The 121,440-nt window shown below is 38.0% G+C and overlaps 10 protein-coding genes across 15 annotated transcripts; 7 read left to right on the forward strand and 3 right to left on the reverse strand.

The window, feature by feature from the left end:
- The first annotated feature begins 9,131 nt into the window (after nt 1-9,131).
- Nucleotides 9,132-13,962, forward strand: lum (lumican). 2 transcript variants are annotated; one of them, XM_028044036.1, is made up of 3 exons: nt 9,132-9,269; nt 11,049-11,955; nt 13,093-13,962. In XM_028044036.1, the coding sequence occupies exons 2-3, from the start codon at nt 11,082-11,084 to the stop codon at nt 13,245-13,247; spliced, it is 1,029 nt and encodes a 342-aa protein (XP_027899837.1). In that variant the 5' UTR covers nt 9,132-9,269; nt 11,049-11,081; the 3' UTR covers nt 13,248-13,962. The 2 variants fall into 2 exon arrangements, with proteins under 2 accessions (XP_027899837.1, XP_027899838.1); XM_028044037.1 differs by having other exon boundaries at nt 11,077-11,955.
- A 5,293-nt stretch (nt 13,963-19,255) lies between these two features.
- kera (keratocan) lies at nt 19,256-22,248 on the forward strand. Its single transcript, XM_028043312.1, has 3 exons — nt 19,256-19,740; nt 20,651-21,518; nt 21,633-22,248. The coding sequence occupies exons 2-3, from the start codon at nt 20,657-20,659 to the stop codon at nt 21,800-21,802; spliced, it is 1,032 nt and encodes a 343-aa protein (XP_027899113.1). The 5' UTR covers nt 19,256-19,740; nt 20,651-20,656; the 3' UTR covers nt 21,803-22,248.
- Nucleotides 22,249-25,560: 3,312 nt separating this feature from the next.
- epyc (epiphycan) lies at nt 25,561-40,626 on the forward strand. The gene is made up of 10 exons (XM_028044382.1): nt 25,561-25,830; nt 29,754-29,937; nt 36,110-36,275; nt 36,602-37,087; nt 37,325-37,528; nt 37,819-37,944; nt 38,302-38,460; nt 38,617-38,819; nt 39,545-39,640; nt 39,888-40,626. Exons 2-10 carry the CDS (start codon nt 29,761-29,763, stop codon nt 40,056-40,058), a joined length of 1,788 nt encoding a protein of 595 aa, XP_027900183.1. The 5' UTR covers nt 25,561-25,830; nt 29,754-29,760; the 3' UTR covers nt 40,059-40,626.
- Nucleotides 40,627-40,917: 291 nt separating this feature from the next.
- On the reverse strand, nt 40,918-46,178 carry LOC114161214 (caldesmon). 2 transcript variants are annotated; one of them, XM_028044385.1, is made up of 6 exons: nt 45,585-46,178; nt 44,049-44,259; nt 43,622-43,654; nt 43,378-43,471; nt 42,868-42,955; nt 40,918-42,794 (listed from the first exon to the last, which is right to left on the reverse strand). In XM_028044385.1, coding segments are annotated over exons 3-6 (915 nt in total). In that variant the 5' UTR covers nt 43,623-43,654; nt 44,049-44,259; nt 45,585-46,178; the 3' UTR covers nt 40,918-42,062. The 2 variants fall into 2 exon arrangements, with proteins under 2 accessions (XP_027900186.1, XP_027900185.1); XM_028044384.1 differs by lacking the exon at nt 43,622-43,654.
- LOC114161213 (zinc finger CCCH-type antiviral protein 1) lies at nt 45,064-49,313 on the forward strand. Its single transcript, XM_028044383.1, has 10 exons — nt 45,064-45,216; nt 46,185-46,288; nt 46,386-46,584; nt 46,748-46,892; nt 47,001-47,136; nt 47,229-47,349; nt 47,468-47,546; nt 48,175-48,280; nt 48,362-48,482; nt 48,601-49,313. The coding sequence occupies exons 1-10, from the start codon at nt 45,165-45,167 to the stop codon at nt 48,660-48,662; spliced, it is 1,125 nt and encodes a 374-aa protein (XP_027900184.1). The 5' UTR covers nt 45,064-45,164; the 3' UTR covers nt 48,663-49,313.
- An 807-nt stretch (nt 49,314-50,120) lies between these two features.
- On the forward strand, nt 50,121-53,917 carry LOC114160953 (uncharacterized). The gene is made up of 11 exons (XM_028043909.1): nt 50,121-50,218; nt 50,532-50,661; nt 50,757-50,901; nt 51,174-51,294; nt 51,392-51,470; nt 51,580-51,691; nt 51,997-52,102; nt 52,177-52,258; nt 52,426-52,489; nt 52,591-52,705; nt 52,830-53,917. Coding segments are annotated over exons 1-11 (1,017 nt in total). The 5' UTR covers nt 50,121-50,217; the 3' UTR covers nt 52,892-53,917.
- On the reverse strand, nt 53,665-64,038 carry scyl2 (SCY1 like pseudokinase 2). Of its 2 annotated transcripts, XM_028043907.1 has the most exons (19): nt 63,889-64,038; nt 62,706-62,902; nt 62,355-62,512; nt 62,024-62,168; nt 61,205-61,354; nt 60,893-61,114; nt 60,678-60,794; nt 60,451-60,576; nt 60,134-60,310; nt 59,671-59,682; nt 59,348-59,470; nt 58,441-58,554; nt 58,216-58,348; nt 58,005-58,123; nt 57,831-57,931; nt 57,664-57,733; nt 57,495-57,572; nt 56,732-56,854; nt 53,665-56,648 (listed from the first exon to the last, which is right to left on the reverse strand). In XM_028043907.1, the coding sequence occupies exons 2-19, from the start codon at nt 62,880-62,882 to the stop codon at nt 56,037-56,039; spliced, it is 2,757 nt and encodes a 918-aa protein (XP_027899708.1). In that variant the 5' UTR covers nt 62,883-62,902; nt 63,889-64,038; the 3' UTR covers nt 53,665-56,036. The 2 variants fall into 2 exon arrangements, with proteins under 2 accessions (XP_027899708.1, XP_027899709.1); XM_028043908.1 differs by lacking the exon at nt 59,671-59,682.
- A 562-nt stretch (nt 64,039-64,600) lies between these two features.
- depdc4 (DEP domain containing 4) lies at nt 64,601-70,033 on the reverse strand. 2 transcript variants are annotated; one of them, XM_028044208.1, is made up of 9 exons: nt 69,660-70,033; nt 68,353-68,776; nt 67,743-67,894; nt 67,438-67,633; nt 67,118-67,350; nt 66,905-67,047; nt 66,657-66,782; nt 65,910-65,988; nt 64,601-65,679 (listed from the first exon to the last, which is right to left on the reverse strand). In XM_028044208.1, exons 1-9 carry the CDS (start codon nt 69,736-69,738, stop codon nt 65,480-65,482), a joined length of 1,632 nt encoding a protein of 543 aa, XP_027900009.1. In that variant the 5' UTR covers nt 69,739-70,033; the 3' UTR covers nt 64,601-65,479. The 2 variants fall into 2 exon arrangements, with proteins under 2 accessions (XP_027900009.1, XP_027900007.1); XM_028044206.1 differs by having other exon boundaries at nt 64,601-65,682; nt 69,660-70,027.
- Nucleotides 70,034-71,461: 1,428 nt separating this feature from the next.
- Nucleotides 71,462-77,838, forward strand: tcp11l2 (t-complex 11, testis-specific-like 2). Its single transcript, XM_028044209.1, has 10 exons — nt 71,462-71,618; nt 73,691-73,847; nt 74,099-74,228; nt 74,455-74,575; nt 74,682-74,905; nt 74,992-75,128; nt 75,228-75,415; nt 75,552-75,733; nt 75,843-76,015; nt 76,644-77,838. The coding sequence occupies exons 2-10, from the start codon at nt 73,703-73,705 to the stop codon at nt 76,907-76,909; spliced, it is 1,566 nt and encodes a 521-aa protein (XP_027900010.1). The 5' UTR covers nt 71,462-71,618; nt 73,691-73,702; the 3' UTR covers nt 76,910-77,838.
- A 1,358-nt stretch (nt 77,839-79,196) lies between these two features.
- apaf1 (apoptotic peptidase activating factor 1) lies at nt 79,197-114,967 on the forward strand. Of its 2 annotated transcripts, XM_028043848.1 has the most exons (28): nt 79,197-79,357; nt 81,266-81,438; nt 81,529-81,718; nt 81,821-82,021; nt 82,121-82,310; nt 82,961-83,073; nt 83,185-83,316; nt 83,416-83,654; nt 83,933-84,100; nt 84,269-84,400; nt 84,491-84,604; nt 84,687-84,871; nt 85,062-85,188; nt 85,851-85,976; nt 86,089-86,229; nt 86,313-86,438; nt 86,716-86,865; nt 87,121-87,249; nt 87,584-87,709; nt 88,914-89,033; nt 89,129-89,254; nt 91,446-91,562; nt 93,091-93,216; nt 95,117-95,248; nt 95,337-95,462; nt 97,618-97,743; nt 99,861-100,007; nt 113,015-114,967. In XM_028043848.1, the coding sequence occupies exons 2-28, from the start codon at nt 81,295-81,297 to the stop codon at nt 113,159-113,161; spliced, it is 3,900 nt and encodes a 1,299-aa protein (XP_027899649.1). In that variant the 5' UTR covers nt 79,197-79,357; nt 81,266-81,294; the 3' UTR covers nt 113,162-114,967. The 2 variants fall into 2 exon arrangements, with proteins under 2 accessions (XP_027899649.1, XP_027899650.1); XM_028043849.1 differs by lacking the exon at nt 91,446-91,562.
- Nucleotides 114,968-121,440: the final 6,473 nt, after the last annotated feature.

The following is a 121,440-nucleotide window of genomic DNA, read 5'->3' on the forward strand; positions in this document are numbered from 1 at the left end:
ATGGTAATAAAATGTATTTCCATCCATGTTTTAAAAGTTCCCAACACTCTGGGAACTCTCTGGATATTATATGCATCTAAATATAAATATATACATACAGACAGCAAACACTTTCAGCATAGAGTGTTCAGCTCGCCGTGCCTTTGGTTTGCGGGAGGAAGCCAGCTTTCCCAGGGGAGATCACCCAGACTGAGAGAACACATTTGATTTAACACTTCAACGCTTTAAGCCTTAACTTTTCACCAAATAAACAAATTTACCTCGACATTATGGCACAAAATGAGTATAATCGGAAAAGTGGCAGATGTAAAGTTAAAGTTACGCTTTAAGTTAAAGTTAAAGTTATCATAGATTAGCTCTCTGAAAATTTAAAATATATATGTTTGCACAAGAACCATTTCATGCTCCACTGCAGATTTATTATCCTCCAGCCATTTAAGATACTTTAGTATGACTATTTACACTAAGCAAAAATAAATTTGGTCCATATGACATTTACTAGTTGTGTTTTGAGTTAAAAAAGCACATTTTGAAGACTAATGTGTCGTATAGATGATTTAGTGCCTCGTAGTGCCATTTTTCTTATCCAGCATCATAATGTGGTCCGCAGTGCAGCAGTAGCACAAAACCACAATTTTTATTTTTCATTCAATTACTTGTCTTTTTTGGCTTACCACACAAGTACGAATATAGGATATGTTTTCATGTAGTAAATTGTTATATCCTGTAATCATGAGTTTGTTTTTTTTATGTTCTCAAATTGATTTATTTTTATATTCAAGTTTTTTTTATGTTAAAATCATTTTTGTATAGAGTCATTTCTGGTAAATATAGAATCAATATATATATATATATATAAAAGAATTATTCCTGCAATATCTTCTTCCTGCAGCTAACAATCTGGGACCTAAACCTTCTTGAATCAGTCCCCACAATGATTATTAAGAGCACAGCTGTTTGTAGCATTTGTGACTCAAGTCAAGTCATTGTACAAAGGCTCTATTTCAAATTGATGACTCCTGCCTTCTGTGTGAATGACTTTAGCAGCTTTGAATTAGTTTCTCAAAAGATGGGCGCGCGTCTTCAAAACCCTTGATTTGTTGGCTTGGTGCTTTGTGGCTAATGAGGCAGACAGATACTACACAGGTTCTAGTTTGTCGAAGGAAACTAGAATCTACAAGCTAGTGGCTTTGAAATGGTGTCATGATGAAGTTATTACCCTACCAAAGTCATTTTTCTTGTCCTGCGAGTACAGTGTAATAAATCTTTGATAGTATTTGCCAAAGTGGTGACTTTAGAAAGGTTAAGAGTATTATTTGACTGAAAATAGAGCAAAGACAACCCTACGCTGCAGCTACTCCAAGAGATTACCAACAATAATTCAGGGTCTATTTCAAAATGACAATTCTGGCCTTCGAAGTTACAGACTAAAGCAAAAGGGTCTCAAACCTCAGCCCAAGAGTTAATGTCCTGCAACTTTTACATGCACACCTGAATCAAATAGCTGGATTACTACAAAGGTTGATGATCAGGTTCTGGAGAGGCTGGTAATAAGCCATTCGTTTGATATTGACATGTTTTAGAGATCTAAAAGAAAAATAAATGGTGCAAACGTCAGCCAATAGCGTCTCACGTAGCATTGCTCCTATAGATATTACAGCTTCTCAAGCTACATTTTCCTTTGAATACTTCAAATACGCTCTATGAAAATAGGTAGAGTTTTGGTTAATAATTTAGAGTCACGTTCCACAGAAAAGCGCCAGAATTCAAGCTGTTTTTTAAACCTTGGGATAACTAAATCTGTTATCCCAGGTCTGTTGTCTATCAAAACCATATGAATATGGAGGAGGACAATATAACTACAATAGAGTAAATATGCAAACAATTGTAAAACAACCTTTCAGAGGGTATCAATCCTACTTCTATTAAGTCCATTTTTCTGTTGTTCTTATATTAAAGGTCATTTTTTTCATTAGAAGCAAGCAAAAAATCAACATAATTGTCAGAAATGATGGCTTAAACATGTCTGTTTGTAAATACAATGTGTTTCACGTTATGAATTGAGTTACAGAAATCTTTTCAATAATATTCTAATTTACTGAGGTGCACCTGCATAAATTAAGACCAGATGTCAAGACAAAAGTGAGTGAGTAGTCATTTTCTGAATCATATTTCATTGCATTCCACACAGTTTATGACTTAACAAAGTAAAAGGTGTTGGACTCCGTTGTTAACAGATACGTTAACAACAAATATGCAGATGAAAATGCAACCTTACGGCTCCCTCCACGTGATGCGATTTTGAACTTCTGCATCACGCTTTGTCCTGACGCTTTGCAACAGGACAAAGCGTCAGTGTTTGAGTTCTGGAGTTCATCCTAAAACTTTCAGAGTGAGTTCAGCTCTGCACTTCAATCTGTTGCCACCAAGTGGTGATTTCCAGACCAGCACCCTGTCCGCCTCTTTCCATGAATTGCTCCCCTGAGCATGGTTCAACTAAAGGATCTGAAGAGACATTTATCTCCTGGACCCTATAGGCACCTATAGCTTCTAGCTTGAGGCTTACGGCAAATATTCCTGTGTGTTTAGACATGCGTGTCGGACAGCTTTAGCTCATATGCAGCCACTGGCAGGCGGAATAGCCAAGGTTGTGTTTGACTGTTCACTAAAATCACATTTGCGCACACTTGTTTAAGTGTGTGTTTTCACATGTGTTTGTAGGGGTGTGTGTGTGTTTGTTTGTTTTTTTTACTGTGGCGCTTATGCAGCCAAAGTAGCCTGAGCTCTTTAACCTTGTCAAAACAGATAAGAGACAAGATCCTGAAAGAAAAAAAACAGGTGTTTATTTTCAATCTGTCCAACTCCAAAACATCACGACTAATTTTAGTGTGCTTTTTAACATATGCCGACACTGATTCTGAAACCCTAGCAATGTGTGTTAAACTTAACTGCAAGCATGATGTTTTATATATCAAAAACAATAACGACCTTTTAGGTGGTTCAAGATACATTGCATTTTATGATTTGGGGATTCTTTTTTAAAAATCATGTCGGTTCTGTGATGCAAGATGACTCAGACAAAGAGAAGTAGACGTCATGTGCTTTAAGAAGATCTCCGCCTTGGATTTTGTCGCCTCTGGGCACATGTGAGCCCATGAGACTCAGGGTGAGGGAACGGCCGGGCCTGCCCAGGGCATGAGTCTCGGTTTAAGGCGCGGGCAGGAACATAAGGTGGTGTCTGGGGGCCGTCTGAGGTTTTATTAGAAGCTCCTGTGTGTCTGCGCCAAGAAGCCTGAGAATATCCTGTTTGCTAATGTGCTTGGTTGGATCTCCATATGTGTGCCCTTTGACAAAGCATGGCCATGTGGGCTCCAGCTGTACTTTTTTTGTTTTTTTCCTGTTTCAACATGTGCTGGAAATATGTATTAGCGTTGCATTCACAGCCAACGCATACAGTTTGTATTCTAATTTCTTATGGATCATTTTTTTACTTAATAAATATTTTTGATTAGCTAATTAGGCTCAAGTTGGAGAGAGATGCTTTTAAAGAGGAAACCAAATCTCTAGATGCCCTTTAAAGAATCTGCATGCTAAGTTTTGTCTATTTTTATTTAAAATAGAGAAACAATAATTCCCTCTGCTACATGTACATTATAGTTCTAGTAATTTTATATATGCTTTTTCTAGGTTCACATGGATTGTAATATATAAAGCTAAGCAAAAATATTTAATGTGTGGTTAATTAATAATAGTACCCATTAAAGAATTATTAGCAACATTTTATACATTTTTTATTGTTATTATTTGGCTTCGCTCGTTGGGGTTGACAGCATAGTTTGACCAGCGAAAGACAAATATTTATCACAGTAATTAGCTGGTACATTGTCGGCCCTATCAACCTCTTAAAGGTGCTCATTTCATCTTTCCCTTTAACTCACATTCTGTACAGTCCTAGCTTCATGAGGGCTACGTCGCCCTTGGTTCTTGCCTTATGAACTGCTTTATTTCTCTGTGATGTAGATTCAATAAGGCGTCATTTTTAAAAACTCAGATTTTGGTTGCAGTTGGTGCAGATTCGCCAGTTTCACATCATGATGAGATTTTTTTGTTCCTTCACAACCCAAAGATGCTCTTGATGTCAGATGTGCACTGAGCTGCTGCCATGACACTGGCATGTGTCAACAAGCTACTGGACAGGTGTACCTAACGAAGTTTACCTTCTTTACCTTGAAAGAATGTTTCTAAAAAATGAGATTGAACATGATTTAGAGACACGTCTTGCAAAAAAGTTAGTTGTATTTTGGTAAAGCCTGATAATAACTTTATTGGTATCCACAGGTTCATGACATTGTGGAAGATCTGCAGCAAAACCTGTCAGATTACTTTAAAATTACCTACCAATGGAACATTTTAATAAATAAAGGAGTCTATGCATTCTGAAGAGATGAAATCTTTTCTATAACATGTGTGTTAACTGAGCTTACTGTACTGTTTGATATCTGGGATCAGTTGAAATGTGTATGACTGCATTGAAATGGTTTTTATAAAGTGCCTTGCGGTGACATTTGTTGTGAATTGGCACTATATAAATAAACTGAATTGAATTTGAATCTTTCAAAGGATAAAAGATATTTATCATTTGCACAAAACTCCATTGGATTTTTTTCCCCCGCTTCCTATCATTTTCTATTTTATGGTATCTAAGACTGCCATTAAAAGCCTAACAAAGGCCTGTTGTTAGGCAACAGAAACACTTTTTTGGCAGCTTCATTTTATAGGTTAATTTGAGGCTTATTACTTCTGCTGCTTTAAGAAAAAAAGTTTTTCCTTTATGTCTTCCCTTTCTCAGATCTAATCTGATTGGTGAACTGATTAGTCAAAAATACAGAAAGCAAGAGAACAATATTTATTTGGCAGCAAACCTGACTGGTCTTTTCTTTTCCCTTTTCTTTTTTTACACATGCAACTTTTTCCACAGAGTGGTCTCTGGTTTAAATCCCTACTAGATATTCTTTGATCGTCTGCATGGCTGCTATCTGCAATCAAAGAACACAAACACATATGTGATAAGGGAAAGAAATGTGTCTTTGGCCAATTATTCTTTGTTATAACAATGTTTTTTTGATGCATTTGTAGATTAAAAAAAATGTTGCAGTAATTGGTTTCTCTAAATTGCCATTAGCAACGAGCTTTGCAATTATGTTTTTTGTGCTGTGAGTCTTTAAGTTGCTCCATGACAGACAGGCAATCTGACCGAGGGTGATAAATTGTCGTAGGTGATGGATTGATGTTGTTTTTTATTCAAACTGCGTTAAAATTGTGACATGAATGCTTTTGCGTACCAAATCCTTGCAATTAATAAAAAGTTAGTTCTGCATGTGACTCTTACTTTGAATTGTCTGAAGAAACAAAGTATACAGACAATTTAATTCATTATTCATTTAAGAAATAGGGTCCTCATAAGTGCATGAAAGAATCATCTACAGCAGGTCAATGCCTCAGTTACACACTTCTGTGGCGTCCCACTCTTCAACCAGCCTGAACAAAACACCCAAAACGTCTCTACAAATGTTCAGTGGGGTTAGTAATCAAGTAGGAACCTGAGTAGTAAGAAAACACTCCTGAAAGCAAATGTCTGCAATCTGCTCCAACGGAGAATTAGAGAGCAAGAGTCAAACATCTAGACACTCAAACAGAAACAGTGTGACATTGAAATGACAGTGTTGTGCCCGAGAAAAACAACCACAAAAAATCTGGAATGACTTATGAGTGTGTTCACACTAAACGCTACCAGCAACAGAGGTAGAAACACAGCAACCTCAAGGCAATAAATATTTGTGGCTGCGCTGAGATGAAGTGACAGAAGCATAAACTGTATCCTGACCGAGAAACAAACAGTTCCCTTCCAAAGCAAACTGGAAGGAGTAGTTATTTGTCATATTTGCAGCCATACCTTACATCTAATCAGAAGTTTGATACCGACTGATTAAATGTGAGATGTAAAAAGAATCGCCGTACATTGAATGCATGATTTATCTGAAGTTCATGGTATAATTCAGTTTTGTATAAATCTGAACCAGATTACCAGCAACTTTGAAATTAGATTTTCATGTAAGAGAAACTCATCTGTTCTCTAGTTGGGCATTTATCTAACTGAAAAACTTAAGTATAAATCAATTTTTTTTGCCCGTGTCAAACAATATATTCATAACAGAGCTTAATATCATTATCCCAGCAACTGATTTAAGCAAATATATATATATACCGTATATATATCAAGGGATCACATCAGAAACACAGCTTTGTTAGGGAAGCAGCATCAGAAGCAGCATCAGAGCCAGCGACTCTAATAGACTGGACAAAATCATCAGGAAAGCTGGCTCTGTACTGGGACTAAGGCTGGAGTCCCTGGAAACTGTGGTGGAGAGGAGGACACTGAAGAAGGTTCTGTCTATTATGGACAATAAACAGCACCCTCTCCACCACATAGTGGACAGACAGCGGAGCACCTTCTCACATAGGCTGCTCCAGCTCCGCTGTCGTAGGGACAGATACAGGAAATCCTTCCTGCCACATGCCATCTCACTGTACAATAAAAGCTAAATCATTGTTCTGCACTAATCAGTCCGATTTTGCACAACTGCACTGTGGCACACTTGCTGTACATATATTTACATATACATATCTGCATTTTTTGAATCCTTGCAAGGACTCCTCTTAAGTTGTTTCTTATATTAACAGCATTTTATATTTTATATTGTTTTTTTATATTTTATTTTATCTACAACTACCACTCAGTGGTAGTTGTTATTGTGTCTTGTCTCTATGCTGCTGTAACTGCAAAGTAATTTCCCCGCTGGGATGAATAAAGTACTTCTATTCTATTCTATTCTATTCTATTCTATTCTAAACATTGTTGGCACAATTTACTGTTTTAAATCGTCCTGAATTTTAAGATATGACAAGACAAATTAAAATGTTTATATTAAAACCACTCATAGGTGGAGTTGAGCAATTAGTGTAGAAATATGTTATGATTTGTGGGAAAGGTCTTCAAGGTGTTACAATAGTTTTGAGACTGAAATAGGAAATTTTACATTTCACCGTCAGCTGCTGGAAACATTTTCCTGTAATGAAAACATTTCATTACAAGGTTTTCCACTTGAGGAAAAAGACCTTCCTTCTGTCCAGTTTGACAGAATATTTTATTAATTCAGCACCAAAAATGCTGAGCTGATTGTTGTTTTAAAATGTAACGTTTTTTTCTACAGCTCTCGTGAAACAGAGAAGCTTTTCAGTTTCAGATTCACTTCTCAGATGAGACGTGCAAGAAGTAGACCATAATGAGTCGACGTAAGTAAAGCAAGTAACATTCAAAAAAACAATTTCGAACCCAGAGAAAGCAGGAAAACTTTCTGCTTTCTCTGAGTATATAACATTAATATATAATGTTATATATTAACATTATACAATAATGTTAATATAACTAACATTATATTAATCTTATTTGCAGAAATGATTGAAAAACCATATTGTGGTTTGCCAAAGGAACACCATGTGGAGATTTGGCACTGCCAGGTTCAGCTCCTGCTCCTGGTCTATTTACAGCATGTCTTCCCTTCTCTCACGTCTAAATATCAATCAATAAGCACAATGGCTGCCACAAAAAAAAGTGTACTGCTTTACTTTCCTAGTTGTTTTTTTTATTCTCTGGTTTGTTTCAAAGCCTAATGAGGGTTCTGTCAATTCACAACTGTTGCAAATGCAACTGGCTGAGTTTCTCATGAATGTGTCTTAGATGTTCGGTTGAAGAGAACTCTGTGTAAAGTTCAGAACTTGAGATCTTGCTTTGTGGCCTGGCCTTTAATCAAAGTTCTTCACAACTTCCACTCTGAAATCCCTCACTTTTCTGATCCTGTTTCTTCGCTACATTCTATATTAAACTTTTGTGGCCTTCACAGAACGTAGATTATTTTATATACCAAGATTTTATATATATATATATATATATATATATATATATATATATATATATATGTAGTGGCATTATTTACTAATTAGATAACTTTTGGAGGCACTTGGTGGCGCCAGATTTTTATTTATGGGTATCAGAGTCAAGGCAATGGAATGCAATCCAAACCCTGCTTCTCATATTCTTGTTTGTAAAAAACATCCCTATCTCATTTGACTTCCACTGTTGGTCTTTCTCGTAAAATCCTCAAATAAATGTGCCGAAGTTTGTGGTTTTAATGTGGATTTAATGGGGAAAAGTTCAAATAGTTCAAATGACTAGTTTTTGCAAAGTGATGGTTTGCCAAGCAAGAATCGGAGGAATGAAAGTTTTCCACAGAAAAGGAGAATGTTATGCAAGTAGAGTACCAGAGAACTGAGACCAATTAGATCCAGGTGTCGGATCTCAGCGTAATGATGTGCTGAAAATCCACCCACGAAAACAGACAAAGGTTTTATTCCACCGTACTTTCATTACTTATTGTTTTTTAAAGTAATTCTCCCTCTTTTTCAAAAACTCTTCCAGAGACTTAGCAAGTTAGAACAGAAATAAAGGGTCAATGGTCAGAATCATGATTTAGAAGACTCACACATATGGGATCAATTGGACTTGCTTAAAAACCCGATAGTGAATATTTTTACTTGTCAAAAACAAAAGAGACGGGAAGCAGAAATGTTTGCCTCCAGTTTTCTGCAAGTCTGCTTTTGCCGTTTTTATGTCCTTTCTTCGTCAGAATTTCCGAAGCCTGACTCGCAGGCTGCGGATTAATTTATTCATGTTGAGGAGCAGCGTCTGGGCTGCCAAAGATGATTTTCACATTTTTCCATAAAGCTTCGTCTCCATGTCGAAACGTTTCCCATAAACAGCCCCACAAACTTGGTTTTTGCTTCCAAACAGAACTAATGGCAGTTTGTGAAGGGGCGAACTCGCAGGTAGACAGAAACTGTTTTCGAAAACTTCTAGGCGAAAGTTTCTTTTAAACTATTCAATATCTATTGCAACACCTAAGCTCAATTGTTTGAGCGAAGTGTTTTTTGATGATGGTTCCCCCTTACATTCCCACTGATCACGCCCTGACTCCCGTTCGTTGAGCCTCCCATCTTCCCCTCCTCTTTCTCCTTCTGTCTCTCCATCAATACCCGTCACTCCTCCCCCTCTCCTTCTTTCTCTCTGATTTTCTCCAGAGACTTTCAATTTTTGAACACCACATTGTTCTTTCCTCCCGGCCCTCTGCTCAAAAAAAAAAAGAGAAGCACAGGTAAGCTTGCATGGATTTGAGATTTCCTCTTTGAATATTCCATTTTATTCCTGTTTTCCGGATGGGAGTGCTGGGGCTGCAGGGCACAGGCTGCAACAGAGTAGGCAGAAAACATTTCTGCATGCCTGGAAGATGACTCCTAAAAGTTTAGTGATTTTGCATTTTGACAGCTCAGTGTGAAATTAACATGTTTTTATGTTTGCACAATGCCTTTGTTTGACTTTGAAGAGTAATTCCTCATTCTTGGATCCAAAATCTTTCTGCATTTCCACTGGGTCTGGAAATAATCAGTCTAGAAATACCTTATCCGCAAACCTGATTTTGTACATCTGTCATGTAATCAAACACTATTTTTGTTGTTGACTGCCTTTAACGTTGAGCTCCAGTAAAGTTTTCAGAGCAGTAAAGAAAAGTTACTGATTTGCAGTTTGTTAATTTCTGGAACATTCTGGATTTGTTTGGTTTTATTTAGGCTTTAGATGCAATTACTTTATTTTAAATAGTGTTAAATAGGACTAAGACTCCCTCATCTGCTTTATACGGAGTCATATGTCAAAATACATTGAAGTGGGTGTGGCCACTGTGTATGTTGTGCAGGCTTCACAACTTTTTTCATCAGCTACAAAGTGTTTACGTCTTTATTTTCCCACTGTTTTTAACTTTCATTATGAATACATGAGTTCTAAAAAACAAATTCACTTTTTTTATTTTAAAAGAAAGCATATTTTGCTTGCTTACCTTCCTTCTGCAGATGTTTCTCAAATTAGAACATGGAAAAAGTGTCTCAAAAATTGAATTATGGTGAAATATGGATGAAATATGTTACTTTGTTAGTTTTAATTAGCTAAAAGCTCATGAAAACCCAAAATAAAGTTTTGTTTTTACATTAGAATATCACATAATGCTAATAAGATTGTAAAACCTTCCTAAAATGATGGTCTATGATTTTTTGTTTTGTTTTGTTTTGTTTGCCAAAAGGTGATTTAGACAAAGAAAAAAAAATGTAAAAAATAAATTAAATTAAAAAAATCACTTTTGAAATAAATGACCGAGATCATTACTTTAGGAAGGCGATCATGTAAAAAAAAAACAGGTTTTTTTTTACCAAAAAATTATCCTGGAAACTAATACTATATAATGTACAGCATATGCATCAATCCTTGGCCAGTGCTCTTTTTGCATGAATTAGTGCACCAGCAATTACTGCAGTATGGCATGGAGGCGATCAGCCTGTGACTCTGCTGAAGTTTTAATAGCTGCTTTCATCTCATCTCCATTGTTGGGTCTGGTGTGTCTCTTCTTCCTCTTGACAGTTGCAACAGTTCCTCATCTTAAACCAGTCTGTGTGTAGTGGCTCTTGAAACACAGACTCTGTCTGCAGGCTTGCATAATCTCTTGAGCAATCCTTCCAATCTTTTATTCTGCTGCACTCAACTTTCTACTAAAACCCTTCTTCTTCATCTTTAACAATAATCTTCTGCGACTTAACCTCCCTGTGGAGGGTGTAAGTGACTGTCTGTTGAGCAACTACTTTGAGTAGGCCACTGCCCATGTCATAAAACCGTTTCAACTTTATTTTTAATTAATTGACAAATGCTTGGAATATGTAACTGGGTAATGATTATTAGTATCATACACCAAACTGAATGCCGATTTTTCCTGAAAATATTTGTTAATTCATATTCATCTGTAGAAGAGAGGTTTCAGTGAATGTTATTTATCTTTCACCTTTCTTGTTTTTAACTAATGTAACCTTATTGTGTTTTTTATTTTTGCCAGCTTCTCTTTTTTCTTTTCCTGTCCACAGAAGCCATGTTTCCTCTCCATGTCACCCTCTTGGTATTACTGGCCAACATCGCCCGGTGCCAGTATTACGACTACGACTACCAGCCTTTTTCGATGCTTGGGCCGTCAGGGCCAAACTGCAACAAAGAATGTGATTGCCCAATCAATTTCCCAAGTGCAATGTATTGCGATAGCCGCAAGCTAAAGTTTGTCCCTGTGGTTCCCACTGGGATCAAGTACCTGTACCTCCAGAACAACTTGATTGAAGAGATCAAGGCAGGAGTTTTTGATAATGTCACTGACACCCTGCGCTGGCTGGTGCTCGACAACAATCAGATCACCAACGCCAAGATAGAGAAAGGCACAATTGACAAACTGACGGCCCTGGAGAAGCTATTCTTCAGCTTCAACGAGATCACAGAGGCAGTCATTCCTCCCTCAAAGTCCCTCGAAGAGCTGAAGATGACGAACAACAAGTTGTCCAAGTTTCCGTCTGGACTCTTGAATGACAAGGAGAATTTGACCTCCGTCAGCCTTCAGCACAATGAGCTAACCTCTGAAGGCATCGCAGACGCATTCAAAGGCCCGAAGAAGCTGCTGTCGTTAGACTTGAGCCACAACAAGTTGAAGAAGCTGCCAGCCGGAGTCCCGAGTTCGATGGAAATTCTCTATGCTGATTATAATGAGATTGATAAAATCGGAGCAGGGTATCTGAAGAAGCTGCCCACCCTGCGGTACCTGAGGGTCTCCCACAATAAGCTGCAGGACGCTGGGATTCCTGCTGGGGTGTTCAATGTGACTTCGCTGTTGGAGCTGGATCTGTCGTTCAACAAACTTCAGTCGATCCCTGAGATCAACGAGCAGCTGGAGCAGCTCTACCTTCAGGCCAATGAGATTAGCAGTAAGTTTATGCTCTGCATATGAAGCCATTTTGGCGCAGAATGATGAAACATCTTCATGAACTTCATTTTAGATGTTAGTCGATTAGTCTAATCTCTAGCAGAGCCTGTCTGAATGTGAGCTGCCATCTTACAATGGATTATTTAGTCATTTGGACATAGGAATATTATTTTCCTGCAAAGAGTAAAATAAAAACACCTTTTGAGGTCTCCCCACAAGATAAAAGGGTTTTGTGTCTGTTGGTTATTAGGATAGTCATGTTAGCATTTGAGTAAAGTGGATATGTTGGATCAGGAAACAGACAGGAAACAAAGTTACACTTACTTGACTTGACAGAACGGATCGGTGTTGGTCATTTTGATCTTTTGCCATATCATACTTCTGCAATATCAGTTGTTTCATAACCAACTTTTTCACATATGAAAACAATATTTTGTTCCAACTATCCATCAATCAGAACACATCATTGCAATTACCTGCAAGAAAATGGAAATGTGGGATCAGCATGACGTCACTCAGAGTTATTTTGGTTTGATCATGAGTCATAATCTTTCATATTTCCAGGAGTAAACTGTCCCGAGTAATGATCAAAATCATAATCGACAGAAATAGGAAGCAATATAAAACATTCATAAAGTGGTTATTCTGTATGGGAGACAAGAATTCATCAAAATATTTACCTCCCAAGAGAAATAAACACATATATTGTGATTAAGATCATGGATACAAATATGTTGATTACAGGTAAGAAATGTAGGTATGTTGGAACAAAATTTATCTACTTATGTACCAAATAGTAGTCCAAATCGACAAAGGGGTGAATTAACCCAAAGTCAAAAAGGAAATCTCAACAAAACAAGAACGTGTAGGGGTTTCTTTTACATGGGGAATTATAATTTATCTGATAATCTTAAGATGGTTGAATATTTAAAGGAAATATTCAAATATACAGATACAGTCAGTCTATCTTTCATACCTAATATTTCAATAAAATCATTCAAATCACATCACAGAGCTTACAGTAGGTTGACAATGATAAGAATCATAACATTATTTAAAGGACTTAGTGGAAGGCAAGATTCAAATGTAATATTTGGGAGGATTCCAACGTTCATCACCTGTTTTCGGTTACCCACAGAGTTCGATCTGGCGAGTTTCTGCAAGTTCACAGGACCGCTGAACTATTCACGTCTCAAACATCTGCGTCTGGACGCCAACAACGTCACGCACACCGACATGCCCCCCGAGTCCGCAAACTGCCTGCGTCAAGCTTCGGACATCATGTTTGAATGAGGACCCCCGACCGGTCCAAGAGTCCACCATCTGCTGCCATGACGTCAACCCAAAGCCTTCATGGATCAAGATCCCTCATACGTCTGTGCACTTATTGCAAGCATTTAGCAAATATGAAATATTGCTCTCATCTCCATTGGTCTGCTGTCACACTTTTACTTTTCTTTCAAAATATACATTCGAAGCAAAAAATGTGTGATTTCATTGGAAACACAGTAAAGCAGGAGACAAATTAAACATTCCAGCTTTGTATATAAATATGCCAAATATAAAACACATTGGAATGTCTTACTTTCTTGAATATCATAATTTAGTTATAAAGTAATTTTGTAATCTGTCTTGTATGTTCCATGTTTGTATGTTAATGATATGTAGCACAATCCAGATAGACATCCTCATTTTTCAGAGTGTAATGTAAGCAAATGTGAAATAGTTGAGCTGATTCATAGCAGCCATATTTTAGCATCTTGAATGTATCAAAGTGGACAAAAAGGAAAATACCAGAGTTGTGAACTCACAACTGCCTGCTTTAAATTTGACTTTTTTTTCTTATTAACAGCTTAAAGACCCACAATAGTTTTGTTTTGATCAACAAAATGCCTTCTGTACAAGAAGATAACTTTTTGAAGCAAGCAATAAGTAATATGCATTGTTATTGTGCTTAAAGTTTCAGCCTTTATATTCTTGTAATAGGAAATAAATGTTCAATAACTCATATCTGGAGTCCTTTTTTGCATTCAAAGCAAGTTATTATGCACCACACTGATTAGTGTACTTTTACAGCTTTTGCAGTTTTTAACCACAATAAATGTAGTTATGTTAGTATTATATTTACGTGGTAAAATTAGGAAATTTTCAGGGGGCTTTTGTATTGTGCCTGATCCTAACTCCCAAAGTTATGGAGCCTGTCTTGAACCAAAAAAATCAAATCCTATCTTTGAAATAATTCTAAGGGTGCAAAATTATCTTCTTGATATCCATGAAGTCACAAAAGAAGACAGTACGTTTGAGGTGTTGACTTAATTCACCCACAAACGTAAATTAGCCATTCAGAGGCTTACAGCAAAGGCATCATGGCTTCACCAAACTGTTCAAACAGATCGCAATATCAGTGTAAATAGACTTCAGACTTTAAAGAAAGTGAGAAGAAATCTTTAAAAATAAATGTCTCTCATTATAATGACATTTAGTAAATACAAATAATTTTGTAGATTCTGACATAAAACAGATAAATTTTAGTCAGATCTAACGTCAAACTAGGAAAAGTCTGATTTGAATCTCTTCATATAGAGTGAAATTTGATTTCATCGTTATTTTTTACTTAGGATATGGTCCCTAATTGGTTGGTTTGAGGTAAAGGCTCCCCTTTATATTAAATACATTTTAACAACACTAACCCCAACACTGTAAATGGTTGAACAACAAAAAACTATCCTTAGGCGCAGCATAGGTAGATCTTATCCCAACTCAGTTAAAATGAAACTGAAGCACTTCACCACTTTCTCCTGAAATGAATCTGTATTAACTATTTCTGTTGTAACCCTAACACCACTCAGAAGAGTAAAAAAAAATAAAAAAATCTGCTTTCTCCACACTCCCATAACCATCTTACATCATGTTACATGTTTGCTTTAACAACTGCTTCTATATTTCACATGTTTTCATACAGTCATTTGCACCGATTCTAAATCTAGGGCAATTTCCTCCTTCTCCCTCTGCTGTTGCCCTCATTTAAAATCCAGGCGCAAAGCTCCTGCTGTCTGTGTCTAGACAATAAAGTCCTTCATGAAGCGGTAAGCCTCAAATCTTCTCACTTCAGACAGCGAGCGAACGTACAATCAGCTTTTGCCGTTCGGCAGCCCCCAAAGTTTATCCTCCAGTCCAGACCATCTCCAGCTGTTCTCCCCGTTTGCACTCATTTTCTGCATCCATCCATCATCCTCCTCATCTGTTCTCCATCTCCCTTTTCAGATTTCCTTTCACTTTTTTCTTCTGTCATCATGTAATGTTTTCTTAGACATTTACTTCTTTTGTTTTTTACGTGAATATGTTTTTTTACATTTTAAATATTCACATTTGCTTAGTTTCTCATTAAAAAAGTAAAAGATTTTCACTTTAAAAGAAGAAAGGTAACTAAGTCTAGGGAATGTAAACAGGCTGTTTTACAACACGTCCCTTTAAGATGTGTAAAAGTCTTAAAATAAACGACGGTTATGGAGAATTTCTCTGCTACAGATGAGCTCTGGAGATTTTATTTACCTTCCTTACAGTCCTATTTCTAGGTAAATACTAGCAAATTTGGTTCTTCTATCATCATCTTTTATCCAAGTTTCAGTAATTTAATCTTTTTGATTATTGTCAAAAAGGTAAAATTACTAGATCATTGCATTCTTTTAGATTATTCACTCAAATCTATTGTTTTCATTTGAATTTTACTGGGTATACTTGAATGTGGAAAACAGTTGAAATGGTTTGTCTATGTTTTGCACACTGTCTTCATGCTTTCGAAAGAAAAAAAAAGCATTCATCAAACTAACAAAAATCTCTTTTAACAAGACATTTTGTTCTAAGCTGATGCAAAATTTACCAAAACCTCAAAGTTTTAGCTTCCATTAAGAACAATTAAACAGTCATTTAAAGTTTCTGCAAGGGAAGAATCCTGTCTGAACATTGTATTTGACAAAAATCCTTTCTACTTGAGGATTTGGTGGTAGTGGGACAACAATTAGCCTTGGGTTGTAGCAAAAGAGGGGCGGGTAACTCCTCTACAACCTCACCTGTCAGCTTAATATTACACCCCAAGGCCTGTTCGCTAAAACTGAGCCAAAAACTGGTCTTTTACCCATTCCCCAGTTATGAGTCAAAAGCAAATCCTCCTTTAAAAAAAAAATGGTTTAGTTGGGAGGGGTTCCAGCACTTTATGGCTCTGAAGCTAACTGACTGCTGAAGATTTTAGAATAAAAAGTTGAAAGAGGTGGGAAAAAAACTGCTGGGCTGGCAGAAAATGTTAAGTGACAATTTCTGAAGGGACATCCCAGCTCGCAGTCGTCCTCCCACCGACAAGACTTGCTCTAGCCACTCGGTTCAACCGGTGTGCAATGTGTTGCATGAAGATCTAACAGCAACTGAGGTCCAATCACTATCTGCTGTGAGAGAGGACAATCATCATCGAGTCTCTGGAGAGGCGCGTTAGCCAAACCTCACCTGTCTGCAAACAGATCCCTCATTTCACCTGGAAAGGAGGTAATAATGTTAGTTTTCTTATTTTGTGGTAAATTTTGTTAATTGTTGTTGTTAAATTTGTATAATGGTGGGACTAATGTGAATTTTTGTTTTAGCTTTCGTCGTCTGACCTTCATGCCAAAACTGAAAGGCAAGATATAAAATCTCTTGACTAGTTTAGAAATCTAAATCTTAGGTGTTTGTTTTTTTTTACATATTGGAAAAACAGTAAGATTCAACTTTGCTCCACTTTTCAAACCTATTATTGTGAATTTTTCTAAACAATATGGGCCAATGAAATCCACCCCTATACAATAATTACCCATAAACTGGGTTAACTTCTCTCAACTCTAGATATAACGATCTCTGCTAACAAACTCCTACAGTTTTAAAACACAGAAAAACTGGATGCAGTTCTGCAAACTCATAATGTGCACATGAAGGCTGTTGTGTAATTATAATAACTGAAAAAGATCCTGGCAGGAAATTAGTACTATGAGAATCCTCAGCATGTGTTTCTCTTTAGTTTTCCCAGGCACAATGTTGCAAGTATTTGTTTTCAGTAAATATGCGTTTCATTTTACAGACACAGTAAAGCTGTGACTCACTGTTCAGCAGCAAATCTTGCACACAAGGTTATTTTTAAAAATGTGTTTTACTTTTTTCTCAGACATGGTCTCGGTGGCATCAGTTCTTGGTGGTTTTTGCACATTCCTCACATCCTGCTGAGCTTAAACCCTGCAGAACTTAATTTGATGAGAAATCTGATTTACCCTCAATGCATCTCTGCGAACGTGAAAACACGTTATCAGCATTCAAGGCACACATGGACCATGTGCTGCCGCTCAACTGCCTGCAAAGCAGGTCTGATGTCTCTGTAGCTAGTAAAGTTAAAAATGTCATGATAAAAGTAAACATGGTTAAGTCTGGAGTGCAAAATCCATTAACATGGCAACTTTAAGTGTGAAATTTACCAGCAGCAAACTCTAAATGTCATCACACAGCCAGCAGGACGGAGGAGTTGCATCAAGCTAACCTTAGCGGTGAGGCTTTATGAAGTAGATAGATTAATTAGAAGAGCTGTTGTTAATATATCAAAAATCTTCTTAGTAAGATTCTTCTCATATTCCTCCTAATTTGCTAACAATTGTGACAAAAAAAACTCTTTACTTTAATTCATGTGTGAATTGATGAAGCCGCTCTACTGAAACCCTGTAGAGTTGTTTAAAGTATAACATTTTTGTTTTTTTTCCAGAAAATCCAGTTTTAGATTATTAACCCATTATGCAATCTTCCAAATTTGCATAGATCAATTACCAATGCACACAAATACACCACAGGGCGAACTGGAGGAACTCTAATGGGCTTGCACTGCTGATCAAGGATAAGTGTTGCTCCTATCCTCACAGGTTGGCAGGGATTATCTCCTATTTGATCCTTTGCCGTCATCATCAGAAATTAGCACAGTTTCACACCTGAATGTTAAAAGGCCATTAAGCCTGATGTTAACTCAGCTCTGAAAAAGAATTTGCATCTTATGCCTGAAGCAAAATCTCGTAAACTTACGTATGACGTCAGTCCCGTAAAATCATTACCTCTTGCGCCAGCAGCTAATTCGTTAAACTTAAACTTTTTTCATTTCCATGCTTAATGTTATATTAGCTCGTCTGGTCAAGATAACACATCCCAACCCTAAAAAACCTGAAATCCTCATAAAATTAATATCAAATATCAAATTGAATTCACTTCACAAGATAAACTGTTCAAAATTATATCAATTATGTAGAATTTAGTCAAATCAATCCGACACATTTTAACAAATTTGGTTCTTTTCAGGTCAATTTAGATCCAGTTACATGTGCATTCCAGTTCAATTTAAATCATGTATGCCAACTGGTAAATGTTACGCAACATAGGCATCCCAACTGGCTAACTTTGCAGCAGACAGGAGCCAGTTCATTTTAACAGGAAGAAACCTCCAGCAGAACCAGGCTCAGTATGAGAAGCTGTTTGCTGAAACCAATCGAGAGTCAAAAGGATAGGAAACATTTTCAAGTATTGAACCGTGACTACTCCAGGAGTTAGGTGCAGTAATAGTTCAGCCTATTGCTTAATTCGTGAAAGAAACACTGGATCAGGAACACTTCATTGGAGAAGGAAAAATAAAGAATATGCAGTTTTTGGCAACAACTCTGTCTTCAATTACTCCATTCAGGAAAAGGGACAGAGGTAAACACAGCATCAATGAGCCAGTTGTACTTTATTTGGGATGAAAACCAAATTACAGATTGGTGATTTCAGCAGTAGCTTCAACATTAACTCAGGTTACAGTATCACTAGACCAGGAGTACTTTCTATAGAAAAGTATAACGGTTAATGGAAACAACAGCTCCAGCCAGTGACTCCACTGAGGAAAAAGACATAGCTAAACACAAAATCATTGGTTTAAGGAGTACTTACACCAACAAAAAAAATTGAATAAAAGCGAGATATTCATTAATGACTGACTAGGAAAGACAGTCACTAGATCATGTTTATCTGGGAAAAAAATTGTTATAGGCAGCCATTGCAACAAGAAATGGAGAGAAGCAGGTGAAATCAGCAGTGTGGAAAATTACCACACAGGAATTCATGACAAATTAAATAGGGTTTCATTTGTCATGAAATTTATTTATAGCTGTTGTAATAATATCAGTTACATGTACTTTATTTACATGTACAGACAGGCTGTCTTGTAGGATAACTTTTAAACTCTGTTTAGACAATTTCCATGTTGGGATACAGATGTCTCTACCCTTTATACTGACTTTGTGTTTACACACTACGTTCGCTGTTGTCTGTAAGCAGATAAACTTTGTAACTTGCAGAGTAATTGACCCTGATTGCCCTCTCAATAAATTACACACAAATGTAGCTTGAGAGTTGATAAGGGGCACTGGATTTATTTACCATCGGTCATTCCTGCAGGAGGATGAAGGGCTGTCCATGTGGACATTAACAAGTACGTCTAAGCAAAGTGGGCCATGTCACTGAGCACTAAAAATACTTAACAACCCGTACAACTCTAGGAGATTATGGCCCCCTTTGTTTGGGTCATCTGATTGGCTAAGAAGGGCTTTAAGGTCATTCTGAGTGACAGGTTGGCACATGTTGAATGAAACAGGCTCTGGTACAAATACGGGGAACTAAGACGAGCATCCCTGTCATTTCGGACCACGCTTGATCACTTACTGAGGAAGGAGATTGCAAAGGAAACTTTAGAGAACTAAAGGTAAGATGAGCTTCTGAAAAGAAGAGAGATTAGTCATGCTTCCCTGTGATTATAGGTGGAGATGTTTATTAGAATGAAACTCACGATTCTGTGATAGAAACAGATTTGTATTCCATTTGTCGTTGATGTTTTGTCTGCCAGGCCCATTGATGCTCGGTGGAATGACATTTCCACCATACTGCCACACCTTGTGTACAAACTAAAGTCAAAAGCTTTGGTCTTTCTGACCACAGGCACAATTCTGAAAAAGGGGTGATTCAGCTTTGTCTTTGAAGTGAGCTCATCCAGGGAAAAGTATGCCCTATGCAAAATGAGTTCCAGACAAACATGGAGCGCATCAAGAATTTAAACAAGCAACAGATGGCAGCTGAGACAAATCAAGCGAAAGTTTAAAGGGGAGGACTGACATAAGCCAACAAGACCTCCACTAGACCTTGTTGACCAAAATGTTTGCTTTTAATGCTTCTTTATTAGCATGTTTACAGTCAGTCACTGAACTCTAATTACTACAAATTGCACATTTCTTTTGTTGTATGTCTCAATACATCAGCTAAAAAATTTGTTCAGTGAGCTTTGTAGTAAGGTTTTTTCCAGTTACAGCTGAACAAGCAGCATCTCTCTACTGAGAGGACAAATATTTGACTCGTCTAAAGCAATTAATGTTGATCCAGTCTTTTAACCTCTGCTTTTAAAAGATAAATTAATAACAGAATGATGACACTTTAAGAAACAGATCGCTGTCTTTAACATTTAGCTGTTGCTGCATCTGATGCTGGTAAATTCCTCTCATCAGCAAAGTCCCTACAGATGATTTGATTACTCAAAAGCAACTAAACTGATGAAATTTTGGTTTCCTATTTGACTTTAATTGACTACAGTAAATGTGTTATATTTTCTCTTTCAAACATAGGTCGACATGGCTGGTCTCCAGAAGATTTTGGTTGTTTTGTGCCTGGTAACACAAGCCATCAGCCAGGACATGCCTTACGAGGAACTCCTTGCCCAATTACAAGCCTGCCCTAAGGAGTGCAACTGCCCCCAAAACTTCCCTCGAGCGGTCTACTGTGACAACAAAGGGCTGAAGAGCATCCCTACGATCCCCCTTTACACGTGGTATCTCTATCTGCAGAACAATCTGATTGAAACGATGCCATTAGATGCACTGCAGAATGCAACACAGCTGCGCTGGATAAACCTAAACCGCAACAAAATCACAAGTGACAAAGTAGGCGAAGGTGTCCTAGGTGGGATGAAACATCTGGCCCACTTGTACATGGATGATAACCTCCTGTCTACTGTTCCTTCACCACTGCCAGTCAGCCTGGAGCATCTACGCCTCTCTCGCAATCGCATCTCCAAGATTCCCGCCGGTGTGTTTGTTGGCCTGGACAAGTTACACTTGCTGGATCTCCAGGGGAACAAGCTGATGGACGATGCTGTCACTGAAGTGAGCCTAAAGGGCCTCACCAGCCTGGTCCAGATCAATTTAGCCAAGAACCAGCTGAGTAGCATGCCCCTTGGACTGCCGCCTACCACCATCCAGCTTTTCCTCGATGGTAACAACATTGAAAAGATTCCTGCTGACTACTTCAAAAGTTTGCCCAAAATTACATTTCTGAGGCTCAACCACAACAAGCTCGGCAGTGCTGGTGTTCCAAAAGATATTTTTAATATCTCCAGCATGCTGGACTTGCAGTTGTCTCACAATCAGCTGACAGAGGTTCCAGTAATTCCCTCAGGCCTTGAACACCTCTACCTTGACCACAACAAGATTGCAAGTAAGTGTTAGCTGGGGGAAAAAAAGTGTTTTGGGGAGTCTTGTAACCCTAACCCTAACCCTTGTAGAACATGAATCTAAATGTCTTGTTGCACTTCTACTTGCTCTTTTCCAGGTGTGAATGGCTCTAGTGTGTGTCCCGTTTCTGTTGATTCTCTGGATGACTCGACGAACGACAGCGTGCCAAGACTTCGCTACCTCCGACTGGATGGCAATGAGATCAGTCCACCGATTCCCAGGGATGTTGTCATGTGTTTTCGTCTCCTTAGGTCTATTGTTATCTAAACAGAAAACCAATAATGTGCTGTAAACTAAATGACATTCTGCACAACTGTTGAAATGACGTGGATGTTGTTCCAGTCAATGAAACTTGAGAAGTCATCCACTGACATTAAGCTTTCCATTGTTTCATCTTGGAAAGTCTTTCAAGTGAAAAAAGGAATAGAATCTGAAAAAAGCATACTGATCAATAGATGTTTTTGATATAATATTTGCTGACCACTAGCTGTGCCTTATGTCAGTGAAGATACCCGTCTGTAGACCCCTGAACTTGTGTGTAAATAAATACAGAATGGGATATGGTGAGATTTGGGACTGAATTTCAAAAAGTTGCAAAATATCCATATTCTCTGTTTTTATTTTTATTTTGGGGGTTTTTTTTGACACTTTATATTTGTAGATTTTGTGTTTTTATTTGTTTTTAAAAGACAATCTGTCAAGTATGCAGAAATATATGTCCATCCATCCATCCATCCATTTTCTGTTCACCCATGTCCCTAATGGGGTCAGGAGGGTTGCTGGTGCCCATCTCCAGCTACGTTCCAGGCGGGAGGCGGGGTACACCCTGGACAGGTCGCCAGTCTGTCGCAGGGCAACACAGAGACATACAGGACAAACAACCATTCACACACAACACACACCCCTAGGGAGAATTTAGATAGACCAATTAACCTAACAGTCATGTTTTTGGACTGTGGGAGGAAGCCGGAGTACCCGGAGAGAACCCACGCATGCACAGGGAGAACATGCAAACTCCATGCAGAAAGACCCCGGCCGGGAATCGAACCCAGGACCTTCTTGCTGCAAGGCAACAGTGCTACCAACTGCGCCACTGTGCAGCCCCAGAAATATATGTACTGTTGGTAATTTATTTTTATTTAATACTGGGAAAGAATTTGAATCCTGTGACTACTCATGGCCAACACTACTTCTTGTTTTGTACACGAAAATGTGAATATTTGCCAACTTATTTTTAACATTCTGGTCATTTTTTCTGAATACATTGTGTGAGGGATTTCATCTTAAATTATCTTCAATAAAACTTAGAATGAACATGTGATCATGTAATTGTGTAATTTTTTCATTTTTTATTTTTTATTTTTTACTGTAGCATGAAGTAAAAATCTTCCATGAAGATCAAATGTCTACCATAATTTGCCATTTGTGGTGTGTCATAGGTTTCATTGCAGTATATCACATAATATGACTAGCGTACCTTTATATACTTATCTATGTTATTGTTCTGTCCAATTGTCTGTCAGTTTCACCAGTACTACAAAAAAATCATTGCATAATTTTGTATACAAAGTCCATACACAATAATGAAATAGATTTTGAGCAATAGCAGTAGCATGCCAGTGTTAGCATAACACTTGAAGCACTGACAGCAGCAGCAGCAGGGGAATTCATTAAAGGCTGTCACTGATTGTGTCACATCAGGACTATGGGTGTTTTAGGTGAAGTAAATATATATAAATGTAGAATGAACACCAAATAAAGTCAGTAGTAGCTTTTAAGAGTTTACTACCCAATACAACCACACTAGCTGGCTAACTAGTCAGGCTATCTGCAAATATAAACTGCTTGTGGTCAGCAGCTTAACACAGATACAGCTAGAGTTTTTCTAGCCAGAAATATTACTAAACTGAATGTTTTACTGTGGCAACCAAAGACAAGTTGTTTTACACACCATAATAATTTAGTTCTTCCACTGCTTGAACCTCAAACTGTACAATAACTGTTTGCAGTGGAAAACTTCAAAAACCCTTAGCTGTTTTGCTTTTAACCTGAAAATCTCAAGAGATTTTGCCAGGATTAGGCATCATAAGCCATTTGAGTCAGGCTAGCAGTATACTTTTACTGCTGGGCAACTAAAATTAAACAGAGCCATCATGAACACTTTAACAAAGGAGATCAACTTAGAGCATTTTATGTGGCATACAAGTTACTCTGTCATGCAATTTAACCATCGCCCTCTCAAGAGATGGTACTTTGAAGATTTAATTTGATCCTCTTCCTCATTTAGAAACGTCAAATGGGGGGGGAAAGCTTCTGGATAGAAATCTTAGCTCATATAGCAGGTGCAGACAGACTTCAGCTTTCCCCCTCTGTCCTTTTGTCTCTCACTCATCAGAAGGTCTAGAGTTACTGTGAGATGAGTGGAACAGGTAGCATGTTGAGACAAAACTCTGGGGAAATATGTGTGTGTGTTCTCTTTATACTTTAAAAAAACGACTAAAGAAAATCGTGACAGCATTAAAAAAAAACCTACTTCACTTACATCAATGTGAGTAATGCAAACCAATCTTGTAATCTTTGAAAACTATCAAAAATTGAAATTATTTTTACTTCACCACTGAATTATCATTTAATAGAAGAAGGGCTTATTTCTCCTTTTTTCCCCCAACTGGAGAAAAATGGAGTATTACGTTGAGGAATGAGGACTGAAACAAGAGAGGGCCAAATTTTGGAGGCTTCAGGGCATTTCATATCAAAAAACACCACATATGATACAAGGTGTCAGTCTTTTGTCCAACTAGATCTGTTGTTCACTTCTCTTATTGGGAGTGGATTGGTTTTTCGTTGCATACTGTTACATGTGATGGCGTCTGACTCCATCAGTCAATGATCCAGAGGCAATAGATCCTGGGAAATCTCCAGTCCATCACGGTGGAACACAGATACCCAGAAAAAAATGAGGCACAACAGTTTAACATGGATGTTTGGTCAGGATGAACATTGAAAATTCATGCAGAAAGGCCCAAGCTGGGATTTAAACAGAGAATCTTCTTGATGAAAGGCAACTGGGCCCCACCTTGCGACCTTAAACACACATGTGAGAACTGTTTGCAGATCAATTTACCATTGAGTATTATGCGGACAAAAACAATTACTTCCACTGAATCACTACAGAGTGATCAGTCCTGGCTTTGAGCTGTGCATGGTTTCTCACTGGGTTCTCTTGTTGTGTCTGTTTCAGTGCAGCACAGCTTTGAGTAAAGTGTCGCCACAAGGTACCAAGAAGCCAACCAGAAATGGATTTTGGTGCAACTATAGAAAGAAGTTAATAATGAAAAATTTATTATATTTTCAAATATGAGCTTAAAGAAATTTTGTGCAGAAGCAGATTATTAACAGTGACCTAAGTAACAACATAAATAACATAGTACAACAAACATATCATAGAACAATTACTATGTTGAAAGAGTTAAATTAATGGTTTATTATGACTGAATTAAAGAGTCCGGCTCTAGGTCTGCTGAAGTGAACAGGTGGACAAAGTGTCTGATAACCATTTGAAGCTAAGAGGCGATTGCTGCTACACCTTCTTGCTGGAAAAGGAAAATAAAAAGAATTTATCTTGGGTTTCCGTTGATCTGAGCAAGAGACGACGCAAAGAGAAATCTGCTTCACCTATAAACGAGGGAGGGCAAAGACCGTCCTCTGAGCTGGGACTTCCTCTCAGCACCATGCTAACAGGAGCTCCTCACAGAGGTCCCATTGTGCAGAAGGGCCTCATGGATCCCTCGCACATGAAAGCAACACATGCCAGAGTTTCACCTCAGGAAAAGAAGGACAAATATTTCAGTTTGATTCAACAAAAAAAAATAGAAGGTACGCTTGTAAGGGATAAGCCACCACTTCCTGGTTGCTCTCCATTTCCCTTTGTGTCTGAAGTGTGTGTGTCCTGTTTGAGGCGATTGTGCGGCATGAGGGGGGTGACGGGGGTGAAGGGGGTGGCTGCACTCAGAGTGACCAAAAGCAATCGCTCCTGTCCAATCAGTCTCAGTGCCTACCTTCACACATAAGCGGCAGGGCACTCGGGTCCACACAGACCTACACATACACACACACACACACTTACACTTAGACACTTGTCACATCTGCACCCATCTTTCCCCACACCCCCACCATCACCTACGCTCCCTCTTCTTCAAGGCTACCTGTGTGACCTCTCACCATTGGCCAAATTTCGGAGCCCTCAGCATCTCCATCACGGCTGAAGGGACCATTCGGGAAAGCAGGAGACAGAGGTAAGCATTCTTAGTGCTGTGTTCATGCTGGTAGCGGGGATTAGGCAGGCTGAAGTGCATGGTTAACCCTTTTAAAAACAGTGGCATTCAGATTTTAAACAGGTGTTCAAGACAGTTACTGCTGTGTCTTGAGTGCAGTAACACCAACCGGTTTGGGTTAGATGTCTCGCTTTTACGTCACCCCAGTAGTTTTCTTTCATTATCTTTTTACTACTGGTAATTTCATTCACTTACGTAAACTTCAAGAATGGGTTGTAGAGAGATTGGGGCTCATAATGTTTAAAATTGCATGTTTAAGGACTTGTCTTGCTCAAACGTGAAGCTGCTAAATTGCACTTCTTCAATGCAGAAGTCCTCCCAGGCACAGGTGCTTCTGCAGCAAAGATCTTTGGAATGTTGCAAATTATTTGCACAAATGATTTTTCGTGCTTTTAACTAAAAATCTTTACGCTCACAAAAATATGATGTTAGTGTGAATGTGGCAGTTTATGCTATAGCCTCCAGCAGAAGGAATATCATTGGGTCTGCTTGAGGCTTCTGAGGGAGAAAAGGTAGAATCGCTGGATATCAGGCATGCTCAACATGTAGCCAAACATAACAAGGAGGCAGTCTAGAGGAAAGACACAAACACAGCTTCCACACACTGTACGCTGTGATGGCCTGTATAATAGCAAAGCTCTGTGCTGTCTTTAGAAAAGTCCTTCTTTCAGGCTAGCTGTGCCTGGATTTCTCCTGATCGGTCTATTTCTGTAGCAATGCCAACCAGTCAACTCCCTCAGCAAAGTGCATCAAGTTCATGCTGAAGTCAGAGAAGGGACTGATATTATAATCCGTATTTTGTGGTCACGTGCAAAAAATAAATTGGATGAGCATTTCATGATTGGTTTTATTTGTGCCCTCGTTCCAAAATAGCAGCTGATGTTTCTTGGTTTTCTGCCAGTGAAAGATAGATGTGTGAGGGTTACATCTTGTAACTGCAGGGGTGAATAAGTGTGTGTGCATCTGTGTGGGTGTGTGTGCCTAAGCCCCATGTCTGCTGAATGAAGCTATTCCTCATGAGCTGCAGCAGGTTGCTGCCATCCTGTCCACAAACCTCGGTGGAATTTGGAGTTTGAGTGCTGAGACGAGCTGCGAGCGGGCCTCATAAAGGCTCTCTGTGAAGGCCGAGGGGTCGGGTTAGCGCAGAAACCTCTCTCACCTCTCCTTTTTCTCAATTACTCGCCCGAACTCAACTTTTTTTTTTCCTGCACTTTCTCCATCTAACCCTGAGGGCCAACATCTTGTCTGTGTCTCCCTCTCCATGACGCTCCTCTTTTCTTCTTCTCTCTCTCCTTGCTCACCGTTTCTCTGCCCTGGCCTGGAGGACTCTCTCTCTGCTCCCATAGTGCCATCACTGGGTCTTGAGTGCCGACACATTGAAATGTTTTCAGTTATTTAATCCTAAATCCCAGGTCTGTAAGGAGTTAACCAGGGGTGGGCAATCCTGGTCCTCGAGGGCCGGTGTCCTGCAACTCTTGCAAGTCTCCCTGGTCCAACACACTTGAATCCAGCAGCTGAATCACCTCCCAAGTGCAGTCAGGTTCTCCAGAGTCCTGCTAATGACCTCATTATTTGACTCAGGTGTGTTGAAGTAGAGATGCATCTAAAAGTTGCAGGAGTCCGGCCCTCGAGGCCTGGAGTTGCCCACCCCTGAGTTAACCTCATTAAGCAGTAATTAACATATGCTAATCTTATTAGTGCTTTCCGCTTTGGAGTAATTCATGAACTTAACGGCCTGTACTCCAGAGGAGATAACAGGATCATGAGCAGTTGCTCTCTAGGTCAGGACAGTGCAAAGGGGACAGTCATGTTGAAAATGATTCATGTTTATTTTAAAGTTTTAAAGATGTCTCTGTTGAGATTTTTGTAGCTTTAGGCAAAATATTTTTGTCTGATTGGGAAAAATCCTTAAAACCTTTATGGCAAAATTCCCAGACGTTACAAAACTGCATGCTTATTTTATTCTGCCATTACAACTGAATGTCCTCTATGTGGGACAACAAAGGCCATTTCTATTCTACTGCACAAATGCTTAAATAATTTAGGACAGTCCAAATATTTTTAATGCCAGTGTTATGAAAGCCATTTTCTAGGTTGCCTTTGTTTTCACCATTGTTTATGCAGAGTGGAAATACATTTCCACTCTAAAACCTTTTTCTTGAAACTTTATTCACATAACTGCACAGAATCCGTTTACCATTCCCTCACCAAATTTGGAATAAACATTTTACAGAGCCTTCCAAACACTTTACACCACAAACTCCAATATTTTTATTAGGATTTCATGCAAGACCAATCACAAAGTGTGGCATGCATTGGTATTCAACCCACTTTCCTCTGGTAAACATAAACTGCAATTTTTAGAAATCCCTCATATAGTAATATAAAGCCATCCAAGTAAGACGATGAGCATGTCAATCAGAGAAGCAGTTAGAAGCAGAAGACTCTGACATTTTGGAGAATATGAAGTGATGCTTGGGGGACTGTGCCGACGAGACTGAAATAAATGCTGCACTTTGTAAATCTGAAATTTTGTCAGCCATCTTTGTAACTACCAGCCATGTATGGAATACAGCAACCATTAGGAAGAAGGTCTGATGGTAAGAAGAAGCAAAAACGGAAACTTTTGACCTTTGTGTAAAAATGTTAAACCACTCATCACTCTTAAACTATCACACTATGACACATAGTAGTGGCGGTATCAGGCTGTGGGATGTTTTTCTTCAAGAAATTGAGAATAAATAGGACTGTATAAAAGGTAACAGTGAAGAAGAGGCTGCAAAAGACTCTTCACACCTGAGGGAAACCTTTAAATGAGTTCAAATGTCCACATGTAGCTACGCACAAGGCAAAGACAAGCAGCATAAAAGATACTTTACAAAGTATCGGGCTGAACACAAATGTCCGCCCTACTTTACAGGTTTTTATTTGTAAGAATTAAAAAAAAAAACATGTGAATCACTTCCTTCTACTTTACAATTATGTAGTACTTTCTTTGCTTAAAAGTTGTAGTTATTAGACGTTTGTTGTTAAAATATAAAAACATTTATAGTGCCAAAGACATAATGCTAGAAGTATAAAATTCAAGATTTACATTGATGAGAAATAAATACACTGATTGTTTCAACCCATACTAAAGCAGTGTTGGCATAAATATTTACTGTGTCTGAGTCTAACCAGAAAATTGTGCAAAACAATTACAACAACTTAATCTGTCACATATTAAATGGTCTGCCTTTTGAGTACAGACAACTATCATCTCCTCTGATCACAAATGGATCATTATATGTGCTATCATAAAAACAATTCCTTACGTTTCTGTTGCCATGGTTTCAGCTATGGTCAAGTAATTACCATTTAGTAAAACATGAAACCATCAGGGTTGCTTCATTTAAGAACAACAGGTACATTTCCAGAAAATAGTGGATATAGGTTGCTTTTTTATTTTATTTTATTTTATTTTTTTTGTGAAATATATCATAAATGTCCTAGTTGTCAATGATACGACAAAAATGTGCTTTGGTTTAGGAGAAAGAACCTGGTTAGTCAAACAGTGACCCATAAAAAGGAGAGGTGAACTGAGGCGTATGAGCTCCTCAATGAAATTATAAAACTGGTTTAACCAGAAATAGAATCTCTTGCGCTTCGATCCTGTACCTGTCTGCACCTCCATAATAAGATCAGCGACCTTAGTGGTCAGGGAACGAGGTCAGACCTCAGTCTTTGGCACCATTACTGGCTTCCAATTCCAGTTTTATTCACTTTATATTCACATAAAAATTTACACCACAAAACACTCACATACAACATAAAAACTGTACTTGTTAAGCAACATATAAACTAAAGAAACCTCAGTTTAATTCTGCTGCTCTGTTATTTTTCAGGTAGACCATGAGGATCTTTTTGTGGCTCTTGTTCGGACTCTTCGTCCTCAAAGTGGTGGCGGCCAGTCCCAGATTTTCCCGGCAGGTGGACTTTGACTCATACAATACTGTTGACTATGATGAAAGAGAAGACAATTTTGAAGATAACTATGACTATGGGGAAATGACAGTTGAAGATCCTGAGGTAAGAGGTTTTAACTGTGCTCAAGCTTTCACAATCTGCATAAACACCTTAGCTTTTATTTAATGTTTGAAAATTAAAGTATTTTATTCCTTTACCATCAGTATACATTTGATGAATTGGGGCATGATATGCTTCATTTTTGGACATTTCATTTGTTACAACAAAGATTGTAACAAAACCAACAAATGATGGTAATTTTTTAATTAAAGCAGTGTTTTTGTTGAACGCGTGGTTTTGGGCTGAGGTCACGGGGTTCTTTGAGCAGACTGGAATGTTGGGGATGGCAACTGGAGTGATTTGGAACATTGACAGATTTATTTCTTAGTGTTCAGTACAATTGAGCCAAACATTCCTCAGTTTATACTTTGGCCAGCCACTGTTATAGGGTCAATGCCCCAGAATCCTGCATGCACCTGGAGCCGTTTCAGCTGGAAAATAAATGAGTTGGCCCCGATAAGAGCCTCATTCTTCTTTGCCCTAGACTTGAGTTTTTGTTGAAGGCTGGGATTTTAGATACTCTTGTAAGTAAGCACACTTCTAATTTAAAATACATGAGAGTAAACGTAAAGTAGAAAGGTACAACTAAGATAAAAGAAGCATCCCTTGCATCCAATGGTTATAATATAAGCTTACTTAAATCGCTTATGAACACAAATATCAAATCAGATATTCACAATGCATCTTGGCATGTAGACATGGGGACTAGCTAAAGTTCATAATGAGCATCGGAATCGGAAAGAGAGTGAATATAAGTGACTTTGAAGGTGACATGGTTGTTGTTGCCAGACAGGCTCTTCTGAGTATTTCAGAAAATACCCATTTTTAAGAAAAAACATTGAGTTTGCCGAGAATGACCCAAAAAAGAGAGAGAAAGCACCCAGTGAGTAGCCATTTGGTGTAAATGACTTATTAGAATGGTAAATCCAATTATTGAATATTGTTTAAATACCACGAACTAACTCTAACTATTGTTCCTGACCATGTCTATCCTGTTATGATCATAGTTCATCCATTTTGTAACAGAGAAGTGCACCAAATGGCAAAGCTCAATTAATCCCAAATTACTTTCTTGAACATTTCAGTGAGTTCATTATTCCACAATGGAATACAAAGGTGATGGATTACATTTCACTATGATAGATCACCTGTAGTGATCTATCATAGTGAAACATCATGGATGTACACCTGACAAATGTTCTCACTGTGGAATAAAACCTGAGGAATCATTCAAACAACTTGTTAGAACTGTACTGATAAGAATGAGGGCCATCCTGAAGGGAAAAGGAAGTCCTACTTGGCACTAGTGCTCGACAAAAGTAGTCAGAGAGTGAATACTCTCTTCAAAAGGCTTTAACAGAGCCACGTCGTTGATATAAAATACAAGGAGTGGTCAGAAAACAACAATCAGGTAAAATAAACCAATCTCGAGGCAATTATAATTGTGAGGCACTACAATGGCTTGTACTTTTCCATTTCTAAATGGAAAAGTAAAAAAAGCTATTTTAAGCTGTGACCATTCTAATATTGCTACAGCAACATGTTAGTACAGTATATTGACCTTAAAAAATACAACGTGCTTTAGTGCTGCTTTTGTAGATTCACTGTTAAGTTGCTATAGGCCTATCATTACCACAAGAATGGGTTGCAGTTGAGGTGTGCTAATGACAAGAGCAAATTAAAAATGGCTCCCAGCAGCTTAAGCTAAATCATGTTTAAATTGATTTTGATGTGGCAACGCTGAGTTTAACCAGCATTACCAACCAAGGAAATTGGCCTGGCTTCCTCAATAAAACAAACCCTCTACATAAACTTTTCACGTGGCTCGCCATCCAACCAGCTTAAGCCAAGCATAATCTAAACCAATTTTAGTTGTTTTGTAAGGCATATTTACTGTGACTTTATGCCTTTTCAAGCCAAAACCACTGTATTTCTCCCCAAACAATGACTAAGAAATGTAATCACAGTCATTTTAAAGCTCTAATCAGCATGACTCAGTGGTGTAGTGTGAAATTGCACAGCTGAATTACTTCACAATTACTGAGCGTTGGGAAACTGCTGTTTTGCTTGGAAATCATTTGATAACAATTAGCAAAACAGAATAATGTAGGATGTTGCTTCAGGCTTTGTGGCGTTTATTGTTCTTTTACTTTTCCTGGCTTCCTACACAAAGGCTACATAAATTTTTATGCTTTCCACATACCATAAACTCAAAGGTTTGACACATAATTGTAGTGCGGGGAAATCACCAGGGATCTGGAAAGTTTAGCTTTCTTGATAACACAGAGAAATGTGAAGGGGAGACTTTCAGAGGGTTGAAAAACAAATGTTTTTCATATACAAACATAGAATCTCAGGGGAGAAATGAGGCGGTGATGAGCTCCATCCCTGGAATGCTGAGTCTTTGCTTTTCATGGCCAACTCTACTTTGGCATTAACCTTCTTTCCCTCTGGGTTTTGTCTCTCTCAGTTGAAAATAAGCCCCATCTACATTGTTATTCAAGCAAATCATCCTCAGTCTGCTGAATTCAAATGCTTTAATCACCATCTTTGGACTCATTCATGCATTTTTTGTTTGCCCATGTCCTTTACTTTCACAACTGAAGCAGCAAGTAACTTCAGATTTCTATATTTTTGCACTGTAGCAACATTTCTCTAACATGGGTGCATTTAGTCCTGATCTAAAACATTCAAGGAGTTTCCATGTGCATCTGTTTGGAAAGTTGCATAACAATTTACCCTAAGTTCTGTTTCCGCTGAGAACATTGAAGTCATTGATCAGGTTTTTTGTGTAACATGTCTAAGATCAATATTCAGATGTTAATATGATCACAAAATGGATGATTATATTGTGAAATGATTTGATCTGAAGAATGGACGGGTTTGATCTAGGAACAGTTGCATTAACTTATGGACAATCTAGAAACAGTACAATGGCATTTCAAAACAAATACATCAATTTTTGCTTTCTGAGAGAAGACTTGGCTGAATAAATTTAATAAAAGGAAGATAATTATCCCACAAATTAGGGACGTGTATCTAACAACTTTAAAAATCCTATGTTCATGACCTAAGATTTATGTTTATGGAGTGTGGGAGGAAGCTGAAGTACCTGGAGTTTGCATGTTCACAGGAAAAGACACAAAGCCAGGGTTCAAACCCAGGACATTTTTAAAACTCCACTACATTATTCTGTTTAGTTTATACAAAAAAATTAAAATCAAAACATTTTAAATATTATCCATTCCAGAAAACAAATGACAAAATAACCCAGTCATTAGCCAACAACTAATCCCAGTTCAACACCAGTTTAAAATCTTCTTTGGCTACGGGATTTGTAATAATCTCGTAATGTAACAATGTTTTCTAGCTGGCCAACATTAACAAAAAGGGATTGTAAAATCTTCTTGGGATGTGTGTATGATCCGTCTAACAAAGTCAAAACATATCAAGGTATACAGAAATTGCTAAATGCAGGTAAGGCTTTAAAACTGCAAACATTTGGTGTCGTACTCTTTCTGCAATACAAAGTGTTGGATGGACCAGTGTTTTTTTGTTGTTTGAAATGTAGAGTAAAAAGGATGATGCTCCATCCCCACCTGTTGCTGAATATTGCTAGTTAGCTGGGGCTGTAGCCAAGGGTTACGTTTCATGGCGGTTTTACATATTTTTGCGATTTTGGTTTTTAGATGATGCACACCTTTAAATTGCACTAAACTGTTTCATCTTGACAAGGAATTTCTCTTTACTACACGTTTTTAAATGATAGTCCTGAAATGTGGAAAGTTTCATTAAACTTTTTCAAAAGCGAGAGAAAGAATACCCCCCAAACATGGATTTTTAATTATTTTTCTTTTGTTAGTCAACACTCATGGATAGTGATGATTAATGGATTAAATTTTTTGGTTTTAACATTATGTATGGTGTGAATGATGATGCATGACAGGAAGAGTGAGGTTCTTGTTAGACACCTACAGTCTCATATCAGTTCCTCTGCAAGCTGAAATGTTTCAGAAAAGCTCTGCAGTCTTCTGGTTCCTGCTTTCACATTCTGAACACCTTAATGCAAGTTTATATTTTATTTTCCCATGCTGCTTTCAGAGCTCTTCTTTTATTTATCTGTTTATTTTTTGGTTGCTAGCCTTTAACCTCTTCTTTTCCCATAGGTATGTATGTTTGCTTTGGAGAAAGGGGAAATGAAGGGGAGTAGTGCAGTGAACCAACACTGTACATGACTTTTCAAAGACTTACCTTGTTGTATGCCAATCTGTGTGTACGCTAACTTTAGAACATGACATTCAGAGCTGAATATCGCTATTCTAGAATTTCTCCTGCTTGCTTTCTGGGTACTACATGTTCTACTAAGAATCTATTCCCTGGACTCGTTTCCAATGACAAATCTTGGCTCATTGATATCTAAAGACATTCGGGTTGACTCACTTCCACAGATTCAAATTTTTGCAGCTACCATGTGTGTCTTGGTTCCACAAGGACCATTAGGGATTTTAGTGGGTTGAGTCATCTGGAGCGTCAGGTACTACCTGTGTGTGGGAGTTCATTACCCTCATCTGGAAAAATGATAGAACTGCAGGTTCCATCAAACACTAGGACATCAGAGGGCAACTGCAAAGAAAAGAAATGCAGCTACAACACCACATGGATGTGCTCAAAGCTTTTAAAGTCTCAAAAACTGCAATTTATAAAGTTTTGCATGGTTTCCTATTTGTTTCCCAACATTAAACCTAATACTGGTTGGCTTTGTAAACATAAGTGCAGAGAATTTTACTTATGATGGGATTTGTAATGTTAAGAATAGGAGAGACATTTTGGTTATCATCTTAAATGTTTACTTTTTTGTCTCAAAAAATATCAATTTAATGGCTACTCACTTGCTGTTGGTTTGCATAAAGCAGGAAACATTTAAAATTTGGGTATTTAACCAGTAATGTAGTAAACAGCAAGGTATTTTGTTTTGGGGGAGGGGATGTCGTTTTTTTTTTGTTTGTTTTTTGTTTTGTACAATAAATTGCTTTGCTAGAGAACATCTTTGTACATTTATACAATCAGAATATATGCATTTTCAAGGGAAAGCATCAATTACTAACAGTGGAGGCCTTTTTTTTCTTCACATATAAATTCATCTGATCTGAGGCCATTTTTGACTGTTTGCTTCCATCTAGTGGTGAAAGATTTAAGACATTTATCTTGGATTCCTGACCTTTGTGCAGGTGATAAAAGTTCTGTATAATGGTTGTTAAAATTTGTAAAGGTCTGAGTAACCTGTGCTAAGATTTTTGTTTGTGCCCAGTTTTATTAGATTAAATGTTTAATGTGCAAACTGGTCAGGCTTCTATAATAAATTCTATAAAGTATTCAGTTCATTTTACACCACAATTACATCTAAAATTAGATGTAGCTGATTGAATGTCACCCAGAAAACAACCACAAATTAAGGAAACGGTACATGCTTTTGTTTTTAAGTGATTGAAAAAGCAGGTTTTCATATGCAATTCACAATCTGGGGCAGTTGGGGGAAGAAAATCGCTTTAAAGTTTCTAACTTTCTTAAAATATAAAGTAAAAAAAAATAAAAAATTGGGTTGGCAAGAAAACAGAACCCATCCATCAAGAGACTATATATACTCTGAGGGAGTAAACAACATGAAACAAGACAGGTGTGATGATTAACAAATAAGGAGCAGGTGTGAAGAAAGCAGCAGGAAGCACCTTAAAAGGGAACAAACATTAACCATAGAGACAAAACAGCTTTGAAGACCAAAAAGGAACCTAATAACGTTTATGTAAATTCATGACTTAAAATTATTCAATAACTGGATGGCAACAATGGTAATAGGCGTTTGTCCTGTTCAGTATAATAGTTTACCAGCACCAGCGTATGAATGGCGCTCAAACATAAGTAACAATTTTCCCCACAATGACTCTTTCTCAAAAATATATTTGGGCTCTCAGAATGTATTCTTCTTATGCAAATATTGTTTATTAGAATATTCCCTGTTAGAAGAACATTTTAAAATGCCCTTTTATGAGCGAACAAAGATAATCCATGAGCACAAACCAGAATATGTTGGTAAAATGTAAGAGATGTTGAGTGCTAGGGATAGGATTGAAACAGGGATGCTTTATGTCTTGCCTCACTGCTAGTGTTTTTCTTTCAGCCAGTGATTGAGGAGCCGGATCGATCTGATTATAACTTTCCTGAACCAGAAGTAGAAGCAGAAGAAAAGGAGGAGGAAGAGGAAGAAGAATTGCCTCTAAAACCTCAAGCTGTCCTTCAGGGTTCTGGTGGATCTGGTGTCCTCATGGGTCCAGACACAGAGAAAGGTCTGAAGAATATATAACTACTTGACGTATGAGTGCACGCAATTCAATAGAGGGCTCTAGAATTTCCCTTTCTTATTATGTAGTGAAAGTAGCTTTATTGGAATAACTGGGTATCCCACTCATCCTTCATCTCAACCCATCCTGGAAATTCTGTTTTCCATTTGCATGTTATCCATTTAACTGACAGTCAGTGGTTAAATGTGTTGTGTTGACTGTGTCTGTTTCTCATGTTCTTAACCCAATCATCATTGTTCTCCAAATCTGATCAATGATCTGTTTCAGTCCTGTCTGTCTGTTTATCAGTACCTCGTTTTGTCTCTAACAAGAGGTGGAGCTGCGTCAGGCAACGGTCGATACTCTTCATGTTTCCGGGGATTTTGGAGGCTCTATAGGGTCCGGAGAAACTTCAGCAGCTTCCGGGGTCTCTGGGTCTGCCGTCTCAGGAGACATCCTGGTCTCCAGTGGCTCCGGGGATTTTTCTGGTGACATTATTCTGATACCTGGGGATCCAGAAGAGTTCATTATAATAAATGGATCTGGGGAGTTCTTGACAGGTGGGGATCTCTTGATATCTGGGGACATCTCAGGATCTGGAGACGTCACTGGGTCTGCTTTTTCTGGGGCCTCGGGAGACTCTCTCCCTGAAGATTTGAAAATGGTCACTGAACTCCCCTTTGAAACCGGAGTATCTGGGGACCAGTCTGGCTCTGTGTTCTCTGGAGATCTTTTGAGCTCTGGGGCCTCTGGAACCTCTGGGGATTCTGGGGACTCTATTGAGTCAGGATATTCAGAGATAACTTTGATACCTGGAGGTTAGTACCTTGAATGAACGTGTGATTCATGCTAATTAACTATTGTTCCATTTAACTGCTCTCTTCAATAATGTAGTTAAATGTTGACCTTAATTATTTGTGCAACACATTATGATTGTATTCAACTTTTTCACCACAATCATCAGTTTCTAACATATTGTTTCATTCTAAATGTGAGTGTGATTGATTGTCCCTCTTAACCTCCAACTCCTAACACCAACCCTCGGCTCTAACAAGAGGAGGAGCTTCTCCCTTCTGTAGATAAAATCCCAGAGGAGGCACTGAGTGCTTCTGGGACGCCCTCGGGAGACATTGACGCCTTTGTAGACATTGAAGCCTCTGCAGATTCAGAGGTCTCTGGAACCTCTGGACTTCCTAGTGTCTCTGGGTCAGGAGACATTGAGGTCCTTGTGACAATTCGACCCAGAGTGCCAGAAGAAGGTCAGTATCTAAGATAGAATTGTGTGTTGAAGACAAAGGAAAATGTAAGATTGGATCTTAGACACCCTCCTAACTTGTTTTATGTGGGTTTTTGTCTCAAGTACATTTTCTCTAACCTTGTTGGCAATTACATTTTATGTCATTAACCGAAAAAAGTGAGGTTCACGTAATCCTAATCCAGAAAAATGCATAACCACTTGTTTAACACTGCTAAACTGCTTTGCTGCTTCCTGTCCCGTGTCCAGCTCAATCTAACCTTTTTTTAACACCTAATCTTGTCTCTAAACAAGAGGCGGAGCCGTTTCCAACCACAACTGAATCCCCTCAGGAGGGGAAAACAAGTATAGAAGAAGATACAGGGCCCTCTGGCTTCCCATTGCCAGAGGAGCCAGGGGAGACCGAGGTTATTGATGAAGGTCAGTACTGTTCAGGGCCTAATCCAGGCTGGGAGTTTTAAAAGATCAAAGTCATAACAGGCAGTTGAACCAATGAAGCATAAAGGAAAAAGTGGAAAACCTCAAATATACTGTGACTAGAGATATTCAACACATAAAGTATGGTTTTACTGTAGTATTTGTAAATGCTTATGTTTGCATAAATGTTGGGCTTCTGGTCGTTTCAGTTTAAGAGGTGAGGGTTTAAACCATTCTGAACATCCTTAATCCTGCAAGAGGGCTTTTGGGATGCATAAAGAAACATCTCCAGCCCTCTATGATTTATATTTGAATTCTGTTTCTATTCTTCTGTCCCTTTTCCCTCTCGATGTTTTCCAGAATTGCCTGTTTGCTTGCTGTGCATATGCCTCGGTGGCTCGGTCTACTGTGACGACTTGAAGCTGAACAGTGTTCCACCTCTGCCCAAAGACACCACTCACTTCTACGCCCGCTACAACAGAATCACAAAGATCAGCAAATCTGACTTCGCCAACATGAGTATGCATCCCGTTTGAATGAAAATGTATGGTTAGTAGAGCAGAAATGTTCAGAAGCAAAGTTAACCTTTTCAGTGTTTACAACTCCAAAGTAGGTGTGAGCGGTCAGTGAACACACAGCATGAGTATCTGAGGATGATGTTTTATTGCCTTCCAGACAAGCTGAAGAAGATCGACCTGACTGCTAATAGAATAACCTCCATTGAGGATAGAACGTTTATGGGCCTGCCTGAGCTGGAGGAGGTGATAATCAGAGAAAATCACATCTCACAGCTGCCAGCCCTTCCCGAGACCATGACCCTGATTGATGTCAGCCACAACAACATTGGCTCAAAGGGTATTCATAAAGAGGCATTTAAAGTACGTACACCTTCTTCAGTAAATTTCTTTCAATGAGTACTTGTGTATGGTGGCAAAGTTGACAGAAAATTTGCATTGCATGCTCTCATTTTAAGCCAGATTCCAAATACTGATTCTAACCAAACGGGGAAGCTATCATCAAAAGGTTTTAAAAGTAAACAGAATGACTTTCTATTGGATAGAAACGGATCAGACAAGTTAATGGCAACCACTTTGTCCAAAAAGACAGAGTTAATTGTATTTTATATAGGGAAGAAAAACAAAGCATATGCAAAGGTAATGGCAGCAACAACTTTGTAAATTACTCAGTCTAGAACAGGGGTGGAAAAGACCAGTTAGACAGCTACTATCCTGTAAATTTTAGATACATCCCTTCTCCATCAAACCTAAATCAAACGAATGGCTTGGCGACCTCTGATCTCGAAAATAGACCTTTCTGTCAGAAAGGAAAACAAAAGAAGAGTTAATTATTTCCATTGGTAAAAACACACAGCCAAATGCAGAATCATAGAACCATGAGTACTTTCTTTGAAAGACAAACAAAGAGGACACAAAGTTCAAGGCAGCAATAGTTCCGCCCTGAAATTAGACAAATGCAGAACCAATGAGCATTGCATATTATCCTGTAAATAATATACGGATAGTTACAATAGAAACTGAAAACGTTTTGTTGTGCAAATGAAATTTTAAATCAAGTAATATCTTTGCTCTTCTCTGGATTACAGGACATGACTGGCCTGCTGTACCTTTACCTCACCGATAACAACGTTGATTATATTCCAGTGCCTCTACCAGACAGCCTACGCTCGCTACACTTACAGGTGCACAAAATCTGGCTTCATGTCTTGTTGACTGCATATTTTTGACTGTATATATTTTTCAGTACAGGGTGATGCATTCTTTGAATTAAAAGTCTTTTCAAACAGAACAACCATCACAAAATAGCACAGCTCTCTTCTTGTAAATTGCCAGACTTCAAGATGAACGGGTTAGACTTCAGAACTAAATCAACTAGAATTTTCAAGAAACTAAATGACTAAAAAACCTTCTTTTCCTGTTCTGTTGCAGCGTAACAACATTCAGATGATGCACGAGGACACGTTCTGCAACCTGAACGACTTCAACTACATCCGAAACGCATTGGAGGACATCCGTCTGGACGGAAACCCCATCAACCTCAGCAAGACCCCGCAGGCTTACATCTGCCTGCCCCGTATACCCATCGGGAATCTCATTTAACTCAGACTCCTGCAAACTTCTTTGTACATACTGACATGCAGAGTTAAGCTATATTCGTTGTTCAAATTACCAGTCATTTCCGAAGGTGTGTTTCCTACATGCTGCTGACAGATGGAACCAATCTGTAAAACTGTGTGCAATCTGTGCGGAAATGTTCAGCATCGCCCAAAGAGCAAATACGACTGATATTCCAACAATCAAGCACATATACACGACCTTCTTCCTGTTGCTCAGTATTTTCATGCCAACACAATATAAATTGTATAAAGCTTTACTCAAATACACATGCGAGCACACAATGTGTGCTTTATTTTGCCAATACTTCAGAAGTACAAATCTGTATTATTCAAAGAGCCTCACCGGATGTTTATGTTTCTGTTCAGTGTCTTTTCCAAAAACCAACCAGTAATGTGTTGTTTAAAGGTTCACTTTGTAATAAAAAAAAATTATTAATTTTAAGATAAATGACTAACACTTCTTTGGCAATGTATACAAGCAAAGACTTTAATGAAGCTGGAGCTGGATGAGAATTGATGCAACGTAATAAACCAAATGCATTTAAACACAACTTCTGGTTGTAAAGTTTGTACTGTAATATAAAATAAATATATTTAGATTTTGTTTCTTTACACAAACTGACATAATTTTTATATTTGATTGAAAAGGTCCTGTTTTAACTGTGCACAATAGTCTAAATCAAGAACTCTAATGTCTAGAGTTGATTAAATAAAGACTATTGTTAGGTTATGGAGGTGGCGGTGGGTGGGTTTGGTTTTTCTTTTTTTTTTTTTTGGTTGTGGACCGGGTTTAGAATAATGCCATTGTGTGCCCTGTATGGAATAACCACAAGAGAATAAAGTCATTTTAAAGACTTCTCCAATCTAGAGGTGGCTCAATGTTTTTTTATTGAAAACTTAAAAGATTGTTCGTAGATTTTAACTTCTGTGACAACACAAAATAGAAAATAAATATATGACCATAAATATATCTGCATTCTTTGCAAAACATCCACATTTGGAAGAACATGCAGGGATCGCAAACATCCATTAGAGGAATTGTATACAATCATGTGCGGTGCAATTTTATTCAAGTGCTTTGCTGAAGTATTATAACTAGGGATGCTCCGATCAGGTTTTTTTGCTGCCAATTCCAATACCGATCACCCATGAGGCCGATCTCTGCCAGTCACCTGAATTGGTTGTTGATTTTTCGCGTTAGGTGTAAATGCTGCTATGTGAGCTGGCAAAATTTAAAAATTACCTAAATAACGTAAACATGCAACATACTTGCAGGCACAATGCAGCAGCTACTCAGTCAAAAGGACAACTGAAAAACCTGCAACCAGTTAAACAATATTTAACAGTAAGGTTCTCTGTACCCTAAATTATACATGAGTCAAATATGATTAAGGTTGCATCAAAATAAACAATCCCAAGTTACTAAATCCAAACATCCTAAGAGCACGGTTCCACACGACAGGATTTGTTGCCGTGCGCTTTGCGCAGTGTGAAGGAAAGAGGAGATCAGCTGCAGCCGCAGGCTGAGAAGTGAGATAAATGTGATCGGTTTTGGTGATCGGCAACAAGAGACCGTGATCGGCAATCACCGATCGTACACTTTTTCACCGATTATGATCGGTGGCCGATTGATCGGCACACCTCTAATTATAACCGCTTGAATTTTACATTCTAAAACCCAAATTCAACATGTTTCACTGGGATTTTATGTGACAAACCAACATAAAGTACTATGGTAAATGATACATAGTTTTCTAAATGTTTTACAAATAAAAATCTGAAAAAACTTTCTCAACTGGGAGAGAGACTTATCCACTATTTTGTGTTGGTCTATTACATAAAGTTACCATCGAAATGCTATGAAGTTTTTAGTTTTAAATTGACAAAAATAAAAATAATGCAACAGGTATAAACGCTTTTGCAAGGCACTGTAATTTTTCCTCCATAGGTTAAGGTAGTGCAAACTGTCATTGTACTGATTTTTTTTTTAAATGTTCTCTGCCAATTTTTCCAACAAAGCAAGAACTCTCTCTCTTTTATCCACTGCATCAGAGTTCATCACCTTGCTGTCTTCTTCCGTGATCTCCTCCGTTCTTTCTTTTTGCACCAGAAGTCTCTGCCACTTTGCTTTTTCCTTTTCCAGAACCAGCCTCTCGCTTCGCAGAGCGTCTCTGTCCTTCTCCAGCATCAGCTGCTCCCTCTCCATCACGGCCCGTTCCCTCTCCATCACTGCTCTCTCTCTTTCCATCACAGCCCTTTCCCTCTCCGTTACCGCCCTCTCCCTCTCCAGCAGCGCCCGCTCTCGGTCCAGAGCGGCTACGTCCTGATGCGGTTTCTCTCTTTGCATAAGCAGCTGTTCGCTCTTTCTCTCTCGTGGCTCGCAGTTCGTGCTGATATCCACCTCCGGAATGGAACCGTTTACCTCCTCACTTTCTGCAGGCTCTGCCGCAGCAGCCTCAACCTCATCTCCATACACCTGAACCTCAATCTCTGCAATACCTGCTGCCTCGTCTACAGCAGAAGACACCTCCATGTTGGAAACCTTTCTCCTTTTGCGTGTGGGTGCTATTAAGAAATCACTAACGTTGCTGTTATTAGGAAGGGCTTTCAGGATAGGAGCTGAACTCTGCAGTCGACCCTCCATGGCATCATCCATCAGAGAGAAGAAAGGCCATGATTGAGGCACCACTTTGACTCCTGCTGGAGGATTCTTTAACTCCTGAGGAGGAGTGAAAGAAACAAATGGTCAAATGGTCAAACTTTTAACTCAACTAAGGCAACCAAATCTGTACCTTGTATCTCTTCTTCAAGTTTTCAAATTTTTTAGAGGCTTGACGATGAGTCATCCTGTGATGCAAACCCATATGTTTCAGAATGGCCCTGAAAATGATATTATTTCACTGGATTAGCAACAGATATCAGTCTAGTTGTTTTAATAAGTGTACTAAAAAGAAGCAGTTGAAAAGTTAGTTGATCAAGTTAGTTACTGTTTCAAAAGACAGTTCAAAACGATACTGAATGTTGGGGGGTACTTAGTTTTTCAAATATTGCCTTTCCATGTTTATTTTATTTTCATTTAATAATTTGTAACAGTGTGGAGTCTGTAGTTTGTTTTGTGAACAGGAGATAAGACTAATTACTTTTGGAAACTTTTAAGGACTAGAGTGGACTTTAATTGTAGTTTCATCTAACATTTTCTAAAATACCTTTGATGAAAGTAAATTATATGTATTGATTGTAGAACTGGGTGTTATGGATTGTTTTGAAACGTTGTTTTTGCTCAAATTGTATGTCATACATACCTCCATGCCCACTTGGAACTATTTCTCAATCCAGAGAACAGGTAACTGTTTGAGATCCGCAACTTCACAAAGTTTTCTATTTCTTTGTTGCTCACTGAAAAAATAAAAACAGGACAACAAGGGTTAAACACTGACAGGGTTCCTACACGTTTTCCAGTGCAAAATACAAAAATTAAAGTTGAATTTGAATTTAAGATGGATGGATGAATGAGTAAATAGATTGAAAAACAAACAGAAGACTGACTGATCACGTGGGTGGGTGGATACAACTTTTAATCTGTGTAAGAAAGCATGGAAAGAGAAATATATTCACAAAATCAATTTTCTCTTCATCAATCGGGCCGTTAAATTACTTTCATCAAATTCCAGACTTCCCTCTACGTAGGAAGCCTATACTGATGATGACTATTGATGACACGAATCTTCGCCTTGCTATTTACAACTCACTATCTTAAGTTATCATAAATTATTTTAATGTTACTTTAGTTCATAAAGACTTTGCTCATCCGCGGGCATATGGCTAAAGACCAGACTAAAATGAAATAAGTTGCAGTCGCTTTAATAAACACTCAAGTCTGATGTTAATACGTCACTATGTAGTAGCCTTGCTAGGTTGCTCCTAAGCTAACTCTGCCCAGTATATATAGCTTCGTTAAACCGCCATCACTTACTTTTATAAGTGAACTCCGTCGGGATAATCCCATCACACATGGTGTTGGTGTAGGCGTGATCTGGCTGTGCAGTTATGTCCATTCTGCTTTCTATAGACATTTACCACCAAAGCGTCCTTGGTAGTGGTTAACAGTCGTTTCTACTTCTGAAGGTCCCTACTTTCTTCTTCTTGAGTTTTAAAAGCCAGCAGAACCATCTCTCTGTCGCCATCTATCGTCGAGGGTGTTACACAGGTGACAAAAATCATTGTTATTTCATTTAATGCCATTTGAGGTATCAAAAAGATATCTAATATAGTAGCAAACATTGGCAAAATAAATTTGATATGAAACTCAAACATGTTAAATAATATAATTAGTCAACAATGCATTTTTATACCTTATTTAACTCAATTCAGTGCTTTTAAATAGCAGCAACAGCACTTTGTGAAAAAGCTGTTATATCTGCTGAGCATTCTGTGTAATTTGCAGGTCAAATGAATATTCAGTAAAGCGTATACTGTCAATGGAATAACATTTCACTGTTCTAATGAGATGATCTACTGTAATTGTTTCAAAGGCTATATGTAGTGAGCAAATCCGGTTTTAAAATGCCTGAAATGTGTTATTTGGCAATGAAGTTATTTATTGATACTAATTTTTATTTTATTCTTAAAAAATGCCAGAAGTAATATCTTGAACTGTACCCTAACTGTCGTAGGGTGCACGTTGACATGTTCACAAATTAAATCATATGTTATGATTAGTTACTTGAGACTCCACTACTTTTTAGTCTATCTACACTGCTCAAAAAAATAAAGGGAACACTTAAACAGGTGTTTCACACTTAAAGTGTTCCCTTTATTTTTTTGAGCAGTATACTTCTACTTGAGTCAAACATACTGCAGCTATTCTTACTTGAGTACAAGTATGGACTACTCTGATTGTTACTCACATACCAACCCTCCTGATCCCCCCATATTTTCTTATTTTCTTATTAACAAAATTAAAATTGTTGTCGTTTTTAATTGGAATAACTTGTAAAGTCTTTATAACTTGGATTGCTTGCCAAGTAAGTTCAATGCCAGTCCTGGGAGTGGTATTTGTTTACTGCAGTGTAGGCCCAGCATAGCGCTTATGAGTAAAACGAAAGTAGTTTATTATAACCCGGCAATGGCGTCTGCTCATGGTAAGTTGGCTTTCGCTCCGACCTCTATTGACGTATTCATGATTTAAAAAATAACTATAATAAAGTGCTATACTGTCTGTTATGTATTGTATTTTTATATTCCGTTTTTGTCTTTATTTATTTAGCGCCGATAGTTGTATATAGTGAAATAATGTAATTTTTAAAAAATATACACTCAAATAAAAACAACAAAATTGTGTTAGATGTGATGAATAAGTAAGTATTAGATACAAAATACATTTAAAATCTCAGTAGCGTATTATACTACAGACAGATACTGACTTTCTTGCAGTTTGACAAGTTGCAGTTTCAAGTTTCGTTTCTTGTTCAGTCAACATACAGAACATCTATGAAGTTCTTGTACTTACAGTTTCACTAATGGTTGTGAAATTTGCGCTTGCCTGATTTAATATACATTATTAAAGCTAAATAAATCTTGACTTGGGTTTGCTACCGAGCAGGGAAGTGAAACTAAAAGGATTCCACGAGTTCACCAGCAGGGGGCAGACGGCTTCGACGAGATCACGTGCTCTTATGACAAACTATATTTATGCTTTGTTTGTTTACTTATCAAATGACCACAAAAAAAACTATAGAGGTTCAGTTACTAGGGAGACCTCTAAAGGAAACTGATAGCATTAGATTTTATTTTTGGTGCATCAGAGTGAAGAAGATGGAATACAATGCATGTAACACTTTAATTTGTTTGTAATTTTGACAAAAACTTTGTTTTCTTTTGCTTCACAGCTCTGCCCTACTTTTTGTTGTGACGTAAATATCCAATAACATTTATTGTTTGTAATGTGACAAATTGTGAGATCTCATATTGATTAGACTGTTTAACAAACACAGGACAACTACAATGTTTTTGAAATGCTTGATTCCCAAAGTTATCCATATGATGATGACTATGATTATAAAAAAGGATGGCTTATCCTGCCTTAATACTTAAGTGAAATATTTTTCAGAGTCTGATGAGAAAACTTTTTCTGGAAGCGAATCAGAAGTCAGCGATGAGTCAGACTTTGAGTCGGAGAGTGAGCAGGAGTCGGATTCAGAGGATGACAGTCAGGTTAGTTTATAAAACACAACCACACATAAACTTAGGAAATAACTAATTGAAACCAAAACTACTCTCTTTTTCTTAAATCATTCTTTTCCTTTTTCAGGTTTGCACAAAGCAACCCTGCAAATATTACAACCGTGGCGGTTGTAAGGGTGGGGCCAGCTGCTCTTACCTGCATGTGTGCAAGTATTTCCTAACAGGAAACTGCCGCTACGGATCAAGCTGTAAACTCAATCACAGTTTGGGTGGAAGGAGATCATTTGGGGAGTGTGCCAGCTCCGAAGACCAATCAGCAGCAAGCAGTAAGAAGCTATTAACTTTGATTTATTATTGTTATTATATCATGTTGTTCAAGTAGCTCCAGTGGTCTATGTCACCAATTTTCTTTAAGTAAATGTTATTTATTTTGTTTGACATTAGTTGCTTACCGCATTCAAATTAAATTTATGTTTGTTTTTCAACCAGACCCCCAACTTACTGATGGTCGACCCTACCAGTGGCAGATAAATGATGGAAAGGGCTGGAGGGATGTTGAAAATGATCATATTATTGAGGCCCAGTATTCTCTGCCCCACACTAAAAGCATCAAAATATACAACACATCATATGGGTAAACGTTTAATCATATATATGATTATTTAAATCTTAAAACTGTATTAAATTGTTACAAAGTGAAACTAAATATCAACAAGGTGAGAGTGAGGTTACTGTCCTGCAGGGCGGTGTGTATAGATTTCAACAAAATACGAATCTATGAAAAGAAGAACTTGAAGGTGAGGCGCCTGGATGATGGCAACACTGTGTGGGACTGGTACTGCACCTTAAGTCGGAAGTGGAGGAAGTATGGAGACAAGGTAGATGGCTTCTGCATCTTTATTCTTGTTTAAACCTCATACAGTAGGTTTGAGTGATGACTTATTTGTCATGTTTGCTATGTTGTGGGCAGAACTCGAAAGGCAATCCAAGTCCAGTAAAAAGCTCCGACATAGAGAGGAAGTTTCAGAGCAACCCGAAAAGCTCTTTTACTTTCATAGCTGGTGGGGAAAGTTTTCAAATTAAGTTTCCAGGTGACTTACACTCACACCGATTCATATAATGGATTCTTTAAGCACACAACTCCAACTAGATGCAGCACATTCATTACGATTTACTTAACTTCACTGACTCGTTTCTGACTTTTGATAGAAATGCGACAGGTGGGAAAAAAGAAAAATAGGAAGGTCACACGGCGACCTGTGTTCAGACAACAACAAGGAATAGCAGGGTAAGTTTGGATCTGGTTCACTGATAGAATGTAAATGAAGCACTTTATCTTCTCTAAAGTAAACAACTTGTAATTTGTTTACAAGTTTTTGAGTTTTTCCCAGGTGGCATGCTCAAAATCTATAAAACTTCACAGTCCACAGCACAGCACTTTATTATGCAATAAAGTGAACATCACCTCTGAAGCATAAACATTAGCATATCTTTCTGGTTATAGATAGATTTACTTTAACACCAATCGGAGCAAAAATCTTTCTGTCTAAAAGCCTCAGACAGAAAATGTTAGATGTTTAAACAGGGAAACGCTCTTTAAAAATGCAGAAGAATGTCGTCGTTATGATGTGCACGTCATATAAAATACCAATGTGTAATTTTAGACATTGTTATTTAGGTGTCCCAATTATAACTCACCAATTTATTTTGAAACAATATTTTATTGAATTTTTTTGTATTACTTGAGAAATTCATGTTCAAATATGCACAGAATGTTTTAGGTTGTCCTAATTTCTTTTACGCCAAGCTAAGGTAGCTATTTTGCCTTTATGCTCCACTAACACTATGCTAGCACTAATAGCCATAAACATGTCTTTTAAATGCTGTAAGTCCAAAATTTGATTTTATTATTTCAGAGCCGCTCATGTAGTAGCCACATCGTTCCAGAAGCTTTCTGTGGGCACCAAACCACAGTGGCAATTTGAGGGAAACGGTGGAAACTGGTATAACTTCAAACGCAGGGTCAGCAGAGTATGTGGTTCAATTTGATCTCAGAGACTTTGTTTTCCAGTTTAACTGCAACATGTCAGTTTGTTTCAACAGTCAGGCACTTCGTCTGAGTGCTCCATAACCAGTGATGACATCGAGAGCAAGTACCAGCTAAACCCCACAGACAGCATGAAGTTCAAAATAAAAGGACAACCCTACAAGCTGGATTTTGGAGGTTAGGATTGTTGACAATTCAGCATAATAAGACAATTGCCATAATTAGAGGATAATTTCATTTTGTCAATCAAAGCAATTAAATAATACCTTTCAACATATATATTTTTTCATTCCAGCGATGATTCAGATCAACCAGACAAACAACCGCAAACGCAAGATCAGACGAGTGCTGGTGTGAGGAATAAAGATGGAGCTGCTTTTCAGAAACCAGACAATTGTGCAATACTGTCCTAGTGCATTCATTTAGGGTGTTTGTTTGCCAAGTACACCAGGGATAGCTCTCCAATAAAACATTTAATGATGTTTACATAAATTATGGCCTGATACTGTAAAATATCAGTGAGGTTTACAAGTGAATACATGAATCCTGCCTGAGAATCATGCACTTAGACAATCCAAGTTGTAATTTGCAGTTGATGTTTGAATTTTTCATCTTAGAGTCTCAGAGGCTCTTGTCTATTTTTTGCAGAGTACCGAAACCAACCATAGGTTTTTCAAAAAAGCAAAAAATCTTGGTTAAATTAGAGGACATGGAATGTGATTTTAGAATCTGTCTATGGAAGATACACAGTCAGATTCCCTTGATGCAATAAAAATATGAATATTAAAGTAAATCAATTCTGTTCTACACTAATATGCACATATGTTGCTCAATTGTGCCATATGCATTATATTCAATCTTTGTCATTTACACCTCTTTGCCTTCTTTTTGTGTCTTCTTCTTCATATTATGTTATGTTTTCAATCTGGTGCTGATCTGAGAAAAGCCTCTGGTGAAGATCATAATCTCTTTTAGCAGAAACTGAAATAAATAAAAGCTTCAAATTTCTGTCGACTTTTGTTTATTTTAAGAATGAGGAATTTTTAGTTAAAGTCTGATTACTCATGTAATTTAATGACCTTATTTTTAAAAGAAATCATTGATGTTGGTCACATTTGGGTTGTTTGTTTAAAAATATAACTTTTGATCACATTTCAACAGATTTTGTTACTATAAAATTGAAAAGAAAACACCAAATATGGCGGCATCCTATCCTCAGTGACATGAGTGTAAGCTTTGTAAGATACAATCAGAATGGCCTGAATGATCCAAAGAACATTTGATTTATTTGTAGTTATGGGCTGCATTTGATCTGTGATTTACAAAACCTTTATTCTACATATGAAAAACACACAACATACATTTTCTAAGCTTCTTCTTGCATTTGGGTCACCTGTAGTTGATTTAAGCAGAAAAACAGAGGAGTTTTATTCAATAAATTAAAATGTTATTGAAAACTTCATTAATTCCAGTAACTCCATGACTAAGTAAAACACATTACATATATAAATCACAAACAAACCCATGTTTGAAGCCTTTCTTTCTATTAATTATTATGGTTTGACGCTTACAGCTACTGTGAACTTAATAAAAGTATGCTAGTTATCTGCTTAATGGTTGTTATTTTCAAAAGTTACTTCTAATCTGACAAATCTAATTAGAACATTTACTCTAACTTATTTCTAAAGTTAGCATACTTTACTTATTATAGTTGACAGTTGTCTTTGAACCATATATTAGCACATGTGGCTACACTCATATGGCTGAAGACCAAAGAGTCCATAGTCACTATTGACAGAGTTAACTTGTAAACAGCGACTGGAGTTTCCCCTCCCTCTCCCTCTGTCAAAGAAATGAAAGTGAAACTATTTATGTCTGTGTAATGACAGCGTAGCAGAAGGATTTTAGCACAAGTAAGTGGGTCGATTCATGTTGTGTTAATTTTGAAAATGTCATGTTAAGTCAATTTTGTGCGTAAACTTTCCAAATCCTGCCTTTTCAGTGTATTTTATTTGTCTCAGCTTATGTTGAGTCTGAATCAGTCTGAGCATTAGGAAGTTGGCATTTGGCTGTTATGATTTACAGGACCTATACCAGAAGTTCAGTGTTACAGATTAAAATCTCTTAAAATTGCACAAAGCAGGAGGATTTCAGTTCTTTCACTATAGCTGGGTTTAGCAAGATTACAGTGAAATGTAATAAAGTCAAAATTTCTGTGTTTGTCAGTGAGTGACAATCATTATCAGTGGCAACTGTTGAACGGCAATCAGTGGCTGAATATTGACAACGATCATGTGATCGAGACTCACTACTGCCAACCTGGAGCAAAGGGGATCAGCATCAACACAAGCCTAGGGTTTGTATTTTTACGCTCTGTGTAAAATGGGTTTAGTCATGTATCTACAGAAACCACATGAAATATACCATAGTGCATTTTTTGTCAATCCACAGGAAAGTTTTTATAGACTTTGATGAACTGAAGACTAATAACCCAGCACTGAGGGTGCAGAGACTGAGCCTTGTCCCTCAGGGTCAAGAAGAGGACATCGGATGGTACTTCAGAGACGACAGCCTGTGGTGTGAATATGGAACACAGGTAAAGAAATGTGTTCTCTCTCTCAGGGTCCTGACACTTTGTCTGGGCTAATGTCTTTCTAGTATCATGCGTGGTGACTATTATAAACGAATGCAGCAGTATATATGGCATATGAGACTTTCCAGTAACTGTGATCTTGAGTTCTTGTGGAGTATGAAATTTTATGTCCAGAAAGAATTTTGTTTTTGTTCCTGCCACCTTGCGGAGAAAAAGCTAACTTCTGTGTTATTGTGAACAAAGCTGAACATTTTTCATCTTCCTCACCCCCTCAGAGCTCCAACATGTCATCATCATCCATCAACAGCAAAGACATCGAGACTCATTTCACTCAGAATCCTCAGGGAGTCATTCAGTTCAGCGTTGGCTCGACTGTATACTCACTGGATTTTTCCAGTATGTGGCTTTGACGAGTTTCTGAGAGCTATTTCTACAATCGGGTGAACATTGTATGTATGCAGTTAGATGTAACTGAAGGTGTTTAAATTTGCAGCCATGACCCAAACCAACGTCACTACAGGCTTACGCAGAAACTTGCGCAGGAGACCGAAATTCACCTCAAGCCCCGCAAAGTAAGATTTTTCAACCTTAGTTCAGTCATGCTTATGTAAATGAAGTGAAACATTCTAGCCTCTCTCAGAATAATAATTTTACAAAATACTTCACTTTATGTCCCTGCAGCATTATCTCTGCTTCATTCCTGCCTCTGGCTTCACAATCCCAGTTATACAATCCCAGCTTCAAGTGGGAGTTTATGGGAGATGAAGGACAATGGACAGAATACCAAGCACATGTAAGTACAGCTTCTTATGTACGAACTTTATTCTCCAACTTTCAAAATTGTAATCTTTTAACATGCATTCATTTCATCCTTGAGCTTGGCTTTTTCCACAGCATGATGCTGCCACACCATAGGTTTAACAGTGGTTCTATGATAAATGCTTTCCTTTTGTTGCCTTCCTTTTGTGGCACAACTTCAATTGCTTTGAAGTTGTGCCACAAACTTTTTACTTGCAGCTTATGAAATAAGAAGTACCATGAGATTATCCAAGCTAAATGTAGCGACATTTATTTATTATGATTTATAATTTTTTGCAGATATGTTCGCTTGATAGTGCTGCCATTGAGAAGCAATACCAGCTGAACCCACAGGGCCAGATCCTCTTCAGTATCAGAAACTTTTCATACAAACTGGATTTTGCCAGTAATATACACAATTCATTCTCAATAATCCACTGTTTAATTCAAGAAGCCTCTGAAAACCATTATTATTTACAGGAATGTGCCAAATTAATAATAATATTGGGACAAGAAGAAGCGTGAGGCGGAGTCTGGACAACGGAGCTCAGAAAAACAACAGGTAAAGCAGTGCACCTTTTAGACATGTCTTTTATTTTTGAAAAGTTTATGACCAACTTCCTTTGGAGTAACTTAGTCCTTACATGAATGAATATAACAGATTCTATATAATGTTTCTACTTATGCTCTATTATTCCCCTTAATCTATTTCTATCTTATCTTCTTCAGCTCAGGTACAAATGTCCATTGGCAGTTCCAAGATATCGATAGGATTTGGAAAGATTATTCCAAAGTAAAACTGAGTATTTCTTTTTATTAATATGAGAACAGCGCTGTTAGAAGACAAACAATTGCTAATAAGTTAAACTGTCCCTTATTTATGGTGTCATGCAGAGTTATTGTCAATGCAGCGTTTCCAGTCCAGACATTGAACTCCAGTACCAGCAGAACCAGTCAGGCATTATGACATTTGCCACCCGCAGGTTCAGCTACGAGCTCAACTTCTCAGGTGAGCAGCAGAAAAAGTTGACAAATATGTATTTCAGGCAATGCAAATACAGCTGTACTTGTACCTTATGCAGATATTAAGGTTTTAGATGTGGAAAAAGTTAATGTACTCCGTCTGCTTGCAGCCATGACTCAGAGGAACCTGTCCACAAATGCCACCAGGTCAGTGAGACGACTTCTCCAGTGATCGGGGCGGATTGTTCAGAGGGAGGAGAGATACTTGCACGTTTTCCTCATAAGCTGTCTTGTTTCTATCTTGGTTGGTGTTTACAATATTGTTAACATAGAATGAAGCAGAGATGCTCATAGGTTTTCAGTCCACTTTAGAATTAAAATTTGGGTTTACTTTCTGACAAGATACAGTATATCTCTTATCAAAAGTATGTTCTCATACATCATTCTGGGCTCCTACAACTTTCAGGTCAAAATCCCAAAATTGTCTGTACTTCCCAACCTGCTGTTTAAGTATAAATACAAGTGAAGTAATGGCAGGTAGTGATGTCAAGCTTTAAGTGTAGACGCTTTACAAATATCTGAATGTGAATGTAAGAAAGTCTGCAGATGGAAAATGCTTAAAAATGTCTGTGAGGGAACTCTGCTTAGTGTTTCTTCACAGAAAGTTTCAAGAACTGTACTGCCCGTTTGTAAAATGGTTTACATCAATTAGCACTATGTAATGAAACTAAGTGGTATTTCTGATTAAACATTTAACGTCACGGTGGTTTAGGATGTAATAAATGCGGAGACATTTAGATTATAGGTTTTTTGCAATATTTTGGGCCATAACGCACTTTTAAATGTTCATGAAATCTGCCACAACAAAAGAACTTCATTTTTGCTTTTCAGTTTTATTAAGATGTCTTAAGCGTTTCTAATTTATCTAGAAATGGTTAATACAATTGTTTCCCCTTCAAATAAAAGTGATCACAAAAAAAAAAATCAAACAAACAGTGACCATCATTTGAGAATATTAGATTGTATGCTTTTATATATGTACAGATCTTCATGGAACCACTTCAGAAACCAGCACCTGGACACAAAACGAGGCTCACACTTCACACACAGAACAGCAGTAGTTTACAAACGGCCTAATCAAAGACCTAGTTTCAGTTAGCTTTGGGGTTCTGCTACAATATGTGAAAAAACACTCCAATAAACCAATCGAGTTAATCAGAGCAAAGCGTTAACAGTATGGAAATGAACAGAACCTGAAGAGCGAAGTTCATCTTAAAACATTAAATAAAATGACAATCAGCAGAATCAATGCGAATCTAAAAGACCCAAAATGTTAAATTCAGAGTGAATTTACATTAATATCTAGTCATTAATAAAATCCGACAGAACAGTGAAGTTACTGCAGGTCACACACAACGAGAGCTGGTTCCGACAAACTATTTTCACCCTCAAGAACCGAAAAGGATTATTGCACTCGACTCATCTAAGGCCTCTTAACCCAGAATCACAAAAACAAAAAAGATGCCAGGGACCTCACGGAGCATTCTATAATAAAATAACTACACAGTTACATTTCATATTAATGCACATGAAGTATGGGGATTGTGATATGGTTGGTCACTAGAAACAAAAATCTCCAATATTAGTTGATAAAAAGAAAAACAGTTTTTAAATTGATGTGGTCAGTGAAATGCAACCAAGCAAGTCACATCCATTGGAACAATTGTGTGTAGGCATGGGCCAGTTACTCTTATCAAGGTATGTAAAAACTTCAATAACTGCAAAAGTTTTCCAGTGTATCGTTCCCAAATCTGTCTTAGTTTTTCCCACGTGGAAATATTTCCATCCACAGCTGTCTTCACTTTAAAACTGGAAACTAAAGGAGCGCCATCCACCCCTATCTTTAAGGCAAAACATGTTTTAAAACCACAGTATAAAAACTTGAGAATCTGATGCAGCTACTTGAGCAGTTAAGCCTGACTAACATTAGCTAGTTTTAGTTACTTTATGCAGAATGTAAAAAGAATAGAAAAGTTGTGACAAAGCTACAACTAAATTTAGCAGGTGTTTATTTAATATTTTTGCTTAAGCCTATGTATTAAAATTCAAACAATAAATAAATGTTACAGAAATTCACTGAAAAATCAGCTGTTGAGAGGAAATCCTGATCTGTGACTAGAAATTCATCTCACTGCTTCCAGGCTCAAGCAATGGCTAATAATTTTGAGGAAGAACAAAGAATTGTATTTTTACCGCATTTTAGTGATTCTTATAGGTTATGTGAACTAGATGGAGCAGAACTTGGAGGATGGAGAATTGGAAATGTTGGCAACGTTTTTGAAATCTCAGATATAATAAGGTAATATTATAACTAATACTTTTGCAGCATTAGGACTCATTAGTTTTCCTGTTTTAATAAGTGGTAACATACTTATTAAAGTATGTTATGTTTGTTTTTTGTGTTAACAGTACAACACCATGATATGATCCTCAATATAATAATGTTTTATCCTGACCCATGCCTACTTGTGTAACAATTGAGTGCTGCTTAGTTTTAGACATGTGCCCTTGTAAGGCACAAGAACAAAAGTGCATACTTTCCACATCGCCTTTAACATTGAGATTCCTTGGAAGAACATAGCAGTAACAGCCACTCCGCTATAACCAGAACCAGAAAGGAGAAAGACTCTGCAACAATAGAAACCAGGTTATTCACCTGCGAAGCTGATGAAAGCAAATGGAGGCCAATGTACAAGCAATGGAGATCATTTTGGTCATGGTACAACAGAATGAAGCCCAGAAGGATTGTCCAGTTTATCTTTAGAGAAACATATATAACGTGAAACTGCAAATAAGTGGTTTTTAAAACCATGCTTACCTCCCAATGAAATCACACACCATTCTTTAACCTGAACCTCAAAATCCCAAAATATTCTGGAAAGGCAGAGGAAGTACAGAAGCCTGAAAGTGAGCAAATGTGAAGTGAGCACAGCAAGTTTTCTACATTTCCTAGGTATGAAAATGAAAAAATCGTGTTCTTTTAAGTAAAATACTCTCCCTCCATTTAGGAAGTCAACAATGAACCAAACTCAAATTCAACTTGACCCAATCGATATATTTGCCTGGGAAAGTACAAAAACAGTAGGAAACCCCCATCATTGAAAGGCCGAAGCGTAAAAGAAGTGAAACCCACATCTGACCGTTGGCGCGGGTTTCATTTTCCAGCAGACCGTCAGCACGAGACGTTAAATTAGACGAGATTAAAAGTACAAAAACACCTGTGAAAGTGCTCCACAATCATCTGTGAAATTCAAAGCGCTCATCTCTACAGTCTTTAAAAGAATATACTTCATCAGGGGTTCGTTTTCATTTTCGTTTCAGCCGAATAAGTCCTGCAGGTCATTGTTCGCAGACGCGCTTGGTTTCACTCCGCCTGGGTTCATGCTTGGGGCAGAACCCGGCTGAGAAAAGTTCTGTGGGCTGAAAAAAGGGTTTGCCTGCATCCCAAACCCGCTGGGCATCCCTCCCATCCCTACCGCCATTGGAGTCTGAGTGTTCTGGGCCGACCCGAACTGACTTGCCCAGGGGGAACCGCCTCCAGGTGCGGTCTGGGGACCTATTTGGTTGAGAGAGACTTTGGGTTTGTTGGGTGTAAACAGGTTGTCCAAGGCCGACATGTTGGCCGGTCTGTTCGTCAGCCCAGACGGTCCTTGATTCTGCGTCAGAGCCCCGAAATTGGGGGTGCTGGTGGTGGAGGCCATTCCTCCATAGAGGCCGGGGCCCGAGGGCCGCATGCCCATCCCAATGCCCCCAGACTGGAAACCCATGTTGGGGTTGAAACCGTTAGAGACCGGCCCCACCATCGGACCGGAAGAGGGGAAAGCAGACACGGTAGTGCCTTGTACTGGGGGTGGCCGCGCTGAGCTCGCCATGGACAGGCTATTTAGAGACGTCATGCTGTTGAGCAGGCTGCTGGTCAGATCTTTAGTCTGCAACACAGAGGCGAGTTAAAAACCCAACACATTTTAGTCAAGTTGTGCGTTTTTGTTTGGGAGAACGTTTCTGGCTTCACCTGTGAGTTGCTGGAGGACGAAGGTTTGATGGCCTGAGGTGCCAACGGCTGCTGGCTCCTCAGTTTAGCTGCCTGTTCCTGTTCCTTGGCTAACCGTTGTTTCTCCTCCAGAGTCAGAGAAACCTGGAGAGCAGCAAGAAAGCGACTGGATCACAGCCAGAACTCTCCATATTTATTATCACCCATTTAAAAAGATGAGTAAAATGCCTTAAAGTTATCCATATTTTATTGCTCTAACATAATCTCACTTTCTCAAAATTTGAGAAAATTCAACCTTAAGTGACTTAATCCTATAAGAAGCTTTTGTTTAAACATTTCCTATAAAATAGGGCTCAACAGGAAGTTACCAAGGAAGTGTGGCTATTAAAGGAAGTGAAAGACTTTCTATAAAATCTTACCAATATTGCTTCAGTGTGTGTAATACTACACGAGTTCATATTAAGATGATGATATCCAATGTTGCACTACCATGAAACTAAAACTTGAACCAGTTTTAATCAGTGTTAAAGCTGGTTGAAGCTTTAACACTGAGGCCTCAATTAGGCCTAATTGAGGCCTAGGAACCCTCAATTAGTCATATGCAACATTGGTCTTCCTAAATATATGAATATTAGGAGGACAGAGGTCAAGAGGACATGAGGAGTTAGGTAAATAAAAGTATTCAATAAAAGCAGTTTTGTTTAGGTTTATTTATATTTGATGTCTACAAACGTGAAGGAAGCTGTTATGAGATAATTTGAAAGATGAAAGTGTGTGTGTTTACCCTGCTAGGCTGCGACGGTGTTGCAGCAGATCCATTTTCTTTCCCATTAACACTTGCGCTGCCAAATATGTCGTCAATCTGAAAACAAACAAGCCGCGATCAACAGAAACCCATACATTTGCAATTTCTTTATATTTCACTGTTTTAAATGTAGAGTCAAAATTATTACCTGGTTTCCAGAGTTTGGTGGGCTTTTAATTTCTTCTGTGGAATTCCCTGGATTTGTGATGTTTAGACTCCTATTATATAGAATAGTAAAATAATATTCACCACCATATCCATTAAATATTTTCATTATTATGGTCGATTTTATGGTAAATAAAACGTGAAAAAAACCTCTGCTGCTCTTGCATGATATGCAGCTGCTCCAGTTTGGTTTTGTGTTCAGCTTCCATGCGGTTCAGCATGTCCCGGATTACCATCATAAAAGAATTAAACTACAAGGAAACACACATTAGCTTAAGTTATGAGAAAAAAATATACTTTATATGAATCACATCAGTGGTGTACCTGATTTAGGTTGAGGTTACTGTCGATACTAAGAGAGACGAGGTGGGGCAAACTCTTTGTGGCGAGATGCTCTTTGGGGATGCCAAGCTTCTTGTGGGTAAAGGTGCATTTATAGATTCCTAAAATAAACAGCGACCACTTGAAATAAACATTTAATGTTTTTTAAAGTGTGAGAACGGTAAGAAAGTTATTGCAGCTGTTGTTTGTTTACCCAAAATGCCCATAAGGACAGCTGGCTCTCTGGAGGGGATCTGCTGAAGGAAGGGAAGGATTTCATCGATGACAAACCATTTATCTAGATATTCCAGAATCTTCCCCAGACACACCAGAGAGTTCACTCGCACCTGCACCAGAACACGAGGTGTAGATTAATTAACTTAAATAATAAATAAACAAATAAATAAACGAGAGTTGAGCAGGAATGACTGAGACTCACAGCGAGAGAGGACGTCTGGAGGCAGGCTGATTTGATGCGCGGGATGAGGGAATTCTTCATGGACGGATAGTCAATCAGGTTGGCAAACGTTGGGATGATGTTCAGGCACAGCTCCTGCTCAGCCAAGAAGAAGATGTTACAGAATGTGACAGTTTTATGATGCCAAGTGTGGCATCTGCACTCCCTGTCCTCTGGAGATAAGGAGGTGATTCAGAAATGTAAAGGAAGGCTCCAAGATTTTGCTGCAGAATGCTTGAAATATGCACAACAATGCTTTAGGGATTGGCAACTAGTCTAGGAAAAATTTATGCACTTCAAGTTGGCAATGTCTAAAGCAAAAAAAAAAAGCAGCTGAAAGCATTTTTATAACAGTGCCAACATATTTTCATTTTCTGTTTTTTTTTTGTTACTTCTGGATTTCAAAATTAAGAACTGAAAATCATATTATATAGACTAAATTGTTTATCTGTTAACTTGGGTGTGAATGGCTTACAGCTTATGAAAACCCAGAATTATGTTTCCAAGTGCAATAAAATATTATATAAGGATAATACAAAAAATATTATTTTCTAAAACAGAAATGTATTGGTACAGAAGGAAAAAATGATGACACACAGTCACTTACAACCTAAGCAAGAAAGATAAGCCACAACATGTCACTGCAGAAGAAGCTGGCTGTTTACTAAATACTTCAGTCATGCATCTTAATGGAAAATTTTGTGGAAGGAAGATGTTTGGAAACTTATTTCTTAGCTATAAGACATATTGCAACAAAATTTACAGATATCCAGTGAATCTACATTCTTGTTTTTGAATTTAATTACTTAAATAAATAAAAATTATCAATGATATTCTTACTAAAATCCATCTGTAAAAATAAACCAAGTGAACAGTTTTCCATCTGTACCTGGATCTGAACTGAGGAAGCCTCTACAGCCCTGTAGACCATGGGAAGCACGCTGTTCTTAATGTCATCTGGCGGTGTCTTCGTCAGCAGCAGGTCCATCTTTTGCAGGAAGATTAGCAGGATCTGACCAGAAAACACTCAGTTAGGAAACCAAGACTGAAAATCAGCAGCATGGCAGCCTGTCTCTAGCACAGTATTAGGGAAGTTAGATGTGATCAGTGAGTATGATTTGAGTGAGTTTAGTGCAGATGTTTTTGCTAGGCACAACACAAATCTAGCCTATAGCCGAAGTGTGACAAGTACACCACAAGAAAACAACTCACCATGTTACTAGCCTGAAGAGGCATGGAGAGAAAAATACAGAGAAAAGACTTCAAACGGATGCAGTAAACCCAAAGCAGCAAGCTCTTTAGTCAGGTTAAATTTACAGTTTTAAACATGCATGTCATCTTGAGCTTCTTGAGACAAATCATTTTACAAATTTAAAATTTTTTATGTCAAACTTTCAGAATTTTCCAAACTCAAAACGTCACCTTAAAATCTTGGTAGAAAGAGCGGTAAGAGATTCAAAAGGTTTTCCATGGATGGACAGATATTTTAGACAACAGGATAGTGAATAAAGTATGAAAAAAGTGAAGGATTTTTTCCATTCTTTATCTTCTTTTCCCATACTTATCCACGCCTGGACAATAATTTCATCAGATTCTTCAAGACAGTGTAGGAACTCTGTTTAAATATCTTAAAACAATCAGGTGTCTCCAGCACAAGTCCATCCCTTGGTTCTACCTGAAGAGGCTCCTGCTGTTTGAAAACAGGCGTGAGGTCAGGCAGGATGAGGCGAACGTACTCTTCCTTGGTGCACTCTTCGGCAATAAGCAGCACATTTGGCAGCACAAACGGAACCATGTCTGGGTTGACAAACTCTGAGGTCAATGCCGGCAATATGCGGTACACCACAACTCTCTGGGCGGAAAAAGAATAAGGTATTCAAGTACGGGCTCAAGGGAAGCAAAAGAATCACACTTTGAATTGTAAAAGTATCGTTTATCACTGGTTTTAGGTTTGTACACGTATTAAAAACCAGTTCCACGCCACTACTTTACCTTTGGTAGCTTTGGCAGCACTTTTGGTAAACCTTTGTAGAACTGAGATTTCTGCAGGTTGTCCCGTTGAAAGAGTGTATCAAAGTACTGCAACGTTACTGCTCCAACATCATCGAAAAATGGAATCTACATTTGACATAGAGATGCGTAACATGTCAGACATGTCATATCATATCATTATTGGTCCGTTTCTTTTGTATGTTTACTGACAGACTAGAAGAGCAAACCTTAGTCATCTGGTCTGCATCCGGTCGGACTGTCGGCGAGACGCTGAGTAACATCTTGACATGCTCTCGCACTTCCTCTGGGATCTTACTCAGCAGGGCTGGATTCATGCTGCTCAGCTACAAATTTAATAGAAATGTTAAAAGAAAATGAATGAATAACTGAATAAAAATCGACACCCTACTTTGTATGCGTTTAAGTTTGGATCTGGACTCACCTGATCCAGCTGCCTGCTGAAACTCTTAAAAATATCGTGCTTGTTGACTTGGATTACAGGTTTGCCTTCATTGAAAACGGCGTGCATTATGACTCCGAGAGAGTACATGTCGGAGGTCGAGTCACAGCTGACAGACAGGATGTATTCAGGGGCCAAGTACTCCGGGTTGGGGAGGCAGAGAGGTGGAAGGTTGGGCTCCCACTCTTTACATGTGTACTTCAGCTGAATTCAAGAGAAAACAGGGATGGGAATATGAACAAGGAGAAAAATAAAAAGACGCTCGATGAAACTTCTGATCAGTACTGTAACTACCTCAGTGTCCGAAGGGTTAATTGAGGATATGCTGAAGTCAAACCCCATGATCTTCCAGGCTCCGCTCTTATTGAGGATGATATTATCTGGACACAAGTTGCCGTGGACCATCTTAACCCCACTGTGAAGAAACGACAAACCCTCCGAGATCTGAAGGGACAGAACAAACAAAAACAATTAAATTAAAAGCAAATGAGTTTCAACAACACATTACAATAGCTTAATATCCACTCTTAACTGGGTATTAAATCCAGAAATGCACACACAAAAAATGATTTCAGAAAGGCACCTTGTTTTTGTCCAATGGAAAAACATCAGGTACTCTTTCTGTGTATATCCCTAACCCCTAAAGAAATACAATAGCAAGGCTGCATTGAATAATATAAGTTAAATAGATGAAGGAAGAGGATAGTAATTTTAATGAAATAAAGCAAAAATGCAAGTTAAACTGAGAGGATAACTTGTGAGGAAATGAGCTGGCATTCCAGCCAGCCAGACATCATCACAGTATTGACAGAAAAAAGGCGAGGCTTGCAATTGATCTGGTTTTACTGGCTTTTAGACAAAACGGCATTTGAATGCATATCAGGTCCACAGGAGAACAATGCAGGGTTCTGAAACCTGCTCAACAGCTGCTTAGAACCCTAAAACAATCCATACGACTGGCTGGTACATCATCAGAGCTCAGGCGCTTTGTTAGGGTGGAAGAACTGTTGCCAGCCTGACATTTTATAGACCAAACAAATGTCTAAAGCAAATGCTAAACTAATCAATCAAGACAACAAATATTACAATCAACTTCAATACATCCAGTCTCACCTGTAGTAAGCCATATTTGGTCTCCACATCATAGAGTTTGTATTCTTTGATGTCTTTGGGCACGGGGCTGGGGAGGTTGTCCCACTGGCCCAGCACGTTGGACAGACTGGCAAACACTGGCTCTGTGCAGAATGCCAAGCAGTCCCTGGAGGCCAGATTAAGAAAATAACAGCTTCATTTATCATTCTTTGAATATTGATGAGCCTTTGTTCACATACAACAACCACTCAGGCAGACAAAACCGTTTGTTCTGCATTATTTTCATCCCTGTGACTCATTTTTGTTTGTCCTTGATAACACCGCTGTGTGAACGCATCGACGCTCGTCTCACCGTGACTCTTCCAGAGGATGCTGCACGGTCAGGAGGCGCGGGTGACGCAGTCTGGTCAGCTGCTGCACTCCTTTCTTCAGGGAATCGATGATTTGGTCCTTGTCAAACTTCTGATACTTGTCGATCATCTTCTTATCAAACACAAACACTGCTACTTCCTGAGTGAAACAAAAACAGAGCGTGGACATTAGAAGTGTCCAGCTGTGGAGATCTTTCTCTTTCAGGATTTCCAAACATTAATTAATCATTGACAAAGAGGAGATCTTTCTCCTTCAGGATTTCCAAACATTAATTAATTATTGACAAAGAGACTGAGCGCCCAGGAGGGTGTGAACGCACACGCACACTCACCTGTTTGGTAGACTTCTTGGTGCCATTGTAGATCCTCCAGCAAAGGCCAGGACCTCCGCTCGCGATATGTCGGCCAACCTCAAATTCTCGCGTCACCGGGTTGCCCATAACGGCACTGGTGACATCTGCTGTCACTTTAGTGACGGTGCTTTTCAGCTTGTTCAACATCGACTCCATGTTCAGGCTTGATCCAGCAGCTGAGGCAACACATCAGTGGTGAACACAGAGCACAGATAAGCAGTTTAAACAACGTGCAGACAGAGGGGAAATAATAGTTTTTGCAATTACTGAAAGAGACAGCTGTACAGCTTTTGTCAGAGAGAAGCTGAAACAGGAATCCTAAAGCACCTGCATGAACATTTGCACATCAAAGAGCCCACCAGGAGGTCTCTAAGGAGGTTGCAGTACTATAATTTAAGCCGTAAAGTGCTAAAAAATAACTATTATATTATTCAACATTCACGGTATAGATTTATAACAAACCCAAGATGGTTTCTGTAAACCAGGTAAAATGGGCAGTGCACAATAAATCAGCTTTCCCCTAAAATGAAAGCTGAGGTTTAAACTATTTGGGGTTTGAAAAGAGTTACAGAGGCCAGAAAACTATTTTTATCACACGTTTGCTCTGGTAGATGTTAAGTGTAAAGCTGCTACATGGACGAGTGATGTCCATTTTAAAGGCAATGATTGGATTCCCCTTTAACCACCTGAAGACATTTCCTTGCAAGACACCTCAAATATTCCTAAAACAGCTTAAAACATGGCTTAGCTACACAACTTGTTACTGCTGATAGGCTAAGCCACGTTTAAGTGATTAGTTAAAATCAGTAAGGGTTATTTTATCTTTCTCTTCATGAGACAGGTCTGATTATGAAATATCTTGGGGTTAGCCAAGTTAGCTGTCTTGTATAGCCTAAACGCAAATGTCCACTCCAGCCCAACAGTGACATCAAAACTATCGTAAATGTGTCATTTGAAAACTTCCTCTGATTTGTGACAAAACCCTTCAACTGACATTAGCCTTACGAAATGCTGTCAACAAATATAAAGTATTTTGCTAAGATATACCCAAGCTAACAAACTAGCCGCCAGCTATGCGCAAGTAAACAGCGGCGTTATAACCAAGAAACAGACATTTACACCCAAAATGTGTCACTTTAACCCCCCCCCCCAAGCTACTTACCGTAATACAAAAGAGACTCTCAGGTTTCAGTCTGGTTCTAAATGGATTTCATGCGGCGCTACTATCAGTAATGGCTGTGAAACACAGCCCCCATGTCTTCTTCCAGCAGCATACGAAATGAGTTAGCTTAGCATGCTAGGTAAACGACAGAGCTTACTTCCGGGTATTTTTCAGTGGCGTCAGGTGAGCATACGTCACGAGTTTTAAAAAACATCCTCTCCCCCCCCAAAAAAAGTATCGAATTGTTTCAGAACATTTTTACTTACGTTTTCACTGGCATAAAATGTAACAACTAATTGTTAGTAATGTAAATTTTGAACATAACAGTTTTAACAGCAAAAAATTAGTTCCTCTAATAATTAATTGTCCACAGAATAATGATCCAAGACTCTTTGATAAAATGTAATTTCCATCTGGGTTATATAAAGCATTTTTAAGTTGAATTGAACATGTGAATGAATTTTCAAATGGAGGTTTTCAAAACAAAAACTGAAAAGTGTGGCATGCACTTGAAGAAAAGGTTATTTTATATACTTTTCATCTTGCTATACAAAATCACTCAAATTATGGAAGATTCCATATAAAATGCAGTGTAGTATGTAGTGACAATGTAACTGAATGTGGTAGAGTTACAAATGGATATGAATAGTTTCGCAAAACATTAACTCACAACTAAACAGAGGTAAGTAAGTAAAATAAAATAACAAACTTATTTAAGAGAACAGCTTTTATTGCATGTTCTGGTACATGTTTCAACATCATAAAGTGCATTCTGTCCTGATTTAAGTGTTAGCAAATGATAAAACTAAAAAACAAGAGTAAATAATGGTTCCATCAACATGGTTTAAAAAAATTACCAACTTCTCACATTTCACCAAAGTTAAATTAGTATTCAACAATTACACCAAGTCATTACACACAATATCCTTTGTATTAATTCAAGTGTTTAAAAGTTTAAATTAAAAAAAAAATTAAGTAGCACTTCGTATCCTCATAACACCTACAATTAAAACCTGAAATGTTACCCTGAGCTACAGTAATACTAACAATAATGTACCTTTTCATTTTAGCTCATTTAAATATAATGTAAAATGTGATTCATACCATAAACGTCAGTGACATTACTCTTCAGTCCTTTCATCAAAACAAGATAAACTACAGAAGTGTTTTTTTAATCAACTGATATGTTGAAATATAAATGCTTTATGAAGATGGGCAATACAGAAGTGCAGAGTAAGAACCTCTAATCAAAACAAAGTTAAGGTTTGTCCAAATCTTATTTCAGAAGAAATACTCAGTTGAACGCAAAAACTTCATCACATGTTTTTAGATTAAAGAAAAAAGTCCTACCTGTGTCTGCTTGAGCATCATTAGCTGCTTTCCTAAAAAGAAAATCTCAAAACCAAAGCAACAAATCTCAACTATAATAACCTGATGCATTTAAAATGACCGTATTAAAATAATTTTCTTTACTTTAACAATATTTGAATAAGCTGAAATGTTTAGCTGAAAATGTTTCATTTTCTTTCTACTAGACATTCAATGGTTGCATTCCAGTTATTGCTACTGAACCTCAGACACCAGTGTTGTTTTAGAAAGAGCTAGAAAAATGTTGGAGGAAGACAACAGGGTGATGTTTTTCAAACTCTTTGAGCAGCTTCCTCTTCTGCTTAGCAGTCATGTTGGTGTTGGATGAAATGTCTCGGAGGAGTTGTCTGAGGCTTTCCAGAGTCGTGGCATCACGCTGATCTTCATACTCCTGAGGGGTTACCCGCTGGCAGAACGTGAACGCTGCTACACATAGAGAAACATTTACTTACTCTACGTTCAAAAGACGTTCTAACTTGGTTTGAACTTGGAGCAACAACGCCCTCAAGTGGAGATACAAATTAACTACTAAACAATGCATCAAACACAGCTTTTTTTTGTTGTTGTTAAATAAACACATAGATTTCTTTTACATCAGAATACATATTCGTATGAATGGAGTTGTTATTTTAGACTGGCAAGTTTTAACTTACAAGCAACTGAGTCTGGATCCTTCCCCTGTTGCAAAGTCCTCAACGTTCTTCTCACCGCTTCAGTAAGTGTTGCAGGAGTCTTTTAAGATACGAATACAACAAATAAAAATCAGAAAATCACTTGAGTGCATTTACAACATTTTTTTTCACATTTCATTACATTCACAAACAACACTTCATTCAGGTTTTAGTCAAACCCAAATGCAAAGCAGTGCTTAATTGTGAAAAAATCTAGAAAGTGTGCTTTGTATTTGTGTTCAACACTACTTTACTCCGTCACTACCAGATGAAATCCAGTGCAAACATTTGTCTTGAGTAATTAATGTTATCCGTTGTGGAAAACTAGCGGTCTATATCAAACAAGCATCATAATGCTGTCACCAATCTTCCCACAGTTGATGGGAAGATTGAGAGACCCAGACATTCTATTTGTAAATGTTTTTTAAAAAATCATATAATTTTTCTCCAGCTTTCAAACTACTCAGTGTACAGTGGATCAGTGTACTTCTTTGCACTGATCCATGGCATAAACTCCTAATAAAAAACAATCACTAAAATCAGTGATTGCAACATGTATAAACATAAACAATTTCAAGGAGTGTGAATAATTTAGTTAAGCTCTTTAGAAATACATATAGCAATTTTTCAGTTTCTGTAGAAATTAAAAGTTCTGAAATAAATAAAAAAGGAAAAAAAAAGATTTTACAAAACCAACAGCTTCAACAGAACAGAAATCCCTAAAAGTACCTTGAAAAGTTCAGCATGATAGTCCATGAGAAACAGCACCAGCATTTCGCTCTGGGGTCGAGTGAGTTCATGATTCTGAATAAGCCCTCTCTGAAAAGTGCGGCAGACCAAAGTCCGATTATCAACCTGAAAGAAAAACACCCCAAAATGAGTCAAAAAGCGCTCAGTCAGTCACCATAAACAGTTACTTTAGAAACAATTATCCTACATATCTACAACTACAGTGGAAAAGAATCCATGTTTGTTACCTGCTTTTGCAGCCGGCAGGAGTCTGACCGAGCTGCGGCAGCCATGAAGGTGAGCAGTCTCCTCAATTCGTCCCTCACACTCGTCTCCAACAGCCGCAGACACAGCTGAGACGCTCTGATAGCATCCTGCGTCTTCCCTTCGCCTGGAAACACACAAACGACCTTAGAGAGAACAACTGAAGCTGCATCTGCAAGTCTGTTTTCTGATCTTACCCAGTAGATTCAGAATAGCAACATGGACGTCCAGGTAGCGTCCTGATATCAGCGCCGCTTTTTCCTGTCCATTGTAGTACTTGGCAATCGTGTCAAAAAGCAGTCTCTTCTGACTGGCTGTCTGCTCTGCATTGTTACCACTATGGTGGCTGAGTTGTTCCCCTGTGACCATAATCAGCTGGTCTGGGAACAGTTCTAGGCAGTCTGCTGCTGCCGACAACCAGGAGTCCAACCTGAAGGGGAGGAAAAAAAGTGGTTAAAAAAAAAACTAAATACAAACAACACACATTGAGACAGGTGAGCGTTGGTGAGGTCCTGACTGGAGCTGGCTGAGCGTGTCGGGGAGGTCTCTTTCCAGGCAGGTGTTGGAGATAACCAGGTCGTAACTGGCCAGCGGAGCCGTGCAGGATCGGAGCCGAACCCTTTCAGGAGAGGTGAGGATTGAGTCCAGCACCGGCAGCTCCACGATGTGTAGCAGCTGCAGCAGCGTCTGCTGCTTCCAAACCTCATCCACCACTGGGGGGTGGGGGGGCAACAGGGGAAAGGGCAACAATATGGAAAATATTAAAACTGTAATACTGCTTACATTCCAAATAAAATCCTGGCAGGTTTAGTTTATTATTACCAGCTTTAGACAGGAAGCCAGAAGCTGCTGATGCTGCGTTCATAGCTGGAGAAAACGACGCCCGCAGGTTGATGGTCCTGAAGAGCCGTTCAACTCTCCTGTCTGACGGTTCGACAGCAAGAGGGTTCGATATGGTCCTCATCTCATGAAGCCTGCATGACAACAAGACATGGAAGATAACATGTGATTTCAGGTATTTTAAACACAAACACAAGTGTGAATTTGTTGTGGATTTTCTGTAATATTTGAATAAATGTCTTTGAGCGAATTACTCCAAACCGGCCTTTCTGAGCAATGAGCAAAATTCTAACAGTAATCTGACTGAATATTTGATCCAACTTTTAAAAATCATCCAAACATTTTAACTGGGTTGATATCAGCGCCGTTCAGCTGTTAAAAATCTGTTCTGATGCGAGTTTAGATTCATTTTCCTGTTAGAACTCTCATTTGTGTCCCGAGTTTCAACTACTTCGCTTGTTCTTGTTATGGTAGCCAAACAAAAAACTGCAAGAATGAATCTGAACATATAACTGGAACATAAAACAATGAAGTTTTTAGTACCAAAGTGTTGAATAAGAATAAGGTATAGAAGAGCAGATAATAATCCAACCTTGAGGTCTTTTTCCTCTTTGTCTCGTGTTCATCCAACACCATGTTTTCTACGTCACTGCCGTCCTCCTTCATGGCAGGACCGCTTCTCGTCCTCTGTTCCAGGAACCGGTAAAGGCTGCCGCTGCTGTCCTCAAAGGTCGCCTCTTTGTCCGTGCGAAACAGCTTGGTCCCCACCGGCTCAAACACCTTGGCCTCCATCAGAGCCTGGCAGAGCCGAGCGGCCTTGAGGCGAGACACCTCGCTGGTGCAAAACACCACGTTCTGCATTAGGTAGCTGAGAACCGCATCCACGGCGTCCGAGCCAGCGAAGCAGTCGGCGTGAACACGGAGGTGTCTCCTGCAGCGACGCACCTCCACCTGAGTCCGCAGGGCATGGATGATGTTTTGCCACAGCTGAGTGGCGCCGAAGGGCCTTGAGAAATCTGGTGGAAGAACAGGACACAAATCAGGGTCCAAAATGTGAGATTATTTTAAACTAAACGGAAAATATCACAGTTGAATGTCGAGGTTGAATTTTCTGGTGGACTTAATACAAGTAGTTTCATAGAATCATATTAAACATTTTCCTACAAAATGAAGAAACTGGTTGCCTTCAAAAGTCACCTAATTAGTAGGTGACTACTAATTATGTGTTAATTGTATTGTCTAATTCAATTAGACTGAATTACACAATACAGTCTAATTGTGCATAGTTTAATTTATAAACACTATAAATACAGTTGTTCTGTGAAGTGTTTCAAAGTGTTTTATCAGTTTAACAAAAACCCTGCGCCATTGTGTTCAACCAACACACCAGACACACACACCATGGACGAAGTTGCTAAAATATAACATTTACACCTATGTGCATTGGGTTAGCATGAAGTAAAACTGGCAGTGCGGCTTATGGAGGTGGCAGGATTATGCTGTCGTTGTGGTTTCTTCAGGAAGGACAAGGAAGTTTGTCAAAGAAAATGGTGAAAATGGATCATGGGAGAAAAGCTGTTAACCTGAGTAGGTATCAAACAGAATGGATACGAAATTCTAAGTAGCAAATGAAGTTCTCATAATCGTATCTTTCAGCATTAAGGTTTACAGGGACAAGCTGTAAAAGAAGAATATAGCTTTAAGCTTTCCTATGTTGGGCAAAAACCTGTATAAACAACCATTCAGTGTTCAAAATGAAAAACAACACGGCGTTAAGGGGAGAATCTACTCATAAATAAACGGACAATAACAACCTGCTGTAAATACAGATCAACATATTTCTGCTACCATGTTCAAACTATGCGTTTACTTAAATGTATCTGCTAACTAGAATGTTACCATGAGGCGTATTTTCTCTGAAACTTCTTGTTTGGCTGTTCAACCTTCGAAATCGAGGAGTCAAATCAACCGCCATCATGCGACCATCTTCTTCTTCTTTGGTAAGTGAGCACACTGCTGCCCCCAGCAGGCGAGAAGAAAAACCTATACCCTTCGTAGACGCACTGAGGGGAAGTCACATCCGTAAACAAAAACGTCCTACTTGGGGGTATGGCAGGCAATTTTATCACATAAGAGTTAGACCCAATTTTCCAAACATCTGCGACTCTAGTCTTCCAGGTCAAAAAATACCCTTATTAGAAAACATTTTAAATATCTAGACAGAAGGAAAAAATTGTAATGTAAAAGGGTTTACTTTTGGTTGCATTCTGAATGAGTTTTTTTATTTCTTATTTTGATAAAGTCAATGCAGAGTAAAACATTTCATTTGTGGAAATGAAAAAAATTCTTCTTCTGAAATCAACATGATAAAATATATATGATGCAAAGAGAAGGACTTACCTAGGGTGTAATGCAGGCTCCCCCTCTGAAACATCTCTCTCTATATAGGACATTTGGTCCTATATAAGAATATTTTCTGAGGTCTTTATGAATATAATTAGTGCCCTGTGCCACTTTTAGAAAAATATACTGAGAGTGATGAGCAATGAATCCTAATACAAGGACAACAGTGAAGGACTCAAACATCAGTGATAGAAGGATAAAAGAGGAATTCATCTAATAAAGTCCACTGTTCTATTTCTTAGAACAAGTTTCAGACAAAAATGGCATTATTATTTAACAATATAGGAAAACAGTAATAAATTTAAGTACATTTGAGGCACTTTTCTCTCACATGTTTACTACATAAAATGCAAATAAAAAAAACTCTGTCTAAGCAAAGGCTAAAGTATTTGCCTATCAGGAAATGCAAATATTACAAAACACCACCAAGCAAATGATAAACCACTACTGACTAGTTATGACAAAAGATAGCACCGATGTCTTGTGTTGACCATCCATTTAAAGGAGTTCAATTGCATAATACACATTTATTACTAATTCTATAGTAAAGTAAAAAACAGCTTATCCTTTAACACATCTTTTGCATTTTTATTGGAGAACGTGAATACAAGATTGCAGTAGTCTGTCCTCTTGATGTTTTTTAAAAAATGTAATCAAATTAATTTAAAAGAACATTTTTATCTGATTATTATTCTTGTGTCAGGCATTATGGTTGAGAAGTCATTAAACTGGGTTGTTTGATTTGATCAGGGATCATTCTTTAAAATTCAGATCGCTATTTTTGCTCTCAGTCCCACTAAATAAATATGGTTTACATTCAAATGTTACATGATCGTTTGAAAAAAGACAACTTAGTTTTTGATAAACATCTACTATGGGGAAAGTGTTATCACTTTTAAAGAATCAGCATTTATTTTTACTTGTAGGTTTATTATCAGATAAAGAAAAATATACAATCTTTGCAGGATGGATTATGGGACGCTGACATTTGGGGGGGGGGGGGAGCTAACACACAGTTTTTAACCTGTGAGGAAAGAAATAGATTTAAAAAGAATTATAAATGTACTGATACCTTTAGTGCCAACTTTCAAGAAGTCCACAGACTACATTATATGCTACAACGGCCTGCCGTTTAGCCTTGGTTGTAAGGCAGACTGGGTCATACCATTTGATTAACTTCGACACCTTGTAGAATATTAGACTTTTTCAACGGTCTTCTGTGCCTCCTAATTATTAATATATATTTTTACAACCAATTAAAAGCTAAATGTGTGACTTAAAATAAAAAAGAAAAACAATTTCCATACCAGCATGCTTAGCTCCAGGACAGCCGTTTTGTGTGTGAGATGGTTTGAACCGTTTGTCCTCAGCGCTTGGGACCTTTAAATACCAAATAGAGTAGATCTCGACGGTGCTGAGACAGTGTCAGTCTTCTTTTCTAGAGACTTCTGCAAGGTAAATGTCTATCATTATGAAACGTGCTCGATAATTTGCGATTACATCCGATTAAATCGCTTTTCTCGACGACGTTGACCTTTTAACACCGAGTGTCGCTTTGTTTTAGAGCGGAAATAAAGTACACATTTCGAGTTAAAGTCGAACCCGTCGACGCTAACAATATAATCAAACTTTAGCCGTTGCACTAACTAAAGCAAGCACAGCTCGCATGCTTCACTGCAAGGCGTGTAGTTTGATGTAAACAAGATTGTTGAGTTTGACAAGTCGCTTCGTGTTAATCTTGCCGACTTGAACGGAATGTCTTCAGTCTGTGCACAATCTGAGTATCATGAATTAAAATCGAATAGACTGTCACAAATGTACACAAGGTTCTTGTTTTGGTCAGGAGGATCACGTGTACTCATTTCTTACGCGTGTATGGATGTTTTTTTTTTATCCATGTGGAAAACTATGCAACCAAAGGTTTGCCATGGCAGGATGAGTGACGGGCAGCAGCAGCCAATTGCAGACGTTTCTGTGTAGTTAGCCCAGCCTTCCGTTCCCAAGGCTTTGTTTACATTATACTGCGCTAATATTTAGAGCAAAGGTTGATTTCTTCTTCTAATTTTTCAATTTTTTTTTTAAATCGAGGGCTGAAACTGCCGGAATTATTTTTTATTTTAAGCTAGATCAAAACAAGAAGGGAATAAAATGTATAGTTTAGTAAACAACACGACCTTTTAATATTTAAAATATGCATTTTGTAAATTATTTCAGTAATTCATGTATTTAATAGTCCGATATTGCAGAAAATCATTAATTTATTTTTCGGCTGTCAGCTTTAGCCATCAGTCAGTAGGCGGGGCTTACATTTTAAGGCACAAAGTGATTGGTCTGCAGACCAGTGGCTGTGCACGTTAACCAATCAAATGGCGACTTCCATAATAATTATACTTTCGACAATTATATACTATGAGTTATGATTTTTAACAAATAAAGAATTTAGTGATAAATAGTTATACAGTCCTTTGTGTTTTTAATTAATTCTGAATATATATTTAGATCTATAGATGTTTAATATTTGTTTAATGCACTAATTATAGTTTAAGTAATCACACATTAATCTGTATTTAGAAACATTCTTTAAAATGTAGTTTATATTTTTATGTTTTTCTACATATTGTTTTCTATATGTTTACCCCATTTGTTAGTTTTTTTGTCCAAATGTGTCAGTTGTTATAAATTGTTATAACAATTTGTACTTAGTGAGCATTTTCTGTTTTTTTTAAATAGACCTCTTCATAAAAAAATAATAATAATTTAGCCTTTTTATGAAGTTTAGTATTGTTATGATCTAATATCTTGCATGAGCTCAGACTGCTTACATAAAAAAAACTGTAGATGACACCTAATCCCTAATTCTCTCCACTCAATCCCATTAGATTATCTTTAAAAAACATGTGTTGCTTTATTGGACCCAGCTGTCAATTTTAGCTCATGATCATTTGCAGAAATTAGTCTTGCACCCCGGCCCCCTCCCTCCTTCCATCCTCACCCCTTGAGCTATCTTTAAACTGCAAGAGCGGAGCTTGTAGTCAGTTTTGGGTGCAGATAACTGAGGCCAGGAAGAGAAGCAGCCCTGCCTTTACAGTCCTGCATGTCTTTGCTAATATTAAAATAATAATTCTTCCTCTTTCGAGTGATAATGTTTGCAAGTTCAGAACAGCTGGTGTACGATCAGGTGTAACGCGATCGCTTCAGTTGGGTCGTTTTGTCAACTTTTTCTTTTTCTTGTCCTAAAAGTATTACCTCATTCCACATTCATAGTTTAATAAGGCGTTCTGTTGAAACACTGCAACTGATATATATCTCTGTCGCCATGGTAACTAGCCTGCAAGCTGTTGTGTAGCTGGTGTTTTGGTTGCAGTCGTAGCCTTGACAACAAAAACTATGGCCCCCCCTCCGACTGCAGCATACGTATCACTTCCTTCCAGTTGAAAATAATCTGTCGCTGCCTGTTGTTCTGTCCCATTAAGAAAAGAGTTTGTAGTTGTGCTGAGACAAAATGTGTTTTGTTTTCTCCTTTGCAGCTGGAAGCCAGGATGCCTCTAAATAATGAGCAACCCACTTCCACTTCCAGAAGTGAGGACCAAGGAAGTGACGTGGAGTCGTCGCTGGCCAGCGACCTGGACTGCTCCCGGGACAGCTTCAACAGCGACAGCTCCAGCAAACACTGCACACCCTCGTGTAAGTTAACTATCTGAGGTTTCGATACTTATTTGCAAATGCATCATTGTTTCCTTTGTTTCCCCCTCAATTCATTTTTTGTACTTCTCTGTTTTGTCCACAAAGTTGAAAGTTTGTGTTGAAAATTCGATTTTATGAGAGATGCGTTTGCTAATGTTGTTTTCTTTTTGCAATAGTAATTGTTTCAGCGGCTGACCTTTTCCTGATTGTTGTCACGCAGCTTTAATAATCCTGTGTTTTCATTCCGGCAGCGAGTCCGCCCAGAATACTTCCTCGAGACGAAGTCATGGAGGCCGGGCGAGACCTTTTCAATCTCAAACTCGTACATGAGATTGTCGTTGGAGACGTTCGCGCAGAACTGAGTCAAGGACCACAGAACAGGTGCTTTACCCACTGAGTCCACCTGTTTCTGGCAAGAACTGATCAAAAGAGGAAAATATGTTTTTTCTTTAGCAGTGAAGAAGACATGAGCAGAAACAGGTGGTCAGGGATTGTTTTGATAAAAATCTCCCCGTTGTGTAGGAAGGTGTACTTCATCATAGGGTGTACTTAGTATTTCATTTGTATCCACAGCATTATGTAAGGTAAATTGTTTATTTCTTTACAGTTTATGGAACATAGTAAGACAGAATCTCTACGAGGCCTTTTGGGACAAACTGGAGACTGAGCTGAATGAAGACCCACCTGAATATCAGCACGCCATTAAACTAGTAGAGGACATCAGAGAGGTTGGTGCAAAACTGGACGTTAACGGTTAAATGAAAAAAAAAAACCCATAACATTTGGTCAGCATAAAATAACACTTGAACTGAATGTTTTGTCTTCTCCGGACAGATCTTGCTGTTGTTCCTCAACCCGGGTGCCAATCGGATGCGAACCCAGATCATGGAGGTGCTGGACATGGACCTCATTCGTCAGCAGGCTGAAAACGACGCCTTGGACATCCAGGGACTCGCATCGTACATCATTTCCACCATGGGGAAGCTGTGTGCACCAATGAGGGACGAAGAGATCCGGAAGCTACGAGAAAGCACAGATAACATAGTTACACTACTGAAGTAAGTAAAACCCTCTGCCTTTATGTGTTTTAATGAGATACATTGTGACCAATTAATTTCAGTTTGCTTCTCCTCGTGCTCATAAGGGAGATATTCCGAGTTCTGGACCTGATGAAATTAGATAACGTCAACAGTACAATTGAAATCCTGAGGCCTCTTCTGCAGAGGAACGGAGTTGAATACCAGAGGCAACTTTTTCAGAGCATCCTGGACGATCTACCCAGTGAGTTAAAAAAAACAGAACAAAATAGAATTGATCATTTTGAACTTTGTAAAACAAACGCATCACAAAGTTGTAACCAAAACATGGCTTGTTTTCCAGCTGCTTTAAACCGCACCACCGCCTGGATCCAGTCGGCACTGGAGGAGCTGCTGCTGGCCAGCTTCCCTCCAGAAAAACCTGACAATGCCGGGAAAGGTCAGCCGCCACTTCCTGGTCCCGTCCAAATCCTGAATGCTGCGTGCCTGCGCTTTCTCACATGGGACTTTTCTAAGACACTGGTCCCTGAGGTAATCTATTCCCTGATATATCTGATTATTTTATTTAGTTCTGCCTAATATCATACAGAAAATATTAGACACAAATTTACATTTAAATCCAAAAATGTTTGGGGGGTTTTATGTTTCAATCTTTTTTTTTTTTTAGACTTGGGTGATGGACAAATACCGTCTTGAGGAGATTCAGCAGCAGCTCCGGCAGTGGGAGACAGTGAATGAAGTGCTGCTTATAGTGCACAGCAAAATTGGGGGGCCGATCCAGGGGGCCTCCTTGCTCTCCGACCGCCTGAAAAGGATGATCGGTGTTCTGTTGGAGGGCATGCACAAACCGTCAGTTCATCCTCATTTATTTCGCCACATTCAAACATCAAAGTTTGAATGTGGACACTAATGACCGTTTTCTTTTACGAAGAGGATTAAATGTGTGCTCTATTTGCAGGGACTTTAACCTGGAAGAAACACTAGAGGGCGTCGGTGCTCAGGTTTGCAGTGAGCTCAACAAGTCTCTGACTGAGAGAAGCAGCCCTGCGCTGACCCCAGATCAGCAGGCGACCCTCACAGGACAGATCTGCAGCATCAGCCAGAAGGAGAACCCCATTCGCACTCTTGTTGGTATGGAAAGTGACAACAGGAAGTTGTTTTTGTGCCTTTTTTAGTTGGAAGAAAAAGAGTTTTTAGAAAAAAAAATGTTTTGTGTCAAAAATGTATGAATTTATGGAATTTGATTTAAGAATTTTTCAAATCTGGTAAATTAAGGTCAAACTTCTTCTACTTCTGGACTTTTTTCCTTAATCCATTCTCTATAGGATGAGTTTTTTAAGAGATATTGTACTTATTTGGAACCACACATCTTTTATTCTTTTAGAAAAAAGAAGACTTGCGCGTTTTGATATATATATATCTATTAGACGTTTGCCAACATACTGTTTCAATTTCTAGGTTTTAAAAAGAAACCTAATACTTTTGCAGAGGACGGATAGATTTTCTAATATGCTTATTTGTGGAAAATTATGTTCGAAAAAAGCACATTTTCCGATCTTAAACCAAAAATAAATCTACCAAACATGTTTTTTAGTAATTTTAGTGTCCTGTTGGGGAAAGTCTGTGCAACAACTCCATGAAAGGTTAAAATCTTAATTTTTAAAAGCATATCTATGTTTGAAAACATTAGTTGTTCTTAATGTTTATCTGGAGTGATTGCAGATTTGAAAGTCCGTTTGTTGTCATGTTCTTTCTGCAGAGGATCGTGTGCAGCAGTACTTCATGTTGCTCCTGTCTGACCCCAAAAACCAGACCAAACTTGAAGAAGTTTCAGCCAGCCTGACTGCCATCAAGCCCGAGCTGGTAGCCATTGGAAAAACATTCATCTCTCTGATCAACTACAACAGGGCCGTCTATGGACCTTTCTATATGGACATCATCAGGAAGCTGCTGTTTGGCAGCAGCCCACCAACCCCAATCCCTCATCAGCAACAAGCACCAAACTGTCATGTCTCTCATGAATAACCGGGAGTTTTTTTGTTTATCTGCCAGGTATAGAGAAATATGGGAATGTGAGATGAGAAGACCTTAGACCAACTGTCTAAGGAACAGGAACTAAAAGGAAATCTTAAATATGAGATCAAAAATGGACAAATGGGTAAATGTTCTTCCTGCACCTGGATTGTCTCCGTTTGTGATATTTATCACAAGATTCTTGCAGTAATACATTTGTCCACCTCAACTCTGACCTGCCTTTCAGAACCCGAACTCAGTGTTACAGTACTCTGTTTTCTCAGTTATCCTGACATCCTAGTTCATTTCTTTCAAGTCTCCCTTTATGCTCAGTCCTGTAAATAAGACTGTAAAGGCAACAGCTTAGTATCTGCAACATATAAAAAGTTATAAAGCAATACAGATGTACATTTTCAGAAATGTAGCAGAGAAGTTTTACAGATTCCTTCCATATACATGATGTTTATTGCTATATAAATACAAAAAAAAGCATATTTGAGTGAATTCTGGTAAAATTGTACTGTATAGAGTAAGTGCCACATTCTATGCTCAGATTTAACTGTCAGAACTTGGATTTCTTTGTTACTTTGGAACCAAGTATGAGTTTGTTACTTGCTTGCATTAGCAGCTTGGTGTTGGAGTTCTTTATTGTTGGTCACAGGTTATGTTTTTACCAGTGGAGTGATTGTATATAGTTTTGTTCTTGTTTTTCTGTATACTTAAAATGCAAACTTCTGTGTGTTTTTCAGTATTTGTTAAATTTGTTTGTTTGAACAAGTTGAGGAAAAAGGTGCTGAACTTGCAAGAGATTTTGATGTTGAAACATTTCCAGCAGACCTTAAAATGCACAAAGAAGAGCAGTTTACAGGAACATGTGGGAAATTGATTTTCTCTGTTACCATAATTATTATAATAAAACTTGAATTGTTGAATCTATGAAACCAAGTGAAACAATTCATTTAAAGTATTGCAAAAAATAAAATGTAAGGTGGAAAACAGCTTTTATACATCCAACAAATTTATTCTTTATGTTTCAATGAAACAAATACTGAGACACAGTGACTAAGATGATATTTGGAGGAGCCAAGATAAGATGATCAATCTAAAAACACTGTACCAAATATCAATCATTCTGTGGGTCTGTTTTTCTGCCACTTTCATAAAGTGGATGGAATAATAAAGGATGATGCTTTTATATTTTTTAATATTACCTCAGCGAAGTTCCCAAATTGTGATTTAAAACACTCATAACCTTTGCATAAAGCTTACCAATGTCAAGCTTGAAGAAGCATCCTTACCTGAAACCTAGTAGAAATACAGTATGTGCACAATGTTTTTTTTTATAAAGGTTCAAGTTTACCTCCAATCTATTTTTCCTTGCACATTTCATTTTGTTTCTCTGTATGTTCACTTTATCTTAATGTTTTTTATTTGCTTATATCACAGTTCAAGTTTACCTCGAATCAACATGTTATAAAACATGTATTGTGTTCTTTAAGAGGACAATGATCTCACACACACCTCTAAAGTGGTTTTGATATTAATAAATTACATAAGCAACAAGCTCTTAGAGAACCATGAACTCTGATACTGACATTTTTTATTTTTTTTTACCCCTCCAGGGGGTCTTTTGTGGGCTCTAATGTCTCTTATATGATAGTAGGCTGACAGGAAAGGGGGAAGAAGACATGCGGCAAATATCGTCGGGTCCGGGAGTCGAACCCGCGACGGCCGCGTCGAGGACTCAAGGCCTGTTTAATATGCCAGTGACGTTTATATTGAAATAAACCTATGCTGTCATCTGTACGCGTTACCAGGCAATACAAGTTACCTTCAGGTGTAGTATGTTTCGTACAGCTGACAAGGCACCTTACAGTCTTGAACTGATCGGTTTCCTGTTATTTTTATGACACCGAATTTGAATAAAATGGTAACATAAAAGTCAAATAAACAGCACAAAATTATAACCACACTACTTCCAAGACCAAAATCGAAATGTATATATTTTACGTATTTGTTATATAGACACTGTTACAAATGTAACAGTGTCCCACACAATAAAACAATACACGACACTGCTGTACTTTATTCTAATAAAATCATATTTAGGTATAACTGCGTGTTACCAACTTGAAACATGTTTAAGAAAATGAGCTAAATGACAATTTACGACAGTTATGAAATTACTTGAACGCAGCATCAGTTTGCCCAGTTACAGATTCGTTAGTTCGTGAGTTCATTGCTCACGTGGGATAAATATCTTCATGTGATTGGTTGTCTCTAAACGAAGTCGTTGTTATTGTTGTTTGTCCCGGAAGCTTGAGTCTCTTATTGGGCGTGTGTTATGTCGAAAGAGAAATAAATATGAATTTTGTGGCTTGAGGATATCTTGAAAACGCGACATAACTTTGAGGACTATCTTTCAACAGATAGCTTAATATTTATTCACAGAAGATAGTAGTGAGTACTTGTTTTCTGCTACTTTCTTTGTTTCTGTTTACCTCGGAATGTGTGAACTTGTCGAGACATATCTTTAAATGGTCAAAGTGTATCAGATATGCTGTGGCAACACTGGCGTCATACTTAAACTGTGGGTTTTGTTTATTATATTTAGTCTGATAGTTCAGTTTCTCATTAACCATTTGAATTTAAGGACTTTTAAGAATAAGTCTTAAATGCTACAAGTTAGTCTTCCTAAAAACGTAACGCCGTTTAAAAACGCCGGATATATTTTTTTATATTTCAGTAACATCTGACGGTATTTATCGATACCTTCTCCTTCCTCTTTGTCTTCCGGTGTATTTGTCTCATCCTGTGTGAGTTGAAACTTTGTCCACATCATTTTCTGTCCGTCTCACTGTTATACTATTTTTACCATTGATTTCTCTGACAGTAATTTCTATTTTAATTAACTTATACTTTAATTGTTTAATTGTGACAATTTTCACAATTGAAACCTGGTCACACAGTTTCTTATTTGTAAGTTTGAAAACCATTTAGAGATTAGCCTATTTCATGAATTCGGTTTCTAAATAGAAGCCGAAGTATGATATAGAATTGTAACACACAATCATGTAGTTCATGCGAATGTAAAATTCAGATTCCCAGAATTTAAATATTTTTGCAATAATAATTAAAACCAAAAAAAAAAAAGAATGCACCAATCATATCCATGCACTTTACATTATTTGCACTCAATATCTGGTTGCTGCAACTTTTGTAATAATTATTGCATCAGTTGAGTGTTGCAATACATGCTGTGCAATCCTTTTTCTGCTAATAGCAGCGACCTTTTCTGACCTTCTTTCTGAGCTGGGTGTCAACTGCTGGCAAATCAGCAGACTTCTGCATTATTGTGTAGGCCATGAAATTTAAAACAAAAACAATTCTTATTAGTCTTGTGCGCAATTTCACCAATTGTTTCCTAACTGGTATAATTTTCCCCCAAAGTTTATTTATGTTTTAAAGTGCATTTAAAGCATAAATAAACTAAACTAAATAAAAGTAAAGGCAGTAGAATAATTGACGTATTTAGCAGCGTAACACTAGCTTACAACCAAAACTGGGTTAGAACAAACCCAATTGCTCAGACATTCCATACATGGAAGAGATCGAGTAAAAGTAAACATAATCTAGTAAAGGGCAGAAACGGATAAATCAAATAATAAATGTAGAGCCTAAAGGTATGTATTGCTCTCTCCCTCCACACACACGGTAACAAGAATGAACAAAATTTTGCAACTTATTAGCACAAATTTTTAATTTTTATTGCATTTACATGAGCGAAGAAGTTGGCTGCAGGTTTTTTTTGTTGCTGTTTTGGGGGTTTTTTTGCTGAGGAAGTGGTTTTAATTCCAAAATAGAATTGAAGTAATTATATGCTTTTATTATACAAGCCATATGACAAATTATTTTGAGCAGTATTAGTTGCATGTGGTAGTTTAAATCATTCCTTAAATCTGTTCAGCTTAAAAAGGTGCAGCAAAGTTTGTGTTTGTAAACAAAAGAAGGTGAGCATTTTGTATAATCATACAAAATAATTTACAAAAATATACTTATTGACAGAGGAAAAGCCATGTTTTGGTGAGAACTGACAGCTGAGTTAGTGAGAACTTTTCCTTGCAAAATTATAAGTGGGGAGAATAATTAATATTTCCAGCAATTTGAACAAATAAATATTTAATTAACTCTATACATCTTTAAGTTAACCAAAGGTTTGGTCAACTTTTGGTGCGAGACAAACTATAATTATGTGGGAAATATTCTGCTGAGTGTAATTAAGTAGAGTGCAGAATCTATGTTGCTGTTGGCCCGTTTTCTCATCCCTGTTTTTGAATATGAATACATTTTTTTATGGGGGGTTTTTAGCATCTGAATGGTCTGTGACCTCAGCACTGATGGCGCTGCAGGAGCGGACCCGGAGAAGTCTGCTGCGCTTGCGCCACCAACTGGAGCAGGACATCAAGCCACAGGACCTCATGGACCACATGATCAGCGATGGTGTGATCACTGTGGATGAGGAGGAGAAGGTCCGGATTAAGGTGAGCCAAGTCAAGCGACGTTGAAAGGCAACCAAACTACTTCTGCCCCAACCCTCCATTTGTTTCAGTGTTTGTGATTTCTTTCTGCAGCCCACCAGAAAAGACCAAGCTGCAGCACTGATCGAGCTGCTGCTGAGGAAAGATGATCGCTCCTTCATTTCTTTCTATAATGCACTGGTTAAAGAAACGTACTACGATCTGGCCAAACCGCTGTATCAAGACTTACCAGGTGTCTCCTTCAATGGACGAAAGGGCTCCTTTGACAGCTCCGAAACTTCCGGTGAGAAGTGAGAAATTGTGGAGTTTCTGAGTTTCACCCTAATGTTTTCCGCATTCTAAATCCGGATACTTTATAGCAACTCTTTTCTGTTTTCCTCAACAGTTCAAATTATGCTGAGTGAAGGTGGCGTCCCACAGAGGCCTGTGGTGTTTGTGAGCAGACCAGAGCTGCTGAATCAGGTCAGGATGAAACTTGATTTGCTTCAGAAAGATGCCGGCGGCTGGGTTACGGTGTTCGGCATGGCCGGGTCAGGAAAGTCTGTGCTCGCTGCCGAGGCTGTCAGAGACCAGAGACTCATCGAAGGTGGAAAACTAAATAACTCAAAGAAAACATGAACTCTAGGTTTTGGTAAATAGGGGTTATTGTTCCTTTTTCTCACCTCTTCCCATCTCCTGCCCACAGAGTGTTTCCCCAATGGGATTCATTGGCTGTCCATCGGTCAGCTGGACAAATCCGACCTGCTGGTGAAGATTCAGTCATTGTGTTTTCGCCTGGAACAGAACCTGGATTCCCAATCGCAACAGCGGCCGCCCACCTCTCTGGATGAAGCAAAGGAGCGCCTGCGCTTCCTGATGCTGCGCAGGTTTCCCAGGTAAGCTGGATGTTCCTCTGGATCGAGTGATCATCTCTGTTAGATAAATATTATTATTTATTTCTTTATTTTAAAATATATGTTTTAAACTAGCAGTCATTTTATACGTTATCAAACAGTAGTGGTATAACCAGGTGTAATATAAAGATCTGATTCTGTTTTATTTTCTGTCCCTTAAAGAAACGTTCAAACCATTTGTATTTTATTTTTTCATATTTTTGACATGTTACAACCCCTAACTATGGTATTTTACTATGATTTTTTTTACTGGGGTTCTTTGTGAGTTACCAGAATAGTAAATTATTTTTGAATTGTGTGGAAAACAATATCTGATTTTTTTTGTTCTCAAAAATCAGAAAACACCTGGCTTGCATTAAAATTCACCCCATTTACTGTGATACCCCAAAATAAAATCCAGTGCAGCCAATTTTTTAAAGAAGCCTATTTATGCTGTTTTGGTATTATGTCTCTTTTTCCTTAAAACTGCGCAAGTATGCACTACTTTGTGCTGACTGTGTTGAAATTACAATAAAATACATTGAATGTGACTAAATGTTATGAATTCTTTGGAAGGTTCTGTAGTTCTGGAATGAAAAGTAAATTATAGTATTGTTCATGTTCATATCTTTAACTATCTTTTTTGTTTTTAGATCTCTATTAATCCTCGATGACATCTGGGATAGCTCGGTGCTCAAAGTGTTTGATATTCACTGTCGAATTCTTCTGACCACCAGAAACAGAAGCCTCACTGATTCTGTTAGCGGTATGTCGTCTGCTCTGAATGCATGTCATTTTCTTTGTTACAGTAAGAAAAAAAAACAGCAACTCTACCCACACTATGTGTATTATCTGCTCTTGTGCTTTCATGTTTTAGGTGCCAAGTATGAGGTGGAAGTAGAAAGTGGTCTGGACGACAGAAAGGCGCTGGAGATCCTGGCCCTGTACACTAAAATGAATCAAAACGCGCTTCCTGTGGAGGCTCGCGACATCGTCAAAGAATGTAAAGGTCTGTAAACTGAAAAAAAATTTAAAACTGGCCTCTGACATTCCAGTAAATTTACACTTTTAAACTGTGGTTTTACTCCACACATCGTCTGCCTCTCAGGCTCTCCTCTGGTTGTGTCTCTGATCGGCGCTCTGCTCAAAGACAAACCCAACCGGTGGGATTACTACCTCCGCCAGCTGCGGCAGAAGCAGTTCAAGCGCATAAGGAAGTCTTCGTCCTACGACTACGACGCCTTGGATCAGGCCATGGCTGCAAGCATCGAGGTTTTACCTGACGAACATCGGGAACTCTACAAAGACCTGACTGTGCTGCAAAAGGACGTCAAGATCCCCGCTAAGGTTTTTCTATGCAGTACACTCCTGTCACACTTTTCAATTCATCATGAACACAGAGAACAAACAGCTAAACACTCAAAACTGACAGTTAATTTTCTACAGTGACTGAGTTTTATGACTTTGACAAAAATTCATAAGAGAGGCTATAAGTTTCTTTTCCTTCATCTTCCAGTATTATCCTTTACTTGCTGGTGTCTTGAAAAGTAACTTGACTATTTTATGATCTAGATCAAAAATAATAATAAAAAAAACATAAACGACTCCTCTTTCTTTTCTTGTAGATATTGTGTGTTTTGTGGGATTTGGAGCCAGAGGAAGTGGAAGACATTCTCCAAGAGTTTGTCAACAAATCCCTGCTTTTTGTAGACAACAACAGTAGACTGAACCTGTACTACCTTCACGACCTCCAGTTGGACTTCCTGGTGGAGCAGAACCGAGATCAGATAGAGGTTTGGCCCCTTTCTTTTGTATCTTAACATGCCAACTCTAAATAACTCTGATTATCAAAAAAACGAGCAGACACTATGTTACCTGATCCTTTGTTATATCTAAAATAAATACAACTGGACAACAATTTCAGGTTTATTGTTAATCAATAATATCCTGCCACATTTCAGAGTCTTCACAGTAAGGTGGTGAACCAGTACAACCATCACTACAGAGAGGCTGCTCCCACCTCTGGAGACGAGGGTCGTCTTTATTGGATCAGATTTCTCACCTACCACTTGGCCAAAGCTCAGATGTTCCAGGTGAAACTCAACTCTGTTCCAGCATGTCCATTCAGTTAGACAAGTTCACCTTGTCTTCATCATGTCTTCTTCTGTTGTCCTTTTGGGTAGGAGTTGTATTCGCTCATGTTCTCGCTGGACTGGGTCAGGATGAAGGCGAAGGTAATGGGTCCAGCGCCCCTCATCAACGACTACATGGAGTACGGACCCATTCTGGACAAAGAGGTCAGTGAAACACATCGAATTTAGCTGCTGTCTTTGTGGCGGTTGGGAGTTTTTCTGCATATTTTGCTCTGTTCCCACCCAGAACAGTGAAGTTTGCAGCCAGTTCCAGGAGTTTCTGTCGCTGAACGGCCACCACCTAGAGCAGCGTCCGTTCCCCGATGTCGTGCAGCTCGCTCTGTCTCAGCCGCACTCCTCCGCGGTCTACAGACAGGCTCGGGAGCAGGCGCTGCACCCGGCCAACGCTGGGAAGCTCTACTTTGAATTAATGTATGAAAACAGTTTCATTTTTAAGGCAAAATTCTAATTTTGGCTTAGTCAAGCTGGAGTGGGAGCAATTATTTTGTAGCTCTTCAATTGTATTGTACTTAATGACTTTAAGAGATTATTCATTTTAGAAAAATACTTATCATAATCTTCCATTCAGTGTTTTTGAGTGTATTTGTGTATGTATTTACAGAAATAAGAGAAGCATCGAAAATCTGTCCCGTTTGGTGATCCACCCTCACCTGGGCTCCATCTACTCTGCCTGCTTCTCCCACGATGGAACCAAAATCGCTTCTTGTGGAGCCAGCAAAACCCTGAAGGTATCTGGAGCAATATTACAACCAGAAAGGCAAAGAAAACTAATTGCTTATAAATATTGTCAAATAAAATAGTTATTATATTATTTAGCATTTTATTTATATATGTGTTTTTCTTTGTATTTATTTATCTCAGTCTTTCTTTGCTTCTTTCTGTTTTTCAGTTATTTCTGTCATTTTAGATAAGTTATCTTTAATTCTTGATTTATTGATTTCATAATATTTCCTTTTAATATATATTATATATGTTTACAATTCTTCAAATGTTTTTTGTAATTGTTGTATACTTATTTATGTAACCACATACATTGTACTTGTGTATTTATTTAACATGTACATATGTCTGTTATCTATTTAACCCTTTTTCCTTAATGTGAAATATTAGTACCGTATATGTTTTTTCAGTTTAGTTTTTTTTCCTTTATCTCAATTTATATGAAACCATGTTTTAAACTAAAAATGTAGATATTTAAAATTTTTGATTACAGATCTTCAGTATCCATTTGTAAACATCCCTTTAAGTTTTGTACATTGAATCACTTTTTTAATTAATTGCTAAGTCTGATTTTAAAATTAGATGTGTTTCTGATTCAGTAATATCCCAAATAAATCTCATTTCTGTCTTTTTGATTTTTTCGATTTTAATCAGTGAACTCTTCTCTCAGGTATTTAAAAGTACCTCAGGTGAGAAGCTGATAGAGATCCAGGCTCACGATGAAGAAGTTCTCTGCTGCACCTTCTCCCCTGATGACCATCTTCTAGCAACCTGCTCAAGTGACCGGAAAGTCAAGGTGAGCATTAGCTGGTAATCACAGCAGCTAATGAATAAAAGCAACTTAATGTCTAACTTACAGATGGAAAATGCTACGTTTTTCTATTTAAACGTGAGATTTTATCCTGCAGGTGTGGAACATCCAGCAAGGCAAACTACTGAGGACCTTTGAAGAGGAGCATGAAGAGCAGGTGAACCACTGCGAGTTCACCAACATGTCACAGCGCCTCCTACTGGCCACATGCTCCAATGACAGCATCTTAAATGTCAAGGTGAGAAATAGCTTGGCTTCTCTCGACATTCCTCTTCACTTTGTCAGTATTTGTCACATTGTGTATTATTTCTGTTTCTTTAGCTTTGGAATCTGAACAAGCCGTCGTCTCAGAACACCATGTTTGGTCACTTTGAGCCGGTGAACCACTGCTGTTTCTCTCCTGATGATGCTTATTTGTCCACTTCCTCCAATGACGGCACCGTTAAGGTGACTTTCAGTCAAATTTAGATAAATACATTCATGACTTCAGTTGTTGCTTTATTTAAAACCTAAACCTTTGCAGGCGTGTTAACAACAAAGTTTCTCCCTGCAGAAATTTTAAATCCAGTAAAACAAAATCTGTGCCAAATAGAAATATCTTTAAATGAACATATTTTAAATCTGGACTGACTTATGGTTGATCGTGTTGTGATAATTTTACCATAATCACCCTTAATAATGCTTGATATTATAACTTTGTTTTTTTGTCTTTGTGTTCACACAGCTGTTCCAGGTGTCTGCAGCCAACGAGTGGAAGACGATCGACGTGAAGAGCTTCTTGTCAGAAAGCGATGATGAGGACGTTCTTGTGAAGTGCAGCACCTGGACCGCAGACGGCAAACGCATCATATGTGCCGCCAGAAATGCTGCCTTGGTGAGCATTAATACAGGAAAATGAGAAATTTTGAATGCAAGCCAGGATGAATGACCACATGCTGATTATTATTCGATGAAAGCCGTCAAATGTGTCTGATAATTAGTTAAAAGCCACTTTCTGTTCTGTCTTTTCTGCTCTTGTTTTGCATCTGCAAAGTTTTGCTGCTTTTGATTTGGTTTACATCTTTTTAAAATATAACAAGCTCTACACAATATACGTGTGTCTTTATGCCTTGAAATTCCTGTTTCTTAGGTGTTTGACGTCCAGACGTCGGACATGTTGCTGGATATCAAGACGAATCGTCTGAGCACGGTGCAATACTGTCACGCCTGTCCTGCCAGTAACCTGCTGGCATTAGCATTCTCAAATTATGCCATTGAGGTACTCATTTATCTAGCTATTCTAGTACTTGGTTTCCTGTAATTTCTTCTGAAACGAGGGGAATATTTTGCAGTGTCCTCCATATTTAGAGGTACATCAGAAGATGTGTAGAAAGACATTAAAATAAATAAATTAAAGCAGGATTTCCTACTGATAGATGTGAGTGCATTTGTTGCTAAGCAATCCCAATTTATACCTGTTTCCGCATTTTTCCCATAAGTTCCAGTCAGTGTGGAGAGCACTGTAAATCTTTTGCATTTCAAATGTAGTTTAAATAGTTTAATTTCAAAGTGTGGTTAAAGCTGTTGTTTGTTTCTATGTGGTTTCTTTTAAGCTGTGGGATCTTGAAGAAAAGAAGAAGCGGGCGGACTGCAGCGGCCACCTGAGCTGGGTCCAGCAGGTCCAGTTCTCTAAAGACGGCTCTCAGCTGCTGTCCTGCTCCGACGACCAGACAATCAGGGTGAGAGTTTTCATCTGTGTGATGCGATTTTATGCTGTTACAGAAGTCAGATGTTCCTCCAGTTGTTGATATCTGACAGTTTGGCCAACTTGGACATACAAGATAAGGAACTGCTATGCTGGGTGTATTTTAGATTTTAATAACAGAAAAACGTAAAAAAAAACCCTGTTTTTAATATTGATATGAACAGCATGTGGTGACATTTATTCAAGTCTGTCAGATGTAATCTGGGAAATCTGCAACTTCCAAACCGCAGGGCTAGACAAAGATTGAGGTTGTGTAACGGGTCAGAACCACCTGAGAGTGGATTTGAGCCTCTTGTGGTCAGAATGTCCCTGGGTAAGAGCTGCAGCTCTGAATCCACCAGTGGAGGAGGAAGAAAACAAACCTCACAAGTAACAGCTCTCTTGCTTCAAACAGCCTACACTGCTCTGTGGTGTTGGACTAACATGTCTTCTTCCAAGGAAAGCAAAACATGTTAAAGTGTGTGTGTCTCTGCCGGACTCCGTCAGTACTCCGCCTCTGAATGGGATGACGAATATGAGTTTGCATTTCCTTCCTTGACTGTCTGTCCTTTGGAAGTTATTGCAATAATAAAGTCAGTTATAGGAACCCAAATCGCTCTACCGTACTGAGCTACTGCATAGTAGTTACAGCTTTCCCGTCCAGAGGTGAGGCTGCCATACGCTACTGCCACTGTTAGCAGTGCAAGACGGGTGAAGAATCCGGCCAAAGGACATGAAGACGGATGGAGACGTTGTTACCATTGCCCTTTCTAAACCTGCAAAGTCTTTGGAAAGAAAGTCTTGTATAAAATCAGGTAAAGGTACTGAAATTGCGTTTGCTGGAATGGGTGACTGTGTCTGGGTGGACTTAATTTTTTGACACCAGGTCACATTTAAACCATAAATAAAGAACCACAAAATCATGACAAATGTCTGGTAAAACAAAACTGCTATTAGCCAGGGTTTATTTTGAGCAGTTTTTGCTTCCTTTCTGTGTTTTTTCTTTGGTTGAAATATCTGCCATAAATTGTGATGTTTTGTATTTATTCTTTAAAAGTGGCTTAAAAATTTTATCATTTTTTTTTATTATCTGTTGGATCAATTCAGCTTTATTTAAATACACTGGACAAATATAGTGAAGCATAAATGTATATATAACAGAGTGGAGGTTCACATGTCTTGCTTGTCATGTGTTGCAGTTATGGGAGACCGAGAAGGTCCACACGTCCTCGGCTGTCAGCCTGAAGAGAGATTCGGACGTTCTCTTTGATGGTGAGGAAATCATCGTGTCGGCTGCAGACAACTGCAACAGACTCCAGGTGAGTTGTTAGGAAAGCTGGTTTCTCAATGAAACTGAAGCTGAACTGTACGATGATACGGTTTTATTCCCTTGTTTTGTGTGTTTTTATCACAGGTGCGTGATGGCAGAACAGGATCGGTGCTGTTCCAGTCACAGGAGCTGCCCTTCAGAATCCGGTCTACATGTATGTGCAGGAATCCATCTGCAGTGGTTCTGGGACAAGAGAATGGAAATGTGCAGGTAAAAAACGCAAGATAAACTGGAATCCATTTGAATAAAAAGGAAAAATGAAGATTCTTCATTTTTATTCAAATGAAGAATCTTCTTACATTATCTCTTCACTTTCTTCATCCAAAAACACAAAATTAAAATGGTAAAACTGATAATTTATGTTTGACATTAGTTGAACTAATTTAGCTGATTTGACATCAAATATCAGAATAAATAAACGGCTCTAGTTTTGATGTGTGTATTTTGAAACTGTAATACTTTTCTGGACTTATGACAGCCAATACAGATGTTTTTGCTTTTTTAAGCTGTGTTAAATAGTGTTTTCTGATAACATACAGTCCTATAGAGTTTTTCTGTTTTTGTTTTTCTGTCACACTTTTGTGTTTCAGGTTAAACAAATTTTAATATCAGACAAAAATGACCAGAGAACATCGTGTCTGGTTGCAGTTTGTAAAAGATTATTTTATTTATTAACTGGCTGAAAGCTATGTAAACCAACATGCCCTTATGTGAGGGGAAAAGCAACACTTCACTCACCAATTGAAAGAAAATCAACAATAGTCAGTGACATCAGTCTGGAAAGAGTTACTAAGTAACTTTTGTAAATCAGAGAGAGCTATTGTCCCTAAATAGATGTAAAAAATGGAGAAGTGGGGAACCTTCCTGGGAGTGTCCGGTTTACCAAAATTACTCCAAGAAAACATCAACAGGTCATCCAGAAATTCTCCAAATATCCCAGAACAACATCTACATCAGGCCTCACTTAGCTCAGATAGGGTGAGAGTTTATATTTTTATAATTTGGGAAGGTTTAGAGTTAAAAATCGCTTAACACAAAAGGAATGCAAAGGCATTTTGTTAATTAAAAAACTGCATTAAGGAATAGAAAGACATCTTACCAAAAATCAAACATGGTTGTAGTATTGTGATGGTTTGATGAAAATCCTGAAGAGTCTTTTCCTGTTCGGCTGTAAGTTCCTGACTCTAAGCTCAGGCTTTCTTCAGTTATGCAGCAGGAAAGTGATTGAAGCCACACCAGCAAGTCCACCTGTCTATGGCTCAAACAAATGGAGATTTGGAATGACCTAGTCAAAGCATTGACCTAAATCTTAAGCTGGTAATTCATAAAAACTCCCCAATGTGGCTGAATAAAAACAATTAATTCAAACAGCAAAGTATAGTCAGGTTCAAACGCCTGATGTTAGATGTTTCTGTTAGTAAGTTTAGGAGTAACTTAGTTTTTTACAGCACTGTTTTGTCTGATTTCTAATCCTGCTCTATTATACCCTTTGTTTTCTTTTTTGCTTCCTGCAGATCTTAGTCGTCTTGTTGCCCCACTTGGTGTAGAGAATATTGTAGGCAGAGATTGATATCTCGGGGTTCTTTGTCACTTTGTTTTATTTGTTTTTCCCCATTCGGACTTTCCCTCAAACTTATCCCTCTGCAATAAAACCGGAGTCTCCTGGGACTGCAGCGTAGTGGCGTAGAAGTCCTGGAGAAGTTAAGCATTTTAATTACTCTTCCTCTCTGGACCTTCCAGAGCCTTTTCTTCTGTCTCCTGACTTAAGAGATAATTAATGGAGCAATTAATAAAACAGCAGCACAGATGGGTTGATCTCTTGAACTTAGAGGGGTGAGAACCATTTTTCTGCAAGAAAAAAAAAAGAAAAGTGAATATTTTTAGACAAAACTTTAAAGTTCCATTAAGGGATTAGGACCTGCAGCTGCAAAAATAGATGCAGGGCAACGTTTGGAATCAAGCACATGCATCAAAAGATGTGCAAAAAAAGACTTGAAACAACATCCTTTATTGGCATCCTCAGCATTTTGAAACTGAAGCACTTTTGTATTTCATACCTTACTTTTTTCTTCTACTCTGACTTGGAAAATCACTCAAACTTGCCTACATCTACCAGGAGAGATATCAAGCATATTTCTGCTTCTACTCCTCTGCTAACACCAGGTGGCGCCCTGTGATAAAGCCCCGCAGCCACAAATCACTGCAATGCATTTCTCCCCAGTGCATCCAGAGGAAAATTAGCAACATCTCCTCGTGACATTGTCAGATGTCAGGTTGCTCCTCTAAAGCACAAAAGTGACCGCCTTTTAGTGAAAAATGTGGGGCAGAGAACAGTCTGCCTGTGCGCTTCCGGTACGTAGGAATACACCATGTGTTTGTGCGTGTTTGTGTTGTGTGGCAGGTGTCAGGGCTGACAGCTAGTCGGGTGCTGAGGACGATTGGCTGCAGGATCCGTCAACTGCTGACCTCCTGCAGGGAGGTGTTGCTGGCTGTAGCTCAGTGCACAGGCAGGGTGCAGGTATTGAACGGTGAAGACAGAATAGAAATGACTGTTTGCTTCTTTAGAATATTAACAATAGCTAAGGGATTATAATAACCTTTGGTTCATTCTTTGATCATCCAAAATTGCACATACTTTGATTTTGGAATGTAAATAAAATTCTGGTTAGTGTTGCACAGCACTTTTTATTTTTGCTAAATAAAATCCAGTTCAACCAGTTGGCTTCATAAGTCAGCTAATTAATAATAGATCTTTCAGGAAGACTATTACCTTTAACATAAAGTCAGAGCTACAATGCAACAGTTTCGATAGAATTATATTAATGTGTTAAAATGGCCCAGTCCAAGTCCAACCCTAAATCTAGTCCTCTTCATGTCAACAAACACATTTCCTGGAGTCTTAAATGAAATAACTGAGTTTCTAGATATTGGGGATATACTGTATGTTCTCCTACAAAGTATTCACTTATGGAGCTGAATGCAAATGCAGGCCACAGTTTTCAGATTTTTATTCACCTCCCAGGAGAACACACTAAAGTTTTAGCTTTCAAATTGACAAAATCAGAATGAATGCTTTTACATTTAGTTTGTAAAATCCTTTCTTATTAGGTTGCATTCTTTCTTCCACCTCAACTAAGGTGTATAAAATGTCCCACAGCTTCCTCGCACGGCCTGTGCAGCTTGCAGCCCAGTTCTTGAAGTTTGACGAACTTGGTAGCCTCAGGCTATGTCTGCTCAGACATGTCAACACGTTCTCATCTGAGCTCTGACTGTTCTAGAACACACTAAAATCCCAAATGTTGTAACGCTGCTCAGCTTTTCTTAGGTCTCCAAGACTCACAGGTGTTGTGCTACACTTGATTTTTGTTATTTTGAGCGATTGATTATTAGTTAAAACTGAGAAGTTATGATCACAGTTAGAAAGGGAAAGAGCTGTTTGAAAATAGGTCATTGGAATGACATTCAGCAAAGGTCCACTGAGTCCTGAAGTGAACCAGCGATTCTGCCGTTGAAGAGGCTTTTTTTGACCATCTGATATGCTTCAAGCTATGTAACCTATGACTTACAGGCTGTCCTACATGCTGGGTATTTTTTCTCAACCTCCATTCAAGCTCTTGTGGCCGGCTAAGCAATGTGGATGGCATCAACTAACTCACTCGCTCTTTGGTTACCTAGCAACAACCAGTTTAAGGATTAAGGTTTTGACACTGCGCCTCATAACTGCTTGAAAATGAAACGTCGGCTTGTAGTGGAAGGAAAAAAGGAGTGCAAAAGCTCAAGACTAAATTGTCAATAAAATGCCACATGACGAGTTTGGCATTCTTTCAGATATTTTAAACATAAAAATCATCAATAATTATTGTCATCGACTGATATCAAAGCCTTATATTTGGATGCGTTTTTTTACCGTCCAGCTGTCCATCATAAAACCTCGAGCGGCACTTTCCTTCTCTCCTTCCTAAATACACATCCAAATCGCAGCATGTTGTGTGCTGACTTTATTTGATTCTTTGAGCTGCTCATGTTTCCGTGTTTGCTCTGTGTAGGTGTTGGCGCTGCCCTCAGGGAAGCTTTTAGCCACTCTGCTGGGACACACCAAGACCGTGCTCCACTTCCAGTTCTGCCAGAACGGACAAACTCTCATCACCTCATCCGAGGACACCACCATCAGGGTAGGTTATACTTCTCTCCTCTTTCTCCTCCTCTTTCTGGTTCTTATATTTTGTTGTGCCAACTAATTGTCTCTTCCCTCTCCCGTCCCTCACTTTTATTTCCTCTCAGTTTAATGGGACATTTGTTCTCCTTCTCTCCTAACCTGCTTCCCATTTTTCTTCCTGGATATTGATTAATTTTTCCGCCTCCATGGCGATCCCTCACCTTGACTAAAGTACCTGCAGCACTGAATCATTCATCAGCAGTGCTTGGGTCTCTGGTGTTTTTAACCTGTTAAACTCTCCGTTGACCTCTTGACCTCTCCATTCTTCATCCCTCCTCCGCTGTGCCTCTCAGCTCTTTATCTCCTCTTCTTCCTCTGTTGACCACAAGCAACTGCCTCTGCTTGTATATGTACGGCGTATATGTATGTGTGCATATATGAGGCTGTTCCGCTCTGTTGACCTCACCATTCATGCTCCATTGTTTATTTTCCCTTTCGCTGTTTCTCTCTCATTCCCTCTTTTTCTTTTCCTCGCCATCCTTGGATTTGGTCCACGGACGCCGTCCACTGCAGCGCTCCGTTCAACACGGCGCTCTCGTTTTGTATTCATCCGGCTGCCGCCTGCAGCATCGCTATTCTCAGCCCGTCCACTGGTTATTCAGAAAATATTCAGATTCATGCTGCCTGACATGTGCTTGTGAGGAAATGGAAGTGTGTATTTAAATGGAAATGCAAACGCAAAGTGAATGTAAATGAAACGGATGTTGTTTGATGATGGATTTTAACCTTCAGACCAATAAAGGAGGGGAAAAGGCAACACCATGGAGCAGGATGTGATTGATGGTTGCCTCTATCGGTTCCCCAGTTCAGCCTCCCAGTTTGTGCTGATTTATGTACCAGCGTCCATAATAGAGCCGATCTGGATCAGCAGGCACAGAGTTTTCACTCCACACATGCATTTTGTATTTACTTTTGACTTTCTGACCTAAGATACTAATCTAATTCTATAGTTGGAAAAAATGCTTTAGTCTCCTTCATAAATATTAATTATCTGCACACGATATGTGTGAAAAGTTTTATTTAGAAGAGTCACAACAGTGAAAACGGTTCTGTAGTAAAAACATATATCACAAAGCAGAATTATCTCCATAATTTGTACTGGTTTCTGAAGTCCTAATAAATATGATGTTTTTGACTATTTAATAAATATACAAATAATATCTGCGATTCCAGACATCCTTCACTTCTAAAGGTGCAGCTGTGCATCTATCCACTCATTTTCAAACATTTACCTAGAATGTAGAAATATCAGATAATTCCAGGCTCAGCATTTATTTCTATTAGGGCTCAGCATTTATCGTGCCGTTTATCATTTTTCAGGATAAATTTCTCATCATAAGAATTTTAATTTACTGTTGTCATGATATAGTCCAACTAATGGCGTTTAAAGCCCCCCAAAACAGTATGTTCAGCGAGGGTATCAATAAATATGTAAATATGTTCAAATGTAGTTACTGTGTGCAGTTTAGTGATGCTAACTACACCTCCTTATGTGATTGGTGTCCTAAAGAAGCATATCACAAATGGGAATGTTTGTCAAAAGCAGTATTTGTGCTTTTGACAATAATACCACTAAATATCTTGATAAGCTTTAAGTTTGTATCACTCACCTCTACTTTGAGCTAAAAAGAACTAAGTTGATACCAAAAAGCAACCTCAAGTACTAGAAAAAAAAGCAGTCACAATAATAATTTCTTTGTGTTTATTCAATTTTTTGATATTGTGATAATCGAACACCCTTTTTATAATTTAGTAACAAAAGTTACTAAAGCTGTCCTGATATCAGACATGTAGGTTTGATCCGAAGCAGGAGGAAGCTGCTGCTGACAGAACGCTCTCCTTCTTACTCTGTGTAGGTGTGGAAGTGGAAATCAGGCGAGTGTAAAGTACTTCAGGGTCACAAGGAGCAAGTTCGATGCTTCTCTTTGCTCTCCGACTCAGCAAATGACTCGAGACTGCTCTCCTGGTCCTTTGATGGAACCGTGAAGGTGAAAGTGACACACAGGAACACACTACATTTAACAGCAGCGTAGCATCCGACCATAAATAATCTGTCCTCCTTCTGCTTACTACCAGGTGTGGGACATTGAGAGCGGAGAGAAACTGCAGGACATCAAGGCTCATCAGGGAGCCATTCTGTCCTGTCACGTCTCGCCAGACAGATGTCTCTTTGCGACCACCTCTGCTGACAAGACCACTAAGGTCCAACACCAACAAACACACATACACACACACCCCCACACACACAGAGGAGATGAGACGCATCTATTTCTGCCCCGGGGTGACAGCATGACCTATTGCACATCCACATCTTTTCTCAAAGCCCTCTGTTTTCTCAAGGGGTGTTTGCATTAATGTGTTGCTTCAAGTGAAGTTCGAGGGTAAAAAAAAAATTCTCATGCAGGAAGGCGGGAGACTTGAGACTAGCATCAGATGGCTGCAGGCCTGGTGAGTTAGCTGCAGGTTAGCCTGTCCTTCTACGTCCAAATGTGACTCAAGGTCCTGCTAGCCAAGCAGCCCTGCAGCCCACCACCCTCTCTGGATGTAACGTTTGCCAGGTTGCCGTGCAACAACACCACTCTGCCTGACTTTGGGCTGACTTTGACTTATAAAGCTGGGAGAGATCCACTTTTCTTCAAATTTCATTTCAATTTTGTTTATTTGTATATAGTAGAGTCAAATTAAAACAATGTCATGTCACTTTACAAAGCAAACAGCTCCAATACTGTTTGCTTTGTAAATTTTATGTAATTTCAAATTACATAAAATTAAACTGCAACATAGGGCTGAAACAATTGAATTAATTGTGAAGAATTTATTGTTGAAATAATTGTCATCTAATTTAGTAATCGATTAATTGTTAATTAGAATATACAGGTTCAAAAAAGGCTATGTGCTGAGAGAACAAAACAGCCAGAGCAATAATTAAGCCAAAACTTTACAAAAAATAAGTAAGTTTTGCATTTAAGATAAAAAAAATGTCTTCTGTAAATATGTTCAACCCAGATCTGCCGTAGTTTTAACCTCACCTGATTATAATTCTGTAAATAAAAAAAAACATCTGTTAAGCACCTTTTAAAATCCAGTTATTAATCTGCTAATCTAAAAACAACAGATTAGCCCTAAATTCTTTTGTATTCTCTAACGAGTGTTCAGTACTCGTTAGAGTACTGAACACTAAAGGAATGCTGTGTTATTGCTTTGTAGGGAATAAAATGTTTATTTTCTGATTTTAAAAGAGGAATTTAATTGTTTCTTTGCATTTCTGATGATTTTTTTATATTGTATAAAAACTTTTTAAGTGGTTAAATGAAAAGTCATCAAAATGTGCCAATTTCTTTATCCAATTATCAATTACTAAAATAACTGCTAGTTGCAGAACACAACATGTTCTGCAAAAGGGGTTTATTCTCCTCATGAATCACTGTCCAGCAGTGGATTATAGCTGCTGCTTCAGGGTCTCCATCGGTTATGCAATCCTTGTTTTCAACCATTTTTGTTATGGCACCAAAACCAAATCCAACACGATCCCTCTACCTTTTGTTAAATAACTCAATCAGGAGCCGCTGCTACAAAGTTTCACGTGGGAATTTGGGTTTGGTTACTCGCCAACCTGGATTCTCACAGCAAGTGTGTGTTTTTACGGATTTGGCAGCGATCATAATTAAGGTGTGTGTGTGTTTATCGGCCTGGTCAGCAGCCAGCCACAGAGTCCTTGTTCTCCAGCCCGAGTCGGTGCTTTTCTGGCTCACAGAAACAAACAACACAACCACCAATGTCCCTGGTTTCCATCTGTCCTGAGGTCAAACCAGAAAGTGTTGCCTTTTCAAGTCTTTCAGAAGCATCACAAAGTGCTCTGTTGTGCTCTTTTCCCGCCCTTACCCTTTTTCCTAAACCATTTTCCCAGGTTTTTTTCTTGCAGTTATGCCTGCCAAATGAAGTGCATAATTAGAGGTTCAGTTATTTATTATGTAACACAATGTGATGGTGAAGGAGGTAGAAAAGGAACTGGTGACGGGAAAAAGATTTGAAACAAAGGAGCTGTAGCACCGTAAAGCAAGTTGTGGAAGATTTATCAGGGCGAAGACTGCTACTATATGAGTAAACGCTGCTATGCTTATGTTTATGCAGTGCAGATGGGACACAGTTTACCTTCTGAGTCCTCTTTCTTTTGTATTTTCTTTTGCATTTTTGTAAAAGAAAAGAGTTTTAATCTCAGTTCAGGTTGTCACGAGTATGTAGAACTTTGTAACTCATTTCAGTTCTACTAAATGCATGCTTTTATGTAGACTAGGTTTTAATCAAATCTGAAAGAGTTATTTTCTCTGCATAATTTTGCTTTTCACCCCATGTTTAGTTGTGGAGCTGCGAATCCTGGCAGTGTGTTTTCACCCTGAGAGGTCACCAAGACTGCGTCCGAAGCTGCCGTTTCTCCTGGGACAGCAAACGCCTCGCTACGGGAGACGACAACGGAGAGATCCGAGTGCGTACTCATGAAATCCAGCCGTCCATTTTGCTTTAGCAGTTTGTATTGTGGTAAATTAAAGGGATTGCAGCAGGTTTTTTTTATCACACATTGCAGACTGAATACAGCGACAGAGCCTCAAACCATCTAATTTCCTGTTCAGAATACAAAAAGTAATTAGAGCCGTCAACATTTATTCCCAGAAATCATTCTCTAATTACATGTCGTCACTCATTTAGAGTAAGTGCTTACTAATACATCATGATTACTGCAGTTCATGCATGTGAGGAGGGATTGAGATGAAAGACAGCAGGCTGAGGAGTAAACTAGGAAGTTAAGGGAGAGCCTGAGGAGGAGACAGAGAGAGCAAATTGCATCTCTAAGGCTATGCAAACCTGAAGTTCATGTGCAAAAAAAAAAGAAGAAATAAAAATCACACAAAGTTGAATTAAGTAGTCTAAAATAATGAGAGCTAGAACAGAAAATGCTGCAGTGGCAGGTAGAGAGTTTAAAAGTTTCACTGTTTTAAAGTGACCCATTCAATTCAATCTAATTGCAAGAAATTCAATGAAATCTCCACTTGTTTCTGTGGCCAAAATACAGATTATATGTAATGTGTTTGTGTCAAAGATGTGCAGTGCAGTATGACTTCCTACCCTTGGCGGCATCCTGCTGAAGGGCGGCAACTGTTTTGCGCTGAAAGATTTTTCTATTGTCTTTTGTTCTTCTTTCCCTGTCCAACGAGGGAGGAGTGTGTGTCCTCCTGTGTCCTACACAAACTATGGTGGCACATCACAACATGCTAATGACCCTGAAGTTTGAATCTGATTTGTAGCTGGTGGTTTTACCTGTAAGAGCTATTTCATTTGCTTTTAATTAAATCTGGAGTGCATTTAGTCATATCTGCTTCAAAACCTGAACTGGACTCTTCTAAAATGAACTCAGATTCTTTAAGACACAGTCTGAAGTTTGTAGCTCAAAGCACAAAAAGATAATTTAAATGCTCTTGACAACCATTGAGAATATAGACACCTAAAGGATTTGATTCTTTAGAAAGCAGTTTATGATTTGTTAAACGGTTATGTAATTCTTAAATTTACTGATATCTGATATTGTTGGAGTTAGTTCATGAAATTAAGGCCCAAACGAATGGACTTATCCAGGGCATCATGCATGCAGATTTATTACACTGCAACAATTATACTTCAGAAAAGGATCAAGTGTGAGTGTTTGGGGAAAAAAGTAAAAACGCAACCAATTTCCTTTAAGATGATCACAGGGTTTCCCCCGGTGTATTATAAGCCTGGCGAGCCAGCAGGCTTTATTTGTGCTCCGACCAGGCTTAGCATTACTTTTTTAAATTTTTTAAGTCTTTTTAAAATCTTAACCTTTTTTAAGGCTTTATACTTGGCGTTCATGTATTAATCTTTCAATAGCACATAATTATCAAGTGATATTTTCAAATTTCCTGTCAACTTTAAAAATTCTTTAACTCAAAAAACACGGGTGAATGACTGCACCCAACCACCGGGCTTAGCAAGTTTTCTGGGGGGAACCTTGGATCAAAATAAATTAGAAGAAGATTTTATACACATTCACATGTCAGATCAAAACTCATAAGTTGCAAATTAAAAAAACCAAAAACTTAAGATTCCTAGATACTTCCTGCATTCCTGATGTTTAATTCTCTGCACTTTTGCCGGGTTTAGTTACTGCTGATAAAGGTTCTGTTAATACAGTCATGGAAAAGTGCCATCAGGATTGATTCTCCGTTTGCCTGCAGTTTGGGATCAATGAGCTATTTAAATGCGACACGTGCTCACATAATTGTAAACAATTGGAAAATAATTCCTCTGGTGGAGTAAAAGTGGGGAAACAATGACTAGTTATCTGTATATTTCTGATCCACCTGTTTGAAACGGGAACAAATTGATTCTTCAGTATGTAATAAAGATGTTTTATGTTCCTAAAAAACATGAGAAGTCAACAAGAATCTCAGGATCTGACTGAAATGTTTTTTGCACTTGCTAAGTGTTGAGTCATGCTGCCAATAATGGAGAGAACTGCTTGTCTTACAATAGTGGATAATGGATTTTCATCAGATGTATGATGGAGTTGTTTCTTTTTTGCCACAGATCTGGAGTGTTAAAGATGGCTCTTTACTGAAGGTTTGTTCCCAGGAAAGTAAAGACGCCACTGATTCTGTACATGGAGGTTGGGTGACTGATCTGCACTTCTCCCCAAACAACTCTGTGCTCGTTTCTACCGGAGGCTACATCAAGGTACACTAACGCAAACACAAGATTTATGTGGAGTTCACAGTAGAGAACATATTTTTCGCTTCAGAAAATCAAGTTTCTCTCAGTTATCCTATTAAACATGTGGGCGTTAGTTAAACACAATATAGCTCAGTTGGATACACAATCATGGGGAAGACTGGTGACTGAACAGATGACCAGAAAACGGTAATTGACACCCTTCACAAGGAGGGGAAGCCACAAAAGATCGTTGCTAAAGAATGCTATATTCAACTCTGTTCGTAGAAGGTTCGTTGATAAAGGAAAAAGTGTGGTAGCAAATTGTGTACCAGCAACATGCATTAATGCAGCCTTGAGAAGATTTTAAAGCAAAATTTGTGTAAGAACTTTGGAGATCTTCACAACTGAACTAAGACTTGAATCGGCTCATCAAGAGCCGCTACACTCAGAATCAAACATATCTGGGATATGAAGACAAAGAACCCAGTGGTCCAAAGTCATCTGTTCAAATTAAAGTTTGCAATTCATTTTGAAATCAAGGTTGCAGAATCTGGAGGACGAGAGGAGAGACAAAGAATCCACATTGTTGGAAGTGTCTCATACTCATTTGTGCAGAATACTGCTGACATTCAAAATATTGATAAAATACAACATTAAAAAAAACATGATTTAGAGAATTTGATAATAGCAAAAACCATTACATTTTGGAAGTGTTGAATGTATTATTCGGCTGATATGACACCAACCAGGTCGTTTTGAATCATGAACGTCCGGCTTGCGTTTGAGGCGACGCTCGCAGTCACTCTGGCAGCTCGACTGGCTGCCACAGCCAATTCAGTAAGCCTCCCAGCAGTTCACAGATAAGTCTGCATTTATTGCAAGAACGATTATTGCTAAGGAAGGCAGAGAAATAACTAAACATCTGACACTTGGAGCTGGAGTTGGCGTAAGGGAGCAGATGGAGGAAGGCAATTCTGTCTGCCAATCTAGCAGGCCTTAAAATAGCACTTTAACCAAACAATCAGAAGAAAATGAGGCTCAGTTTAGCTGCTTTTCTTTTGTATCGCCACTGTAATGAAGCAGTGCATCTTTTTGCAGTTATATATCTAAAGATTGACTGCAAACATTACCTCAGTATCACCTTGTGATGTGACTGGAGTTGGTGTGAGCCTTTACTCTTACAGCGGATGGGGTCACGGAGCGGCTGATCTCAGCCCGCCTCTGATTGGCTATTTGCTGAGCAGTGATGTAATTCCCATGGGAGAGCACTTCTGATCGATGAGGGTTTATGTTTGAAGATAACTCCTGATGCCGTATGTGTGGGAGCTGACATGTGCTTGTGTGTGTGTGTGGGTTGATGTTTCAGCTGATAGCAGTGGATGCTGCTGCTGTTTGGGCCAATCATGTCGTGACATCACCCAGAGCTGAGAGCTACTGGTGAGATTAGAGACTCTGGAAATGAGCTGAACCATAATAAATTGTTTTAGTATGCTACTTGCATCAATTAATGCATTTTATGGTCCCTAGCACATTATTCTAATACCAATTTTCACTGAACAGCTGGATTCATAAAATTCTTAACACACTGACTTTATTTACAAATGGAGAGAATTAGTTTTATTTATGGCAGCTGAATACAAATGCACACCACACCTTTCACCTTCTTATGTGTAAAATAGACACATTTTCATTTAATTTCAGAATCTATAACTGCATTTTGATGTTCAAAAAGCGTTAGTTTTTTTCCCCATACTGAAAAACTAAACTATAGTTATTAGAATGTTATAATTTATATAGAACACTAATTTCTGCTAATCTAAATTTACGTTTTAATTAGATCAAGATCTACTTTTATTATCATCTATTCAACACCAGGGATTTTGTTTCCTTCTCACTAAAGTAGTGATCACACAAAAATGTCACTTGAAGCAGCCGCAACTTTCAATCATCCCCGTAAATTTATTCAGACTCGTCGTCTTCTTGTCTTTGGTTGGACGTGAGGAGATGATGGATTATTTTGCCATATGACTTCTAGAGAAAGTCCTGCCTGTCACTGTAATAACCACCATGGACTGTCTGCCTCCGATGACGGATAATAGAGCCAGCAGAGCAAGAGACCACAGAGATTATCTTTAGTGGTCCATCTGCCTTAATGATTATTGTCGGCGTGTCTTCCTGCGCATCTCTTATTGGAGTTAACAAATGTCTTTTCTATCTAATGCACTTGTAAAACAAGATTAAAAGTGTCTCCCACACGTCAAATCTTCATTTCTTGAATATCATTGTGGTCAAAGGGATGTTTTAATTGTTTATAAAGCCAGTTCATAGAAGAATTTTTTCTTTCTAATTATTGTTCTGTTAATCGTGGAAGAAAGATCTGAATGCCTTGTGAGGATATTTCATCAAGGAGAATTAAAGTGATTGAGTAAAACGCAATATCTTGATTAATAATAATATTACTCACCCAATAGTTTACTGAATTATCTTCGTAACACCATAACGTTGTTTATACTATCAAAAAGATACAGATAAATCAAAATCTTGTGCATCTCCACAGGGTTAACACTTACACATCATCTCTTGTTGACTGTTGTTCCTGGAAGAGAGTTATAGTTTTAATACCGACGGAGCGGAGAGGCTGCTTGTCTTTTCAAATTCAGTGGAGTCTTTTCAGCTTTCAGATCTTCTCTGATCTCAGCTCTGTTCACCAGACATTTTCCACGGAGCGGCTCGGTGTGTAGCGGCCGCTGCTGAGCAGGGCGACGTTGTTATTGGTCTCATAGAAGCCGGAGAAGTGACAGCAGGTGATGCCTCTCACAGCCGTCGCTCAGATTGACGCAACAATGATCCCCTCGGCCTTGAGAGTTCTTGTTTGTCTGTTTGTCTCTTTGTTCGCTTTTTAACTCGGTGCTGTCGGTGTTTCTGCCTTAAATATTTCTCAAGCAGCTTTTTTTTCTTTTTTACTCGTTTCGGCCCTCCTTGTTCTCTGTATGCTTTATGACTCCCCCCTTGTCTGTATACTTGGTTGACTTGTATTAGTGTAATTAAAAGCAGCGGGCCATTGTGTGGGAGTATATGCATGTCTAATTCCCCGTTGTGAGAAGGTACCGGAGTAGAGAGTTTAATTAAGCTCTTTTCATGCATCTTATCGGGAGTGTGGCTCTTTACGTAACAAGAATCTTGGGTGTTTTGGTCCATCTGGTTGTAAAACAGACGGCTGATGTAGTTGTGTGGTCCGCTCCTATGAGAGGACTCTAACTGGTTCTCTGGCCTCTTTCTGCTCCAGGTCCTTCCTCACACTCAGCCTTAACAAACACACACACACACACACACACCCACCCCTGCGCGTACACACGCCCACTCTCTAACTGACAACGAGACAATCCGTCACAGTGTTGCTTTCCAAGAAGTAGCAGGTGTGAAAAGGCTTGTCGTGATTGCAGGCACACACTCTTACCCAGAAGCCCAGAATAATTCACACCGTCTTGCAACAACAACGAAAAAAAAAAAAAATGCACAGAAGTGTCTTTTTAAATCTTGATATTTTTGTAACCGTGACAGATTTTATCAATAGAGGAGGTAACGGGACATTGTATTCACCAGCTTCTGTTGTGCAATTCTCTAGTTTTATTTGTAAAAGTAAATCATCTTTCTGTTTGATGATTGTGCACTACATTGTACACATAAAATCCCACTAAAATTCATAAAGGTGTGTTTGTAGCGTCATAAAATGTTGAAACCCTAAGAAATTTGAATACATTTTGCCAATACTCTGGTGCAGGATTCCCACAAAAGTTTGGTGTTCCAGGCTTGTTGTAGCTCAAACACGTTCATAAAGAGTTCATCTACGACGCATACACATTTCCAGGCAGTGTGTACCAAGATGCACTGCTGTGTTTAAGACAACTGGTCTCCCCTGTCATCTCTGTTGACAGATTTTGGCTATCAGAGTTCCCTGTGATGGAGGAGTAAGAGAAACCCATAATACTGCCTTATCTTGGCTTCTTATACTTTTCTCACATTCATTTTGTTTTTTTCCCCCTCAAAACCTTTTCTTCCCGTTTTCCTCCAAAGGTATCTCACCGTTTCACACATTCATTTCATTTTTTTCCTCTGTCATTTCCGTTGTTTATCGACTTTTGTGACCTTCATGCTTCTCTCCTGTACCTTAGAGACGTCTTGGATTTTTCCACTCTTGTGCCTTGAGGATTCTTTTGTGATTGTGTTTTTAACATGGACTACGGTGCAGGTCCGAGTCTCTTTATGTGCTCTCTGCCTGAGCTGCCGTCATTAACCGTGTCCTTATGAGACCTCTGCGGCCGCCATTGAAGTGTTACAGGAGGACTCAAAGAAACGTGTGGTTGCAGGGAAATGAGATGAAATAAACGAGTGAAGGTTGTTCTGACCTTCCCTCGAGAGAAAGCTGATGGATGAATAACCTGTCAGAAAGTAGGAAAGGGTTGCGTAGCAGCAGAAAGAGAAAGGAAATGCACTCGTATACTGCCAAGACTAATCCATCTTGCAAGCTGAAGGAAACAACCTTTTTCAAACCCTGTTTGTTTTTCTGAGATCATATTTATGACTGGTTAAACACAGAGTGGCAGTCACATGGTTTAGTCCAGAATTTAAATAGAAAAGTATAAGAAATGACTCCATTAGTCTCCCAGTATATCCAACAATTAACCTGTCTGCCAGCATAGTCTTAGTGTGACATTTTTTTCAGTGAAAAACCTATAGATGAAATAGTTTTCTAAGACAATAAAGTTAGCAGATAATTCAATGATTATTAATAGGCTCGCTCAATGTTGACATATCTTTTTTTGCCCTTTGGGATCAGTTTGCGAATCGAAGTCAATCTTAACTTTGACAAATGCGTTCACATTAAGACTGGTGAGTTGAATACCAAACACAACTGAACGGGTTGCAGATCTTCTTACTAACTTGGTTCTGTGGCTTCAAACCAACAGTACCACCACAAAGCCACCGCAGGTTTCCTGTTACTGCAAATACAGCTCCTGTTCTCCAGGCCTCTACAATGTACCACAAACAAGCTACAATAAAAACCTAATAACGCCTTGTCAACAGTCTATAGATATAATCAGGCATGACTTTTTATTAATAGCTTCAAACTTTTGATTGGAAGTCATCTTACTTTCTCGCCTTCTCGTTGTGTTATTCTTAGACTATAGCGACAGTTTATTGTTGAGGTTCGTTTTCTCTCTGTCGCACTGGAGTACAGTGAGTCTTTGGAGTTGTTTAGGAGCCAAAATGAAAGCTGTGTTTGATATTAAAAAGCTACCCATCCTGTAGCTTTCAGTTCAGTCCCTCCTTTCGTAAATGGCACATTTTGATGACTGCTGTCTTCTGACAGGACAGATATTTAAATGAGACATTGTTAACGGGCCACGGTGTTGGCTAAGGCAGCAGTCGGAGTTTTGATTTCCATCACGCTGTTCTAGAAACGAACATCCCGCTGTGCAGCTCCAATGTAGAGGCAGACCTGCCTCTAAAAATACCTTCACACACTCTTAAGAGTCAAACAACCCCATCTGCCGTGTTTCATCTTATTTCCTTCTATTTCAACTTTCTGCTTTCCATTATTACAAGCTATTACGTAGTTTAGCAAGCACTCTGTTCATCACCCAGATGTCTGCTGCTTGACCTGACTCCGTTTTGGCGTTTGTTTCTGTAAAAGAGAAAAAAAAAAAACTTTGATGGGGTTTTTGTTCAGAGTGAATATGGCCTGGATTCATTCGTCTTGGGGAATAAACACAAGCTGGTGAAATATTAATCTGCCAGTTGTTTTTCCCGCATTGCTCATTAAGCCAGGGTTAATTGTCTTTCTGGCTGCAATGGGGGAAAAAATGGTCTCTCTGGGCGAGCAAATCACACCAAAATAAAACTCGAGAGTGGAGATAGAGCTGCAGGTTACTCAGACGAAAAGGTTCAGTAAGATGGTGTGTGTTTTCTAAAATAAGTGGATTAATTAACTCACCCAGCTTCAGTCATTCTGCGTAGTTTGTCTTTTTTATTTCAAGCTCCTGCTTCCCTCTGATCTGGTCTTCATACAGTCAAATAAATAAAATATTGTTTGAATAAATAGGTGAAGGATTTTGACTGCAGGCCAGCCAGTTTAGTACACATCCTCTTTTTATTGCTGAGCTCTTTATGTTGGAAATGGAGCAGTACTCTCCAAAATTCAGTTCTCCCTTGGTAAAGATATGTTTGAATGCTTTTCTTTCCCTCTTTGTGGCTTTGCCTCCCTTCTCCCTTCCTAACTTGTGCTTTTTCTTTCCTTCCTTTCCTTCCTCACATCCTAACTTCTTCCTTCCTACCTTGTGTCATTGGGGTCTGCCATAGCAATGCATAGTAAGCACCTATTATTCTACACCTCAAAATAACTGCTGCTCCCTTTCACCGTTAATGCGGCTTGTACCGCTGCGTGCACCCCAAAAAAATGTATATATTACGGTGGCCGACAGGTGCAAATGCGCAGCAAAAGAGAAAACATGCAAACAAAAAAAAAACACGCGCACAAATTAAATGCGGCAAGCAAAAAGCGAACAAAATGCAGCAAACAAAAAAGAAAACACCCCCGAATGAAATGCAGCAAACAAAAAGAGAGACGCAAACAAAAAAAGAAGACACCCCCGAATGAAATGCAGCAAACAAAAAAGAAAACACCCCCGAATGAAATGCAGCAAACAAAAAGTGTTGAAAACGGAAGTGCTCCAGACCACTAGGGGGAGTCAAAGAAAATCGAGACCGAGCCCAGAACGGTATGACTGACACAAAGTCTATCACGCTACCCATAAATTATTCTGTTATTCTATAATATTATAAAAGACGGCGTATCTTTTTATAATATAAGTACGTATAGTATTTATACGTACTAAATATAGTTATATAGTACGTATAACTATATTTCTGAAAAGAAATATAGTAATACGTACCTTTACTTTCTTTCAAATTTCTTTCTCTGAATCTTGCATCTGGTCCCATAGAAATGAATACTATTTTCTTTGACTCCCCCTAGTGGTCTGGAGCACTTCCGTTTTCAACACTTTTTGTTTGCTGCATTTCATTCGGGGGTGTCTTCTTTTTTGTTTGCGTCTCACTTTTTGTTTGCTGCATTTCATTCGGGGGTGTTTTCTTTTTTGTTTGCGTCTCTCTTTTTGTTTGCTGCATTTTATTCGCTTTTTGCTTGCCGCATTTAATTTATGCGCGTGTTTTTTGTTTGTTTGCATGTTTTCTCTTTTGCTGCGCATTTGCACCTGTCGGCCACCGTAATATATAGATCGATCGATCTATACTAAATAATAATATATGTTATTATTATTACTTATTAATTTGGTATTAAGAGATGAGTGGTTTTTTTCTTGGAACAAACTGCCACGAAGTATAAATCAGATTTTTATTTTTGTGTTGAATGTTTTGTAATATAAATACCACCAATGACAAAATTCACCAAATGCACAATTCTTGTTAAGTAATGTAAGATAAGTAGCATTTCAAGAGAGCAAAAGAAATCTTATGCTTTTTGAACAATAACAATATTTGTTGTTAATCTGTTGCTAAGAGATGAGTCTGTTTTCTGGTAACTAAGTACCATGAAGTAAACATCTGATTTTTACTTTTGCAACATTTACAAAACTGTACATTTCTCGTGTCTAAGCAGATAAACAGTATTTCAAAATAGCTTATGTGTTGAATGTCTGTTTTATAATTTCCATCAATGACAAAAAATAAACATTTTAACTTTTCTGCCAAATTCGCCAACTGCACAATTCTTGTTAAGATAAGTAGCATTTCAAAAGAGCAGAAGAAACCTTATGTTTTTTGAACAATAACAATATTTGTTGTTAATCTGTTGCTAAGAGATGAGTCTGTTTTCTGGTAACCAAGTGCCATGAAGTAAACATCTGATTTTTACTTTGGAGATATTTGCGTGTGTAGTAGTTTTTTACTCAGTCTCCAGGTTTTATTATTCTTAATGTTCACATTTAAAGAAAATACGCTGATTTTGAATTTTCCAAATTTTACATTCTTTACTCTCCTCCATTTTCCTGCATTCCTTATCTGGTCTTTAATCGCAAATATGCATTATACACATTTGATAAGTATGGTTCATTAAAATCTTAGTTCAGTAATTACAAGGCACATGCCAATAAAACTCAAGTAAAAGCTAAACAATTCCCTTCTCCCACACACTTTATCAATTCATTGAACTACACATAGTAAACACCTATAAAGCCCCCAATAACAGCAACTGTGTGGAAAGCTTAATTTCAGTTTAAACAATTGCACACACATTTGTATCAAAAATATCTATGATATAAAAGAAAAAACAAGGGATGTTATCTGATGGAAATCCCTATAATCCCTATAAAAAGGAATGAAGTCCCATAACGTGTCGAGGAGAAATGTTCAATGGATTGACTGTGTTAAATATTTCAGCAGATGAAACCTTGGATGAATAATTTAGCTTAGAGTCCCACTTTGTCCCTCAGCTATAGAATCTTGACCTGGTCGCAAAGAACACTTACAAATTTTTCACTTTTTCTTGATAAAATCACCTGAACCTGCTCTCTTCTTACGTTAATCTTCCTCTCCAGGTTTTATCCATTGTTTTGAATTGATTTTCCTTTCTTTCTTTTTTACATAGAAACTGTATCTACTCCCCTTGGACTATATGTAGTTGGGCTATTTATGTAAGAGGAAGATGGATTGCCTCTCTGCAACACTGTGAAAAACCCAACCATGCTTTCACTCACACATAAGCATTATTCTGATCTTTGCAAACACACAAGACAGTTTTGTTGCTTTTTTCTCTTTGTTATGTAAGCTGTGCTCACTCTCCCTCATGTAGCCTGAATAAGCAGCCCTATTTAGCTCTTAGCACCCAACGCTGAATGCCTGTTGGATCGGTTCTGGTGTTGCTCTGCTTGCCTGAATGCTGCGTCATGATTGTGACCATTTCATTTGCCAGGAAAAACTCAAATGTATTTACTAAAAAAGAAAAACAAGCTAGTGAAAGAAAAAATCATAAGCATTTCTAGTTATTAAATACAAGTTCCGGCATATATTGCGATAAATGATAATGTTGTTTTGAGACCATTTTCAAATAATATAATGGTAATGGCATAATAATAATGCAAGATCAATCAACTTTAAATTTTAATGAACATTTAAACACTGGGACTGGAAGACATTTGAAATATCCACAATAAATAAAGAAAACAACAGAAACAACAAATAAAATTATGATGAAGTCTGTGTAAATAAAATTATCTTTAAAAAGAAAAGGATAGTTGAGATCAAAGCATCTGACTGAAGACTTTTATCGCTCAGTTTTTGGTTAAAAGAAAGAGCAAAATAAAAACAATAAATCAAGCAAATGAAAATTATTGAGTTTCTTTTAATTTGTCGTGCGATTAATTGATTTATTTTTTATTGAGACAGGCCTACTGTAGTCTATTAACACAACTTAAGCTAGAAGTGTAGATGAACACAGTTATATAATATTACCCACAAATTTAAAACCAAGGCATAGTAGCATAAAATCTGGTAACACATTTGCAGTTTCCAACTTTTCCACTTCATGTTGCTTAATCCTAAACTTTGCATTAAATCAGGCTTCTCTATTTAATTTTTTTGTAGAGTGGACTATATTACAGGTGTAGCAGTATCAATATTAATCAAAGTTCACCCATGCATGCCCATGGTTACTTAAATTAATTAAAAAGCTGTTTGCTGAGTCTGAAGCTGTCTTCATATTTAAAATGGGTTTCTGTCCAGTATATTAATGATTAATTATCTGTAATCATTATAAATTATTTTAAAATGTCATACTAAGCTGCATCCGAGCAGCAAAGTTATCTAAAGCTGTCCAAGCAGGACTTTGGTTATTTCCTGCTGCCTCAGCAAACAATAAAACTTGATAAATTTCAAAAAATGCACACCGTGTTCTCACACTGCACAGTCATTTAGCATCTACTTGCATCACTAAGTCCCATAAATCAATTGCCTCGCAGAGATGGTGTTGATATCAGCCATCTGTTGTGGGGTATGGGTAATGTTGCACACAATCACAAAGGGCCCCTGTGTGTTTCTGCGACTCCAGAAAGTGTGAGGATTCCCACAGAGTTGGCAAAATGTGGAGTTGAATTGCTTTCTTATTATAAGTGTGTTCGAAATCAAAAAGTGGTTAAAAAATTAGCCTTCCCCAAACTTTTTCTCTGTCCCATTGTATAAATCTTGGATAAATCCTTCCATCTTTCCATTGTTCATCTGTCTGTCCATTTCATGCATTTAGCCACCGCTCACCCTCCGTCCCACTTCCTTCCAGTTTCCATATTTTAAAAATGGCTTCTTCATAAATATTTGAATTTGAGTTAAAAACCATTGTCTTCTCTGGATTTTTTTCAAACTTTCTGTTGTTTTAACTTTTCGTTGTCTTTAAAAGTCCTTCAAATACAAACTTATAAAAATGCACGTCGTCTTCTGAGTCTCATCATCGCTCCTACGTGTTAATTATTCTGAATTGTGATTTTTCTTGTAATAAAACCAGGCCCGCTCTGAAAATAACCAGATTTTCACACATTGTCGTCTTCTCTTCTCTTCCACTTTCCTGCCACTCGCCTCATTTGAAAATTTTTTTTTATCTCTCTGCTTTTTTCTTTATTACCAGGTGGCGTATGTCTGCGAAGATGCATGTGTGTTTGCTGCAGAATCTTAGCTCTATTCCTTTGTTTGAGCTACATCTGACAGCTCTCTCATCTTAACTCTCGTGGAGATTCTACTGTATCTTCAAATGTTAGCTTTTCCTTCATCATCCCTCCTTCCATTCACACATCTATTCTTGTCTTCTTGTCATCAGAAACTCCAGATTTCATCTACTGCATAATGAATTGTTGCCGTGACTGTAATAAAAACTCGCTGCTTTAGCCATGTTCCAGTTGATGTGTCTGCTTCATAACACTACAGGCCATACAGTAAACCTAATTAGATCATTTTACTAAAACTGCCCCTACCTTGAGTTTATTTAAAACAAGGTTAAAAACATTTTTATTTGAAGTTGCCTATTCTTAAAATTTTTTATTCTATTCATTCACTATATTTAAAATTTTTAATGTTTACTTTGTCTATTTTTATTTTATTATCTTCTTGTTGTATATTGTTTTTAACTTTTTTGTACTAGCACTTTGAAATGTCTCCGGCTGAAAGGTGCTATATCAATAAACTTGCCTTGCCTTCTACATCCATTGCAAGTCACAAGCTTCAACAGTTTAGGATGATTTTTTTTATTATTATTATTCTCCCAGAGTACACAAGATGCAAAATGCATACATTTGAACCTTTATTTAAAAGCATCATTTAGGTGTATGGTTCTATTTATTTGCATAAATATGGCTGACTTTGGCTTGAAGAAATGCACCATCGCTGCTGCCTGCTTGCAGTTGCTGGTTTTGGTAATTATCTTTCATCAGAGAGTCTATAAGGTTGTGGTCTACCATCCTTAGTGTGTGTATATCTATATTTACAAACCATGCAGAAATGTGAAATTACTTTAACTAGATGTCATGAAGACTCTTTTTAAGCCTTGAGCGTAGCTTTGATGTTCAACTAAACATCTGACAATTTCATCATGGTAGGTAAACACTAAACATCATGGAGTGGGCGTGAAATACCACCAGTTATCCTTTGCTCCCTCTCTTTGGATATGGTGTATTTCACAAATGCATTTGAAGTTTTAATCTCCTTTTTGATACATGGTTCCTACACTGATTTTATTTTATGAGCTAAGCCCATGTTTTTCTAGAATAAAAATTCCCAGTGTGTTCAGTAAAAATAAAGCTTACAAAAGTTGCAATAATAACATTAAAAATATATAAAACCAGCGACAGATGGATGATACGTTCACTCAGACATTTGTGTAGCCATTAAATTATATGAAATTAGCTTAATATTTTATAGCAATTAAGCTGCATGGACTAAAACGTCTGAAATATAGTCCAATGTTTTTTATTTCACATCTTGTCACAATAAAACCACAAACTTAATAGCATTTTATTTGGCAAATTATATAATAGACCAATAAAAGTTTGTGTTTTTATACTTTTTTTACTAGGAAACATAAAAAAATGTGTTATGCATTTGTATTCAGGCTCTTTAATATGATATCTTCAATTTACAACCATAGTAGCAGTAAACAAAGCTCCCAGTGTGTAATTTAATCAAGGTACATTTAATAGATCTACCGCAGCTGCTCTGTGAAGTGAGACAGAAGATAGTCAGACTTGATTGGACGATGGATGGAGCCACATTTATTTCCTCTCTTCTGTTGTTGCTGTTTTCCTGGATGTGGAAACGGAGGAGCTCGCCTCCCATGTTAAATAGATTCACACAGACGGCATCACACAGGCTTTACAACTAGAACGCTCCAGTAAAAGCTTCAACCCACTGATGTGACTCATGTTTTTTTTTTATGTAGCTGGAAGAGGTTGCAGTCCCCTGCTTTGATGTGACATTATCATGCTAAATATTGTCAAAGATGAGAGTCTGCAAACACATTCATCCCAAGCCATCAATGATTGACTTGATGTGCCTTTGATTTTTCCCGGTGAGACTGAGCTGCTCTGGAAAATGTCGGCTTTAAACACAGATTAAACCGAATTGGTGAGGGAAGCCGAGGGGGATTGAGAGCTTTTCCATGTGCGTTTGTGCTACCCGATGCTAGAAATCCATCATGGTCCGTTTTGCATACCTCCTAAAGCTCTCATGTGGAGTTTTCTTCAATTATTAAATGTGTTGTAGCAGATATGGAGTTATATGTTTGCAGTCATCATTGTTGGTTACATTAAGTAGAGGAAGAAATACCTCAAAGTCACCTGTTAAGTTGAAAAGTATGTTTAATTCAAGTTTTTCCATATCCATAAAGCTGAAAAATGGAATCACTTCAATGTACTTCACCGTAAAAGTTTAGAAATATTGAAAATGAAGTGATTCTCTCTTCTCTGTGTTGCATCCAGTGGTGGGACGTGGCGAGAGGTGAATCCCTGCAGACGTTTTATCCGACAGGAAGCGCCCTCAAGAAGATCCACGTGTCGCCCGACTTCTCCACCTTCGTCACCATCGACAACATCGGTATCCTCTACATCCTAAAGAGGGTAGCATGAGGACAGGACAACTACAATCACAATAACAAATCACTACTATTCAGAAAAATGTGTAGCAGCAAGAGCAAGTTTACATGTTCGCTCTTCACCGTTATCAGTCAAACATGAGCCATTATCAGGAATGTATTGCAGTAAATACCAGCCTATCAAGTTCTTTGGTACTACTTGACTTTAATGTTGTGGTTAGAGATGCACCAGCCAGAGATTTGTGGCAGATTGCTAAACTCAGGGTTCTGTAAAACCGATTTCCACCTATTTATATTTCTCTTTAAATATTTCTCTCTAGCAGTCAGATCATTTGTATCAGGGAGTGGAAATGGTTTAGCAAATCAAGATTTAGCTAATTGAAAATAAAACTACGATGGCTTCTTTAGCATCTCAGATGCTAAAGAAGATGCATGGTTAGCATTGTTAATGTGAACCGCATTTGTTGTGTGTTTTTTTTTTTAGATTTCCGTTAACTGGCCAACATTTTCTAACCAGTTTCAGAAGAAACAAAAATTAAACGCTTGAAAGAATTGAACAAAGCGACTTTGCTACTGAGGTTTGCTTTGCATCAGTTTGCTACCTGGAGACAGGTACAAACTGGCTTCCTGCACATCAGTGCTTCCTTCTGTAACAACTTCCACACCGAAGAGTGTTGTGAGCACAATCTAATGGGTGTCATGTAAGGAGCATCGTAAAAAGATCAGATTTTTGAGTTTACAGTCGAACTGAAAATGATTTGATTCAAACCACCAAGTAGGTGCATCTCTGCTTGTGAGGATCTTAAACCTAAACACTAAAACAAGTTGGAAGAATAAAAAAAGGAATCTTTAAAAATATATATACATATTGAGAAAATATCAGATCCATGCATATTTTGATGCATGGATCAAAATATATGATCCATGCATCTTAATTGTGAATAATAAATGTTAATCACTTTTTCTTTATTATGGTAACTTGGTGTCAAAGCAATCTTTCTGACTTTTCTTGCATGTCATTAAAGGTATTTGATTGGAAATGGTTTTAAATTTTTCATACATGCATAAATAAGTAAAAGTTTCATGTTTTATCTCTAAACTTTACCTTCAGTATAAATTATGTTTCGCCTTTAATTTCCACTTCTGCCTTAATGTTAAAGAGAGTTACTGGTGTTACAGGAGCTTGTTTTCTACAAGTTTATTCTGCCTCTACAGCTCCACCAGCACACATGAAACTCTCGGTGCAATTTGACGCGCATTAAAAATAAATGGTATGGTGACGTTTTAATGATTTAAAAACATTTAAAATTGCATCCAGTCAGAGCCAGGGAGACGATCTGTACTTGGAAAGTGTTTGTTCACTTGAGCTTGGATCAAAGGTAAATGTTTCATACAGGGGGAAAAAAACTTTATTTATAATTTATAAGGAAGTTGTGATTCATGCTGTGCTTTTATAATGTTTTCTACCACTTTGTCAGCTCTGAATCCGATGTTTTATGGCTATTTTAAACCTTTTTTTTTATTCAGAGCACATTGAAGTGAAAGTTACAATCTTTCAGGAGGCTTTTCTGTAACTTTTACACTTTTAAACTTGCTATAGTAACTGCTTATTCTTGGAAGGAGTCTGTTTTTAAGTTACATTTGAGGTGAACAAAATTAATAATAGTAATAATTAAGTGCATTTTAAAATTGCTGTCTGATTGGTGCTTTGGAAATTTTCTGGTTAGTTTTCTTAGTATTTCCCGTATTTCTTCACATCTTTATCCTGATATATATTGATACTGTTTACTGTTGGTTATATGATTGTAATTTATTCAGGATTAAACTATATTAATTGTTCTACCTTGTGCTTGTCTTTATTGATCTGTATTGATCCTATAGTCATAATCCTGCTGTAGGAAGATGTTGAGATGGTCTGGTAAAGTTGTTTCATTCCCCAAATGACATATTTGTGTTGCATTTAGCAAACAGAAATTGTTTTGGTTATCCAAGCTTAATGACTTAATGTTTGAAAATGGCAACAACATTTTATACAGTTTGTAAATATCTGGTTTCTACTGTACACTATCTAAGGGTGAGTAAAAACCCAAATAACTCATGTTATGGATCATTAAAATCTGCCATAAATAGATAAAATTTGGTCTCAATGAGGGTAAAAAAAACCATTTATTTAGACCAGAATTAATCACTTTATTTTGTACATTTAACATGATGCTACCATTATAAAGAATATTCCTTCAGAGTTAAAGAATTTCTGCAATTTTTTCTTTCAGTAAGTCTCCTTGAGGATTAAAATATTGCAGCAGAGTTTCTGACAGAAGTTAGAAAGACGACAGAACGCACAGTCCCAAAGATCTTACACAATCTTATTTCAGCACTGCAAATTGAATTAAATCCCCAAAAGCAGGACTAGAACCAGGACCCTCAAGCTTTTGCCTCTTATAGAACCAGCTTCAAGTTTAGACGGGAAGATATGATCTTTGCTTGTAATTTTGCTCTAAAATTATTCCCCAAAGCTGCTCTGTGTTCTCTCAGTGTGTCTTACTGCAGCCATTTCTGTGTTTTGTCAACCTCATACTGTTCGCTCTGTTTTTCTCTTCTTTCTTCCTGTGCCCTCTCTGCAACTGGTCGAAACAGATGGCGGCACCTTGTTTTTTTTTTTGGCTTTCTGTGAGAAGTTTTAAATTTAGGGATGAAGTGAGAGCTAAACCAGGAATAGATAATTACAAGGTAAAAGCCATAATCTGTACCCGTTTTTTTTTTTTTTGCTCTTTCTAAAATATAAAAACAGAAATTCTACTGCATGGGAAAATTGACATTATAAGAAAAAATAACTCATTAAAAATAGCATCAGTTTCAAAGAAAAAGTGCAGCTGAGTTGGATAATTTCAAAAATTAAAATGGAGATTTTTGCTACATTTGTTCTGATGGACTTTTATATAGGCTGCTTATGAACAATTACATGTCTTAAAATACACATTTTAGTAAAAAATCAATGCAATAAGATTTACAAGTTTTGCATTAACATTTTAGTGAAGTTTCAACTGCGCATGCGCAAATGTGACAGCAACGGGGAAGCCTCGATTGTCGGTTGGTTTGGCAAAATATGAGAAACAAAACGCAAATTATCTACTATATTGCGTTCCGAGCATAACTGGGGACTAAAGAAACTAAGTGCCGGAAGAAAGTAAGTTTTCCGCTGTAAATTAGTAAGATAACTAAAGCTAATTCTATGTTTCTCAACCGCTAGACCTGGCCACACCTGGGGCCTCATGCATAAAAGAGTGCGCAGTTTTCACACTAAAACTTGGCGCACGGAAAACTACAGAAAAGTGCGGCGCACAAAAAAAATCGGCTGCGTAAAGCCGTGCGCACACGTGGCCGCGCACCTTTCCTTTATAAATCCTAATTTGCGGGAAATAGAGCACAGCTGCTGGTCCGCCCTGTCGCCACCCACAAATACATATGTAAATTAGTATAAATACCCGGAAGTCTGCCACGTGAAGCAGTAACCATGGCAACGTCCTTGTTTGAAGAGGTATAAGTATTTATAATAATAATTGTATATTTCATTTAAACGGTGCTTTGAGGGCACATAATGTCATCTCACAAAAATAAAAATACATTTAAAAAAAAAAAAATCCAAATTAAGATCGTGCAAATGCCTGTTTGAACAGTAGTGCGGCAGAAAGTCCTTTGAGTGGAGAATGTGGAAATTTATTCTTAATACTAGAATCATGTGCATGAGTTGTACATTAACAGAATAAAGATGCTTTATGTCCATAAGGCTCTACTGAAGGATGACTGCAGCTGGACCGGTACCGGTACCGCACGGCTCTTTAAGCTTTGCTCAGAGATCCAGGATGATCCGTCTGAGCAATCTAGACGCTCATAAACCATCATCAACATTTCCCAGCAGATCAATATGGCTTCTGTTCAATCGCTCCTTCTGAATCCTTCCATTGGCGATGTTCTCCATCAGAGCCAAAGAGCTCCACAATTACGCGGCTCACCTTGGTGCTGCTACTTATATAGGTGTGATTGCATACACACCTTGATCACCTTAAAAATAGTCAAACCTGTTGATTATTTTTAATCAGCAGGTTTGAGTTAATCTGCTGATCCAACCCTGTTTTCTTCTTTTAGTGAGAATGAAATGACCCCATAGATGCATTTCATGTGCTTGGGACCAATGCGTTACATCTTTATGAGACAAAAACTGAGGAAAAGTACTATTTACATTCGAGCGAGGATTTCACATCCTTTTATTTTTATTCTCTTTATTTTGTGTGCGTGTTAGCTTATTGTCTGAGGTTCAGTTTCATCGGTTCAGTTTCATCGTTTACGGTTAAACTATAAAATATTAAAATCATGAAAAATATCGGGTTTGGTGCTTCTTGGTCTAAATAACACCGAATGTAGTCAGACATCAGTGTATTTAGGTGAGTTTTGACGCTTTGTAGTTTCATATTGTCCACAGAAAAAGTTTGTGCACATTTTCACGCCAGCGAAAACGTGCGCGTATATTTACGCAAACTTTGGCGCAAAGGCCTCACGCTTTATGCATGAGGCCCCTGAACTCTATGTTGGCTAATGATGGCTAACTGTTTTCCTTACAGTACCATGGTTGCCGTGTCGCAAATGAAAACATACATTGGGGTAAGACAGCTTGGTTTATTGTACTGAAATGTTTAATTTGTACATTTTACTTGTGGTTTTGGGTCAGCTGTAGTTTTTGGTCTTTGCTGTTGTTGACGTGTGATTTTAACTTTGCATGTATCTGCTGATTTTAGGGGATTAAAATGGCTGAAAGCAGATTTTTAACGCAGTACTTTGATTTTATAATACAGGCATGTAAATGAATGCTTTGAAACATTTTCACGTTATGTTTCAACCTCAAACTGAAATGTTTTTGTTGGGATTTTATGTGATAGAGAAACACAACGTAACACATAATTGTTGTGAGGTGGAAGAAAAGTAAAATAATGCAGTTGTTTTTTCATTATTTTGTTTTTGTTATGTATAAATAATCTGAAAAGTGTGGTGTGCATTTAGTTCAAATGGTTTCCAGGTATGCATAAATATGGAAAAACAAAGCAAAAATATATTTTTTTAAATTTCTTTATTTCTGTCCATCCTTTCATTCTAGTGTCTGCCCTTCTTTCTCGTTTGTATTTTAACTTTTCTTCCTCTCTTGTGCCTTTACTGACTTTCTTGCATGTTTTTTTGTAAGAAAAATGTGCAGCGATCTTGTTGACAGTTTAAAGTTTTTAGCTGCCTCTTTTCTTAGTCTTGCATAGCCCTGTCCAATATTTCAATAAAATATATTTCAGTTTGTGGCTTTAAAATGCAAATTTGAATCTAAGATACTGGCATTGTTGATTTACTCTGGGCCGTATTTTGAATTGTAGTGGTTGAATGTTTTCTACTTGACTTTAGGTGAACATTTGACAAAATTTTAGTTTCTTTTTATATTTTTGCTGTGATTATTAAAGCTATGATTTTAGTCATTAATGCTTGAGTAATTAGACTGAATTAGAGTAAAACATAATGACTTTAATGAATCTTAACCTTCTGAATGGTTTGCTATAAAATATTTTCTTCTAAATGTGCAGGAAGGACATTATATATGATTTGCTTGGTTTTCTATAAACTAATGTTAATTAAATCAACTCCTGTTAACTGCTTGTAAAAGATGGGAATCAATGACAAACTACCAAGTTGGAGCTTAAAATGTTGTTGTACATGTTTGTTTTTAAAAAATCACTCGTAGGAAAATGAATCCGGACTATTTCTGTAGAGTTGTTCCAGGGTAAAACATGGCTGCCATGACCTTGCCTCCTGTTTTCTACGATGAGAACCAGCTAAATAAATCTGTCCTGCATAAATTTAGAAAGTCGATGAGCTGACACACACACACACAGCAGCAGTGTGTGTTATCTGGTCAAAACAGGACCACATTAGTTGCCTACTCCCTGACACTGAACTCGGAGCCATTTATCTTGGGGGGTCTCTGGTTACTGTTGCTGCGCTTAGAGCATTGCGACTGTCAGATTTGGGAAACTATCAGCCACGGTGCAGCACTCTGAGCAGATATATGACGAGGGAATGAAAAGTTGTGTGTCGCTTTATTTACTGTTTGTGGAGTGATAAATAGTCATGGGTGTTATGCTGCATTGTAGATTCGGTGCGATACACTATAGGATTAAGCATGAATGATTCAGAGTGCTGTGATACTCAGACTGATACTATGCACTTGTTTTTTTTAGAGGATTTTCTTTTCTAAATCCATTCACAAGGCAACAGGAGAAATAAGTGAGAATGTTTACTTGGTTCTGATTAGATCTTGTTTGCTGTTCACACCTTTTGTGTGATTCTAGTTTTTTCTTTCTATAAAGTTGGAGGAATACTGATTTCTGCAACTTTTTCCCCACTTCTTCTTTTGTCAGTTTATCTCATTCATTCATTCACAGCCTTTGAAATCTCAATAGAAGTGGTTTTCAGTTTCTAAGACCTGGCTGAGATGTCTGTGCTAACCTCATTAATTCAGCTTATTCTCGCCTAATTAATCTTTGTCAAAGTAATTACAGCTGTCTGGAGTTACCAACACGATGCTCCCTCCATAGATGCAGCAACCTCAGATGTTTGTTGTGGTCTAAAAACCTGATGCAATGCGAATTAAGTTTGTATTTAATTGTGGTGCAGAGGAAATTAATATCTTGAAGTTACAATTTGATATGTTTTAAATGTTGATGCACCATATTATCGGCATTATATTGGTATCTGCTCATATTAGCTGTAAAATGTAATATAACTCACAGATATAAAAGCTGTTGTTTTTATATGATGAACCAGTGGCATCATTTAGACAACCAGTGTTTTAGTGTTGTCATTGTCTTTGAGAGAGCAAATGTCATAAATAAATTTGACATTAAACATAATGCAAGTTGAAAGTGTTACATCATTTTCAGCCTCCATTTTAGCATTTGCATTCAGTAGCTTGCTAAATTGACAACGATAATGCAGTATTTTATTTCCACAGTAGAGAAAGCCATATAGTTTCAGTAAGTAGGTATAGGACCAAAATATCGGCATTGGTATCGGTTATTGGTTATCGGCCAAATGAGTTTTAGTATATCAACATATATTCCAAAAATCCAGTATTGTGCATCTCTAGTTTTAAGTTTGCTTTTGAGATTTATTTTAAATTCACATTGTAATCTCCACCTGGAAAACATATCTATTTAAAAAAACAATGCTTCAGCAAAGTTAATTAGTCTCTCGAGCAGCAGTGAGTTTTCAGAAATGCAGAATAATAGAAGTATGAAGTCTGTAGTCACATTGGGACTAAAGAGGATTTAAAAAGGTTTTGTTTCTAGCTTTCTGTCTGCTGTCCAACACCTATCCTGCTCTCTTTTTGTTCCGCTCACTCACACATTCTCATTAATTTTTCAGTGTTTGCTATCTCTCAAGCTGGTGGCTATGCAAACTACTATTATACATGCAGATTATATAGCAGCCAACCAATCACAATGGCACCTGTTTAAAATTGTCCCACATTTGGCCAGGTATGCAAAGTCTCAGAGGAGATGGTTATGATTGCAACAAGTGGGTCATTTTATAATGTATTCATTATTCTGGTCCATTTTAATGATTATAATAAGCTAAATTCAACAAACTAAACAAAAAAGGTAATTTGTTAGTGAATGCTTTAAATGCAAAAACTAATCAGCTGACAAAATAGTCTTTTTTTACGAATATATAACAAAAATTATACTTTCTTAACTCATTAAGAGTAACTAAATTTAGTGAACTTTGGGATAAACATGATAAACAGGGTTTCCCTCAGTGTATTATAAGCCTGGCGGGTCACCAGGCTTAACATTGCTTATTTATTTAAGGTTTTTTTTATGTTTGCATTTTTTAAGACGTTATAGTTGGTGTTCAGATATCAATCTTATAAATCTTCCAATAACACATCATTACCAAGTGATATTTTCACATTTTCTGTCAATTGTAAACATTTTTTAACTGAAAAACAGACGGGCTGCTGGATGAATGACTGTCGAGCGCCCAGCCACCAGGCTCAGCACATTTTCTGGGGGAAACCTTGTTAAATACATTCCTCAATCAGTTTTCTCCTTTTCCTATATTTTTTGTGTCAAAACAAGTCGTGCAATTGATCAGATTTGTTGTTCTTTTTTTATTTTTGGCTTCAAGTTATTACAAACGTAGACTAAAAGTACATACATTTGGTCGATATTTAAGACAATTTACTGTTCAGTTCTGGAAATTTATGTATGTATAAAAAAA

The sequence above is a fragment of the Xiphophorus couchianus genome, chromosome 17, assembly GCF_001444195.1.
Source record: "Xiphophorus couchianus chromosome 17, X_couchianus-1.0, whole genome shotgun sequence".
Classification (NCBI taxonomy): domain Eukaryota; kingdom Metazoa; phylum Chordata; class Actinopteri; order Cyprinodontiformes; family Poeciliidae; genus Xiphophorus; species Xiphophorus couchianus.

Coding starts and splice junctions, on each gene's coding strand:
- lum (XM_028044036.1), top strand. CDS start 11,082: ATGTTTCCTCTCCATGTCACCCTCTTGGTATTACTGGCCAACATCGCC. Junction 11,956..13,092: donor TCAGGCCAATGAGATTAGCA/GTAAGTTTATGC, acceptor GGTTACCCACAG/AGTTCGATCTGGCGAGTTTC.
- kera (XM_028043312.1), top strand. CDS start 20,657: ATGGCTGGTCTCCAGAAGATTTTGGTTGTTTTGTGCCTGGTAACACAA. Junction 21,519..21,632: donor TGACCACAACAAGATTGCAA/GTAAGTGTTAGC, acceptor GCTCTTTTCCAG/GTGTGAATGGCTCTAGTGTG.
- epyc (XM_028044382.1), top strand. CDS start 29,761: ATGAGGATCTTTTTGTGGCTCTTGTTCGGACTCTTCGTCCTCAAAGTG. Junction 29,938..36,109: donor TGACAGTTGAAGATCCTGAG/GTAAGAGGTTTT, acceptor TTTTTCTTTCAG/CCAGTGATTGAGGAGCCGGA. Junction 37,088..37,324: donor GATAACTTTGATACCTGGAG/GTTAGTACCTTG, acceptor GGCTCTAACAAG/AGGAGGAGCTTCTCCCTTCT.
- LOC114161214 (XM_028044384.1), bottom strand. CDS start 44,148: ATGTCTATAGAAAGCAGAATGGACATAACTGCACAGCCAGATCACGCC. Junction 43,472..44,048: donor GACGGAGTTCACTTATAAAA/GTAAGTGATGGC, acceptor TTATTTTTTCAG/TGAGCAACAAAGAAATAGAA. Junction 42,956..43,377: donor AGTTCCAAGTGGGCATGGAG/GTATGTATGACA, acceptor TATCATTTTCAG/GGCCATTCTGAAACATATGG.
- LOC114161213 (XM_028044383.1), top strand. CDS start 45,165: ATGAGTAAAACGAAAGTAGTTTATTATAACCCGGCAATGGCGTCTGCT. Junction 46,585..46,747: donor AGACCAATCAGCAGCAAGCA/GTAAGAAGCTAT, acceptor TTTTTCAACCAG/ACCCCCAACTTACTGATGGT. Junction 48,281..48,361: donor GGTATAACTTCAAACGCAGG/GTCAGCAGAGTA, acceptor TTGTTTCAACAG/TCAGGCACTTCGTCTGAGTG.
- LOC114160953 (XM_028043909.1), top strand. Junction 50,902..51,173: donor GGTGTGAATATGGAACACAG/GTAAAGAAATGT, acceptor TCACCCCCTCAG/AGCTCCAACATGTCATCATC. Junction 52,490..52,590: donor TTTGGAAAGATTATTCCAAA/GTAAAACTGAGT, acceptor GGTGTCATGCAG/AGTTATTGTCAATGCAGCGT.
- scyl2 (XM_028043907.1), bottom strand. CDS start 62,882: ATGGAGTCGATGTTGAACAAGCTGAAAAGCACCGTCACTAAAGTGACA. Junction 60,577..60,677: donor ATGCAGACCAGATGACTAAG/GTTTGCTCTTCT, acceptor TGTCAAATGTAG/ATTCCATTTTTCGATGATGT. Junction 56,855..57,494: donor CACCGTCGCAGCCTAGCAGG/GTAAACACACAC, acceptor GCTGCTCTCCAG/GTTTCTCTGACTCTGGAGGA.
- depdc4 (XM_028044206.1), bottom strand. CDS start 69,738: ATGATGGCGGTTGATTTGACTCCTCGATTTCGAAGGTTGAACAGCCAA. Junction 67,048..67,117: donor TGCTATTCTGAATCTACTGG/GTAAGATCAGAA, acceptor GTGTGTTTCCAG/GCGAAGGGAAGACGCAGGAT. Junction 66,783..66,904: donor CCTGCCGGCTGCAAAAGCAG/GTAACAAACATG, acceptor TTTTTCTTTCAG/GTTGATAATCGGACTTTGGT.
- tcp11l2 (XM_028044209.1), top strand. CDS start 73,703: ATGCCTCTAAATAATGAGCAACCCACTTCCACTTCCAGAAGTGAGGAC. Junction 75,129..75,227: donor CATCCTGGACGATCTACCCA/GTGAGTTAAAAA, acceptor CTTGTTTTCCAG/CTGCTTTAAACCGCACCACC. Junction 75,734..75,842: donor TTGGAGGGCATGCACAAACC/GTCAGTTCATCC, acceptor CTCTATTTGCAG/GGACTTTAACCTGGAAGAAA.
- apaf1 (XM_028043848.1), top strand. CDS start 81,295: ATGGCGCTGCAGGAGCGGACCCGGAGAAGTCTGCTGCGCTTGCGCCAC. Junction 87,250..87,583: donor TCTCAAATTATGCCATTGAG/GTACTCATTTAT, acceptor GTTTCTTTTAAG/CTGTGGGATCTTGAAGAAAA. Junction 91,563..93,090: donor AGTGCACAGGCAGGGTGCAG/GTATTGAACGGT, acceptor TGCTCTGTGTAG/GTGTTGGCGCTGCCCTCAGG.